The sequence below is a fragment of the Pantherophis guttatus genome, chromosome 4 (genome assembly GCF_059756535.1).
Source record: "Pantherophis guttatus breed Tessera chromosome 4, ASM5975653v1, whole genome shotgun sequence".
Taxonomy (NCBI): Eukaryota; Metazoa; Chordata; class Lepidosauria; order Squamata; family Colubridae; genus Pantherophis; species Pantherophis guttatus.
The window spans coordinates 11,546,591-11,690,769 of NC_142066.1; the positions used below are offsets into that span (position 1 = coordinate 11,546,591).

The 144,179-nt window shown below is 42.8% G+C and overlaps 3 protein-coding genes across 3 annotated transcripts; all 3 read right to left on the reverse strand.

Annotated features, from left to right (window-relative positions):
- Nucleotides 1-3,053: 3,053 nt before the first annotated feature.
- On the reverse strand, nt 3,054-32,882 carry LOC117660350 (long-chain fatty acid transport protein 2-like). The gene is made up of 11 exons (XM_087891745.1): nt 32,805-32,882; nt 32,056-32,629; nt 22,451-22,660; nt 20,737-20,892; nt 18,301-18,425; nt 14,689-14,883; nt 13,455-13,545; nt 9,263-9,461; nt 6,361-6,458; nt 5,026-5,156; nt 3,054-4,108 (listed from the first exon to the last, which is right to left on the reverse strand). The coding sequence occupies exons 2-11, from the start codon at nt 32,531-32,533 to the stop codon at nt 3,932-3,934; spliced, it is 1,860 nt and encodes a 619-aa protein (XP_087747871.1). The 5' UTR covers nt 32,534-32,629; nt 32,805-32,882; the 3' UTR covers nt 3,054-3,931.
- Nucleotides 32,883-43,005: 10,123 nt separating this feature from the next.
- Nucleotides 43,006-74,346, reverse strand: LOC148113722 (long-chain fatty acid transport protein 2-like). Its single transcript, XM_087891746.1, has 10 exons — nt 73,764-74,346; nt 68,058-68,267; nt 66,329-66,484; nt 63,883-64,007; nt 59,688-59,882; nt 58,436-58,526; nt 54,249-54,447; nt 45,549-45,646; nt 44,184-44,314; nt 43,006-43,267 (listed from the first exon to the last, which is right to left on the reverse strand). Exons 1-10 carry the CDS (start codon nt 74,239-74,241, stop codon nt 43,091-43,093), a joined length of 1,860 nt encoding a protein of 619 aa, XP_087747872.1. The 5' UTR covers nt 74,242-74,346; the 3' UTR covers nt 43,006-43,090.
- A 10,346-nt stretch (nt 74,347-84,692) lies between these two features.
- Nucleotides 84,693-111,254, reverse strand: LOC117657296 (long-chain fatty acid transport protein 2-like). Its single transcript, XM_060685532.2, has 10 exons — nt 110,645-111,254; nt 102,141-102,350; nt 100,537-100,692; nt 98,166-98,290; nt 93,876-94,070; nt 93,408-93,498; nt 88,500-88,698; nt 87,191-87,288; nt 85,931-86,061; nt 84,693-84,977 (listed from the first exon to the last, which is right to left on the reverse strand). The coding sequence occupies exons 1-10, from the start codon at nt 111,120-111,122 to the stop codon at nt 84,801-84,803; spliced, it is 1,860 nt and encodes a 619-aa protein (XP_060541515.2). The 5' UTR covers nt 111,123-111,254; the 3' UTR covers nt 84,693-84,800.
- Between the last annotated feature and the right edge of the window lie 32,925 nt (nt 111,255-144,179).

Consider the following 144,179-nt stretch of genomic DNA (forward strand, 5'->3'; position numbering starts at 1 on the left):
AGTATTAACCAGTTTCAACCCTGCTTAGTCGCTGAGCTCAGTCAAGGCCATCGTAGTGCTGCTTCCTAACTGGGTTTGCCTCAAGGCCACATTCCAAATGGCTTCCCTCCTGGAATTGTTCTCTGACAGCTGAAAGCGATGAAGAAAGGTTGTACACCGCAAAAGCGCAACTCATTGTGACCCATAAAGAAAGTCAGAGCTCGTTGGAGTAATATAATTCAGCAGGTGACTTGATTATTTTATGAGAGCAATGTTGCCAAGGGTTTATTTAGTTTGCAAAGCAATTCCACAGTTTATTGGGAAAGAAAAGAGTTTAAAGCGAGGCCTGCACTAGAGTTCAACTCCCTGCTTATCCTCAAGTTTATTGTCTGATACTGGGTAAATTATGTTTATCTTGAGTCATTCCTTATAACACAATCTAAAGTATCATTACGGTTTTCAAGAAGAAGAATTTGAAAGGTTCTCAGAAGACTTACCTTACTGTTAGTTTCTGATATATGCCTGACATGGATATAGAATCCTGCGGGTTTAACAACTGGTTCGGTGATCACGTGTTGTGACACACATGCACCTTCTGTGTTACCACTTGGGAGTAACACAGCTGAGCTGTGGCAATCTGCTCTTCTGCGCCAATCAGCTGAGAAGATAAAGGTAAGTAAAGTGCACGGGTGGGTGGGCCGACCTGATCATCGGAACGAATTGGTTCGCTCCCAGATGATTGTGAGAGCTACCAGTTCGCCCGAACCAGTCCAAACCAGTAGAATCCCATCTCTGGATATGTCTGTTCCATTGTAACTATGATCACAGCTATAATCTACTGTTTGCTCATCTCTGTCTATAGGATGACCGTCCCCTGTACAATAGTTTCAGAAAAAGAAAAAGCAGGAATTAAATTATTTAATAATTAAACTAAAATAATTAAAATACCGATTTGCCAAATTGATTTCATCATCAAATATCCTGTTCACATAATTGCTGTTGGAGCTATGAATATGATTTTCTCAGGATAATAAAATTATATCTATATGTCTATTATTTCCATTGAACTCTGAACAGAAAGAATAGATTTTGCACTGTCAACATTTTAGAGAAATTGACTTCAATACCTGACAGTTCTACATTTCTTAATTTATAGCACAAACTCCAACATGGAAATATCCTTTTAGGAGGTCTGGGAGAATTTCTCCCTTCACTTCTAGAAAGCATCAGAGTATCTCATAATAATAATAATAACTTTATTGTCATTGTACGTGTATACACAGTATATCCATACAATGAAATTTACTTAACACCCAAAGACCAGGTCCAATACACATAACAATCTCCAAACACACTCCCACCCACCACAATTCCCCACCCCAAACCATCCAAACATCCACACAACAGACCAAGTAATGCTGTCCAACAGCTCACTGATGGTGGCCCTTTAGTTCATTGTTGAGTGCAATTATAGCCCTGGGATAAAAACTATTCAGAAAATGTGTGGTCCGAGTTTTAATTATTCTGTATCTTCTGCCAGAAGGCAACAATCCAAAAAGATTGTAAGCAGGATGGGAAGAGTCTCTGAGAATGTTATGCAACTTTCTCAAACAGCGAGATTCGAAGATGTCGTCCACGGCTGGTAGCTGGAGTCCGATGATATTCTGGACAATTTTAATGATTCTCTGTTGAGCCTTTTTGTCCGCTACAGAGCTGTTCCCATACCATGCAAGAATGCCGTATGTCAGGATACTCTCAATGGTGATACGATAGTAGGAGAGAAGTGGATGCTGAGATAGATTTATATTCCTGAGCATAGGCTTAAGCTGCCTATATCAGTAGTGGGATTTAGCTGGTTCTATCCGGTTTGGGCGAACCGATAGTGGTGACTGCGGTAGGATGCGCCTACCTGCTCTGATGTAATGCCGTCCTATTTAGCCATGTTTTAGAGGCTGTGCGCATGTGCGGAAGGCCTGCACATGAGCAAAGAACATACATGAAAGGCTGAGCATGCATGGACACACACACACGCTCACATTTGCAAACTGGTAGGGAAGGTAAGGGACACAGTGGCTCAGTGGCTAAGACACTGAGCTTGTCGATCGAAAGGTCAGCAGTTCAGCAGTTCGAATCCCTAGTGCCGCGTAACAGGGTGAGCTCCCATTACTTGTCCCAGCTTCTGCCAACCTAGCAGTTCGAAAGCACATTAAAAATGCAAGTAGAAAAATAGGGACCACCTTTGGTAGGAAGGTAACAGCGTTCCGTGCGCCTTTGGCATTTAGTCATGCCAGCCACATGAACACTGAGATGTCTATGGACAGTGCTGACTCTCCGGCTTTGAAACGGAGATGAGCATCACCCCCTAGAGTCAGGAACGACTAGCACATATGTGTGAGGGGAACCTTTACCTTTACCTTTAGGGAAGGTAAGTGCATCCCACCTCTGGCCTATATGACATACTTCTAACTAGGAATGCTCCAGAGTTTTATTCAATTTGAACTCCAGATTGAACTTGAATCAGATTTCATCTGATTTATACTTCTCAGATGAATGAGCAGAAAAGCATGAAAACACACTACATGCCTTCTCTGGTTGTTGCAATATAGTTCTCACTTTAAAAAAATCTAAAATATTTGTGGAAGTGAAAACTGTTTTGATTGTGTTTGTCAAAGTGAAGATTACAATATCTTTTTTTCCCCCCTCCTCGGGGTGGGATACAAAAAGTGTGATGAGCATCCTCCCATATTTTTTTTTACCCATTCAATTAGAGGCTTATGAGGCCGATTAAGCAGAGAAAAAGTGGCCCAATTCATCCAGTGAGACCAGCTGTCTGCAATTACTGCAGGGTTCAAATCTCGCCAAGGCTCAAGGTTGACTCAGCCTTCCATCCTTTCTAAGGTAGGTAAATTGAGGACCCAGTTGTGGGGGCAATAAGCTGACTTTGTATAAATATACAAAAGGATGAAGGCTATTGCTGAGCACATTGTAAGCCGCCCTGAGTCTTCGGAGAAGGGCGGAATATAAATCAAATTAAAAAAAAAGAAAGAAAAAAGAATAAGCTTCACTCCAAAAGCAAATGTTTCTTGTGGTAAAAGAAAGTGGCAACATTTTATTATTTCCAGAAAAAATTCCCCAGCTGGTGGATTAAACAGATTACAGTAGTGGCCAAAATTGTGGAAACTTTTTGGGAAAGTGTATTTTTGAAGTTTGATGGCTAATAACACCACTTTGTTTGTTTGTTTGTTTTTTTGGAGTTTCAAGTTAATTCTATTCCACTGCTGGAATAGCCCAGACCTTAACCCAATTGAAAATCTATGGAGCTGATTAAAGAAACTTGTTAGTCAGAAGTGACCCAGCAATAAAACCCAGTTCATAGAAGCCATCATTCAATCTTGGTTTCACATTATAACAGCTGCAGAACTAAAATACTTGGTTCACTCCATGGGAAGACGTTGTAAAGCCATAATTACTGCTAAAGGTTACCCAACTAAGTATTAAATGACATGGTGATACTTTTTGTATATCTCGTTTTCTCTATGGTGACCATTTTTATATATCTCGTTTTTTCTATGGTGATCATTTTTGTATATCTCGTTTTTTCTACATGTTTCACTTTTCTTCTTTATACCGTAACTGCTATTCTAATGGCAAATCCTCCACAAAAGTTATTGCATTACATTCTTGTTTAAATTATCTTCCCATTGATATATAGTTTTATGGTACTACTCCCCCAAAAAAGTGGTGTTATTAGCTAGTTTTAGAAAATGCACTTTTCCCAAAAGGTTTCCACAATTTTGGCCACTACTGTACAAATACATTAAGAAGAGTTAATATTCTGGCCATAGATCTTTCCTTCTTGAGCAAAATCAAAACATGAGTGGCTGCCATCGGAGGTCCTGCCACTTCTCAAGCTGTTCGGGTAACACTGCTATGCTCCTCTTTGAACCTTCTTTCAGAGTTTTCTTTTCTTTTCTAAAATGGAGTTGTAGATCTCCTCCGTCATGGGTGTGTAGTTCTTCTCCAAGTGATCCAGGAAGAAGAGGGGATCACTGATGGTGGCAGGATTGAATCCATCTCTCACCAGCTGAGCTTTGCACTGCTTGAAAGTTCCTGTGATCTCCAGCTTTTCCTGCAGGAAGAATAAGGCAGCGGTGAAAACAAAGAGATGAGAATTTGTCCTTCGCTATTGCCCTGCCTCATTAACAAAGCTAGTGAATAGTGCTTCCCTTATTCTCCTAGTGTGAGACAAATTAAAGAAATTTGTTCGATGGATTCCCACCAAGTGTTATTCCCCCACAAGAAAATCCATCACACCACTTTCTTAATGGTGGGATTCAAAAAATTTAGCAACTGGCTCCCTGCCTGGTTACTGGGTGGATGTGGCCATGGCGGGTGTGGCCTACTCATCCTCCTGCACCATGATGAAGGGGCTGTTTTTACCCTCCCCAGGCTCTGGAGGCTTTTCTTGAGCCTCCGGGAGGGCGATAATGGCCTCCCTTGGGCTTTGGAGGCCCTCTGGAGGCCAGAAATGGGCCCATTTCTGGACTTCCGGAACTTCCAGGAGGCCTGTTTTTAACCCTCCCCAGCTCCGGAGGCTTTCCTTGAAACCCTTAGCAGTTTATAGAGTCAGCATATTGCCTCCAACAATTTGGGTCCTCATTTTACTCAAACTCAAATTGAGGGCAGCCAGCAGTCAGCAGATGTAGCCTGCAGTACGGCACTCTAACCACTGCGCCACCGCAGCTCATAAATCATCGATATACTTCTACTTTTTAATAAAATGAAAGCATTTTTAAAGCAAAGAAACTCTGTGCAGATTCAGTTGGTAACTTTCATTACTAGCAATCCTTACTATAATTTATTCCAGTTATGGTTGTTATTCATTTTTTAAAAACTAAAATCAAACTTACATTTATTTCCTTTCCACTCATATTATGATTGGCATCAGTACTTCTACTTCTATTATACTTTAAGATCCTGAGATATGTGGTTTTGAGTTATTTTTTTTCTAATGGTAAGCAAGAGCATAAATCAACTGTTTCTCACCTGGATACGAATGAAGTGGGGTATGGCATAGCTAGGGAGATAATCCTTGGTATGCATGAACAGTTTCTTTCCATCAAAGGGGCACCCATCCTTCAGCCGTATGGCTGCCATCCCAATCTTTCCTTCATGCCCTGGAACAAATCAGAATGGGATAATTGACAATAAGGATATATGTTGTATAGAAAAAAATAATAAAATCGTTGGTTGCTACTGCTAAGCCCGGTGACCCTCATTCTATCTTCTGTCCCCATAAAGCTGACAATATCTCATGCTCAGATCATGACTGATGCTATGATTTAGCCTTATCCCGCTACTTCCCATATCACAAAATATCCATTTTTGTTATGTACTGAATTTTTCAGAGTATAAGACACACCTTATTTTTTGGGGAGGAAAATAAGAAAAACAAAATTCTGCCTCTGCCTACCAGCATCCATCGGTATTCATCTGTCAGTGTGTGAGAGAGTTGAGGGCTGTTTGGAAACTGAAATAGTATTTGCTGTGTGAGCAACAAGGAAGGAGACAGCAAGGAGCCTGGGCATGGCTCTGAGTCTGTGCTGAGCTCTAAACTAGTCTGCTGCTCAAAACTGAAACTGAAACTCCTCTCCTCTGCTTGTGTTTTTCTTGTATTTACTACCACGTTGGAAAACCTGCTTTTGCTATTGTATATTTACTTCATGTGTTGTATTATATATAAAGAGAAGTTATTGAATCCTGCTGAATCAGTTATTTGTGTTTGCTTTCTGTATGTGATTGCTGCTGCAAACTCTGAGCCCTTGCAGCAAATAGCAAACAGCCAGGTCAGCTTCAACACATTATTGCAGCCTGATTCAGCACAAGCAGCTGATTGGTGGGTGGATTGGCCTCCTGGAATATCCCCAATCAGCTGTTCCAGGCTTCAGGGATTGCCACAGACTGTTGCAGCCGCTATACGTTTTTGGCTACATTAGGTGTATAAGACACACCCAAATTTTCACCCTCTTTTGGGGGTGGAGTTTGTCTTATACTTTGAAAAGTACGGTAACTAAAGAGTAGTTGCACATAATGTTGCAGGTCTACTTGCAGTGCAAGGTAAAACTTCAAGATGGCACTAACTGAAAGAAAATATGGGACTGCTTCTCTATTCTATCTAACTTAGATTTTTCTACCTTGAACTTGTATCAATCAATTTACAGATGTGAAATAACTGATAGACTACAGGTAATGAATAATCTAGCCAATTTGTCAGTGGGCGGAGCCTCCCGCAGCCATTGCTACCAGTTCATCTGAACTGGATAGAACCAGCTGAATACCACCACTGGTGTATAGAAGAGTGTATAGGTGTTTCAAACTCACCTGGCACTGGTACTCCATATACATTGACTTCCTCAATGATATCCAAAACTGCCAATGTCATCTCAACCTCAGTGGTGGCCACGTTCTCACCTTTCCAACTGCCAAAACAGGAGGGATTGATTTCTTTCATGGGTCGGTAGAATGTATTAATAATGTATTATTTAGCATTTGTATATTCCTGTAGATGGCTTCACTCACAAGATTTATTTCTGGGTTTGTGACCAGGGGAGCATGTTACTTAACTCTTTGAGGTAAACTCAAGGGGATGAGCCTGCTAGCAAGCATAGGGAGAATTCCTAACAATAGAGGAAGTTATTTACTATGGTTACTCAGCCAGGGATGGGATTCAGAAATTTTAGCAACTAGTTCTCTGCCCGGTTGCTGGATGGGCAGTTTGCTCGGCCTCTGGGAGGGCAAAAACAGCCTCTCTGGGCTCCAGAGGCCCTCCAGAGGCCGGGAACAGGCCTATTTTTGGACTTCCAGTACTTCCAATACCCCCTTTTTTGCCCTCCCCAGGCTCTGGAGGCTTTTGTCGAGCCTCAGGGAGGGCAAAAATGGCCTCCACGGGCTCTGGAGTCCCTCCGGAGGCCAGAAACAGGCTCATTTCTGGACCTCTGGAACTTCCAGTAGGCCCATTTTTCGCCCTTCCAGAGCCTCCACACAGACCCTGAGTTACGTGGCATCTAAAAGTGTGGAGACTCCTGGGAGGGGTGGGGAGGCATGGGCGGGGTCAGCCAGTCCTTACAACTACTGGTTCGGCAAACAAGATTAAAACTAGCATCCAATTTGTCCGAACCGGGCCAAACCAGCTGAATCCCACCCCTCCACTCATGCATAGTAAATAATGTTTGTGTGAATAAATGCCCATGGCTGACAGAGGGTTAAAAGAAAATAACAGTGATAATTACTTTGTTAACCATATTAATGGAATAAACCATTGATTAATTATAATATAAGCATGGATTAGGTCACCATCACATAAAATCTAACAAAATATGTTATCCATTAGAAAAAGAATATATGCAGCTCAGGGTTGAAATGTTAGGTTTTAGTGCTCTCTGAGCTTGCTTGTTTCCTTGCAGACAATTATTACCAGACTTGGGACCATCATCAGTGTCCTGTATGGGTTGGTGCCATAGATAGGGGGTGGGTGGGTTGTAGGGTTATTGTTCAGTTGTACTTTGGAATTCACTACGATTTATAGAGTATTTTTCAATCCTAGCAACTTTATGATGTATGCTGGTTGGGGAATTCTGGGAGTTGGTTCATACCCTCTAAACACAGCAGTATAGTGTATTGTTGTAGAATAGCAATAATTTGGTTCTTTAGAGTTCTTAGGGATGATTTTGTTTCTGCTTTGAAATTATTCAAAGCAGAGATGTGATTCATATTGGATATTTCATGAACCAAATAAAGGTGGTTGGTTACCACCTTTAAAGCGCTCCATGGCATAGGACCTGGGTATTTGCAGGACCGCCTTCTGCTGCCAATAGCCTCCCACCGACCAGTACGCTCCCACAGAGAGGGACTCCTCAGGGTGCCGTCAGCCAGGCAATGTCGGCTGGTGACCCCCAGGGGGAGGGTCTGGAACGATTTGCCCCCGGAGATACGAAGGATATCGGATCTCCGGGTCTTTTGCCGTGTCCTGAAAACTTTTCTTTTCCATCAAGCAGGGCTGGCATGAACCCCCTCCCCCTTTTTTAGTCTTTTTTAGTTTTTTAGTTTTTAAATTGTCATTGGGTTTTAATTGAATTGTTTTAAATTGGGGCAGTTATGTAATTCTTTTAATAATTTTAAATTTTGTATTGGTATGTGTTTTAGTTCTGGCTAAACTACCGGTTCTAGCCCTAACCCTAACCCTGAGTCCACTAGGAAAAGGGTGGTATACAAATTGAATAAAATAATAAATAATAATTGAATCAAAATCCTAGATTAGTTATCTAAGGATTAGCCAGCATCTTTGAACTCCTCCTCCTTCTCCCCCTCCTCCCCCTCCTCCTCCTCCTCCATTTTCCAACAGGTGCAGGATCAGAGGTGGGATTCAGCCAGTTTGGATCAGTTCGGGAAAACCGGATGTTAATTGTAATCTGGTTTGATGAACCGGTAGTTGCAGGGTCTGGCTGACTCTGCCCTGCTCTCCCAGGAGTCTCCATGTGCCCCATTTTGGGTGCCAGGTAAGTGCAGGACCCATGCAGAGGCTCTGGGAAGGTGAAAAATGGACCTACTGGACGTATTGGAAGTCTGGAAATGGGCCCATTTCTGGCATCCGGAAGGCTTCAGGAGCCCAGGTGAGGCTGTTTTTGCCCTCGTGAAGGCTTGAGGAAAGCCTACAGTGCCTGCAGAGGGCAAAAAATAGCCCTACCGGAAGTACCAAAAGTCCAGAAATGGGCCCGTTTCCAGCCTCTGGAGGGCTTCTGGAGCCCAGGGAGGCTGCTTTTGCCCTCCAGGAGGCTTGAGGAAGGCCTCTGGAGCCTGGGGAGGGCAAAATTGTCACCCTCCCGCCATGGTGCAGGAAGCCAAGTAGGCCATGCCCCCATGGCCACGCCCACTCAGCAACCGGGCAGAAAACCGGATGCTAAAAATTTTTCAATCCCACCCCTGTGCAGGATCCACATTTTTGAGGGGATCAACCAAGTATTGATCAACAAACTCTCTCAATGGGTTGAGATAGCGTGATTGACCCAGAGTCACCCAGCCGGCTTCTAACTTGGTGCCTCTTAACCATTAAACCAAACTGGGTCTCTATCTTTGAACAGTACTGTCCTCAGTCAAATTTTTAACGGCAATAAAAAGTCATAAAGTATGAGTGAACACAAATGAATCCTGTCCTCATTCAATATCTTACTTCAGACAGGCAATACTACAGATCCAATTTAACAACTAAATGAATAGTGAGACTCACCGGAAAGTATCTCCCACCCGATCATGGAAATAGATAAAACCTTCCTGGTCTTCCCTCAAAAGATCTCCGGTATTAAAATAACTGTCTCCTTTCTTCAGGACATTACGCAGGATTTTCTTCTCTGTGTTTCCATGATCTCCTGCATAGCCGTCAAATGGGACTGTCTTACTTATCTTCATCACCAGTAAGCCTGCCTGTCCTAGACATCAAAAGGGAATCAAGTGGAATCAAGTGGTCTCACAACAAAGAACCAATAGCACCTCTAAATAAGGATTATCCGATCTTCCAATCATCAGCTGCTAATAACTTCCCAAAAGACAAAGCGAGTTATAATCCTCAGCCTTTTCTCGCTTGCACTTTCCTCACTTCAGCATAAGTATGTTCTAGCAATACTTTTTGCACTGTGTCCTCATGACATCATCATCATCATCCAATGTGTCCAAAAGGAGTGTGACTATCGGTTGATATGAATGGATTGTTGATTTATGCTCTGTCTTGAATGGATAGGCCCGTGATGGCGAACCAATGGCATGGGTGCCACAGGTGGCACGCAGAGCCATATCAGAGCAAGTATTGGCCTAACTCAACTCCAGTGTCCGTGCGGGTGCCAGCCAGCTGATTTTGGGCCTTCTGGGCCCACTGGAAGTCAGGAAATGGACTATTTCCAGCCTCTGGAGGGACTCCGGAGGGGTGGGGGCAGGGGTGGGTTCTAAATTTTTTCACTACTGGTTCTGTGGGCATGGCTTATTTTGTGGGTGTGGCTTGGAGGTCATGTGACTAGGTAAGTGTGGCTAGCTGGTCAGAATCATTTCTGGAAGGTCCTCACACTTACGACCAGTCCTCACACTTACGACCCGACTCATTTGTTTCCTTTTAACACTGATCAGCTGTAGGACGGCCCTTTGAAGCCCCGCGGCAAGAGTTTAAACAGTTTTTTCCCCTCTAGTCATCAGCTGGGACTCAGGAGGCAGCAATAGATTGGGGGTGGGACCAAATAAAAGGTAAGAATAACGTGGGTGGGTGGAGGGGTGGGAGGGCGGGTGGGGGGGAGAACCGGTTCGGTGACGTCATATTGTCACCGCTACCGGCTCGGCTGAACCGGACCGAACCGGGAGGAACCCACCACTGGGTGGGGGAAGCTGTTTTCACCCTCCCCAGGTTCCAAGAAAGCCTCTGGAGCCTGGGGAGGGTGAAAAACAGGCTTTCTGGGCTGACTGAAGTCGGGAAATGGGCCATTTCCGGCCTCCAGAGGGCCTCGGGGTGGTGGTGGGGGCAGCAGTTTTCACCCTCTCCAGGCTCCAAGAAAGCCTCTGGCTTTTTGCCGTTGTGGGCCAAAAGCAGGGGGAGCGTGGGCGGGATGTGGGGGCATTGAATTATGGGTATGGGCATGCATGCATGTGACCCCCCCCATGCTCCCCCACTTTTGGCACGCGATGGCAAAAATGTTAGCCATCACTGGGATAGGCTATCTCTGGGATGGTGAAACTATGGCATGCCTGCCACAGGTGGCACACAGAGCCCTCTCTGCGGGCACGTGAGCCATCACCCCAGCCCAGCTCCACCACACATGCGCTCGTACCTCCCCCCAGCCAGCTGTGCATGAGAGGGTGCGGAGTACATACAAGAAATGCATGTGCATGCACAGGTGGGTGGGGTGCGCATGGGGGGTGGGGTTGTGCATGCATTGCATTATGGGTTATAACTGCAGGGAGGCCTACTAGGCCCAAAATGGGGCATGGGAGTTGTGGCGCATCCCCCCACATCCTATTTTTGCTCCCAGTAGGTTGCAGGGAGGCCTACTAGGCCAAAAACAGGGTGCGGGGTGATGCGGCATGCCCCCCTATGGCCCATTTTTGCTCCCAGGAGGCTGCAGGGAGGCCTACTAGGCCAAAAACAGGGTTCCAAAGGAGACAAAGGCTGTTGATAAGGCCGAAGGACTGTTTATGAAGAATTGGTTTTGGAATTAATTTGGATTAAGCTGAGAATGAAGTAATTTTCAGCTGTTCCAATAAATATGTTTGTTTAGGACTGAATATGTCTGGTAATAGCTACTTGGGCCTAGGTCACAACAATTTCTTCCTCAGTTTGTAATTCCAGTTTTGTAAAGACAGGTTGACTATTGTGGGAGGCATGGCCCATCCCCATCCTCAAGCTCTGCCACACATGAGGGATGAGCCTCCCACAATGGCCAACCTGACCTTGGGTGAACTGGTTGTTAAATTACACCCCCACACACACATCAAAGTGGATCCTGGGCACTGCACTGCAATGGAGAAATGGGCAACGGAGCGGCTGGCACAAAGGAAGGAGGAGGGAAAGAAGCCTCCTCCTTCCCTCATGCCGGCTGCTGCGTTGCCCGTTTCTCCATTGGAGTCAGCACAACACCCAGGATCCACTTTGATAGCAGGGGTAATTTAACAACAATAACGCTTGAACCGGTGCGAACCGGCTGAACACCACCACTGGATTGGCTGCAATATCATGATCAAAACTCACATGCCTCAGTAAATATTAAAAGGGTTAAGGTTTTGATTGCACAATCACAGCTGCCAGCTTGATATTTTTTACACATGGTCTCCTAAACAGTGAAAGTTTTAGAAACTTTTTTTAAAAAGTTTGTTTTTTTAAAGAAAAATGGATGTGTGAATTTTCTTTTAATAATATATCATATTACGAAATGACATAGACCAGGGGGTCCCCAATTCCCAAGCTACAGCCTGCTAATGGGCCATGATGTTCTGCCCCAGCTATGGATCTCAAAGAACACAGCACACACAAAGTCTGTACAAACCTTAGTTTACTAAATTAAGTAAGTTTTTTTTTTCCAAACAAAGGCTGTTAATTAACTTTCTTAACAGCCTACAAGAATCCAAAGAATAAATAATCTTAATCTTACTAATCTTATTTACTGGCAGAAAGCCCAGAAGCAATTTGCAAAGAACTAAGATCAAGGAAGGCACAAAGGAGAGTGAACAAAGTTGTTCCCTGCAAATTGCTTCAGTTGGCATTCCTCCTTAAATAGACTAAGGGAGTGGCCAATTAGTCCCAAGCCTTACTCTTGAGAAGACCTCCTCCTGAGGAGCCACTCCTGCCTTTTGGCAGCTCTGCGTGCCCATGCATCCAGAAGAGGCTCCTCCTCTTCGTCCTCTTCACTTAAGGGAGCTTCTGAAGGCCCTGGCTGAATCTCCGCCTCTGGTACCACAGCTTCTCCAGCCTCATTGTCTGACTCGAGTGCCAGCTGCACAGGCTGCTGGCGCAGCACCACACCAGCCTCCTCACTGTCCAAATCAGCCACCAGCCGCACAGGCTGCGTACGGGCCACAACACATGACCTGTTTGCAACTGGGCTATGGAAGCATTGGGTGAGCATATGCATGCATCTCCACTTGCTTGAACAATGGGAGAGCACGTGCGTGTGTGCTCCATTTGCGTGAACAGCGGGCACATGTGTGCATGCTGCTCACACAAATGAAGCTGCACATGCGTGTTATGGCCACTCATGTAGAACCATCCCCTTTTCCTCCCCTGCCGGTCTGCAAAGCCAGAAGGGTTGGGAAACTCTGCCATATACCTGATGTTGCCTGGGATTTAAGTTCAAAACCATTCTTAAAGATCCATCTCATCTTGGGCACCCCCCCCCCTTTTCTTTTTTTTGAACTATTACCATCTGGCAGATAGTACAGGTCAATAAAGACAAGGACAAATAGGCTGAAAAACAGCTTCTATCCCAGGGCAATAGCCATATTGAACTCTACGGAATAGTGCAATATCGGGTTTTCAATTTCAATTATATAGAAGGTAAAGGAAGTATGTTTGTGTTTTTATTTTTATAGTTATAGTGTACACTGAAGACGGCATTGTACCATGTGCAGTGACAATAAAGTAAACTATAAACTGTATACTTCATGAGTCAAAAAGAGGGCTGTGAAAATATTTACAGACCCCTCACATCCTGGGCATAAGCTGTTTCAACTCCCACCCTCAAAATGGCACTATAGAGCACTGCACACCAGAACAATTAGACACAAGAACAGTTTTTTCCTGAAGCTCAATTGATTTGGAGGAGCAGGTTTGAAACGATTACACTGAAGCCGTATCTCTTTCTACGGGGTGAATTCTTGACAATGTAAAGTCTGATTTATCTTAAGTGTGTCTCACTTTCTTTTCTGTTCATCTGTTTTAGAAAACATACCTGTAGGCACTCGGATACAGAGCCCCTTCTCATCTCTCACAGGCTGATCTGCATCCACATCATATTGCAGAAATTCATAGTTAAGAAATTTCTGAAATTGAACAGACAAGTGGAAATATGAGCCCCGGACAGGCACGAATGACAGGTTTATATGGGTTTGATGAGCAAAAGGAACTTCATGCTGGATAAAGAGGCCCAGCTAAACCCTGCAGAGCTAAAGCCTCTCCCTTTATCCTCTGAACAAACCTGTCATGTAGGGAGGCAGAGAAGTAGATATGTTTGGACAGATGTTTCTCAGGTTTTTTGTCACAGGCAAGAGGACATGCACTTCCATCAGGCATCCCACCAGGCGTGGGATTCTACCGGTTTGTATGAATCGGTAGTTCCGACAATCAGCTGGGAGTGAACCAGTTTGCTACGATGACCAGGTGGGCCCACCCTCCCGCTTTACTGACCTATAACTTCTCAGCTGATTCACACGCCAGGGCGGATTGCCGCGCCTCACCTTTGTTACTCCCCAGCAGTAACGTGGAAGGTAAGTTTTCGTTAAACTGCGCAATTACCAAACCGGTTGTTAAACCAGCAGGATCCCACCACTGCATCCCACCCTCACCTTTTGATGTAGTGGTGAAGGTGCTGGCCTAGAAACCGGGAGACTGTGAATTCTAGTCCCACCTTATGCATGAAAACCCAGTGGTGGGATTCAAATATTTTAACAACCGGTTCTGCGGGCATGGCTTGGCAGGCGTGGCTTGGTGGGCATGTGGCTTGGTGGGCATGTGGCTGGGTGGGCATGTGATTGAGTGGTCATGTGACTGAGTGGGTGTGGCTAACTCAATGTCACTCATGTCAAGGGACGCTTCGCCCAGCCTCTCCCCTCTCAGCCACTCCTTGTCACACCCAGCCTCAACATATCTATAGTTCTTTAGGGTTAGGGTTAGGGTTGGGATTGGGGTTGGGGTTGGGGTTGGGGTTGGAGTTGGAGTTGGAGTTGGAGTTGGAGTTGGAGTTGGAATTGGAGTTGGAGTTGGAGTTGGAGTTGGCATTGGGGTTAGGGTTAGGGTTGGGGTTGGGGTTGGGGTTAAGGTTAGGGTTAGGTATGTCTTTTTCTTAAAATACTCCAATTACATTTCAAATAGTTCTAAATATATAATTTTTGACCCTATATTTCTATGTCTATACAGGCTCGAGGTCTAAGTGGCTAGAAGTGGCCCAGATATTTTCTTCTCATTACCTTAATATAGAAATTGGTCCTTCCCACTGCTCCAATTTTTCCTGCATAATTCATGAATCCACCACTTCCTTCGGTAGCTCCATAAACTTCGATGATTTTGATGGGTCCAAACCTATTCAGGAACTCCTTCCAAACCTCAAGTCGCATCCCATTGCCAATGGCCATTCTCACCCTATGGTCACGGTCATTGTCCCTCTGCAAGGTGAGATATCAAGGAAATTAGAGTTCTCCAAAATAAATACTATATTATGCAGCAAACCAGGTTTTTTTAAGAGATTGCTTGACGAACATTGTATAAGATGGTGGGAAGGAGTGGCAGTCCATAAAGATTGTTTACAATTAGTTTATCAAATCTATGAGGAAACTTTATCTATTTCAGACTACAGTTGCATACAGTAATGGCCAAAATTGTGGAAACTTTTGGGAAAAGTGTATTTTCTACAACTAGCTAATAACACCACTTTTTTTTTTGGGGGGGGAGTAGTACCATAAAATTATATATCAATTGAAAGATAATTTAATCAAGAATGTAATGCAATAACTTTTATGAAGGATTTGCTATTAGAATAGCAGTTACAGCATAAAGAAGAAAAGTGAAACATGTAGAAAAAAGGAGATATACAAAAATTACCACCATGTCAGTTAATACTTAGTTGAGTAACCTACCAGCCTCCATCGGTATTTATCTGGCTAGTGTCCTGTCATTATGTGAGAGAGTTGAGGGCTGTTTGGAAATTGAAATAGTATTTGCTGTGTGAGCAACAAGGAGACAGTAAGGAGCCTGGGTGTGGCTTAGCTCAACTGTTCTGTACTAAAGCTGCATGCTGCTCTGAAACTGAAACTGAAACTGAAACTCCTCTCCTCTGCTTGTGTTTTGCTTGTATTTACTACGATATTGGAAAACCTGCTTTTTGTATTGTGTCTTTACTTCTATTAACTGGGCTTTATTGTTGGGTCACTTCCGACTAACAAGTTTCTTTAGTCGGCTCCATAGATTTTCAATTGGGTTAAGGTCTGGGCTATTCCCAGGCCATTCCAGCAGTGGAATAGGATAATCTTGAAACTCAGGAAAAAAAAGTGGTGTTATTATCCATCAAACCTCAAAAATTCACTTTTCCAAAAAGGTTTCCACAATTTTGGCCACTAATGTAGTTATGATGCCTTTAGTTTAAACAGATAGAAATCCATGTCAACAATCACAGGTTTGGTTTTCAAATTTTGGATAATACCTTACTATTAACTTGAATAGCATCTCTGAGCAAGTAGCAGGGACTCAACATTGACTAAATCCTAGCAGAAATATTAGGAACTACCACAGTCTAGCATTTATAACCAAATGACTCAGGGGTGAAATCCAGCAGGTTCTGACAGGTTCTGGAGAACCGGTAGTGGAAATTTTGAGTAGTTCGGAGAACCAGCAAATACCACCTCTGGCTGGCCCAAGAGTGGGGTGGGAATGAAGATTTTGCAATATCCTCCCCCCAGGAGTGGGGAGGGAATGGGTATTTTGCAGTATCCTTCCCCTGGAGTTGGGTAGGAATGGATATTTTGCAATATCCTTCCCCTGCCATGCCCACAAAGCCACACCCACAGAACCAGTAGGGGAAAAATTTGGACTATTCCTAGAAAAGATGTTGTTTACTGTTCTTGTAAAAATGACCATTCCGTCTCTAACACCTCAACAGAAAAACTGTTGTCATCTACTAAGCTCCCCACAAATATTTCTACTTTTGAAAACTCCCTGTAATCCTTTGTTGGAGGAGATGTATAAAAGATTAATTCAGCCTTGGAATTGGCCAGTTTGAAATCAAACTGGTCACATAAATGCAAAGCTAAGCAACCCTGAACCTGTTGGTATCAGACAGCCATTTTTAAACTCCTAGGCACCTTTCTTATTTATTTATTTATTTATTTATTTATTTATTTATTTATTTATTAGATTTCTATACCGCCCTACTCCCGAAGGACTCAGGGCGGTGCACAGCCAAACAATAAAAACACATACAATACAAAATTTAAAAATAGAATAAAATCAAATTAAATAATTTTGGCCTCGACAAATTTAAAACCCCAAACTTTTAAAACCAATTTAAAATTGAATATATAAATACTAAAAAATATTTAAAATTTTAAAAATCTTTTATAAAAGAGGGGGAAAATTAGGCCAGGCCGGCCTGGTGAATACTTAGAATACTTTTCTTTGTTTTACCTCCATATTTCTGGATCAGCTCCCAAAGCTCTTTTTCAGATGTTTTACAACCTGCTAAGACCTTGCTGTGAGGAATTTAAGAAGAAATAGTGCCACTGCAGAATAGCATCAGTCTACTTGTAACTAAACTATATATTCCCATATAAAGATACAACACAATTCTTCTGAGAAAGGTTAGTAATACCATTCTTTTTTTCCTTTTACCTCTATAATAGATAGATTTATAAATACATATGAATCTGTACAGCTACATATATCTGTTCTATGATCTGTTGCTTGGCAAGTATACCATATTTTTCAGAGTATAAGACGCCCCGGAGTATAAGACACACCTTACTTTGGGGGGAGGAAAATAAGAAAAAAAATTCTGCCTCTGCCTACCAGTATTCATCTGGCTAGTGTCCTGTCAGTGTGTGAGTGAGTTGAGGGCTGTTTGGAAATTGAAACAGTATTTGCTGTGTGAGCAACAAGGAGACAGCAAGGAGCCTGGATGTGGCTTAGCTCAAGTGTTCTATACTAAAGCTACATGCTGCACTGAAACTAAAATGGAAACTGAAACTCCTCTCCTCTGCTTGTGTTTTGCTTGTATTTGCTACCATGTTGGAAAACCTGCTTTTGGTATTGTATATTTACTTCATGTGTTACATTATATATAAAGAGAAGCTACTGAATCCTGCTGAATCAATTACTTGTGTGTGCTTTCTGGATGTGATTGCTGCTGCAAACTCTGAGCCCTTGCAGCAAATAGCAAACAGCCAGATCAGATCATCATTGCAGCCCAATTCAGCACAAGCAGCTGATTGGTGGGTGGATCGGTCTCCCAGAATACCCCCAATCAGCTGTTCCAGGCTGCAAGGATTGCCACAGACCATTGCTGCCTCCGTGCCTCACATTTTTGGCTACATTTGGTGTATAAGATACACCCAAACTTTCACCCTCTTTTTTGGGGGGGGGACTCCAAAAAATACAGTATATATTCCCATATAAAGATACAACACTATTCTTCTGTGAAATATTAGTAATAATTCCATTCTTTTTTCCCCCTTTTACCTCTATAATAGATAGATTTATAGGTACATATGTATCTGTACAGCTACATATATCTGTTCTATGACCTGCTGCTTGGCAAGTATAATTATCATTTTTTTCATGAAATAGGAAACAGGGGAGGGAATTCAGTTACATGAAGGGACAAGGAATGGAAATAGGAGAAAGGAATACATAAACAGACTTAGCATTCATGACAAACTGTCCCTTGGACTCCACAATATGATACAAGCATAGTTATCTCCTAGATTTGCATCTGCATTGCCTGGACACTGCTACGTACAATCCGGCAAACAGTTCCCTTCTCATTCTTTGCAATATTGTTTTCTGAAGTATTAGTCCATCTTATCAATTACCTTTGGTGCATTACACAAGTAGCGCATCATTTCTCCCACATACTGGATCACAGTGACATGATAACGTCTGCAGTCATCCCAGTAATGAGAAACAGAGAACTTAGACCTCAGAACATGTGTAGCTCCTTAAATAAACAGAGAGAGAAAGTTCAGGAAGTTGCTGTGATCACTAGGTTAGAACCCTGAGCTGAAATGCTCCACCCTGCAGCTTTCAATAGCATCTTCCCCTAGTTACTTAAAAAGGCCTAAAATGATATGGCTCCAGGTTAGGGATGGGATTCAAATATTTTAGCAACTGGCTCTCTGCCCGGTTGCTGGGTGGGCATAGCCATGGTGGGTGTGGCCTACTCGGCCTCCTGCACCATAGTGGTGGGGGGAGAAATTTTCACCCTCCCCAGGCTCCAGAGGCTTTCCTCCAGCCTCCGGGAAGGCAAAAACAGCCTCCCCCGGGCTCCGGAGGCCGGAGAAACGGAAACAGGCCTGTTTCTGAACTTCCGGAACTTCCAGGAGGCCCATTTTTTGCCCTTCCCAGGCTCCTGAGGCTTTCCTTGAGCCTCCAAGAGGGCAAAAATGGCCTCGCCTGGGTTCCAGAGGCCCTCTGGAGGCCAGAAATGAACCCATTTCCGGACTTCTGGAACTTCCGGGAAGCCCATTTTTCACCCTCCCAGAGCCTCCATGCAGGCCCTGCACTTACCTGGCATCCAAAATGGGCCATGTGGAGACTCCTGGGTGGGGAGGAGAGGTGCGGTGGAGGGGCCAGCCAGTCATCTCAACTACCAGTTCAGTGAACCAGATGTAAAATTAGCATTTGGCTCACCTAAATTGGTCCAAACCGGCTGAATCCCATTTTAGGCCTGCTTAAAAAGGCCTAAAATGATTTGGCTCCAGGACATTTGAAGAGGACAAAGTCAAGATATAAATCAGGTAAATAAATATATAAATTAAGAGGTTTTCTTCTCGGCAAGTTTCCTGCTTCTGTGAATGTCATTCTTCTGCAATCAGATCTCCAAATAGGTTGGGATGTTGGCAAGAAATAGGCCATTTAGGTTTATATATAACTTTTTTACAATTTATACAGTTGTGATCAGAAAATATTTGATCCCCACATATTTGGTCCACCAATCTATCCACCCACCCACTATTCAATGATTTACTAGTTGTTTTCTGCTTCTTTGTTTAGCTGGGTAGCCTTTACCACTTTCAGAGGTAAAGTGGTAAAGAGGTGGGATTCAGCCGGTTCGGACTGGTACAGGTGAACTGGTAGTGCGACTGCGGGAGGCTCCACCCACCTACCCAGATGTAGTGCACGACCACTGCGCTTGCATGGAAGGCCGTACGCATGTGCAGAGGAGGTGCGAGTGAGCAAAGCGAGCACACGTGCACCCTCACATTTGCGAACCAGTAGGAAAGGTAAGTGAATCCCACCTCTGCATAAAACTGATACTATGACCCATCCTAGAATTACCTATTAGGAATAGGTAACAAATATTTCAATAAATAAATTAGCAAACAAAAAGGGATGTTATTCTCATGTCCTTCCATTAGGGAGATTGTGAGTTCAAATCCCATACAACTGTCATGTGAAAATGGTCAATAAGTCATTTTTTTCAGTGCTATTGTAACTTTGAATGGTCACTAAATGAACTGCTTTAAGTCAAGGACTACCTGTACCTGTGGGAATGAAAAATTTCAGCAACCGGTTCACTGTCCGGTTGCTGGGGGGGCGTGGCCATGGGGGGGGCGTGGCCTACTCAGCCTCCTGCACCATGGCAGGGGACATTTTCACCCTCCCAGAGGCTGGAAATGAGCCTGTATCTGGACTTCTGGTACTTCCAGTACGCCTGTTTTTTTGCCCTCCCCAGGCTCCAGAGGCTTTCCTGGAGCCTCCAGCAGGGCAAAACGGCCTTCCCTGGGCTCTGGAGGCTCTCCGGAGGCTGGAAACAGGCCCATTTCCAGACTTCTGCTACTTTCAGTAGGCCCCTTTTTCACCCTCCCAGAGTTTTCGTGTGCACCCTGCACTTACTTGGCATCCCAAATGGGCTGTGTGGAGACTCCTGAGAGGGGTAGGCAGGGTGGGCAGAATCAGCCAATCCTTGGAACAACCGGTTCAGCAAACCAGATTAATATTAACATCTGGTTCATCCGAACTAGTCCGAACCAGCTGAATCCCTCCCCTGCCTGTACATCATTACTGTTGGTAAATAATTGACACTACAGCCTTCACGTCTTCCTGCTTGCCTCCTCCTTTTTTTTCCTAACTCCTTCATGCAGAGTTATTATCTTGCTGGGAAAGTATCTGAGGCAGGCTGTGATGTTCTCTGTTTTATGCTATACATAAAATATAAGATGATATAAGAACTCTGTGTCTCTTGATAACACTCTGAGGGTTAAGGTCTCTTTATGTGTATTCCAGGCTCCCTGGTCCTTTGTGCCTACCCAAGTCTATGGTCCCCATTAACCCAAGGAATCCAGCTGAGTGGTACAGAGGGAGTGGAGAATAAACAACATCCTTGTTATGGATGCTGGACATGCGAAACAGATGGGAAGCCGTGATTACTTTCTTCTGGGAAATGACAGCAGCTTTGGGGAGTCCTGGAGGAAAGTGAAAAAGAGAATATGAAATAAAGGATGCAATGAATTTAGAGAAAACGCAAGAAATGACCATTGACAATTAGTTTCCTGATTGTTTGCTTCACTCCATGGCTGACTTAGGGATTATATGACTTTGACATTTCAAAAGCACTCACTGGCAAAAGAAGGAGAAGGAGAAGGAGAAAGAGAAGGAGAAGGAGGAGGAGGAGGAGGAGGAGGAGGAGGAGGAGGAGAAGAGGAGGAGGAGGAGGAGGAGGAGGAGGAGGAGGTGGAGGAGGAGGAGGAGGAGGAGCACAGATCAATGAACTAAAGCTTTGAAGCATGCCAATTTTCATTCAACAACAGCATCACTAGATGACATGATCAGGGGTTAAATTTGACTGGTTTGGACCGGTTCGGGAGAACCAGTAGGGACAATTTGAATCGGTTTGCCAAACCAGTAAAAACCAACCCTGGTTGGCTCTGCCCATGCCTGCCCGCTCACCGCTCACCCCTTCTGGCTGTTTGACCCATTAACATTAAATGCTGCAGCAGAGAGAATCTAAACTTTTCATCCTCCATTCACAGAGAGGTTGCTCCAACCTGTCCCTTTAAGGTAGTCCCTGGCAGGGAGGGGGCCGGGGGGGACCATAAAGGGAGCAGCAGCTCTGCTGTGAATGGAGGGAGAACAGTTCAGCTTCTCCCTGCCATAACATTCACTATGAGCCCTTCCGGTGCTCATGCACACATTTTTTCCCAGTGGTGAAATCCAATTTTTTTTACTACCGGTTCTGCGGGCACGACTTGGTAGGTGTGGTATGGCTTGGTGGGCGTGACTTGGGTGTGGCAGGGGAAGAATACTGCAAAATCTCCACTCCCACCCTACTCCAGGGGAGCGATACTGCAAAATCTCCATTCTCACACCACTCCGGGGGAACGATACTGCAAAATCCCCATTCCTGCCCCACTCCTGGAGGAAGGATATTGCAAAATCTCCATTCCCATCCTACTCTGGGGCCAGCCAGAGGTGGTACTTGCCAGTTCTCCAAAGTACTCAAAATTTCCGCCGCTGGTTCTCTGAACTACTCAAAATTTCCGCTACCGGTTCTCCGGACCTGTCCGAACCTGCTGGATTTCACCCCTGATTTTTCCTACCGGGTTCTGTGGGCGTGGCTTAGTGGGCGATCATGTGACTGAGTGGGCATGGCCATGAGTGACATCGAGTTGGCCACGCCCATTCAGTCACAGGACCATCACCACAAAGCCACGCCCACAGAACCGGTAGAGAAAAAATTTGAATGTCACCACTGGATAAGATGATGATGATACAAAGTGGACAGGTGGACATGATGACATAATGATGATGATGTCAGGTGAGCAGGAGCTTTGCAGATACACAAGAAAATGACCTCTTACCTAACCTTGTTACTTACAGTATTACCTAACCCTGACCTAGGCTATGCATATTGTAAAAACCATGCAATCATACAAGCAGAAGTCAACAGAGAATCTTTCCAACCAAAGCATAGTTTATCCTTCTAGGTCTCCCAGCAACCACTCCACCTTTCATGCTCCTCACCTGTGGTCCCAGATGTGAAGATATAGAGACATACAGATTTAGGTGTTACTTTGGCTCTGAAGGAAAAGGGCACTGATTCAGCAGAACTTAATTTGATCCGTTTGAGCAGTGGCTCTACACCTTCAGTTGGGGAATCCTCACTCAGATAGAAAACACGTATCCCTTCGTCATTTAAAGTAGGCAGGACATCTTCAATGGCTTCTTTTAAATCTTGAAAAAGGAAAGAAAATTTTTTTGATTGAATTGACTGCCTCGTTTTTGAAAATCATAGAATAGAATAGAATAGAATAGAATAGAATAGAATAGAATAGAATAGAATAGAATAGAACAGAATAGAATAGAATATCACTGAGGATAAAAAAAAAAAACCACCATCAATAACAATGAGATAAAATAGGTTTTGCAAAATATCGTGTTGGTACAAATAGCAGTGGGATTAAACATGATAAAATAAAATCCATACACTTTAGAATCAGAGTACAGTGCAACAAGGCAGGCCATGTTGCAAGGATGCCAGACCATCGCATCCCCAAACAGGTCCTCTATGGTGAGCTGTCTCAAGGAAAGCGATCACACAGGGACAAAGGAAGTGATACAAAGACATGTTGAAAGCAGTGGTGGGATCCTCCCGGTTTAACAACTGGTTTGGTGACCAGGCGCTTTGCGCACACCCACACCTAACCCATGCAACGCGTGCGCACAATTTGAAGAAATCTTCACTTCTGGGTTTCTTCGGAGGAGTAATACAGCTGATTCGCGCAGCATTCGGCTCTGCCTCACAAATCAGCTGAGGAGATAAAGGTAGGAAAATAGCGTGGGCGGGGGGGCGGGCTGGCCCATCTCATTGTTGGGGTGAATTGGTTCACTCCCAGCTGACCGTCGGAGCTACCAGTTCACCTGAACCGGTCCGAACTGGTAGAATCCCATTACTGGTTGAAAGCCTCCTTCAAGTCCCTGGATATCAACACCACCTTCTGGGAAACTCTGGCACAAGATCGATCGACATGGCGCATGCTGATCACGCAGGCTGATAGACATCTGAAGACAGCAGAACAACCATAGCACAAGAGAAGCGAGCACTTCACAAAGCCAGAGCTGCAAATGCCGCAACAAGGGTACCCACACAGGTCTGCCCGACAAATGGCAGAACATTTCGTGCCCGTATAGGCCTTACCAGTTACCTGCGGACACATCATGGACAGCGCACAACCTGTTAGGTGTCAAGGCCCTCTTTGAACATGATGGATGGACATCATCATCAAAGTGCCAAGGAACAGAATAGTCATGATATCTATTTATTTATTTTATTTTATTTTATTAGTCATATTTCTATGCCGCCCACTCTCCGAGGACTCTGGGCGGCTTTACACTAAAGACAGTATACTAAATAGCATATTGCCCCCTAACAATCTGGGTCCTCATTTTACCCACCTCGGAAGGATGGAAGGCTGAGTCAACCTTGAGCCAATGAGATTTGATCCGCTGATCTGCTGAACTAGCAGTCAGCTGAAGTAGCTGCAGTATTGCACCCTAACCACTGCGCCACCTCGGCTCTTAATGATACAGCTTGCCAAATTTGGCTCCAAAACATCATCCACAAATCCCATTTCAGGTGGTTGTTGAGAAAAATGGTGCTGAATATTATTACTAAGAAGCCCAAGAAGATCACTAAAATAATACTCATTGCAAATCATAAAAAAATGCAAACAAAGATAGGGTGAAACCACTATAGGAATGGCACCATTTCATGCAGAAATATCCCATGCCATGTCTAATCTCTGAGTATCCTGCCAAATTATCATAGAAAGACATTCAGAAAATGGCCAGTTTTCTTCTAGGACCAGAATGTGATAAATCTTTTATTTCTCAACCCAGCTGCATTGGAAGACATGGTGGAAATGCAGTGAAGATAGAAATTGACTCCTTTAAATAGGGCCCAGTTGCTAATAATCTTATCAGATTGCTTTCAATCACAACCTTCCTGGTTTCATTGTTCACATTGTCCAAGGTATATATGTATGTATATGTATAAACTCATTATGTATATAATTCTATGAATTATTACCCTATACATAAGAAGATAAATGAATGTATTAAAACAATGTAAAAAGGTTTTACAAATTAGTGGAAGTTTAGTTTAGTTCAGTTTAGTTTTATTAAATTTTTATACCGCCCTTCTCCTGAAGGACTCAGGGCGGTGTACAGCCAGGATAAAAACCAACAGTATAAAAGTCAAAAAACAATTTAAAATTATTAAATAGTTTGGCCAATAATCTAAAATAACCTAAAATTGGTTTTAGGTTATTTTAGGTCCGACCATCGGACCAACTGCCGTGAGAGGGCGGTTTTTTGGACCTGATCCCTGGACACTGGTTGTACTGACTCTATTGCTGCCACTTCAGCACAAATGGGGGCGGACCAGCTGACCTAATCACCGTGAGAGGGTGGTTGGATCGATTTTCCCCCTTGGATTGCGGTCGTTGTGGAATGTGACTGTGTCCTCTGTTGTGAGGGGACAGTGGACTTGGTCCTGTGAATTATGTGTGAGATTCCCCATTTCCCTACCTTCTTCCCTGTCCTTTTAGGACCCTTAGGATATGGTCATGGCGAGCCACTATGACCAAACTGTACTCATCAGCGGAGCTTCTTGGTCTGCGAGACTCCCCCCTCTCGCAGGCTTGGCCCTCCACTCTATCGAGGGCCTACCTCGATGACGGGCTTTGGAACCCCGAGAGGTGGCATGTCGCAAAGAGGGGGTTGCGGGGTTTTTTAAAATTGTCTATGTCTAATCTTTTAAGGGGTTTGGGGAGGGGGGAGGGGGGTGGTATTGGAATTAGGGGCGTGGGTTTGGGGGATAACCCACCAAGGGGAGGGTCAGGCCCGGCCACGACACGCGGCGGGGCGGGTGGGGGACCCGGGGGCAATGGAGGGGGTCGAGCTTGTTCGGACTGTGTTTTTACCATCAGTACTGTGAGTGGGAGGGGTAGATATGGCGGGAGCAGGGGGCCATATCATGTTAAGGGAGCACGCACCCGCTGTCTCCAAGCGGTAGGGTGCTCCGGCCCCCAAGGCTCCACCCGTTTGCCAGGTTGCACAGATCCTCACGGCCCGGGCCTTCGTCTGATGTTGTGCAATGCCAGGTCCGTAGTAAATAAAGCCCCCCTCATCTGTGATCTTGTTCAGGAGGGGGGAGCGGACCTGGCGGGTATTACGGAGACCTGGTTGGGCCCGGAGGGAGGGGTCCCTCTGGTAGAAATGTGCCCACCAGGCTTCCGCGCATTCCATCAGCCGAGGTCACAAGGGAGGGGCGGGGGAGTAGCGGTTATTATTAGAGAAGGCCTTAGGCCTAGGGAGACCACTGTACCTCAGACAGCTGGTTGTGAGTCCCTCCTTGTGAAGTGGGGCCATGGGGTTCAGATGGGCTTGCTGATCACGTACCTGGCTCCCTGCCGCGTGGCAGCAACCCTGCCTGAGCTACTCAACGTTATTGCTGCGGTGGCGGTTGATACCCCCAGACTTATGGTCATGGGGGATTTCAACCTGCCGTCCGTGGGCGAGACATCTGAGGTGGCTCAGGAGTTCATGGCTTCCATGACGGCCATGGATCTGACCCAACTAATTCATGGCCCTACGCACACTGGGGGAAACACACTGGACTTGCTTTTTGTCTCTGGACAGTGGTTGAGTGATCTTGAGATAGGGGATATAGTCATCGAGCCCTTGTCATGGTCGGATCACTCTCTCCTTCGCCTTGACCTTCGTACCGCGGCACCCCGCTGCAGGGAGGCGGAACCGATAAGATGGTACCGCCCCAGGTGCCTGATGGAACCTGATAGGTTCCAGACGGAGCTTGGGCCAATTCCTGAGGTTCTGGCTCACGCCTCGACTGGAGACCTAGTGGCCGCCTGGGATAGGGCGGCCGCTGGGGCCCTGGATCGAGTCGTGCCTTTGCGGCCTCTGACCCGGCGCGGATCTCGCCTTGCTCCTTGGTTTACCGAGGAGCTGAGGGAGATGAAGCGCCGGAAAAGACGCCTAGAGAGTAGTTGGAGAGCTAGTCTTTCTGAATCGGACCGGACACTGGTTAGATCCCATATTAGGACTTACCTAGTGGCGATAAAAGCAGCAAAATGTACGCATTTTGCTGCTCTTATTGCGTCATCAGATAATTGCCCGGCCGCCCTGTTTAGGGTGACCCGCTCCCTGCTCCACCAGGAAGCGCGGGAGGACCCCTTGGAGGGAAGAGCCGAGGACTTTGTTCAGTATCTGTATGACAAAATCACTCAGATTCGGGAAGGTCTGGACTCTGACTGGGTAGATCCAGCGAGAGTGACGGAGGCAGGTCTTGAGACTGTTATCTGGGATGAGTTTGATCCTGTGACCCCAGATGACGTGGACAGGATTCTGGGTAGATTGAACACGACCACATGTTTGTTGGACCCGTGTCCCTCCTGGTTAGTGCTGGCTTCCCGGGAGGTGACGCGAGGCTGGCTCCAGGGGATTATAAATGCTTCATTGGGTGAGGGTGTCTTCCCCGCCGCCCTTAAGGAGGCGGTGGTGAGGCCCCTCCTCAAGAAGCCTTCCCTGGACCCGGCAATATTGGCTAATTATCGTCCAGTCTCCAACCTTCGTTTTGTGGCGAAGGTTGTTGAGAGTGTGGTTGCGGGACAGCTTCCCCAGTACCTGGATGAAGCGTCGTATCTGGATCCGTTCCAGTCGGGTTTCAGGCCTGGATACAGCACGGAAACGGCATTGGTCGCGTTCGTTGATGATCTCTGGAGGGCTCGGGACAGGGGTTGTTCCTCTGTCCTGGTTCTGTTAGATCTCTCAGCGGCTTTTGATACCATCGACCATGGTATCATGCTGCACCGGTTGGAAGAGTTGGGGGTGGGAGGCACCGTACTAAGGTGGTTCTCCTCCTTTCTCTCCGACCGGTCGCAGTCTGTGTTGACAGGGGGGCAGAGGTCGACCCCGAGGCCCCTCATATGTGGGGTGCCGCAGGGATCGGTCCTCTCGCCCCTTTTGTTCAACATTTATGTAAAGCCGCTGGGCGAGATCATCCGTGGTTTTGGGGTGGAGTACCATCAGTACGCTGACGACACCCAGCTGTACATCTCCACCCCGGATCACCCCAACGATGCCCTTGAAGTGATGTCCCAGTGCCTGGAGGCCGTACGGATCTGGATGGGGAGGAACAGGCTCAGGCTCAACCCATCCAAGACCGAGTGGCTGTGGTTTCCGACGTCCCGATATAGTCAGCTAATGCCATCGCTGACTATTGGGGGCGAATCATTGGCCCCCACGGATAGGGCTCGCAACTTGGGCGTCCTCCTGGATTCACGGCTGTCGTTAGAAGAGCATGTGACGGCCGTGTCCGGGAGGATTTTTCATCAGGTTCGCCTGATCCGCCAGTTGCGTCCCTATCTAGATCGGGACTCCCTACACACAGTCACTCATGCCCTCGTTACTTCTCGTCTGGATTACTGCAATGCTCTCTACATGGGGCTCCCCTTGAGGTGCACTCGGAGGCTCCAACTGGCGCAGAGTGCGGCCGCGCGGGTGGTGATGGGAACGACATGGAGTTCCCATGTGACACCTCTCCTGCGCGAGCTGCACTGGCTCCCGGTGGTCTTCCGAGTGCGCTTCAAGGTTCTGGTTATCACCTTTAAAGCGCTCCATGGCTTAGGACCTGGTTATTTACAGGACCGCCTGCTACCACCAATAGCCTCTCACCGGCCAGTACGCTCCCATAGAGAGGGGCTCCTCCGGGTGCCGTCGGCCAAACAATGTCGGCTGTCGGCCCCTAGGGGGAGAGCCTTCTCTGTGGGGGCACCTACGATTTGGAACGAGCTCCCCCCGGAGATACGTAGGATCCCGGATCTGCGCACCTTCCGCCGCGCACTTAAGACTTTTCTATTTTATCAAGCTGGCCTGGCCTAAATCTTCCCCCTTTTTAAATGTGGAAATTTTAAATTTTTAAATTTTAAATTCGTCTTTTTATAGGGGTATGGGTAAGGCATTTTAAATTGGGGAGCCATCTTAGATTTAATTCTGTTTTAAACGTATTTTAATTGTTTATATTGTATGTTTTTAACTTTGGCTGTGCACCGCCCCGAGTCCTTCGGGAGAGGGGGCGGTATAAAAAAAAATCTAATAAATAAAATAACCCATTAAAAATAATATTTTAGGCCAGCCCTGCTTCATGGAATAATAGTGTTTTAAGGGCGCGGCGAAAGGTACGAAGGTCAGGAATCTGACGAATCTCCGGGGGCAGCTTGTTCCAGAGGGTAGGTGCCCCCACAGAGAAGGCTTTCTCCCTGGGGGTCGCCAGTCGACACTGTCTAACCGACGGCACCCTGAGGAGACCCTCTCTGTGGGAGCATACTGGTCGGTGGGAGGCTATCGGAGGCAGAAGGCGGTCTCGTAAGTACCCAGGTCCTATGCCATGGAGCGCTTTAAAGGTGGTGACCAACCCCTTGAATCACACCCGGAAGACCACCGGGAGCCAATGCAGCTCGCGCAGGAACGGTGTTACATGGGAACATCGAGTCGCCCCCATAATCACTCACGCAGCCGCATTCTGGACCAGCTGGAGTCTCTGGGTGCTCTTCAAGGGGAGCCCCATGTAGAGAGTGTTACAGTAGTCCAGACGGGAAGTGATGAGGGCGTGAGTGACCATGCGCAAGGCATCCCGGTCCAGAAAAGGACGCAACTGGTGGATCAGGCGAACCTGATAAAAAGCCCCCCTGGCCACAGCCGTCAAATGGTCTTCTAAAGACAGCTGTGAGTCCAGGAGGACACCCAAGTTGTGAGCCCTCTCTGAGGGGGCCAAGATCTCACCCCCTATAGTCAGTGATGGAACCAACTGACTATGACGGGACACCGGAAACCACAGCCACTCGGTCTTGGAGGGGTTGAGTCTGAGCTTGTTTCTCCCCATCCAGATCTGTACGACCTCCAGTCACCGGGTCATCACTTCAAGGGCATCATTGGGGTGGCCTGGGGTTGAAATGTACAGCTGAGTATCATCAGCGTACTGATGGAAATCCACCCCGAAGCCACGGATGATCTCACCCAGCAGCTTCACATAAATGTTGAACAGGAGGGGCGAGAGGACCGAACCCTGTGGCACCCCACAAACTATGTGCCTCGGAGTCAACCTCTGCCCCCCTGCCAACACAGACTGCATATGGTCAGAGAGGAAGGAGGAGAACCACCGTAGCACAGTGCCCCCCACCCCTAACCCCTCCAACCGGCGCAGCATGATACCATAATCTCTCTCTCGATCTCTCTCTCTCTCACACACACACACACTCATACAAATCTCTCTTTTTTCCCCTCCCTCCCTCCATCTTCCTCTCCCTTCCTTGCTCTCTCATGAGCAATGCTCATTTCAATATCTATAGGGAATCTTCAAGCAATATAAATCTCTATACTGTGGTATAATTGCACAGCTCTTGATTATCCAGATTTATCAAAGAGGCCCAGAATTAGGATATTCATTAAATAGCAATGCAAATTACCTCCTTACTTCAAAGTGCGGTAAAGACCCTAGACCCGTGATGGCAAACCTATGGCACACGTACCACAGGTGGCACGCGGAGCCATCTCAGCGGGCATGGAAGCCATTGTCCTAGGCCAGCTCCACCATGCATGCGCACGCACCGGCCAGCTGATTTTTGGCTAGCCACACTCATACTGTCCATCCCCTCCCAGGAGTCTCCACGTAGCCCGTTTTGGATGCCAGGTAAGTACAGGGCTCACACAGAAGCTCTGGGAGAGCGAAGAATGGGCCTCCTGGAAGTCCAGAAATGCACCATTTCCAGCCTCTGGAAGGCCTCTGTAGGGCCAGGGGAGGCTGTTTTCACCCACCCGGAGGCTCCAAGAAAGCATCCAGAGCCTGGGGAGGGTGAAAAACAGGCCTACCGGCCATTTCCAACCTCCAGAGGCTTAAGGTAGGCCTGCTAGGCCCAAAAACGGGTGTGTGGGGGCCCTCGCACATGGGTGGGGTGTGAGATAGCATGGGGGTCTCATGCACATGCGCAGGGGGCGTGGCAGTGTGGGGAGGTTGTGTGCACATGTGCAGGGGGGCAGAGTGCATGGGGGCATTGCATTATGGGTGCACCTGCACACACTTTCACACATGTGTGTGTACTTTCACCTGAGGGAAAGTACTACTACTCGGCACCTGAGGGAAAAAAGGTTAGCCATCACTGCCCTAGACTTCTTTCTCAAAGTACTGCCCCAAAGATGCTTCCGTCTGAATACTAGTGTCCAAAAGAGCACTACAATGGACTGATCCACTCACTTACTTATTTAAATTCATATAGCTGCCCATTTCACTTACGAGACTCACAAGTTAAAACAGCAAACATATAGAAACTGATTAAAAGATGTTAAAGTGCAAGAAAGGGCCAGGTTTTAGCTCATAAAAAATGTATACCAGAACAACTAGACACAAGAACAGTTCTTTTCCTGAATGCCATCACTCTGCTAAACAAATAATTCCCTCAACACTGTCAAACTATTCACTAAGTCTGCACTACTATTACTATTAGTCCTCTCATCATTCCTATCACCCATCTCCTCCCACTTATGACTGCAAAGCTGTAACTTTCTTGCTTGTATCCTTATTATTTATATTGATTGTTTCTTAGTATGATTTGATTGCTTATTTGTACCCTGTGAATAGAATAGAATTCTTTATTGGCCAAGTGTGATTAGACAAACAAGGAATTTGTCTTGGTGCATATGCTCTCTGTGTACATAAAAGAAAAGATACATTCGTCAAGAATCATAAGGTACAACACTTAACGATAGTCATAGGAAAACAGTCAATATAAATCTTAAGGATACCAGCAACAAGGTTACAGTCATACAGTCATAAATGGGAGGAGATGGGTGATAGGAATGATGAGAAGATTAATAGTAATGCAGATTTAGTAACTAGTTTGACAGTGTTGAGGGAATTATTTGTTTAGCAGAGTGATGGTGTTTGGGGAAAAAAAACTGTTCTTATGTCTAGTTGTTCTGATGTGCAGTGCTCTATAGCGTCTATATTATGATATGACTATCATTAAATGTTGCACCTTCTGATTCTTGACAAATGTATCTTGTCTTTTTATGTACACTGGGAGCATATGCCCCAAAGACAAATCTCTTGTGTGTCCAATCACAATTGGCCAATAAAGAATTCTATTCTATTTTATTCATAGGGTACAAATAAGCAATCAAGTCATACTAGGAAACAATAAATATAAATAGAATTCTATTCTATTCTATTCTATTCTATTCTATTCTATTCTATTCTATTCTATTCTATTCTATTCTATTCTATTCTATTCCATTCCATTCCATTCCATTCCATTCCATTCCATTCCACTCTACTCTATTTTAAAAGGAGAGAAAGGACCAGTAGTTATGACATATTTACTACTGTATTTCCCCAAAAATAAGACCTGTCTTATATTTTTTTGAAACCTGAAATAAGAGCTTGGCCTTATTGCCATGTGCTCAAAAGCCTGATTGGGCTTATTATCAGGGGATGTCTTATTTTGGGGAACACAGGGTATTTTCTATGGAAGCATTTTCCTACATGATCCTCTCACCTGGAGTTGATAGAAGAACTTTAGCCTTGCAAGATTTCAGCACATGTATCAGAGATTTGAGTCGGATGTTATAGTTGACACACGCCATAGTACAGCCAATCTTTGATAATCCGATCCAAACTGAGATATAGGCAGGGATGTTCTTGAAGAAAACAGCCATGGTATCCTCTTCTTTCAGCCCCACATAGTCCTTCAGTACTCTGGCTATCTGATTGCTGTGTCTATCAATGTCTCGGTAGGAATAAACTTCGTCTTCAAAGAGAATCAAGGGTTTATCTGAATATTTCTTCACTCTGGCCAAAAAGATTTCTAAGAAAGTGATCGGGGGAACGCGGTTCATGTATGTGTGGCATCGATATCCCATGTGTATGAACTGAATCAGGTTTTTCAGATCCAACCAAAAATAAGGGAAGAAAAATTTTCCCACCAAGGGCAGAAGAATCAAAAGCCCAAGGACAGCTGTGTATAGATCCAGCATGGTTGGGATTTAGGCTTGGTATCTTGGAAGAGGTAGATCGGATTCCGATTTATTGCAGGATCTATCCAAGCTCTGTTTGCAAGATCTATCCAAGCTCTGTTTTGCGGAAGGCAAAGAGAAGAGAAATGATGAATAATCAAAAAGATGCAATGCTCACACTCCACCCAGTTTCTCAAGGCTCCTTAAATGAAGGGACCTTTGTTCCCCAGCCAATAAAATTTGAATGGCATGCTGACAGCTCTGTAATCTCAGCATGCTGCTTGTTCCTTACCTTCCTCATCTGTTGCTAAACTTCCTCATCTATAACACAGGTTATAGTGTTTTTCAGCAAGAGGCTGAATACTTATATGCAGTGCTGCCTAACTTTTGTCCTTGTGCCCACAATTTAGATCTCAAAGTCCTGAGAGAGAGAAAAAAGTTGTTGGCACAGTTGATGCTTAATGAAAATTAACAATCTGGAAGGTCACTGGCCTTTGCAAAACAAACATTGATGACACAATTTAACCAAGAAAGGGAAAAAAAAAAACCAGATACATTCAGCTGCAATATAAATGAAGGAAAGGCGCATGCATGAATGAGGCTTACTCAGTTAGTTTGTCAAATGATCTAGCAGTCATCAGCTCCTCTTTCGAGCTGCTATCTATAGTGGGCCACATTATACTACAGCAGTTCTCTGCAATCTGATGATCACTAGCTACAATAGTGATCAAAATTATGGAACCTTTTGGGGAAAGTGTATTTTTGAGGTTTGATGGCCAATAACACCACTTAACCGAATTGAAAATCTATGGAGCCGACTAAAGAAACTTGTTAGTCAGAAGCGACCCAGCAATAAAACCCAGTTCATAGAAGCAAGCATTCAATCTTGGTTTCACATTAGAACAGCTGCAGATTTAAAAGACTTGGTTCACTCCTTTCCAAGTATTCACCAGTTTCAACCCTGCTTAGTCGCTGAGCTCAGTCAAGGCCATCGTAGTGCTGCTTCCTAACTGGGTTTGCCTCAAGGCCACATTCCAAATGGCTTCCCTCCTGGAATTCTCGCCCCCACGGAGAGGGCTCGTAACTTGGGCGTCCTCCTGGACGCACGGCTGTCTTTAGAAGATCATTTGACGACCGTGGCCAGGGGGGCTTTTTATCAGGTTCGCCTGATACGCCAGTTGCGCCCCTTTCTAGATCGGGACTCCCTACGCACAGTCACTCAGGCACTCGTCACTTCCTGCCTGGACTACTGCAACGCTCTCTACATGGGGCTCCCCCTGGGGTGCACCCGGAGGCTCCAGCTGGTCCAGAACTCGGCCGCGTGGGGGATTATGGGGGCGATGAGGCGCTCCCATGTGACACCTCTCCTGCGCGAGCTGCACTGGCTCCCGGTGGTCTTCCGGGTGCGCTTCAAGGTGTTGGTGACCACCTTTAAAGCACTCCATGGCTCAGGGCCGGGGTATTTACGAGACCGCCTTCTGCCACCAATAGCCTCCCACCGGCCAGTACGCTCGCACAGAGTGGGCCTCCTCAGGGTGCCGTCCGCCAGACAATGTCGGCTGGCGACCCCCAGGGGGAGAGCCTTCTCTGTGGCGGCACCCACCCTCTGGAACAACCTCCCCCCAGAGATACGTACAATAACAGACCTCCGGATTTTTCGTCGGGCCCTGAAAACCCATTTATTTCAACTAGCTGGGCTGGCTTGAGTTAAATTTTAAACTGATTTTAAATTGGAATTGTTTTAATTACGGCCAAAATATTTAATTATTTTAAACAGTTTTTAGATTTTGTATGTCTTGTTTTTACTTTGGCTGTTCACCGCCCTGAGTCCTATATTGGAGAAGGGCAGAATAGAAATTTAAACAAACAAATAAATAAATAAAATTGTTTTCTGACAGCTGAAAGCAATGAAGAAAAGTTGTACACTGCAAAAGCGCAACTCATTGTGACCCATAAAGAAAGTCAGAGCTCGTTGGAGTAATATAATATTCAGCAGGTGACTTGATTATTTTATGAGAGCAATGTTGCCAAGAGTATTTATTTAGTTTGCAAAGCAATTCCACAGTTTATTGGGAAAGAAAAGAGTTTAAAGCGAGGCCTGCACTAGAGTTCAACTCCCTGCTTATCCTCGAATTTATTGTCTGATAATGGGTAAATTACGTTTATCCTGAGTCATTCCTTATAACACGATCTAAAGTATCATTACGGTTTTCAAGATGAAGAATTTGAAAGGTTCTCAGAAGACTTACCTCCCCGACACACCTCATTTCCCTTTTCAAGAACTGTTAGTTTCTGATATATGCCTGACATGGAATATAGGATCCTGCGGGTTTAACAACCGGTTCAGTGATCACGCGCTGTGACACACATGCACAGTTTTACAAATACTAACCTTCTGTGTTACCACTTGCTAGTTATACAGCTGAGCCGTGGCAATCCGCTCTTCTGCGCCGATCAGCTGAGAAGATTAAGGTAAGTAAAGTGCATGGGGGGGTGGGCCGACCTGATCATCGGAACGAACTGGTTCGCTCCCAGCTGATCGTCAGAGCTACCAGTTTGCCCAAACCAGTCCAAACCAGTAGAAGCCCAACCCTGGATATGGCTGTTCCATTGCAACTATGGTCACAGCTGTAGTCTACTGTTTGCTCATCTCTGTCTATAGGATGACCGTCCCCTGCACAATAGTTTCAGAAATAGAAAAAGCAGGAATTACATTATTTAAATTATTTAATAATTAATAATTTAATTAATTTAATTTAATTTAATTTAATAATTAAATTAAAATAATTAAAATACCGATTTGCCAAACTGATTTCTTCATCAAATATCCTGTTCACATAATTGCTATTGGAGCTATGAATACGATTCTCTCAGGATAATAAAATTATATCTTTATGTCTATTATTTCCATTGAAGTCTGAGCAGAAAGAATAGATTTTGCACTATCAACATCTTAGAGAAATTGACTACGATACCTTAAAGTTCTACATCTCTTAATTTATAGCACAAACTCCAACATGGAAATATCCTTTTAGTTTAGTTTAGTTTAGTTTATTTGATTTGTATACCGCCCTACTCCCGAAGGACTCAGGGCGGTGAACAGCCAAGCAATAAAATACATAAATACACAAAATTTAAAAACCAGATAAAATCAAATTAAATCATTTTGGCCCAGACAGATTAAAACACCCCAATAATTTAAAAACAGATTAAAATTTACATATTAAAAGAGGGAGGAGATTAGGCCAAGCCCGCTTGATGGAATAAAAAGGTCTTCACAGCGTGGCGGAAGGTGCGCAGATCCGGGATCCTCCGTATCTCTGGGGGGAGCTCATTCCAGACGGTAGATGCCCCCACAGAGAAGGCTCTCCCACTAGGGGCCGCCAGCCGACATTGTTTGGCTGATGGCACCCGGAGGAGTCCCTCTCTATGAGTGCGTACTGGCCGGTGGGAGGCTATTGGTGGTAGTAGGCAGTCCCGTAGATACGGAGGTCTGGGAGAATTTCTCCCCTCACTTCTGGAAAGCATCAGAGTATATAATAATAACAATAATAATAATAATAATAACAACAACAACAACAACAACAACAACAACAACTTTATTGTCATTGTACGTGTATACACAGTATACTCATACAATGAAATTCACTTAACACCCAAAGACCAAGTCCAACACACACAACAATCCCCAAACACACTCCCACCCACCACAATTCCCCACCCTAACCCACCCAAATATCCACACAACAGACCAAGTAATGCTGTCCAACAGCTCACTGATGGTGGCCCTTTAGTTCATTGTTGAGTGCAATTATAACCCTGGGATAAAAACTATTCATAAAATGTGTGGTCCAAGTTTTAATTGTTCTATATCTTCTGCCAGAAGGCAACAGTCCAAAAAGATTGTAAGCAGGATGGGAAGAGTCTCTGAGAATGTTATGCAACTTTCTCAAACAGCGAGATTCGAAGATGTCGTCCAGGGCTGGTAGCTGGAGTCCGATGATATTCTGGACAATTTTAATGATTCTCTGTAGAGCCTTTTTGTCCGCTACAGAGCTGCTCCCATACCATGCAAGAATGCCGTATGTCAGGACACTCTCAATGGTGCTACGATAGTAGGAGAGAAGTGGATGCTGAGATAGATTTATCTTCCTAAGCATAGGCTTAAGCTGCCTATATCAGTGGTGGGATTCAGCTGGTTCTATCCCGTTTGGGCGAACCGGTAGTGGTGACTGTGGTAGGATGCGCCTACCTGCTCTGATGTAATGCCGTCCTATTTAGCCACGTTTTAGAGGCCATGCGCATGTGCGGAAGGCCCGCACATGAGCAAAGAGCATGTATGAAAGGCTGAGCATGTATGGACACATGCGTGCTCACATTTGTAAACTGGTAGGGAAGGGAAGGGAAGCGGTGGCTCAGTGGCTAAGACACTGAGCTTGTCGATCGAAAGGTCAGCAGTTCAGCAGTTCAAATCCCTAGTGCCGCGCAACAGGGTGAGCTCCCGTTACTTCTCCCTGCTTCTGCCAACCTAGCAGTTCGAAAGCATGTAAAAAATGCAAGTAGAAAAAATAGGGACCACCTTTGGTAGGAAGGTAACAGCGTTCCGTGCGCCTTTCGCATTTAGTCATGCTGGCCACATGACCACGGAGACGTCTATGGACAGCACTGGCTTTGGAACTGAGTAGGGCACCGTCCCCTAGGGTCAGGAATGACCAGCACATATGTGCGAGGGGAACCTTTACCTTTAGGGAAGATAAGTGAATCCCACCTCTGGGCCCTATATGAGATACTTCTAACTAGGAATGCTCCAGAGTTTTATTCAGTTTGAACTCCAGATTGAACTTGAATCAGATTTCCTCTGATTTATTATACTTCTCAGATGAATGAGCAGAAAAGCATGAAAACACACTAGACTTGTTCTTTGAGTATCATGTTCCTCCCGTTGTTGCAATATAGTTCTCACTTTAAAAAAAATCTAAAATATTTGTGGAAGTGAATACTGTTTTGATCGTATTTGTCAAAGTGAAGATTGCAATATCTTTTTTTCCCCCCTCCTTGGAGTGGGATACAAAAAGTGTGATGAGCATCCTCCCATATATTTTTTTACCCATTCAATTAGAGGATTATGAGGCTGATTAATCTGAGAAAACATGGCCCAATTTATCCAGTGAGCATCAAGATCAAATGGTAATTTGAATCCAGGCCTCTCTTGTGCAAGATTGGTTGCTAGATTGCATTGATATTAAAATATATTTTAACCAGGGGTGAAATCTAAATTTTTTTGCTACCGGTTCTGTGGGCGTGGCTTAATTAGTGGGTATGGCTTGGTGGTAAGGTGACTGGGTGGGCATGGCCAAGTCAATGTCACTTCTTTGCCTTTTTTTAACCTACAAAACACGACACAACACAATTGGCTCACCCCCAATGTAAAAGCAGCTGTGCTAGACTCAAAATGGCCTCACAACAAGCAGGAACCTCACACAGTCCCAAAAAGCCCAAAAAACCAACTTTCACACGTCACACACACAAAATTCCACATAAAGCTTTGTGAGATTTTGTGTGTTTGTGTAGTTAGAGTAAAACACTACAGAAACACACTAAATCTCAGAAAGCTGCACAAATATTATTTTATTTTTTATTTATTTTTATTTTTATATAAAAGCAGCTAAATTTAAATCTTCCTAAACTTTAAATGGCTAGGTCTAAAAAAAGAACAACTAAAAAAAACCCAATTAACTTTTTTTTTTAAAGCTCCCAAAGGAGAAAAAAACCTTACCCAATAGAACAGGGGTCTCCAACCTTGGCAACTATAAGACTTGTGGACTTCAACTCCCAGAATTCCTCAGCCAGCTTTGCTGGGAGTTGAAGTCCACAAATCTAGGCAGGAAGGCAGGCAGGCAGAAAGAGCTGCTCACCGATGAGCTTGATTGCAGGCAGGGATATTCAGTTGCTTGCTGATGCATGGATTGCGATCGTCATGCGATCAGCAGCTAAAGTAAGCAAGCTGGAGGCTGTGGGGGGAGAAAAAATATTTTTTTTTCTTTTACATGGCTCTGGCGATCCAAGCTGAGTTGCCTGATTAGCAGGCAACTCAGCTGGGATGTCAGAGCTTGGCTGGTCAGCGCCATTTAAAAGGGAAAAAAAGGCTCTGATGATCGCGGGGCTCAGCTGGACATGGGGGGCAGGGGCAGGGATTTTTGCTACAGGTTCTCCGAACTGCCTGCCGCCGTTGCTACCTACTCGCCCGAGCCAGTCCGAACTGGGAGCATTTCACCCCTGATTTTAACCCTTAACCACAGATGTATTATTTCGGCTACGCTATTACAGACATGAGGTCATAATGACCTCTGTAGCAAAAAGACATTTGATGTTTTCATGGTTGGATCTAAAAATTGATTTATAAAGCAGTAAACCAAAAAATATATTGATCTCTATCAAACTCACGTTGCGCAGGTCACTTTTTGTTTCTCCATCCTTGAACTTCAATCTTTCTTCTCTCATTTTTACATTGGTCCACTGAATGATGGCGCTAACAATTTCTTTAGAAAATAATAATTTCCAAATCTCTAGGGGAATAGGGGAATTTCCGTGATTTCTAGCTGCTGGCTGTAGTCGTGGTAATTGCACAACAATATTGTGCAATATTGTTGTGCTGTTCTGGATCTATTGCTTCCAAAAGGTGCAGAAGACCATTTGAATGTGTTCTTTCCATATCAATTATTGCACAATTTAGCTTGTACCTGGTCATCAATTTCATTGGGACCTTCATCATTGCTGATGTCAGAATCAGCGGCAGTGGCAGGTTCCTCATCATCCATTACAAAATTTTCGTCACAATCCGCTTCTGCTTCACTCAGACCACTCTCTGCTTCTCCATACCATTTTAGAAAGTTTTTTCGAAGTTTCTTCGAACTTTGAAGTTCGAAGTTTGTATCACCAAATTTTTTTGATGGAAAACTTGGCCCCGGCATTATAAAAAAGAATACGTTAACAAAGATCTGTGGTCAAAATGACCGAAACTCAAATTCAAATGCCGCTACTGAAAACACCAAATAACTGATGCAAGAGTGAATGCTGCACACACTCTTATTGGTGGGAAAACAAAAGCTATTCACAACCGGAATGGTCCATTTCTAAAAAAAATAGGGGTGTTCCAAACATTTTGGAAAACTGTTGCAGTCACTAGGGTTATGGGTTATGTTGCAAGTCTGTGATTATGGGTTAAAATAATAATAATATACAAAGGGGGTATTTTGACAGGATCTGAGTTTAGAAATGAGTGCTTTTGGGTTGGAAATGTTAGATATGTGCATGAACATGTATTGATGTGAATTTTAACAATATATGGATGTTTTGAGCCTCCTTTGATATAATTTCTCCCACATTGGACACAAAGCAGGATGTGGGATGGCACCGGAAGTAAAGAGTTAACCTTCCCAAATACTTTCTTGAGAATAAGCTTCACTCCAAAGCAAATGTTTCTTGCGGCAAGAGAAAGTGACATTTTATTATTTTGAGAAAAATTCCCCAGCTGGTGGATTAAACAGATGTCTCAAGAATATACAGTAGTGGCCAAAATTGTGGAAACCTTTTGGGAAAAGTGTATTTTTGATGTTTGATGGCTAATAACACCACTTTTTTTTTTTTGAGTTTCAAATTAATTCTATTCCACTGCTGGAATAGCCCAGACCTTAACCCAATTGAAAATCTATGGAGCCGACTAAAGAAACTTGTTAGTCAGAAGCGACCCAGCAATAAAACCCCAGTTAATAGAAGCAATCATTCAATCTTGGTTTCACATTAGAACAGCTGCAGAACTAAAAGACTTGGTTCACTCCATGGGAAGACATTGTAATTCATGCTAAAGGTTTTTGGGCATCCAAAAAAACTAAGGCCATTTGCTTTTCTGGGTGGGCTTCGTAATATTCTAAAGTATCTACAACTATTCTTATATTATTCCTAATTTGTCTGCCAGGCAGGAAGCCATTCCGGTCTGTATGTATCATAGCATTTAGTATTCTTTTCATTCTTTCAGCCATTATGCTCATAAAAAATTTATAGTCCGAATTTAAAAGGGAAATTGGTCTATAGTTTTTTATTTGTTTTAGGTCGGTACGTTCTCTTGGCAGTAATGTAATGTATGCTTCCCTCCACGAATCAGGTATTTTAGCTTCCAACAACGCCTCGTTGCATATCTCCAGTAATTTTGGTAATAGTATTTCATCCGATTTTTTTGTATGTTTCTCCTGGGAGACCGAAACAACAAAACCGAAGCAACAGAAACTCACCACATGTGACCTGGGAAGCACATGTGACCATCAGCCAGCAAGGCTAGCTAAGACCCCCACCCCCTGGGAGTCTGACAACCAATCAGGATACTGTTTCGGGGCCCCAGGAAATGCAAAGCCAGAGAGAGCATAAAAACCCGAGGATTTACTGTATCTGCCCTTTTTCTGTTCAGGAACTCAAGCCATGTGATCCTGTCCACCATTAAACCATCTTTTCAAGCAGTCTCCATGTTTCCAGTGTCTTTTTTCCCACTTGGAGCAGAACCCAGAAGGATGGTTCTTCCAGCACATCTAAACAAGATGTTTCTTTTGTTTAGTTGCATGGCTAGGAAGCGATAGTCTATTCATAGTTCCCTTACTTTCCTAGGAACTTGCTTCAGCATTATCACTTCCTTCCCCTTATAGATCATTGGCTCTTCCCTTGTTATATTGTACAATACGTCTCAGACTTTTTTTCTAGCGAACCTAATGTGGACCTCCCTTGGCAGCTTATGCCTTCTGGTGTAGTTTGTCTGCCTCCAGTACACTTCGTCCAATTCCTTTATTATTTCCTGTTTATCCTGTTGTAGGGCCTCAGCAATCAACTCCGCCATCACTTGCCCCAAATCTTCTTTACCTTCCATTACATTTTGGAATCATAGGTAGAAAGCCACCCGGTCCATCTCCAACTGAACGATTGAATCCTCGAGTCCTCTGTTTTGAGCCATCAATTTTTGGTCTACCAATTCAAGCTTTTTTTCATTTTGTTCCACCCTAGTTTCTACTTTCTTTATTTTTTGTTCATTTTTATGGATTGACTCTTGTATGTCATTCATTTTATAATCTAGGGATTTGATGTCTATCTTTAGTTCATCATGGTTGCTGGACATTTTCTCCTGCATTTTCACCATCGTTTCTTGTATCAGCATCAGGGTGGATTGCATGGCCTGCATTGTTGGGATTACCACAGATTTTTCGGTTTTTGATAGTCCTTCTGTCGATCTTTGAGATATGGGTGAGGCCATAGTAATTGTGGGGTTTGGAGTAGTTTTTTTTCCTGTTCTTTGCACTGTTGTGGAAAGACTTGCCATTTCTTTCAGGATCCTCTTTTGATCTCTCACTATCCTATCAATGTTCCTCTAAACTATTGTCCACTAGCGTTACCTATTTTACTTTTTCTTATTCTCCTTATCTGTCGCAATAGTGCTGGGATTAACAGAGGCATCTGGTCGAGCTGTGAGCGCTCGCCTCGTGCTTTTCCACTTGCCTGATTCCCTCTCTGGTTCGCAACACTCTCCAAGCTTTTGCGCCCCTAGGGGTCCCCAAAACACAAAGAAATCTGGGGTTGGAGAGCAGAGAGCACTCTCCTACCTCCGTATTGCCACAAATCGCCAACCAGAAGTCTGTAATTGCCATTCAAATAGCAAATCTTTCATAACAGTTACTGCATTACATTAGGGGTGAAATGCTCCCAGTTCGGAGAGGATCGCCCAATGCAGTAGCAATGGAGGCGAGTGGTTTGGAGAACCAGTAGCAAAAATCCCTGCCACCACCACCCCCCATGCCCAGCTGAGCTACACAATCATCAGAGGGTTTTGTTTTTTTTAACTTTTAAAAGCATTTTTTCTACAACCTGTTCGGCCAAAAAAATGCTTTTAAACATTAAAAAAAAAGCCTCTGATGATCGTGCAGCTCAGCTGGGATCGTCAAAGGCTTTTAAAAGGAAAAAAACCCTTTTTTTCTTTTAAATGCCTCTGATGAGCCAAGCTGAGTTGCCTGATCGTCAGAGACTTTTTTTCTTTTAAATGCCTCTGACGATCAGGCAACTCAGCTTGGATCGTCAGAGGCATTTAAAAGAAAAAAAGTTTCTGGAAATCAGGCAACTCAGCTGGGATTTTGAAAGCATTTTTTTACAACCTCTTCACCAAAGAGGTTGTAGAAAAAATGGTTTTAAAAGTAAAAAAAAAAAAATTGACCAAGCCATCCAGTCACATTACCCCCCACCACCAAGCCACACCCACAGAACTGGTAGTAAAAAATTTTAGATTTTACCATTCTTGATTAAATGATCTTTCCATTGATATATTATTTTATGGTACTACTCCTCCCCAAAAAAGTGGTGTATACACTTTTCCCAAAAAGTTTCCACAATTTTGGCCACTGCTGTACAAATACATTAAGAAGAATTAATATTCTGGCCATAGATCTTTCCTTCTTGAGCAAAATCAAAACATGAGTGGCTGCCATCGGAGGTCCTGCCACTTCTCAAGCTGTTCGGGTAACACTGCTATGCTCCTCTTTGAACCTTCTTTCAGAGTTTTCTTTTCTTTTCTAAAATGGAGTTGTAGATCTCCTCCGTCATGGGTGTGTAGTTCTTCTCCAAGTGATCCAGGAAGAAGAGGGGATCACTGATGGTGGCAGGATTGAATCCATCTCTCACCAGCTGAGCTTTGCACTGCTTGAAAGTTCCTGTGATCTCCAGCTTTTCCTGCAGGAAGAATAAGGCAGCGGTGAAAACAAAGAGATGAGAATTTGTCCTTCGCTATTGCCCTGCCTCATTAACAAAGCTAGTGAATAGTGCTTCCCTTATTCTCCTAGTGTGAGACAAATTAAAGAAATTTGTTCGATGGATTCCCACCAAGTGTTATTCCCCCACAAGAAAATCCATCACACCACTTTCTTAATGGTGGGATTCAAAAAATTTAGCAACTGGCTCCCTGCCTGGTTACTGGGTGGGTGTGGCCATGGCGGGTGTGGCCTACTCATCCTCCTGCACCATGATGAAGGGACTGTTTTTACCCTCCCCAGGCTCTGGAGGCTTTTCTTGAGCCTCTGGGAGGGCGATAATGGCCTCCCTTGGGCTTTGGAGGCCCTCTGGAGGCCAGAAATGGGCCCGTTTCTGGACTTCCGGAACTTCCAGGAGGCCTGTTTTTAACCCTCCCCAGCTCCGGTGGCTTTCCTTGAAACCCTTAGCAGTTTACAGAGTCAGCATATTGCCTCCAACAATTTGGGTCCTCATTTTACTCAAACTCAAATTGAGGGCAGCTGGCAGTCAGCAGATGTAGCCTGCAGTACGGCACTCTAACCACTGCACCACCACAGCTCATAAATCATCGACGTACTTCTACTTTTTAATAAAATGAAAGCATTTTTAAAGCAAAGAAACTCTGTGCAGATTCATTTGGTAACTTTCATTACTAGCAATCCTTACTATAATTTATTCCAGTTATGGTTGTTATTATTTTTTAAAAAATAAAATCAAACCTACATTTATTTCCTTTCCACTCATATTATGATTGGCATCAGCACTTCTACTTCTATTATACTTTAAGATGCTGAGGTATGTGGTTTTGAGTTATTTTTTTTCTAATGGTAAGCAAGAGCATAAATCAACTGTTTCTCACCTGGATACGAATGAAGTGGGGTATGGCATAGCTAGGGAGATAATCCTTGGTATGCATGAACAGTTTCTTTCCATCAAAGGGGCACCCATCCTTCAGCCGTATGGCTGCCATCCCAATCTTTCCTTCATGCCCTGGAACAAATCAGAATGGGATAATTGACAATAAGGATATATGTTGTATAGAAAAAAATAATAAAATCGTTGGTTGCTACTGCTAGGCCCGGTGACCCTCATTCTATCTTCTGTCCCCATAAAGCTGACAATATCTCATGCTCAGATCATGACTGATGCTATGATTTAGCCTTATCCCGCTACTTCCCATATCACAAAATATCCATTTTTGTTATGTACCGAATTTTTCAGAGTATAAGACACACCTTAGTTTTTGGGGAGGAAAATAAGAAAAACAAAATTCTGCCTCTGCCTACCAGCATCCATCGGTATTCATCTGTCAGTGTGTGAGAGAGTTGAGGGCTGTTTGGAAACTGAAATAGTATTTGCTGTGTGAGCAACAAGGAAGGAGACAGCAAGGAGCCTGGGCATGGCTCTGAGTCTGTGCTGAGCTCTAAACTAGTCTGCTGCTCAAAACTGAAACTGAAACTCCTCTCCTCTGCTTGTGTTTTTCTTGTATTTACTATCACGTTGGAAAACCTGCTTTTGGTATTGTATATTTACTTCATGTGTTGTATTATATATAAAGAGAAGTTATTGAATCCTGCTGAATCAGTTACTTGTGTGTGCTTTCTGGATGTGATTGCTGCTGCAAACTCTGAGCCCTTGCAGCAAATAGCAAACAGCCAGGTCAGCTTCAGCACATTATTGCAGCCTGATTTAGCACATTATTGCAGCCTGATTCAGCACAAGCAGCTGATTGGTGGGTGGATTGGCCTCCTGGAATATCCCCAATCAGCTGTTCCAGGCTTCAGGGGTTGCCACAGACCGTTGCAGCCTCTATACCTCACGTTTTTGGCTACATTAGGTGTATAAGATATACCCAAATTTTCACCCTCTTTTTTGGGGGGGGAGTGTGTCTTATACTTTGAAAAGTACGGTAACTAAAGAGTAGTTGCACATAATATTGCAGGTCTACTTGCAGTGCAAGGTAAAACTTCAAGATGGCACTAACTGAAAGAAAATATGGGACTGCTTCTCTATTCTATCTAACTTAGATTTTTCTACCTTGGATTTGTATCAATCAATTTACAGATGTGAAATAACTGACAGACTACAGGTAATGAATAATCTAGCCAACTTGTCAGTGGGTGGAGCCTCCTGCAGCCACCGCTACCAGTTCATCTGAACTGGATAGAACCGGCTGAATACCACCACTGGTGTGTAGAAGAGTGTGTAGGTGTTTCAAACTCACCTGGCACTGGTACTCCATATACATTGACTTCCTCAATGATATCCAAAACTGCCAATGTCATCTCAACCTCAGTGGTGGCCACGTTCTCACCTTTCCAACTGCCAAAACAGGAGGTATTTATTTCTTTCACGGGTCAGTAGAATGTATTAATAATGTATTATTTAGCATTTGGATATTCCTGTAGATGGCTTCACTCACAAGATTTATGTTGCAATATTTTCAGGATCAGACTCAATAAGATCAACAAGAGTTAAAGATTTAACTATATATTCTTTTATTTACATTAGGCATTCTATATTCACTGAATATTCACAGATAGAAGCGGGGGAAATGGTGTAGGTAGCTCCTTATATATACAATGGGTGGAGCTATATGTGGGAGTGGTGAATTATGAATACATTAAGAAGTGAAGAATAAGTTAACCCCTGATACCCTGTCTGTACACTATTTACACATTGGAGAATAAGGCATTTATATCTGACAAATCCCCCTCTAAATGCCGATTCGTTATACAACACCAGTTACATTCAGATTCAGGACAATACAAAACATACAACTTAGAGGTTAAGTATTTATGTTGTTTAGAAGGTAAAGGCTTCGTTAATATATCAGCTAATTGTTCTGAAGTGTCACAATGCACTGCTTTAATAAATCCATCCTGAGATAATTGTCTCACATGTTTAAATTTTATATCTATATGTCTGGACCTTTGTCCAATGGCATCAGATCTAGATATTTCAATGGCTGCTTTATTGTCTTCATGCATAACAAAAGGCAGAGCAGGTTTTTTCCAGACATCTGAAATTAAATCATTAAACCATACAAGATTATTTGCGGCCTTGGATAAACAAACATATTCCGCTTCTGTTGTTGAAGTAGCCACTAGTTCTTGTTTACCAGTGTACCAGTAGACTGGACAGTCATTTAAGAGAAATACATAACCAGATGTGCTTTTTCTGCATGAGGTGTCTCCAGCCCAATCTGCATCTGCATAACACATAAGCTTTGGTTCTTTAATATCATTAGGTTCTAACATTAAACAAAAGTCTAGTGTACCTTTTAAATATCTTAAAATTCTTTTAACAGCTTCCCAGTGGTACATTGTTGGTTTGCTGACATGCCTAGATAATAAATTAAGTGGTAAAGCGATGTCCGGTCTAGTCCAATTAGATATGTAAAGGAGTGAACCTATGATTGATCTATAGAATGTATTGTCCTTGAACTCGGGAGAAGATTCATCAGAATTCCTTAGAAAGTCAGTTTGCATAGGGGTATCACAAGGTTTGGCATTGTTTAAGTTGCATTTATTTAAAAGATCTATGATCTTATCTCTCTGGGTAAGTTTGAATCCCCTTTTTGTCTTATTAATTTGGACACCAAGGTATTTGTTTACCTTGCCTAAAGATTTCAATGAGAAATGTTCATTTAGTTTAGTTACAAAAGTTTCTCTTCTTTCCTTATGTTTTCCTATGTATAAAATGTCATCCACATAAATCAATACAAATTCAATGTAATCATCACCCCTCTTGACAAAGAAACAATTATCAGCAGTGGTAGCGTTGAAGTCCATGGTCTTAAGTACTTTTACTAAACAATCATACCACCGTTTACCAGATTGTTTTAGCCCGTATAAACTCTTGTTTAACAACCAAGTCTCATTTTTGTTTGTGTATGGACTATGAGGTGCTCTCACGTATATTTCTTTATCTAATTTTGCGTGTAGGTACGCAGTCTGTATGTCATACTGGAATACATCTAGATTGAGTGCTGAAGCTACCACTAGAGCTGTTTTGACACTCTCTGTTCTTACAGTGGGGGAATACGTGTCAGTATAGTCCTCTGGATATTTCTGTGCATAACCCTGTGCAACTAATCTAGCTTTGTATAGAGTATTTCCTCCCTCTAAATTCTTAATTTTATATATCCATCTGGTACCAATAATTGTCTTATCTTTAGGTGCAGATGCAGGTGTAAATACATTTAGTCCTTGTAAACTTTCCATCTCTTTCTTCATTGCTAATTCCCATTTTTCTTTTTCTTCGTGAGGAAGTTTTAACACTTCCTCGTATGTATTGGGTGTTGTTGGTTCACCATTCATGTGCATTACATAATCCTTGTATTTATTTGGCATTTGATTTCTGGTGTTTCTAATGATTTTTTCTGGTTTACTATCGTTATCATGCAAATATCTTGCTTCCTTTTTTGTTAGTGTATCTGTCTTTATTTTGAGTTGGCTATTTGTCCAAGTTTTGGTTTTGTTTTTATATTTGTTGATATTTTGTTTTTCTATAGTCCCTTTCTCATGAGATTTTGTATCTTCATGTTTATTTGGGAATATCTCATTAAGATGTAATTTAGACCAGTTAGCTTGTTCATGGAACACAGCTGTTCTGGAGACTATAAATTTGTTGTTACTATCAATGAATCTGTATCCTTTAGTGCCGGTCTCATATCCCATGAATCTGAGTCTCCTGGACACATTTTCTCCCTTTCTTCTTAATTGTTTAGGTATGTGTACGTCTGCTGTGACTCCAAATATATGCATGTGTGCTAATTTTGGTTTTCTATTATACATCACTTCATATGGTGTCTTATTTATAATGCTGGACCATGTTCTATTTTGTGTGTAATTTGAATAATGTAAGGCTTCTGACCAGAATTGTTTGCTTAAGCCAGCATCTTCCAATGTGCATCTAATCATGGTTTGTAATGTGGAATTTTTTCTCTCTGCAATCCCGTTTTGGAACGGAGAAAATGGACTAGATGTGTAATGTAACATTCCTTTGTCTTTTAACCATTGCGAGAATTCTTTAGACATGAATTCGCATCCTCTGTCTGTCATAATTTGTTTTATTTTGATGTTGTGTTGTGTTTCTATGCGTTTGTAAAATTCTTTAAATTTTTGAAATGTTTCATCTTTGTGTTTTAGTGTGTAAACAAATCCATAGCGGCTATAATCGTCCACTATTGTCAGGAAGTAACGTTTCCTATAAGTGATTGATGGAGTTAATGGACCAACTAAGTCCATGTGTACTAAATCAAAAATTTTGTTAGTTGATCTGGTAGATTTTCTTGGCCTGGGACTAGTTTTTAGTTTTGTAGATTTACATACTGAGCATTCCAGATAATTTTCACAATTCTTTATTTTAACACCTTCTGCGTGTTCAGTCATTTTTTGCACTACAGGAAAACTGGCATGTCCTAACTTCCTATGCAATATGTGAGCACACTCATCATGAATTGGTTTACCTATCTTTGGCTTCTTATCGTTGTGTGCATCTGTGTGATCATGAGATATTTTACATTCATCATTGTCACTGTTGCTAACATTCTCATCATCTATTTCAATACAATCTTCCATATTTGAATCAATGTTATGTAACCATTTTTCTTTTGTTATTAGGTAAGGTAGTCCTCCTTTAGTCACCACAGTGCCTACATTTATTTTATTCTTTTCCAAAGTTGCCTTTCCTTTTGAAAAGACAATGTTAATGTCAGAATCTCTGCTTAGTTTTATGGCACTTAATATGTTATGAGGTATTTCAGGTATTAGTAATACCCCCTCTATTTTTCCTAAACCAGGCAAGGTTACATTTCCTCTACCTAATACTTGAACCTTTTCTTGGTTAGCTACCTTAATTACAAATTTATCTTCTGCAAATGAAGACAATATACTTTTGTTATTAGTGGTGTGATTAGTTGCTCCAGAATCAATAAGCCAATTATTGTTCTCACTTTGTTGTGTGTTAGTGTTGTCTTGTTTATTTAATCCATTCAGTGAACCAGACTTTCTATCCTTTGAATTGTCTCTGCCCCCTCTATTCTCTCTGTGATTTGGTGGGCTCCTATATCTATGCCTTTCTATAGAAGGCTGTCTATAATCGTATTTGTTTCTGTATTCTGATCTATATCTTTCTTTTAAGAATTTTGGGCAATCTCTTCTATTGTGTTCCCTGGATCCACAATTATGACATTTAAATGTTCCACTATATTTTTCTTGGAAAGCTACTTTCCTATATGGTTTATGTTCTGTGTGATTGTTAGAACGATTCCTTCTAGAATTATCTTCTGTTATCAATTTGTTAGATAGACTTTCTATGGATAAATACCCTAGATTGATTGTGTCTAAATGTGACATAAAATTGTCCCATGATGGGTCAAGTGAGTTGATAATGACACTTTTCATTGTTTGGTCTGAAATCACTTCCCCCCTCAAATGCAGTTCAGCTCTTATTTTGTTCAAAGATATTAAATGTTCACTTATGGAAACCCCTGGTTTTATCCTAGATGAAAAGAAGTCTTTAGATATCCTTGTGGTGGTGGCTACACTGTCACTGTGAAACAAATTAAACATGCATTGAATAATTTCTGAAACAGTCAAATTTGGCTTAATGCTGTGATACATTGCAGGAGACACACTAGATATTATTAAGAAAAAAGCTCTATGGTGTAAACAATCTATTTTTAGTGTCCAAGGTCTTTTTGGGGGACTAGTGATAAAAAACAGTAAGTTTTCCTTCATAAAGACAACCTGGAGCTGTTGATACCATTCTTGTAAATTAATGCCATCAACCCTTAGTTTTGGGAAGTCACTGGGTAAATTTCCGACATTATTGGGTCCATTACTTACAACCTGAGGTAGTCCGTGGTCTCGTAAATGCAGAAAATTGCAAAACGGCATGGGGATGCTCGCTACGAGTCTGCATGATCTTCTCTCCTGTTCATGTCTTCCCGGATCGTCAGCGTAGTTTCGCGCATGCGCGTTGCCCATTTCTTCTTCGGCGTCGTCGTGGAAGGTTCTCCTCATTGCGGCCCGCTCGCTCTGCTCCTCTTCAGATGAGTCGGTCTCTGGTTCGACTTTGGGGGTTCTGGCGATGGTGGCTGTTCTTCCTCTTCTATTGAAAGCGTTGGTGCTTGCTTCGGTCTGCGGCGTAGGGCGGTATCGGCAGGGCTCTCTGGGTTCCGGCGTCAGCGCTCTAGTAGTCAGGATGGGAGCGGGCAGGTCTTGAGGCATCGGCTTGCTCGTTCGCTTTTTTAGTGTCTTTTTAGTAATTTTCAGTTTTGGCCCAAATGCAGCAAAGAGCGTTTTCATCGCTGATTTTATTTGATGTTTTGTTGGATCTTCCTCGCTTTCTGGTTCTGATTCTTCTGAGGTGTTTGAATCTTCCTTTTCGTTTTCGTTGTCCGATAATATTTTTCGCGCCAGAAATTTTGAATTGAGATTGCTGATTGGCTCTTCTTCGTTCATCTTGGAGGCCGGTTGAAACCAAGATGGCCGCCATTCAAATTTTTGCGCGGGATCATCGTTTTTCTTTTTTGTAATGATTTTCTCCGCAGTCATATTACTCACTATTTTTGGATCTTTGGGTTTTTCATTGGTGATGTTTTTCTCTCTCGCTGCTCCGCTGTTCTTTAGCATATCTTGGAGGTTCGCGATGAGGCTTTCATCATTCTTCTGGCTTTTTAATAGTTTTAATATCTCTGACCTGAGTTCGTTATTTTCTATTTCGATTTCCTCCTGGTCATCAATTATTTCTTCGTCTTCAGTGGTGTATTCTTCGGATTCTCTCGAAATTGCATTCGTGGATTCGTTGATTATTTCTTGTTCCATTTCCATTTCTTTGCTGTAGGCCCTGGTGTTGGGCCTATCTTTCTTAGACATTTTAAAGCTTTTTATTGAGTCAATTAACCATCCTCTGCTACCAGTTTGTTGCAATATTTTCAGGATCAGACTCAATAAGATCAACAAGAGTTAAAGATTTAACTATATATTCTTTTATTTACATTAGGCATTCTATATTCACTGAATATTCACAGATAGAAGCGGGGGAAATGGTGTAGGTAGCTCCTTATATATACAATGGGTGGAGCTATATGTGGGAGTGGTGAATTATGAATACATTAAGAAGTGAAGAATAAGTTAACCCCTGATACCCTGTCTGTACACTATTTACACATTGGAGAATAAGGCATTTATATCTGACAATTTATTTCTGGGTTTGTGACCAGGGGAACATGTTACTTAACACACTGAGGTAAACTCAAGGGGATGAGCCTGCTAGCAAGCATAGGGAGAATTCCTAACAATGGAGGAAGTTATTTACTATGGTTACTCAGCCAGGAATGGGATTCAGAAATTTTAGCAACTGGTTCTCTGCCCGGTTGCTGGATGGGCAGTTTGCTTGAGCCTCTGGGAGGGCAAAAACAGCCTCTCTGGGCTCCAGAGGCCGGGAACAGGCCTATTTTTGGACTTCCAGTACTTCCAATAGGCCCTTTTTTGCCCTCCCCAGGCTCTGGAGGCTTTTGTCGAGCCTCAGGGAGGGCAAAAATGGCCTCCCCGGGCTCCGGAGGCCCTCCGGAGGCCAGAAACAGGCCCATTTCTGGACCTCTGGAACTTCCAGTAGGCCCATTTTTCGCCCTCCCAGAGCCTCCGCACAGACCCTGCAGTTACCTGGCATCTAAAAGTGTGGAGACTCCTGGGAGGGGTGGGGAGGCATGGACAGGGTCAGCCAGTCCTTACAACTACTGGTTCGGCAAACAAGATTAAAACTAGCATCCGATTTGTCCGAACCGGTCCGAACCAGCTGAATCCCACCACTGCACTCATGCATAGTAAATAATGTTTGTGTGAATAAATGCCCATGACTGACAGAGGGTTAAAAGAAAATAACAGTGATAATTACTTTGTTAACCATGTTAATGGAATAAACCATTGATTAATTATAATATAAGCATGGATTAGGTCACCATCACATAAAATCTAACAAAATATGTTATCCATTAGAAAAAGAATATATGCAGCTCAGGGTTGAAATGTTAGGTTTTAGTGCTCTCTGAGCTTGCTTGTTTCCTTGCAGACAATTATTACCAGACTTGGGACCATCATCAATGCCCTGTATGGGTTGGTGCCATAGATAGGGGGTGGGTGGGTTGTAGGGTTATTGTTCAGTTGTACTTTGGAATTCACTACGATTTATAGAGTATTTTTCAATCCTAGCAACTTTATGATGTATGCTGGTTGGGGAATTCTGGGAGTTGGTTCATACCCTCTAAACACAGCAGTATAGTGTATTGTTGTAGAATAGCAATAATTTGGTTCTTTAGAGTTCTTAGGGATGATTTTGTTTCTGCTTTGAAATTATTCAAAGCAGAGATGTGATTCATATTGGATATTTCATGAACCAAATAAAGGTGGTTGGTTACCACCTTTAAAGCACTCCATGGCATAGGACCTGGGTATTTGCAGGACCGCCTTCTGCTGCCAATAGCCTCCCACCGACCAGTACGCTCCCACAGAGAGGGACTCCTCAGGGTGCCGTCAGCCAGGCAATGTCGGCTGGTGACCCCCAGGGGGAGGATCTTCTCTGTGGCAGCTCCTGCCCTCTGGAATGATTTGCCCCCGGAGATACGAAGGATATCGGATCTCCGGGTCTTTTGCCGTGTCCTGAAAACTTTTCTTTTCCATCAAGCAGGGCTGGCGTGAACCCCCTCCCCCTTTTTTAGTCTTTTTTAGTTTTTTAGTTTTTAAATTGTCATTGGGTTTTAATTGAATTGTTTTAAATTGGGGCAGTTATGTAATTCTTTTAATAATTTTAAATTTTGTATTGGTATGTGTTTTAGTTCTGGCTAAACTACCGGTTCTAGCCCTAACCCTAACCCTGAGTCCACTAGGAAAAGGGTGGTATACAAATTGAATAAAATAATAAATAATAATTGAATCAAAATCCTAGATTAGTTATCTAAGGATTAGCCAGCATCTTTGAACTCCTCCTCCTTCTCCCCCTCCTCCCCCTCCTCCTCCTCCTCCATTTTCCAACAGGTGCAGGATCAGAGGTGGGATTCAGCCAGTTTGGATCAGTTCGGGAAAACCGGAAGTTAATTGTAATCTGGTTTGATGAACCGGTAGTTGCAGGGACTGGCTGACTTTGCCCTGCCCTCCCAGGAGTCTCCATGTGCCCCATTTTGGGTGCCAGGTAAGTGCAGGACCCATGCAGAGGCTCTGGGAAGGTGAAAAATAGACCTACTGGAACTATTGGAAGTCTGGAAATGGGCCCATTTCTGGCATCCGGAAGGCTTCAGGAGCCCAGGTGAGGCTGTTTTTGCCCTCGTGAAGGCTCGAGGAAAGCCTACAGTGCCTGCAGAGGGCAAAAAATAGCCCTACCGGAAGTACCAAAAGTCCAGAAATGGGCCCGTTTCCAGCCTCTGGAGGGCTTCTGGCGCCCAGGGAGGCTGTTTTTGCCCTCCAGGAGGCTTGAGGAAGGCCTCTGGAGCCTGGGGAGGGCAAAATTGTCACCCTCCCGCCATGGTGAGGAAGCCAACTAGGCCATGCCCCCATGGCCACGCCCCCTCAGCAACCGGGCAGAAAACCGGATCCTAAAAAATTTTCAATCCCACCCCTGTGCAGGATCCACATTTTTGAGGGGATCAACCAAGTATTGATCAACAAACTCTCTCAATGGGTTGAGATAGCGTGATTGACCCAGAGTCACCCAGCCGGCTTCTAACTTGGTGCCTCTTAACCATTAAACCAAACTGGGTCTCTATCTTTGAACAGTACTGTCCTCAGTCAAATTTTTAACAGCAATAAAAAGTCATAAAGTATCAGTGAACACAAATGAATCCTGTCCCCATTCAGTATCTTACTTCAGACAAGCAAAACTACAGATCCAATTTAGCAACTAAATGAATAGTGAGACTCACCGGAAAGTATCTCCCACCCGATCATGGAAATAGATAAAACCTTCCTGGTCTTCCCTCAAAAGATCTCCGGTATTAAAATAACTGTCTCCTTTCTTCAGGACATTACGCAGAATTTTCTTCTCTGTGTTTCCATGATCTCCTGCATAGCCGTCAAATGGGACTGTCTTACTTATCTTCATCACCAGTAAGCCTGCCTGTCCTAGACATCAAAAGGGAATCAAGTGGAATCAAGTGGTCTCACAACAAAGAACCAATAGCACCTCTAAATAAGGATTATCCGATCTTCCAATCATCAGCTGCTAATAACTTCCCAAAAGACAAAGCGAGTTATAATCCTCAGCCTTTTCTCGCTTGCACTTTCCTCACTTCAGCATAAGTATGTGCTAGCAACCTTTTTGCACTGTATCCTCATGACATCATCATCATCCAATGTGTCCAAAAGGAGTGTGACTATCGGTTGATATGAATGGATTGTTGATTTATGCTCTGTCTTGAATGGATAGGCCCGTGATGGCGAACCAATGGCATGGGTGCCACAGGTGGCACGCAGAGCCATATCAGAGCAAGTATTGGCCTAACTCAACTCCAGTGTCCGTGCGGGTGCCAGCCAGCTGATTTTGGGCCTTCTGGGCCCACTGGAAGTCAGGAAATGGACTATTTCCAGCCTCTGGAGGGACTCCGGAGGGGTGGGGGCAGGGGTGGGTTCTAAATTTTTTTACTACTGGTTCTGTGGGCATGGCTTATTTTGTGGGTGTGGCTTGGAGGTCATGTGACTAGGTAAGTGTGGCTAGCTGGTCAGAATCATTTCTGGAAGGTCCTCACACTTACGACCAGTCCTCACACTTACGACCCGACTCATTTGTTTCCTTTTAACACTGATCAGCTGTAGGACGGCCCTTTGAAGCCCCGCGGCAAGAGTTTAAACAGTTTTTTTCCCTCTAGTCATCAGCTGGGACTCAGGAGGCAGCAATAGATTGGGGGTGGGACCAAATAAAAGGTAAGAATAACGTGGGTGGGTGGAGGGGTGGGAGGGCGGGTGGGGGGGAGAACCGGTTCGGTGACGTCATATTGTCACCGCTACCGGCTCGGCTGAACCGGACCGAACCGGGAGGAACCCACCACTGGGTGGGGGAAGCTGTTTTCACCCTCCCCAGGTTCCAAGAAAGCCTCTGGAGCCTGGGGAGGGTGAAAAACAGGCCTTCTGGGCTGACTGAAGTCGGGAAATGGGCCATTTCCGGCCTCCAGAGGGCCTCGGGGTGGTGGTGGGGGCAGCAGTTTTCACCCTCTCCAGGCTCCAAGAAAGCCTCTGGCTTTTTGCCGTTGTGGGCCAAAAGCAGGGGGAGCGTGGGCGGGATGTGGGGGCATTGAATTATGGGTATGGGCATGCATGCATGTGACCCCCCCCATGCTCCCCCACTTTTGGCACGCGATGGCAAAAATGTTAGCCATCACTGGGATAGGCTATCTCTGGGATGGCGAAACTATGGCATGCCTGCCACAGGTGGCACACAGAGCCCTCTCTGCGGGCACGTGAGCCATCACCCCAGCCCAGCTCCACCACACATGCGCTCGTACCTCCCCCCAGCCAGCTGTGCATGAGAGGGTGCGGAGCACATACAAGAAATGCATGTGCATGCACAGGTGGGTGGGGTGCGCATGGGGGGGTGGGGTTGTGCATGCATTGCATTATGGGTTATAACTGCAGGGAGGCCTACTAGGCCCAAAATGGGGCATGGGAGTTGTGGCGCATCCCCCCACATCCTATTTTTGCTCCCAGTAGGTTGCAGGGAGGCCTACTAGGCCAAAAACAGGGTGCGGGGTGATGCGGCATGCCCCCCTATGGCCCATTTTTGCTCCCAGGAGGCTGCAGGGAGGCCTACTAGGCCAAAAACAGGGTTCCAAAGGAGACAAAGGCTGTTGATAAGGCCGAAGGACTGTTTATGAAGAATTGGTTTTGGAATTAATTTGGATTAAGCTGAGAATGAAGTAATTTTCAGCTGTTCCAATAAATATGTTTGTTTAGGACTGAATATGTCTGGTAATAGCTACTTGGGCCTAGGTCACAACAATTTCTTCCTCAGTTTGTAATTCCAGTTTTGTAAAGACAGGTTGACTATTGTGGGAGGCATGGCCCATCCCCATCCTCAAGCTCTGCCACACATGAGGGATGAGCCTCCCACAATGGCCAACCTGACCTTGGGTGAACTGGTTGTTAAATTACACACACCCCTCCACATCAAAGTGGATCCTGGGCACTGCACTGCAATGGAGAAATGGGCAACGGAGCGGCTGGCACAAAGGAAGGAGGAGGGAAAGAAGCCTCCTCCTTCCCTCATGCCGGCTGCTGCGTTGCCCGTTTCTCCATTGGAGTCAGCACAACACCCAGGATCCACTTTGATAGCAGGGGTAATTTAACAACAATAACGCTTGAACCGGTGCGAACCGGCTGAACACCACCACTGGATTGGCTGCAATATCATGATCAAAACTCACATGCCTCAGTAAATATTAAAAGGGTTAAGGTTTTGATTGCACAATCACAGCTGCCAGCTTGATATTTTTTACACATGGTCTCCTAAACAGTGAAAGTTTTAGAAACTTTTTTTAAAAAGTTTGTTTTTTTAAAGAAAAATGGATGTGTGAATTTTCTTTTAATAATATATCATATTACGAAATGACATAGACCAGGGGGTCCCCAATTCCCAAGCTACAGCCTGCTAATGGGCCATGATGTTCTGCCCCAGCTATGGATCTCAAAGAACACAGCACACACAAAGTCTGTACAAACCTTAGTTTACTAAATTAAGTAAGTTTTTTTTTCCAAACAAAGGCTGTTAATTAACTTTCTTAACAGCCTACAAGAATCCAAAGAATAAATAATCTTAATCTTACTAATCTTATTTACTGGCAGAAAGCCCAGAAGCAATTTGCAAAGAACTAAGATCAAGGAAGGCACAAAGGAGAGTGAACAAAGTTGTTCCCTGCAAATTGCTTCAGTTGGCATTCCTCCTTAAATAGACTAAGGGATTGGCCAATTAGTCCCAAGCCTTACTCTTGAGAAGACCTCCTCCTGAGGAGCCACTCCTGCCTTTTGGCAGCTCTGCGTGCCCATGCATCCAGAAGAGACTCCTCCTCTTCGTCCTCTTCACTTAAGGGAGCTTCTGAAGGCCCTGGCTGAATCTCTGCCTCTGGTACCACAGCTTCTCCAGCCTCATTGTCTGACTCGAGTGCCAGCTGCACAGGCTGCTGGCACAGCACCACACCAGCCTCCTCATTGTCCAAATCAGCCACCAGTCGCACAGGCCGCATACGGGCCACAACACATGACCTGTTTGCAACTGGGCTATGGAAGCATTGGGTGAGCATATGCATGTATCTCCACTTGCTTGAACAATGGGAGAGCACGTGCGTGTGTGCTCCATTTGCGTGAACAGCGGGCACATGTGTGCATGCTGCTCACACAAATGAAGCTGCACATGCGTGTTATGGCCACTCATGTAGAACCATCCCCTTTTCCTCCCCTGCCGGTCTGCAAAGCCAGAAGGGTTGGGAAACTCTGCCATATACCTGATGTTGCCTGGGATTTAAGTTCAAAACCATTCTTAAAGATCCATCTCATCTTGGGCACCCCCCCCCTTTTCTTTTTTTTGAACTATTACCATCTGGCAGATAGTACAGGTCAATAAAGACAAGGACAAATAGGCTGAAAAACAGCTTCTATCCCAGGGCAATAGCCATATTGAACTCTACGGAATAGTGCAATATCGGGTTTTCAATTTCAATTATATAGAAGGTAAAGGAAGTATGTTTGTGTTTTTATTTTTATAGTTATAGTGTACACTGAAGACGGCATTGTACCATGTGCAGTGACAATAAAGTAAACTATAAACTGTATACTTCATGAGTCAAAAAGAGGGCTGTGAAAATATTTACAGACCCCTCACATCCTGGGCATAAGCTGTTTCAACTCCCACCCTCAAAATGGCACTATAGAGCACTGCACACCAGAACAATTAGACACAAGAACAGTTTTTTCCTGAAGCTCAATTGATTTGGAGGAGCAGGTTTGAAACGATTACACTGAAGCCGTATCTCTTTCTACGGGGTGAATTCTTGACAATGTAAAGTCTGATTTATCTTAAGTGTGTCTCGTTTTCTTTTTTGTTCATCTGTTTTAGAAAACATACCTGTAGGCACTCGTATACAGAGCCCCTTCTCATCTCTCACAGGCTGATCTGCATCCACATCATATTGCAGAAATTCATAGTTAAGAAATTTCTGAAATTGAACAGACAAGTGGAAATATGAGCCCCGGACAGGCACGAATGACAGGTTTATATGGGTTTGATGAGCAAAAGGAACTTCATGCTGGATAAAGAGGCCCAGCTAAACCCTGCAGAGCTAAAGCCTCTCCCTTTATCCTCTGAACAAACCTGTCATGTAGGGAGGCAGAGAAGTAGATATGTTTGGACAGATGTTTCTCAGGTTTTTTGTCACAGGCAAGAGGACATGCACTTCCATCAGGCATCCCATCAGGGGTGGGATTCTACCAGTTTGTATGAATCGGTAGCTCCGACAATCAGCTGGGAGTGAACCAGTTTGCTACGATGACCAGGTGGGCCCACCCTCCCGCTTTACTGACCTATAACTTCTCAGCTGATTCACATGGCAGAGCGGATTGCCGCGCCTCACCTTTGTTACTCCCCAGCAGTAACGTGGAAGGTAAGTTTTCGTTAAACTGCGCAATTACCAAACCGGTTGTTAAACCAGCAGGATCCCACCACTGCATCCCACCCTCACCTTTTGATGTAGTGGTGAAGGTGCTGGCCTAGAAACCGGGAGACTGTGAATTCTAGTCCCACCTTATGCATGAAAACCCAGTGGTGGGATTCAAATATTTTAACAACCGGTTCTGCGGGCATGGCTTGGCAGGCGTGGCTTGGTGGGCATGTGGCTTGGTGGGCATGTGGCTGGGTGGGCATGTGATTGAGTGGTCATGTGACTGAGTGGGTGTGGCTAACTCAATGTCACTCATGTCAAGGGACGCTTCGCCCAGCCTCTCCCCTCTCAGCCACTCCTTGTCACACCCAGCCTCAACATATCTATAGTTCTTTAGGGTTAGGGTTAGGGTTGGGATTGGGGTTGGGGTTGGGGTTGGGGTTGGAGTTGGAGTTGGAGTTGGAGTTGGAGTTGGAGTTGGAGTTGGAGTTGGAGTTGGAATTGGAGTTGGAGTTGGAATTGGAGTTGGCATTGGGGTTAGGGTTAGGGTTGGGGGTGGGGTTGGGGTTAAGGTTAGGGTTAGGTATGTCTTTTTCTTAAAATACTCCAATTACATTTCAAATAGTTCTAAATATATAATTTTTGACCCTATATTTCTATGTCTATACAGGCTAGAGGTCTAAGTGGCTAGAAGTGGCCCAGATATTTTCTTCTCATTACCTTAATATAGAAATTGGTCCTTCCCACTGCTCCAACTTTTCCTGCATAATTCATGAATCCACCACTTCCTTCTGTAGCTCCATAAACTTCGACGATTTTGATGGGTCCAAACCTATTCAGGAACTCCTTCCAAACCTCAAGTCGCATCCCATTGCCAATGGCCATTCTCACCCTATGGTCACGGTCATTGTCCCTCTGCAAGGTGAGATATCAAGGAAATTAGAGTTCTCCAAAATAAAAACTGTATTATGCAGCAAACCAAGTTTTTTTAAGAGATTGCTTGAAGAACATCCTACAAGATGGTGGGAAGGAGTGGCAGTCCATAAAGATTGTTTACAATTAGTTTATCAAATCTATGAGGAAACTTTACCTATTTCAGACTACAGTTGCATACAGTAGTGGCCAAAATTGGGGAAACTTTTGGGAAAAGTGTATTTTCTACAACTAGTTAATAACACCACTTTTTTTGGGGGGGGGGGTGGAGTAGTACCATAAAATTATATATCAATGGAAAGATAATTTAATCAAGAATGTAATGCAATAACTTTTATGAAGGATTTGCTATTAGAATAGCAGTTACAGTATAAAGAAGAAAAGTGAAACAAATAGAAAAAATGAGATATACAAAAATTACCACCATGTCAATACTTAGTTGGGTAACCTACCAGCCTCCATCGGTATTTATCTGGCTAGCGTCCTGTCAGTGTGTGAGAGAATTGAGGGCTGTTTGGAAATTGAAACAGTATTTGCTGTGTGAGCAACAAGGAGACAGTAAGGAGCCTGGGTATGGCTCAGCTCAACTGTTCTGTACTAAAGCTGCATGCTGTTCTGAAACTAAAACTAAAACAGAAACTGAAACTCCTCTCCTCTGCTTGTGTTTTGCTTGTATTTACTACCACATTGGAAAACCTGCTTTTCGTATTGTATCTTTACTTCTATTAACTGGGTTTTATTGCTAGGTCGTTCTGACTAACAAGTTTCTTTAGTCGGCCCCATAGATTTTCAATTGGGTTAAGGTCTGGGCTATTCCCAGGCCATTCCAGCAGTTGAATATGATCATCTTGAAACTCAAAAAAACAAAAAAAAAGTGGTGTTATTAGCCATCAAACCTCAAAAATTCACTTTTCCAAAAAGGTTTCCACAATTTTGGCCACTAATGTAGTTATGATGCCTTTAGTTTAAACAGATAGAAATCCATGTCAACAATCACAGGTTTGGTTTTCAAATTCTGGGTAATACCTTACTATTAACTTTTTTTTTTTTTATTGCAAAAGTTTTACAATTACATTTTCACCCCTTTTTTCACCCCCCCACCTCCCTCCCCAAACTTCCCATCCTCCCTAACCCTCCCTAACCCTCCCCCCCAGACTTCCCTATTATGTACTCATAACTAATAATACTGATATATATACCTGAACCCATCCCTCCCCCTATATTATTTTCCCTCTTTATCTCTTTACATTAAGATATTTCTAATACATTATTTTCAAATAAAAGCTATTTGGTACTTTCTAGTTTGGTATTTGTTCTGAACATATTCTATCCACCTTTTCCATTCCCATTCATAAGTCTCTTGTGAACAATCTTTTAAATATGCTGAAATCTTCGCCATCTCTGCAAAACTGGCCATCTTCAAAGTCCATTCCTCGATAGTAGGCAAAGCTTCATTCTTCCAATATTTACCTATCAACAATCTTGCTGCTGTTATCATATACAATATTAATTTTATTTCACCCCGTGTAAAACCCTTAACTATTCCCAATAAAAACAATTGTGGAGAAAATTGAATTTTTTTCTTCAAAACATTCTGCATGACCCACCATATTTTTATCCAAAAAGCCTTAACTTTCCTACAGGTCCACCAAACATGATAATACGTAGCATCCAAACATTCACATCTCCAACATTTTGGCTGAATATTAGGGTACACACATGACAGCTTTTTAGGATCTAAATGCCATCTATAAAACATTTTATAAAAATTTTCCCTCAAATTCTGCGACTGTGTAAATTTAACATTCTGAACCCAAATTTTTTCCCATGTTTCCAACATCACTGGTTCTTCAAAATTTTGTGCCCACAAAATAGTAATACCTTACTATTAACTTGAATAGCATCTCTGAGCAAGTAGCAGGGACTCAACATTGACTAAAGCCTAGCAGAAATATTAGGAACTACCACAGTCTAGCATTTATAACCAAATGACTCAGAGGTGAAATCCAGCAGGTTCTGACAGGTTCTGGAGAACCGGTCGTGGAAATTTTGAGTAGTTCGGAGAACCAGCAAATACCACCTCTGGCTGGCCCCAGAGTGGGGTGGGAATGAAGATTTTGCAATATCCTCCCCGCAGGAGTGGGGAGGGAATGGGTATTTTGCAGTATCCTTCCCCTGGAGTTGGGTAGGAATGGATATTTTGCAATATCCTTCCCCTGCCATGCCCACCAAGCCACACCCACAGAACCAGTAGGGGAAAAATTTGGACTATTCCTAGAAAAGATGTTGTTTATTGTTCTTGTAAAAATGACCATTCCCTCTCTAACACCTCAACAGAAAAATTGTTGTCATCTACTAAGCTCCCCACAAATATTTCTACTTTTGAAAACTCCCTGTAATCCTTTGTTGGAGGAGATGTATAAAAGATTAATTCAGCCTTGGAATTGGCCAGTTTGAAATCAAACTGGTCACACAAATGCAAAGCTAAGCAACCCTGAACCTGTTGGTATCAGACAGCCATTTTTAAACTCCTAGGCACCTTTCTTAGAATACTTTTCTTTGTTTTACCTCCATATTTCTGGATCAGCTCCCAAAGCTCTTTTTCAGATGTTTTACAACCTGCTAAGACCTTGCTGTGAGGAATTTAAGAAGAAATAGTGCCACTGCAGAATAGCATCAGTCTACTTGTAACTAAACTATATATTCCCATATAAAGATACAACACAATTCTTCTGAGAAAGATTAGTAATACCATTCTTTTTTTCCTTGTACCTCTATAATAGATAGATTTATAAATACATATGAATCTGTACAGCTATATATATCTGTTCTATGATCTGTTGCTTGGCAAATATACCATGTTTTTCAGAGAATAAGACGCCCCGGAGTATAAGACGCACCTTACTTTGGGGGGAGGAAAATAAGAAAAAAAATTCTGCCTCTGCCTACCAGCATCCATCAGTATTCATCTGGCTAGTGTCCTGTCAGTGTGTGAGAGAGTTGAGGGCTGTTTGGAAATTGAAACAGTATTTGCTGTGTGAGCAACAAGGAGACAGCAAGGAGTCTGGATGTGGCTTAGCTCAAGTGTTCTATACTAAAGCTACATGCTGCACTGAAACTAAAATGGAAACTGAAACTCCTCTCCTCTGCTTGTGTTTTGCTTGTATTTGCTACCATGTTGGAAAACCTGCTTTTGGTATTGTATATTTACTTCATGTGTTACATTATATATAAAGAGAAGCTACTGAATCCTGCTGAATCAATTACTTGTGTGTGCTTTCTGGATGTGATTGCTGCTGCAAACTCTGAGCCCTTGCAGCAAATAGCAAACAGCCAGATCAGATCATCATTGCAGCCCAATTCAGCACAAGCAGCTGATTGGCGGGTGGATCGGTCTCCCAGAATACCCCCAATCAGCTGTTCCAGGCTGCAAGGATTGCCACAGACCATTGCTGCCTCCGTGCCTCACATTTTTGGCTACATTTGGTGTATAAGATACACCCAAATTTTCACCCTCTTTTTTTGGGAGGGGGACTCCAAAAAATACAGTATATATTCCCATATAAAGATACAACACTATTCTTCTGTGAAATATTAGTAATAATTCCATTCTTTTTTTCCCCTTTTACCTCTATAATAGATAGATTTATAGGTACATATGTATCTGTACAGCTACATATATCTGCTCTATGACCTGCTGCTTGGCAAGTATAATTATCATTTTTTTCATGAAATAGGAAACAGGGGAGGGAATTCAGTTACATGAAGGGACAAGAAATGGAAATAGGAGAAAGGAATACATAAACAGACTTAGCATTCATGACAAACTGTGCCTTGGACTCCACAATATGATACAAGCATAGTTATCTCCTAGATTTGCATCTGCATTGCCTGGACACTGCTACGTACAATCCGGCAAACAGTTCCCTTCTCATTCTTTGCAATATTGTTTTCTGAAGTATTAGTCCATCTTATCAATTACCTTTGGTGCATTACACAAGTAGCGCATCATTTCTCCCACATACTGGATCACAGTGACATGATAACGTCTGCAGTCATCCCAGTAATGAGAAACAGAGAACTTAGACCTCAGAACATGTGTAGCTCCTTAAATAAACAGAGAGAGAAAGTTCAGGAAGTTGCTGTGATCACTAGGTTAGAACCCTGAGCTGAAATGCTCCACCCTGCAGCTTTTCAATAGCATCTTCCCCTAGTTACTTAAAAAGGCCTAAAATGATTTGGCTCCAGGTTAGGGATGGGATTCAAATATTTTAGCAACTGGCTCTCTGCCCGGTTGCTGGGTGGGCATAGCCATGGTGGGTGTGGCCTACTCGGCCTCCTGCACCATAGTGGTGGGGGGAGACATTTTCACCCTTCCCGGGCTCCAGAGGCTTTCCTCCAGCCTCCGGGAAGGCAAAAACAGCCTCCTCCGGGCTCCGGAGGCCGGAGAAATGGAAACAGGCCCGTTTCTGAACTTCCGGAACTTCCAGGAGGCCCATTTTTTTCCCTTCCCAGGCTCCTGAGGCTTTCCTTGAGCCTCCAAGAGGGCAAAAATGGCCTCGCCTGGGTTCCAGAGGCCCTCTGGAGGCCAGAAATGAACCCATTTCCGGACTTCTGGAACTTCCGGGAGGCCCATTTTTCACCCTCCCAGAGCCTCCATGCAGGCCCTGCACTTACCTGGCATCCAAAATGGGCCATGTGGAGACTCCTGGGTGGGGAGGAGAGGTGCGGTGGAGGGGCCAGCCAGTCATCTCAACTACCAGTTCAGTGAACCAGATGTAAAATTAGCATTTGGCTCACCCAAATTGGTCCAAACCGGCTGAATCCCATTTTAGGCCTGCTTAAAAAGGCCTAAAATGATTTGGCTCCAGGACATTTGAAGAGGACAAAGTCAAGATATAAATCAGGTAAATAAATATATAAATTAAGAGGTTTTCTTCTCGGCAAGTTTCCTGCTTCTGTGAATGTCATTCTTCTGCAATCAGATCTCCAAATAGGTTGGGATGTTGGCAAGAAATAGGCCATTTAGGTTTATATATAACTTTTTTACAATTTATACAGTTGTGATCAGAAAATATTTGATCCCCACATATTTGGTCCACCAATCTATCCACCCACCCACTATTCAATGATTTACTAGTTGTTTTCTGCTTCTTTGTTTAGCTGGGTAGCCTTTACCACTTTATGAGGTAAAGTGGTAAAGAGGTGGGATTCAGCCAGTTCGGACTGGTACAGGTGAACTGGTAGTGCGACTGTGGGAGGCTCCACCCACCTACCCAGATGTAGTGCACGACCACTGCGCTTGCATGGAAGGCCGTATGCATGTGCAGAGGAGGTACGAGTGAGCAAAGCGAGCACACGTGCATGCACCCTCACATTTGCGAACCAGTAGGGAAGGTAAGTGAATCCCACCTCTGCATAAAACTGATACTATGACCCATCCTAGAATTACCTATTAGGAATAGGTAACAAATATTTCAATAAATAAATTAGCAAACAAAAAGGGATGTTATTCTCATGTCCTTCCATTAGGGAGATTGTGAGTTCAAATCCCATACAACTGTCATGTGAAAATGGTCAATAAGTCATTTTTTTCAGTGCTATTGTAACTTTGAATGGTCACTAAATGAACTGCTTTAAGTCAAGGACTACCTGTACACAGGGGTGGGAATGAAAAATTTCAGCAACCGGTTCACTGTCCGGTTGCTGGGTGGGCGTGGCCATGGGGGGCGTGGCCTACTCAGCCTCCTGCACCATGGCAGGGGACATTTTCACCCTCCCAGAGGCTGGAAATGAGCCTGTATCTGGACTTCTGGTACTTCCAGTACGCCTGTTTTTTTGCCCTCCCCAGGCTCCAGAGGCTTTCCTGGAGCCTCCAGCAGGGCAAAACGGCCTTCCCTGGGCTCTGGAGGCTCTCCGGAGGCTGGAAACAGGCCCATTTCCAGACTTCTGCTACTTTCAGTAGGCCCCTTTTTCACCCTCCCAGAGTTTTCGTGTGCACCCTGCACTTACTTGGCATCCCAAATGGGCTGTGTGGAGACTCCTGAGAGGGGTAGGCAGGGTGGGCAGAATCAGCCAATCCTTGGAACAACCGGTTCAGCAAACCAGATTAATATTAACATCTGGTTCATCCGAACTAGTCCGAACCAGCTGAATCCCTCCCCTGCCTGTACATCATTACTGTTGGTAAATAATTGACACTACAGCCTTCACGTCTTCCTGCTTGCCTCCTCCTTTTTTTCCCTAACTCCTTCATGCAGAGTTATTATTATCTTGCTGGGAAAGTATCTGAGGCAGGCTGTGATGTTCTCTGTTTTATGCTATACATAAAATATAAGATGATATAAGAACTCTGTGTCTCTTGATAACACTCTGAGGGTTAAGGTCTCTTTATGTGTATTCCAGGCTCCCTGGTCCTTTGTGCCTACCCAAGTCTATGGTCCCCATTAACCCAAGGAATCCAGCTGAGTGGTACAGAGGGAGTGGAGAATAAACAACATCCTTGTTATGGATGCTGGACATGCGAAACAGATGGGAAGCCGTGATTACTTTCTTCTGGGAAATGACAGCAGCTTTGGGGAGTCCTGGAGGAAAGTGAAAAAGAGAATATGAAATAAAGGATGCAATGAATTTAGAGAAAACGCAAGAAATGACCATTGACAATTAGTTTCCTGATTGTTTGCTTCACTCCATGGCTGACTTAGGGATTATATGACTTTGACATTTCAAAAGCACTCACTGGCAAAAGAAGGAGAAGGAGAAGGAGAAAGAGAAGGAGAAGGAGGAGGAGGAGGAGGAGGAGGAGGAGGAGGAGGAGGAGGAGGAGGAGGAGGAGAGGAGGAGGAGGAGGAGGAGGAGGTGGAGGTGGAGGAGGAGGAGGAGGAGGAGCACAGATCAATGAACTAAAGCTTTGAAGCATGCCAATTTTCATTCAACAACAGCATCACTAGATGACATGATCAGGGGTTAAATTTGACTGGTTTGGACCGGTTCGGGAGAACCAGTAGGGACAATTTGAATCGGTTTGCCAAACCAGTAAAAACCAACCCTGGTTGGCTCTGCCCATGCCTGCCTGCTCACCGCTCACCCTTTCTGGCTGTTTGACCCATTAACATTAAATGCTGCAGCAGAGAGAATCTAAACTTTTCATCCTCCATTCACAGAGAGGCTGCTCCAGCCAGTCCCTTTAAGGTAGTCCCTGGCAGGGAGGGGGCCGGGGGGTGACCATAAAGGGAGCAGCAGCTCTGCTGTGAATGGAGGGAGAACAGTTCAGCTTCTCCCTGCCATAGCATTCACTATGAGCCCTTCCGGTGCTCATGCACACATTTTTTTCCCAGTGGTGAAATCCAATTTTTTTTTACTACCGGTTCTGCGGGCACGACTTGGTAGGTGTGGTATGGCTTGGTGGGCGTGACTTGGGTGTGGCAGGGGAAGAATACTGCAAAATCTCCACTCCCACCCTACTCCAGGGGAGCGATACTGCAAAATCTCCATTCTCACACCACTCCGGGGGAACGATACTGCAAAATCCCCATTCCTGCCCCACTCCTGGAGGAAGGATATTGCAAAATCTCCATTCCCATCCTACTCTGGGGCCAGCCAGAGGTGGTACTTGCCAGTTCTCCAAAGTACTCAAAATTTCCGCCGCTGGTTCTCTGAACTACTCAAAATTTCCGCTACCGGTTCTCCGGACCTGTCCGAACCTGCTGGATTTCACCCCTGATTTTTCCTACCGGGTTCTGTGGGCGTGGCTTAGTGGGCGATCATGTGACTGAGTGGGCATGGCCATGAGTGACATCGAGTTGGCCACGCCCATTCAGTCACAGGACCATCACCACAAAGCCACGCCCACAGAACCGGTAGAGAAAAAAATTGAATGTCACCACTGGATAAGATGATGATGATACAAAGTGGACAGGTGGACATGATGACATAATGATGATGATGTCAGGTGAGCAGGAGCTTTGCAGATACACAAGAAAATGACCTCTTACCTAACCTTGTTACTTACAGTATTACCTAACCCTGACCTAGGCTATGCATATTGTAAAAACCATGCAATCATACAAGCAGAAGTCAACAGAGAATCTTTCCAACCAAAGCATAGTTTATCCTTCTAGGTCTCCCAGCAACCACTCCACCTTTCATGCTCCTCACCTGTGGTCCCAGATGTGAAGATATAGAGACATACAGATTTAGGTGTTACTTTGGCTCTGAAGGAAAAGGGCACTGATTCAGCAGAACTTAATTTGATCCGTTTGAGCAGTGGCTCTACACCTTCAGTTGGGGAATCCTCACTCAGATAGAAAACACGTATCCCTTCGTCATTTAAAGTAGGCAGGACATCTTCAATGGCTTCTTTTAAATCTTGAAAAAGGAAAGAAATTTTTTTTGATTGAATTGACTGCCTCGTTTTTGAAAATCATAGAATAGAATAGAATAGAATAGAATAGAATAGAATAGAATAGAATAGAATAGAATATCACTGAGGATAAAAAAAAAAAACCACCATCAATAACAATGAGATAAAATAGGTTTTGCAAAATATCGTGTTGGTACAAATAGCAGTGGGATTAAACATGATAAAATAAAATCCATACACTTTAGAATCAGAGTACAGTGCAACAAGGCAGGCCATGTTGCAAGGATGCTAGACCATCGCATCCCCAAACAGGTCCTCTATGGTGAGCTGTCTCAAGGAAAGCGATCACACAGGGACAAAGGAAGTGATACAAAGACATGTTGAAAGCAGTGGTGGGATCCTCCCGGTTTAACAACTGGTTTGGTGACCAGGCGCTTTGCGCACACCCACACCTAACCCATGCAACGCGTGCACACAATTTGAAGAAATCTTCACTTCTGGGTTTCTTCGGAGGAGTAATACAGCTGATTCGCGCAGCATTCGGCTCTGCCTCACAAATCAGCTGAGGAGATAAAGGTAGGAAAATAGCGTGGGCGGGGGGGCGGGCTGGCCCATCTCATTGTTGGGGTGAATTGGTTCACTCCCAGCTGACCGTCGGAGCTACCAGTTCACCTGAACCGGTCCGAACTGGTAGAATCCCACTACTGGTTGAAAGCCTCCTTCAAGTCCCTGGATATCAACACCACCTTCTGGGAAACTCTGGCACAAGATCGATCAACATGGCGCATGCTGATCACGCAGGCTGATAGACATCTGAAGACAGCAGAACAACCATAGCACAAGAGAAGCGAGCACTTCACAAAGCCAGAGCTGCAAATGCCGCAACAAGGGTACCCACACAGGTCTGCCCGACAAATGGCAGAACATTTCGTGCCCGTATAGGCCTTACCAGTTACCTGCGGACACATCATGGACAGCGCACAAACTGTTAGGTGTCAAGGCCCTCTTTGAACATGATGGATGGACATCATCATCAAAGTGCCAAGGAACAGAATAGTCATGATATCTATTTATTTATTTTATTTTATTAGTCATATTTCTATGCCGCCCACTCTCCGAGGACTCTGGGCGGCTTTACACTAAAGACAGTATACTAAATAGCATATTGCCCCCTAACAATCTGGGTCCTCATTTTACCCACCTCGGAAGGATGGAAGGCTGAGTCAACCTTGAGCCAATGAGATTTGATCCGCTGATCTGCTGAACTAGCAGTCAGCTGAAGTAGCTGCAGTATTGCACCCTAACCACTGCGCCACCTCGGCTCTTAATGATACAGCTTGCCAAATTTGGCTCCAAAACATCATCCACAAATCCCATTTCAGGTGGTTGTTGAGAAAAATGGTGCTGAATATTATTACTAAGAAGCCCAAGAAGATCACTAAAATAATACTCATTGCAAATCATAAAAAAATGCAAACAAAGATAGGGTGAAACCACTATAGGAATGGCACCATTTCATGCAGAAATATCCCATGCCATGTCTAATCTCCGAGTATCCTGCCAAATTATCATAGAAAGACATTCAGAAAATGACCAGTTTTCTTCTAGGACCAGAATGTGATAAATCTTTTATTTCTCAACCCAGCTGCATTGGAAGACATGGTGGAAATGCAGTGAAGATAGAAATTGACTCCTTTAAATAGGGCTCAGTTGCTAATAATCTTATCAGATTGCTTTCAATCACAACCTTCCTGGTTTCATTGTTCACATTGTCCAAGGTATATATGTATGTATATGTATAAACTCATTATGTATATAATTCTATGAATTATTACCCTATACATAAGAAGATAAATGAATGTATTAAAACAATGTAAAAAGGTTTTACAAATTAGTGGAAGTTTAGTTTAGTTCAGTTTAGTTTTATTAAATTTTTATACCGCCCTTCTCCTGAAGGACTCAGGGCGGTGTACAGCCAGGATAAAAACCAACAGTATAAAAGTCAAAAAACAATTTAAAATTATTAAATAGTTTGGCCAATAATCTAAAATAACCTAAAATAACCCATTAAAAATAATATTTTAGGCCAGCCCTGCTTCATGGAATAATAGTGTTTTAAGGGCGCGGCGAAAGGTACGAAGGTCAGGAATCTGACGAATCTCCGGGGGCAGCTTGTTCCAGAGGGTAGGTGCCCCCACAGAGAAGGCTTTCTCCCTGGGGGTCGCCAGTCGACACTGTCTAACCGACGGCACCCTGAGGAGACCCTCTCTGTGGGAGCATACTGGTCGGTGGGAGGCTATCGGAGGCAGAAGGCGGTCTCGTAAGTACCCAGGTCCTATGCCATGGAGCGCTTTAAAGGTGGTGACCAACACCTTGAATCACACCCGGAAGACCACCGGGAGCCAATGCAGCTCGCGCAGGAACGGTGTTACATGGGAGCATCGAGTCGCCCCCATAATCACTCACGCAGCCGCATTCTGGACCAGCTGGAGTCTCTGGGTGCTCTTCAAGGGGAGCCCCATGTAGAGAGTGTTACAGTAGTCCAGACGGGAAGTGATGAGGGCGTGAGTGACCATGCGCAAGGCATCCCGGTCCAGAAAAGGACGCAACTGGTGGATCAGGCGAACCTGATAAAAAGCCCCCCTGGCCACAGCCGTCAAATGGTCTTCTAAAGACAGCTGTGAGTCCAGGAGGACACCCAAGTTGTGAGCCCTCTCTGAGGGGGCCAAGATCTCACCCCCTATAGTCAGTGATGGAACCAACTGACTATGACGGGACGCCGGAAACCACAGCCACTCGGTCTTGGAGGGGTTGAGTCTGAGCTTGTTTCTCCCCATCCAGATCTGTACGACCTCCAGTCACCGGGTCATCACTTCAAGGGCATCATTGGGGTGGCCTGGGGTTGAAATGTACAGCTGAGTATCATCAGCGTACTGATGGAAATCCACCCCGAAGCCACGGATGATCTCACCCAGCAGCTTCACATAAATGTTGAACAGGAGGGGCGAGAGGACCGACCCCTGTGGCACCCCACAAACTATGTGCCTCGGAGTCAACCTCTGCCCCCCTGCCAACACAGACTGCATATGGTCAGAGAGGAAGGAGGAGAACCACCGTAGCACAGTGCCCCCCACCCCTAACCCCTCCAACCGGTGCAGCATGATACCATAATCTCTCTCTCGATCTCTCTCTCTCACACACACACACACTCATACAAATCTCTTTTTTCCCCTCCCTCCCTCCATCTTCCTCTCCCTTCCTTGCTCTCTCATGAGCAATGCTCATTTCAATATCTATAGGGAATCTTCAAGCAATATAAATCTCTATACTGTGGTATAATTGCACAGCTCTTGATTATCCAGATTTATCAAAGAGGCCCAGAATTAGGATATTCATTAAATAGCAATGCAAATTACCTCCTTACTTCAAAGTGCGGTAAAGACCCTAGACCCGTGATGGCAAACCTATGGCACACGTACCACAGGTGGCACGCGGAGCCATCTCAGCGGGCATGGAAGCCATTGTCCTAGGCCAGCTCCACCATGCATGCGCACGCACCGGCCAGCTGATTTTTGGCTAGCCACACTCATACTGTCCATCCCCTCCCAGGAGTCTCCACGTAGCCCGTTTTGGATGCCAGGTAAGTACAGGGCTCACACAGAAGCTCTGGGAGAGCGAAGAATGGGCCTCCTGGAAGTCCAGAAATGCACCATTTCCAGCCTCTGGAAGGCCTCTGTAGGGCCAGGGGAGGCTGTTTTCACCCACCCGGAGGCTCCAAGAAAGCATCCAGAGCCTGGGGAGGGTGAAAAACAGGCCTACCGGCCATTTCCAACCTCCAGAGGCTTAAGGTAGGCCTGCTAGGCCCAAAAACGGGTGTGTGGGGGCCCTCGCACATGGGTGGGGTGTGAGATAGCATGGGGGTCTCATGCACATGCGCAGGGGGCGTGGCAGTGTGGGGAGGTTGTGTGCACATGTGCAGGGGGGCAGAGTGCATGGGGGCATTGCATTATGGGTGCACCTGCACACACTTTCACACATGTGTGTGTACTTTCACCTGAGGGAAAGTACTACTACTCGGCACCTGAGGGAAAAAAGGTTAGCCATCACTGCCCTAGACTTCTTTCTCAAAGTACTGCCCCAAAGATGCTTCCGTCTGAATACTAGTGTCCAAAAGAGCACTACAATGGACTGATCCACTCACTTACTTATTTAAATTCATATAGCTGCCCATTTCACTTACGAGACTCACAAGTTAAAACAGCAAACATATAGAAACTGATTAAAAGATGTTAAAGTGCAAGAAAGGGCCAGGTTTTAGCTCATAAAAAATGTATACCAGAACAACTAGACACAAGAACAGTTCTTTTCCTGAATGCCATCACTCTGCTAAACAAATAATTCCCTCAACACTGTCAAACTATTCACTAAGTCTGCACTACTATTACTATTAGTCCTCTCATCATTCCTATCACCCATCTCCTTCCACTTATGACTGCAAAGCTGTAACTTTCTTGCTTGTATCCTTATTATTTATATTGATTGTTTCTTAGTATGATTTGATTGCTTATTTGTACCCTGTGAATAGAATAGAATTCTTTATTGGCCAAGTGTGATTAGACAAACAAGGAATTTGTCTTGGTGCATATGCTCTCTGTGTACATAAAAGAAAAGATACATTCGTCAAGAATCATAAGGTACAACACTTAACGATAGTCATAGGAAAACAGTCAATATAAATCTTAAGGATACCAGCAACAAGGTTACAGTCATACAGTCATAAATGGGAGGAGATGGGTGATAGGAATGATGAGAAGATTAATAGTAATGCAGATTTAGTAACTAGTTTGACAGTGTTGAGGGAATTATTTGTTTAGCAGAGTGATGGTGTTTGGGGAAAAAAAACTGTTCTTATGTCTAGTTGTTCTGATGTGCAGTGCTCTATAGCGTCTATATTATGATATGACTATCATTAAATGTTGCACCTTCTGATTCTTGACAAATGTATCTTGTCTTTTTATGTACACTGGGAGCATATGCCCCAAAGACAAATCTCTTGTGTGTCCAATCACAATTGGCCAATAAAGAATTCTATTCTATTTTATTCATAGGGTACAAATAAGCAATCAAGTCATACTAGGAAACAATAAATATAAATAGAATTCTATTCTATTCTATTCTATTCTATTCTATTCTATTCTATTCTATTCTATTCTATTCTATTCTATTCTATTCTATTCCATTCCATTCCATTCCATTCCATTCCATTCCATTCCACTCTACTCTATTTTAAAAGGAGAGAAAGGACCAGTAGTTATGACATATTTACTACTGTATTTCCCCAAAAATAAGACCTGTCTTATATTTTTTTGAAACCTGAAATAAGAGCTTGGCCTTATTGCCATGTGCTCAAAAGCCTGATTGGGCTTATTATCAGGGGATGTCTTATTTTGGGGAACACAGGGTATTTTCTATGGAAGCATTTTCCTACATGATCCTCTCACCTGGAGTTGATAGAAGAACTTTAGCCTTGCAAGATTTCAGCACATGTATCAGAGATTTGAGTCGGATGTTATAGTTGACACACGCCATAGTACAGCCAATCTTTGATAATCCGATCCAAACTGAGATATAGGCAGGGATGTTCTTGAAGAAAACAGCCATGGTATCCTCTTCTTTCAGCCCCACATAGTCCTTCAGTACTCTGGCTATCTGATTGCTGTGTCTATCAATGTCTCGGTAGGAATAAACTTCATCTTCAAAGAGAATCAAGGGTTTATCTGAATATTTCTTCACTCTGGCCAAAAAGATTTCTAAGAAAGTGATCGGGGGAACGCGGTTCATGTATGTGTGGCATCGATATCCCATGTGTATGAACTGAATCAGGTTTTTCAGATCCAACCAAAAATAAGGGAAGAAAAATTTGCCCACCAAGGGCAGAAGAATCAAAAGCCCAAGGACAGCTGTGTATAGATCCAGCATGGTCGGGATTTAGGCTTGGTATCTTGGAAGAGGTAGATCGGATTCTGATTTATTGCAGGATCTATCCAAGCTCTGTTTGCAAGATCTATCCAAGCTCTGTTTTGCGGAAGGCAAAGAGAAGAGAAATGATGAATAATCAAAAAGATGCAATGCTCACACTCCACCCAGTTTCTCAAGGCTCCTTAAATGAAGGGACCTTTGTTCCCCAGCCAATAAAATTTGAATGACATGCTGACAGCTCTGTAATCTCAGCATGCTGCTTGTTCCTTACCTTCCTCATCTGTTGCTAAACTTCCTCATCTATAACACAGGTTATAGTGTTTTTCAGCAAGAGGCTGAATACTTATATGCAGTGCTGCCTAACTTTTGTCCTTGTGCCCACAATTTAGATCTCAAAGTCCTGAGAGAGAGAAAAAAGTTGTTGGCACAGTTGATGCTTAATGAAAATTAACAATCTGGAAGGTCACTGGCCTTTGCAGAACAAACATTGATGACACAATTTAACCAAGAAAGGGGAAAAAAAAAACCAGATACATTCAGCTGCAATATAAATGAAGGAAAGGCGCATGCATGAATGAGGCTTACTCAGTTAGTTTGTCAAATGATCTAGCAGTCATCAGCTCCTCTTTCGAGCTGCTATCTATAGTGGGCCACATTATACTACAGCAGTTCTCTGCAATCTGATGATCACTAGCCACAATAGTGACCAAAATTATGGAACCTTTTGGGGAAAGTGTATTTTTGAGGTTTGATGGCCAATAACACCACTTAACCGAATTGAAAATCTATGGAGCCGACTAAAGAAACTTGTTAGTCAGAAGCGACCCAGCAATAAAACCCAGTTCATAGAAGCAAGCATTCAATCTTGGTTTCACATTAGAACAGCTGCAGATTTAAAAGACTTGGTTCACTCCTTTCCAAGTATTCACCAGTTTCAACCCTGCTTAGTCGCTGAGCTCAGTCAAGGCCATCGTAGTGCTGCTTCCTAACTGGGTTTGCCTCAAGGCCACATTCCAAATGGCTTCCCTCCTGGAATTCTCGCCCCCACGGAGAGGGCTCGTAACTTGGGCGTCCTCCTGGACACACGGCTGTCTTTAGAAGATCATTTGACGACCGTGGCCAGGGGGGCTTTTTATCAGGTTCGCCTGATACGCCAGTTGCACCCCTTTCTAGATTGGGACTCCCTACGCACAGTCACCCAGGCACTCGTCACTTCCCGCCTGGACTACTGCAACGCTCTCTACATGGGGCTCCCCCTGGGGTGCACCCGGAGGCTCCAGCTGGTCCAGAACGCGGCCACGCGGGGGATTATGGGGGCGACGAGGTGCTCCCATGTGACACCTCTCCTGCGCGAGCTGCACTGGCTCCCGGGGGTCTTCCGGGTGCGCTTCAAGGTGTTGGTGACCACCTTTAAAGCGCTCCATGGCTCAGGGCCGGGGTATTTACGAGACCGCCTTCTGCCACCAATAGCCTCCCACCGGCCAGTACGCTCGCACAGAGTGGGCCTCCTCAGGGTGCCGTCCGCCAGACAATGTCAGCTGGCGACCCCCAGGGGGAGAGCCTTCTCTGTGGCGGCGCCCACCCTCTGGAACAACCTCACCCCAGAGATACGTACAATAACAGACCTCCGGATTTTTCATCGGGCCCTGAAAACCCATTTATTTCAACTAGCTGGGCTGGCTTGAGTTAAATTTTAAACTGATTTTAAATTGGAATTGTTTTAATTACGGCCAAAATATTTAATTATTTTAAACAGTTTTTAGATTTTGTATGTCTTGTTTTTACTTTGGCTGTTCACCGCCCTGAGTCCTATATTGGAGAAGGGCGGTATAGAAATTTAAACAAATAAATAAATAAATAAAATTGTTTTCTGACAGCTGAAAGCGATGAAGAAAAGTTGTACACCGCAAAAGCGCAACTCATTGTGACCCATAAAGAAAGTCAGAGCTCGTTGGAGTAATATAATATTCAGCAGGTGACTTGATTATTTTATGAGAGCAATGTTGCCAAGAGTTTATTTAGTTTGCAAAGCAATTCCACAGTTTATTGGGAAAGAAAAGAGTTTAAAGTGAGGCTTGCACTAGAGTTCAACTCCCTGCTTATCCTCGAGTTTATTGTCTGATAATGGGTAAATTACGTTTATCCTGAGTCATTCCTTATAACACGATCTAAAGTATCATTACGGTTTTCAAGATGAAGAATTTGAAAGGTTCTCAGAAGACTTACCTCCCCGACACACCTCATTTCCCTTTTCAAGAACTGTTAGTTTCTGATATATGCCTGACATGGAATATAGGATCCTGCGGGTTCGGTGATCACGCGCTGTGACAAACATGCACAGTTTTACAAATACCAACCTTCTGTGTTACCACTTGGGAATACAGCTGAGCTGTGGCAATCCGCTCTTCTGCGCCGATCAGCTGAGAAGATTAAGGTAAGTAAAGTGCATGGGGGGGTGGGCTGACCTGATCATCGGAACGAACTGGTTCGCTCCCAGCTGATCGTCAGAGCTACCAGTTTGCCCGAACCAGTCCAAACCAGTAGAAGCCCACCCCTGGATATGGCTGTTCCATTGCAACTATGATCACAGCTGTAATCTACTGTTTGCTCATCTCTTGTCTATAGGATGACTGTCCCCTGTACAATAGTTTCAGAAATAGAAAAAGCAGGAAATAAATTATTTAAATTATTTAATAATTAATAATTTAATTAAATAATTAATTTAATTTAATTTAATAATTAAATTAAAATAATTAAAATACCGATTTGCCAAACTGATTTCTTCATCAAATATCCTGTTCACATAATTGCTATTGGAGCTATGAATACGATTCTCTCAAGATAATAAAATTATATCTTTATGTCTATTATTTCCATTGAAGTCTGAGCAGAAAGAATAGATTTTGCACTATCAACATCTTAGAGAAATTGACTACAAAACCTTAAAGTTCTACATCTTTTAATTTATAGCACAAACTCCAACATGGAAATATCCTTTTAGTTTAGTTTAGTTTAGTTTATTTGATTTGTATACCGCCCTACTCCCGAAGGACTCAGGGCGGTGAACAGCCAAGCAATAAAATACATAAATACACAAAATTTAAAAACCAGATAAAATCAAATTAAATCATTTTGGCCCAGACAGATTAAAACACCCCAATAATTTAAAAACAGATTAAAATTTACATATTAAAAGAGGGAGGAGATTAGGCCAAGCCCGCTTGATGGAATAAAAAGGTCTTCACAGCGTGGCGGAAGGTGCGCAGATCCGGGATCCTCCGTATCTCTGGGGGGAGCTCATTCCAGACGGTAGATGCCCCCACAGAGAAGGCTCTCCCACTAGGGGCCGCCAGCCAACATTGTTTGGCTGACGGCACCCGGAGGAGTCCCTCTCTATGAGTGCGTACTGGCCGGTGGGAGGCTATTGGTGGTAGTAGGCAGTCCCGTAGATACGGAGATCTGGGAGAATTTCTCCCCTCACTTCTGGAAAGCATCAGAGTAAATAATAATAATAATAATAATAATAATAATAATAATAACAACAACAACAACAACAACAACAACAACAACAACAACAACTTTATTGTCATTGTACGTGTATACACAGTATACTCATACAATGAAATTCACTTAACACCCAAAGACCAAGTCCAACACACACAACAATCCCCAAACACACTCCCACCCACCACAATTCCCCACCCTAACCCACCCAAATATCCACACAACAGACCAAGTAATGCTGTCCAACAGCTCACTGATGGTGGCCCTTTAGTTCATTGTTGAGTGCAATTATAACCCTCGGATATAAACTATTCATAAAATGTGTGGTCCAAGTTTTAATTGTTCTATATCTTCTGCCAGAAGGCAACAGTCCAAACAGATTGTAAGCAGGATGGGAAGAGTCTCTGAGAATGTTATGCAACTTTCTCAAACAGCGAGATTCGAAGATGTCGTCCAGGGCTGGTAGCTGGAGTCCGATGATATTCTGGACAATTTTAATGATTCTCTGTAGAGCCTTTTTGTCCGCTACAGAGCTGCTCCCATACCATGCAAGAATGCCGTATGTCAGGACACTCTCAATGGTGCTACGATAGTAGGAGAGAAGTGGATGCTGAGATAGATTTATCTTCCTAAGCATAGGCTTAAGCTGCCTATATCAGTGGTGGGATTCAGCTGGTTCTATCCCATTTGGGCGAACCGGTAGTGGTGACTGTGGTAGGATGCGCCTACCTGCTCTGATGTAATGCCGTCCTATTTAGCCACGTTTTAGAGGCCATGCGCATGTGCGGAAGGCCCGCACATGAGCAAAGAGCATGTATGAAAGGCTGAGCATGTATGGACACATGCGTGCTCACATTTGTAAACTGGTAGGGAAGGGAAGGGAAGCGGTGGCTCAGTGGCTAAGACACTGAGCTTGTCGATCGAAAGGTCAGCAGTTCAGCAGTTCAAATCCCTAGTGCCGCGCAACAGGGTGAGCTCCTGTTACTTCTCCCTGCTTCTGCCAACCTAGCAGTTCGAAAGCATGTAAAAAATGCAAGTAGAAAAAATAGGGACCACCTTTGGTAGGAAGGTAACAGCGTTCCGTGCGCCTTTCGCATTTAGTCATGCTGGCCACATGACCACGGAGACGTCTATGGACAGCACTGGCTTTGGAACTGAGTAGGGCACCGCCCCCTAGGGTCAGGAATGACCAGCACATATGTGCGAGGGGAACCTTTACCTTTAGGGAAGATAAGTGAATCCCACCTCTGGGCCCTATATGAGATACTTCTAACTAGGAATGCTCCAGAGTTTTATTCAGTTTGAACTCCAGATTGAACTTGAATCAGATTTCATCTGATTTATTATACTTCTCAGATGAATGAGCAGAAAAGCATGAAAACACACTAGACTTGTTCTTTGAGTATCATGTTCCTCCCGTTGTTGCAATATAGTTCTCACTTTAAAAAAAATCTAAAATATTTGTGGAAGTGAACACTGTTTTGATCGTATTTGTCAAAGTGAAGATTGCAATATCTTTTTTTCCCCCCTCCTTAGAGTGGGATACAAAAAGTGTGATGAGCATCCTCCCATATTTTTTTTACCCATTCAATTAGAGGCTTATGAGGCTGATTAAGCTGAGAAAACATGGCCCAATTTATCCAGTGAGCATCAAGATCAAATGGTAATTTGAATCCAGGCCTCTCTTGTGCAAGATTGGTTGCTAGATTGCATTGATATTAAAATATATTTTAACCAGGGGTGAAATCTAAAATTTTTTGCTACCGGTTCTGTGGGCGTGGCTTAATTAGTGGGTGTGGCTTGGTGGTAAGGTAACTGGATGGGCGTGGCCAAGTCAATGTCACTTCTTTGCCTTTTTTTAACCTACAAAACACGACACAACACAATTGGCTCACCCCCAATGTAAAAGCAGCTGTGCTAGACTCAAAATGGCCTCACAACAAGCAGGAACCTCACACAGTCCCAAAAAGCCCAAAAAACCAACTTTCACACGTCACACACACAAAATTCCACATAAAGCTTTGTGAGATTTTGTGTGTTTGTGTAGTTAGAGTAAAACACTACAGAAACACACTAAATCTCAGAAAGCTGCACAAATATTATTTTATTTTTTATTTATTTTTATTTTTATATAAAAGCAGCTAAATTTAAATCTTCCTAAACTTTAAATGGCTAGGTCTAAAAAAAGAACAACTAAAAAAAAACCCAATTAACTATTTTTTTTAAAGCTCCCAAAGGAGAAAAAAACTTACCCAATAGAACAGGGGTCTCCAACCTTGGCAACTATAAGACTTGTGGACTTCAACTCCCAGAATTCCTCAGCCAGCTTTGCTGGGAGTTGAAGTCCACAAATCTAGGCAGGAAGGCAGGCAGGCAGAAAGAGCTGCTCACCGATGAGCTTGATTGCAGGCAGGGATATTCAGTTGCTTGCTGATGCATGGATTGCGATCATCATGCGATCAGCAGCTAAGGTAAGCAAGCTGGAGGCTGCGGGGGGGAGAAAAAAATATTTTTTTTTCTTTTACATGGCTCTGGCGATCCAAGCTGAGTTGCCTGATTAGCAGGCAACTCAGCTGGGATGTCAGAGCTTGGCTGGTCAGAGCCATTTAAAAGGGAAAAAAAGGCTCTGATGATCGCGGGGCTCAGCTGGACATGGGGGGCAGGGGCAGGGATTTTTGCTACAGGTTCTCCGAACTGCCTGCCGCCGTTGCTACCTACTCGCCCGAGCCAGTCCGAACCGGGAGCATTTCACCCCTGATTTTAACCCTTAACCACAGATGTATTATTTTGGCTACACTATTACAGACATGAGGTCATAATGACCTCTGTAGCAAAAAGACATTTGATGTTTTCATGGTTGGATCTAAAAATTGATTTATAAAGCAGTAAACCAAAAAATATATTGATCTCTATCAAATTCACGTTGCGCAGGTCACTTTTTGTTTCTCCATCCTTGAACGTCAATCTTTCTTCTCTCATTTTTACATTGGTCCACTGAATGATGGCGCTAACAATTTCTTTAGAAAATAATAATTTCCAAATCTCTAGGGGAATAGGGGAATTTCCGTGATTTCTAGCTGCTGGCTGTAGTCGTGGTAATTGCACAACAATATTGTGCAATATTGTTGTGCTGTTCTGGATCTATTGCTTCCAAAAGGTGCAGAAGACCATTTGAATGTGTTCTTTCCATATCAATTATTGCACAATTTAGCTTGTACCTGGTCATCAATTTCATTGGGACCTTCATCATTGCTGATATCAGAATCAGCGGCAGTGGCAGGTTCCTCATCATCCATTACAAAATTTTCGTCACAATCCGCTTCCGCTTCACTCAGACCACTCTCTGCTTCTCCATACCATTTTAGAAAGTTTTTTCGAAGTTTCTTTGAACTTTGAAGTTCGAAGTTTGTATCACCAAATTTTTTTGATGGAAAACTTGGCCCCGGCATTATAAAAAAGAATACGTTAACAAAGATCTGTGGTCAAAATGACCGAAACTCAAATTCAAATGCCGCTACTGAAAACACCAAATAACTGATGCAAGAGTGAATGCTGCACACACTCTTATTGGTGGGAAAACAAAAGCTATTCACAACCGGAATGGTCCATTTCTAAAAAAAATAGGGGTGTTCCAAACATTTTGGAAAACTGTTGCAGTCACTAGGGTTATGGGTTATGTTGCAAGTCTGTGATTATGGGTCAAAATAATAATAATATACAAAGGGGGTATTTTGACAGGATCTGAGTTTAGAAATGAGTGCTTTTGGGTTGGAAATGTTAGATATGTGCATGAACATGTATTGATGTGAATTTTAACAATATATGGATGTTTTGAGCCTCCTTTGATATAATTTCTCCCACATTGGACACAAAGCAGGATGTGGGATGGCACCGGAAGTAAAGAGTTAAACTTCCCAAATACTTTCTTGAGAATAAGCTTCACTCCAAAGCAAATGTTTCCTGTGGCAAGAGAAAGTGACATTTTATTATTTTGAGAAAAATTCCCCAGCTGGTGGATTAAACAGATGTCTCAAGAATATACAGTAGTGGCCAAAATTGTGGAAACCTTTTGGGAAAAGTGTATTTTTGATGTTTGATGGCTAATAACACCACTTTTTTTTTTTTTTGAGTTTCAAATTAATTCTATTCCACTGCTGGAATAGCCCAGACCTTAACCCAATTGGAAATCTATGGAGCCGACTAAAGAAACTTGTTAGTCAGAAGCGACCCAGCAATAAAACCCCAGTTAATAGAAGCAATCATTCAATCTTGGTTTCACATTAGAACAGCTGCAGAACTAAAAGACTTGGTTCACTCCATGGGAAGACATTGTAATTCATGCTAAAGGTTTTTGGGCATCCAAAAAAACTAAGGCCATTTGCTTTTCTAGGTGGGCTTCGTAATATTCTAAAGTATCTACAACTATTCTTATATTATTCCTAATTTGTCTGCCAGGCAGGAAGCCATTCCGGTCTGTATGTATCATAGCATTTAGTATTCTTTTCATTCTTTCAGCCATTATGCTCATAAAAATTTTATAGTCCGAATTTAAAAGGGAAATTGGCCTATAGTTTTTTATTTGTTTTAGGTCGGTACCTTCTCTTGGCAGCAATGTAATGTATGCTTCCCTCCACGAATCAGGTATTTTAGCTTCCAACAACGCCTCGTTGCATATCTCCAGTAATTTTGGTAATAGTATTTCATCCGATTTTTTTGTATGTTTCTCCTGGGAGACCGAAACAACAAAACCGAAGCAACAGAAACTCACCACATGTGACCTGGGAAGCACATGTGAACATCAGCCAGCAAGGCTAGCTAAGACTCCCACCCCCTGGGAGTCTGACAACCAATCAGGATACTGTTTCGGGGCCCCAGGAAATGCAAAGCCAGAGAGAGCATAAAAACCCGAGGATTTACTGTATCTGCCCTTTTTCTGTTCAGGAACTCAAGCCATGTGATCCTGTCCACCATTAAACCATCTTTTCAAGCAGTCTCCATGTTTCCAGTGTCTTTTTTCCCACTTGGAGCAGAACCCAGAAGGATGGTTCTTCCAGCACATCTAAACAAGATGTTTCTTTTGTTTAGTTGCATGGAAGTGGTAGTCTATTCATAGTTCCCTTACTTTCCTAGGAACTTGCTTCAGCGTTATCACTTCCTTCCCCTTATAGATCATTGGCTCTTCCCTTGTTATATTGTACAATACGTCTCAGACTTTTTTTCTAGCGAACCTAATGTGGACCTCCCTTGGCAGCTTATGCCTTCTGGTGTAGTTTGTCTGCATCCAGTACACTTCGTCCAATTCCTTTATTATTTCCTGTTTATCCTGTTGTAGGGCCTCAGCAATCAACTCCGCCATCACTTGCCCCAAATCTTCTTCTTTACCTTCCATTACATTTTGGAATCATAGGTAGAAAGCCACCCGGTCCATCTCCAACTGAACGATTGAATCCTCGAGTCCTCTGTTTTGAGCCATCAATTTTTGGTCTACCAATTCAAGCTTTTTTTCATTTTGTTCCAACCTAGTTTCTACTTTCTTTATTTTTTGTTCATTTTTATGGATTGACTCTTGTATGTCATTCATTTTATAATCTAGGGATTTGATGTCTATCTTTAGTTCATCATGGTTGCTGGACATTTTCTCCTGCATTTTCACCATCGTTTCTTGTATCAGCATCAGGGTGGATTGCATGGCCTGCATTGTTGGGATTACCACAGATTTTTCGGTTTTTGATAGTCCTTCTGTCGATCTTTGAGTTATGGGTGAGGCCATAGTAATTGTGGGGTTTGGAGTAGTTTTTTTTCCTGTTCTTTGCACTGTTGTGGAAAGACTTGCCATTTCTTTCAGGATCCTCTTTTGATCTCTCACTATCCTATCAATGTTCCTCTAAACTATTGTCCACTAGCGTTACCTATTTTACTTTTTCTTATTCTCCTTATCTGTCGCAATAGTGCTGGGATTAACAGAGGCGTCTGGTCGAGCTGTGAGCGCTCGCCTCGTGCTTTTCCACTTGCCTGACTCCCTCTCTGGTTCGCAACACTCTCCAAGCTTTTGCGCCCCTAGGGGTCCCCAAAACACAAAGAAATCTGGGGTTGGAGAGCAGAGAGCACTCTCCTACCTCCGTATTGCCACAAATCGCCAACCAGAAGTCTGTAATTGCCATTCAAATAGCAAATCTTTCATAACAGTTACTGCATTACATTAGGGGTGAAATGCTCCCAGTTCGGAGAGGATCGCCCAATCCAGTAGCAATGGAGGCGAGTGGTTTGGAGAACCAGTAGCAAAAATCCCTGCCACCACCACCACCCATGCCCAGCTGAGCTACACAATCATCAGAGGGTTTTTTTTTTTTAACTTTTAAAAGCATTTTTTCTACAATCTGTTCGGCCAAAAAAATGCTTTTAAACATTAAAAAAAAGCCTCTGATGATCGTGCAGCTCAGCTGGGATCGTCAAAGGCTTTTAAAAGGAAAAAAAACCCTTTTTTTCTTTTAAATGCCTCTGACGAGCCAAGCTGAGTTGCCTGATCGTCAGAGACTTTTTTTCTTTTAAATGCCTCTGACGATCAGGCAACTCAGCTTGGATCGTCAGAGGCATTTAAAAGAAAAAAAGTTTCTGGAAATCAGGCAACTCAGCTGGGATTTTGAAAGCATTTTTTTACAACCTCTTCACCAAAGAGGTTGTAGAAAAAATGGTTTTAAAAGTAAAAAAAAAAAAATTGACCAAGCCATCCAGTCACATTATCCCCCACCACCAAGCCACACCCACAGAACTGGTAGTAAAAATTTTTAGATTTTACCATTCTTGATTAAATGATCTTTCCATTGATATATTATTTTATGGTACTACTCCTCCCCAAAAAAGTGGTGTATACACTTTTCCCAAAAAGTTTCCACAATTTTGGCCACTGCTGTACAAATACATTAAGAAGAATTAATATTCTGGCCATAGATCTTTCCTTCTTGAGCAAAATCAAAACATGAGTGGCTGCCATCAGATGTCTTGCCACTTCTCAAGCTGTTCAGGTAACACTGCTATGCTCCTCTTTGAACCTTCTTTCAGAGTTTTCTTTTCTTTTCTAAAATGGAGCCGTAGATCTCCTCCGTCATGGGTGTGTAGTTCTTCTCCAAGTGATCCAGGAAGAAGAGGGGATCACTGATGGTGGCAGGATTGAATCCATCTCTCACCAGCTGAGCTTTCAACTGCTTGAAAGTTCCTGTAATCTCCAGCTTTTCCTGCATGAAGTATAAGGCAGAGGTGAAAACAGAGATGAGAATTTGTCCTTCACTATTGCCCTGCCTCATTAATAAAGCCAGTGAATGGTGCTTCCCTTATTCTCTTATTGTCTCTAGTGTGAGACAAATTAAAGAAATTTGTTCAATGGATTCCCACCAAGTGTTATTCCCCCACGAGAAAATCCATCACACCACTTTCTTAATGGGTAGTGAGGCATGAATGAGTAAGTGTTGGAGACAGGGGTGGGATTCAAAAATTTTAGCAACCGGTTCTCTGCCCGGTTGCTCGGTGTGCTTGACCATGGCAGGCATGGCCTACTCAGCCTCCTGCACTGCAGTGGGGTGGCATTTTCACTCTCCCCAGGCTCTGCAGGTTTTCTTCAAGCCTCTGGGAGGGCGAAAACGGCCTCCCCTGGGCTTTGCAGGCCCTCCGGAGGCTGCAAATGGGCCCGTTTCTGGACTTCCGGAACTTCCGGGAGGCCTGTTTTTAACCCTCCCCAGCTCCGGATACTTTCCTTGAAACCCTTACAGTTTATAGAGTCAGCATATTGCCTCCAACAATTTGGGTCCTCATTTTACTCAAATTGAGGGCAGCTGGCAGTCAGCAGATGTAGCCTGCAGTACGGCACTCTAACCACTGCGCCACCGCAGCTCATAAATCATCGACGTACTTCTACTTTTTAATAAAATGAAAGCATTGTTAAAGCAAAGAAACTCCATGCAGATTCATTTGGTAACTTTCATTACTAGCAATCCTTACTATAATTTATTCCAGTTATGGTTGTTATTCATTTTTTTTAAATAAAATCAAACCTACATTTACTTCCTTTCCACTCATATTATGATTGGCATCAGCACTTCTACTTCTATTATACTTTAAGATGCTGAGGTATGTGGTTTTGAGTTATTTTTTTTCTAATGGTAAGCAAGAGCATAAATCAACTGTTTCTTACCTGGATACGAATGAAGTGGGGTATGGCATAGCTAGGGAGATAATCCTTGGTATGCATGAACAGTTTCTTTCCATCAAAGGGGCACCCATCCTTCAGCCGTATGGCTGCCATCCCAATCTTTCCTTCATGCCCTGGAACAAATCAGAATGGGATAACTGACAATAAAGATATATGTTGTACAGAAAAAAATAATAAAATTGTTGGTTGCTACTGCTAGGCCTGGTAACCCTCATTCTATCTTCTGTCCCCATGAAGCTGACAATATCTTATGCTCAGTTCATGACTGATGCTATGATTTAGCCTTATCCTGCTGCTTCCCATATCACAAAATATCCATTTTTGTTATGTACCATATTTTTTGGAGTATAAGATGCTTCACAGTATAAGACACATCTTACGTTTTGTGGGAGAGTTTAGGATGGTTTGGAAACTGAAACAATATTTGCTGTCTCCAAGGAAGGAGAAAGCAAGGAGCCTGGGCATGGCTCTGAGTCTGTGCTGAGCTCTAAACTAGTCTGCTGCTCAAAACTGAAACTGAAACTCCTCTCCTCTGCTTGTGTTTTCCATGTTGGAAAACCTGCTTTTGGTGTTGTATATTTACTTCATGTGTTATATTATATATAAAGAGAAGTTATTGAATCCTGCTGAATCAGTTACTTGTGTGTGCTTTCTGGATGTGATTGCTGCTGCAAACTCTGAGTCCTTGCAGCAAATAGCAAACAGCCAGGTCAGCTTCAGCACATTATTACAGCCTGATTCAGCACAAGCAGCTGATTGGTGGGTGGATTGGCCTCCTGGAATATCCCCAATCAGCTGTTCCAGGCTTCAGGGGTTGCCACAGACCGTTGCAGCCTCTATACCTCACGTTTTTGGCTACATTAGGTGTATAAGATACACCCAAATTTTCACCCTCTTTTTTGGGGGGGGAGTGTGTCTTATACTTTGAAAAGTACGGTAACTAAAGAGTAGTTGCACATAATATTGCAGGTCTACTTGCAGTGCAAGGTAAAACTTCAAGATGGCACTAGCTGAAAGAAAATATGGGACTGCTTCTCTATTCTATCTAACTTAGATTTTTCTACCCTTGGGCTTGTATCAATCAATTTACAGATGTGAAATAGCTGATAGACTACAGGTAATGAATAATCTAACCAACTTGTCAGTGGGCGCAGCTGCCGCTACCAGTTCATCTGAACCAGATAGAACCGGCTGAATACCACCACTGGTGTGTAGAAGAGTGTATAGGTGTTTCAAACTCACCTGGCACTGGTACTCCATATACATTGACTTCCTCAATGATATCCAAAACTGCCAATGTCATCTCAACCTCAGTGGTAGCCACGTTCTCACCTTTCCAACTGCCAAAACAGGAGGGATTGATTTCTTTCACAGGTCGGTAGAATGTATCAATAATGTATTATTTAGCATTTGGATATTCAGTAGATGGCTTCATTCACAAGATTTATTTCTGGGTTTTTGACCAGGGGAACATGTTACTTAACTCACTGAGGTAAACTCAAGGGGATGGGCCTGCTAGCAAGCATAGGGAGAATTCCTATCAATAGAGGAAGTTATTTACTATGGTCACTCAGCCAGGGATGGGATTCAGAAATTTTAGCAACTGGTTCTCAGCCCGGTTGCTGGATGGGCACTTTCCTCGAGTTTCTCAGAGAGCAAAAACAGCCTCCCCAGGCTCCAGAGGCCCTCCAGAGGTCGGGAACAGGCCCATTTTTGGACTTCCAGTACTTCCGATAGGCCCGTTTTTTGCCCTCCCCAGGCTCTGGAGGCTTTTGTTGAGCCTCAGGGAGGGTGAAAATGGCCTCCCTGGGCTCTGGAGGCCCTCTGGAGGCTGGAAACAGGACTGTTTCTGGACCTCTGGAAGTTCCAGTAGGCCCGTTTTTCACCCTCCCAGAGCCTCCGTACAGACCCTGCAGTTACTTGGCATCTAAAAGCGTGGAGACTCCTGGGAGGGGTGGGGAGGCATGGGCGGGGTCAGCCAGTCCTTACAACTACTGGTTCAGCAAACACGATTAAAATTAACATCCGATTTGCCCGAATCGGTCTGAACCAGCTAAATCCCACCCCTGCACTCAACCATAGTAAATAATGTTTGTGTGAATAAATGCCCATGACTGACAGAGGGTTAAAAGAAAATAACAGTGATAATTACTTTGTTAACCAAGTTCATGGAACAAACCATTGATTAGTTATAATATAAGCATGGATTAGGTCACCATCACATAAAATCTAACAAAATATGTTATCCATTGGAAAAATAATATATGCAGCTCAGGGTTGAAATGTTAGGTTTTAGTGCTCTCTGAGCTTGCTTGTTTCCTTGCAGACAATTATTACCAGACTTGGGACCATCATCAGTGCCCTGTATGGGTTGGTACCATAGATAGGGAGTTGTAGGTTTATTGTTCGGTTGTTCTTTGGCATTCACTACAATTTATAGAGTCATAAAGTATCAGTGAACACAAATGAATCCTGTCCCCATTCAGTATCTTACTTCAGACAAGCAAAACTACAGATCCAATTTAGCAACTAAATGAATAGTGAGACTCACCGGAAAGTATCTCCCATCCGATCATGGAAATAGATAAAACCTTCCTGGTCTTCCCTCAAAAGATCTCCGGTATTAAAATAACTGTCTCCTTTCTTCAGGACATTACGCAGAATTTTCTTCTCTGTGTTTCCATGATCTCCTGCATAGCCGTCAAATGGGACTACCTTACTTATCTTCACCACCATCAAACCTGCCTGTCCTAAAACATCAAAAGGGAATCAAGTGGAATCAAGTGGTCTCACAACAAAGAACCAATAGCACCTCTAAATAAGGATTATCCGATCTTCCAATCATCAGCTGCTAATAACTTCCCAAAAGACAAAGCGAGTTATAATCCTCAGCCTTTTCTCGCTTGCACTTTCCTCACTTCAGCATAAGTATGTGCTAGCAATACTTTTTGCACTGTGTCCTCATGACATCATCATCATCCAATGTGTCCAAAAGGAGTGTGACTATTGGTTGATATGAATGGATTGTTGATATATGCTCTGTCTAGAATGGATAGACTATCCCTGAGATGGCGAACCTATGCAAGCCTGCCACAGATGGCACACAGAGCCCTCTCTGCAGGCACGTGAGCCATCACCCCAGCCCAGCTCCACCGCACATGCGCTCGTACCTCCCGCCAGCCAGCTGATTTTTGGATCTCTGCTGTGCATGTGAGGGGCCGGAGCACATGCGCATGCGTGGGTGGGTGGGGTGCGCATGGGGGGGTTGTGTGTGCATTGCATTATGGGTTATAACTGCACGGAGGCCTACTAGGCCCAAAATGGGGCATGGGGATGTGGCGCACCCCCCCACACACACATCCTGTTTTTGCTCCCAGGAGGCTGCAGGGAGGCCTACTAGGCCCAAAACAGGGTGCGAGGGGGGATACGAGCTGTGGTAAGACACTTACACTGATTATATTGGTTACATCAATTATATGAATTGGTTATATGAATTAAAAGAATTGGCATTTATTTTAGGGAAGTAAAAAAGATTATACACCCCTCTCATCCCTACCCCCCATCCTTCATATATTTTATTTTATTTTATTTTATTTTATTTTATTTTATTTTATTTTATTTATTTTATTTTATTTTATTTTATTATTTTATTATTTTATTTTATTTTATTTTATTATTTTATTATTTTATTTTATTTTATTTTATTTTATTATTTTATTTTATTTTATTTTATTTTATTTTATTTTATTTTATTTTATTTTATTTATTTATTTATTTATTTATTTATTTATTTATTTATTTATTTATTTATTTACTTACTTACTTACTTACTTACTTACTTACTTACTTACCTACTTACTTACTTATTTAGCTTATATGCCACCCTCTCTCCGGAAAGGACTCAGGGCGGCTCACAGCAATAAAACAGACAAATCAATATTAAGTGTTAAAACCATTAAAACTCCCCTTAAAAACCCCTTCAATCCAATCTGGCCTGGCGAAATAACCCTGTTAGATTACACCCCCCCCCCCCATCAAAGTGGATCCTGGGCACTGCGCTGCAATGGAGAAATGGGCAATGGAGCGGCCAGCACAAGGGAAGGAGGAGGGAAAGAAGCCTTCTCCTTCCCTCGTGCCGGCCGCTCCATTGCCCGTTTCTCCATTGGAGTTCAGCGCAACATCCAGGATCCACTTTGATAGCAGGGATAATTTAATAACAACAATGCTTGAACCGGTGGTAACCGGCTGAATACCACCACTGGATTGGCTGCAATATCATGATCAAAACTCACATGCCTCAGTGAATATTAAAAGGGTTGAGGTTTTGATTGCACAGTCACAGCTGCCATCTTGATATTTTTTATACATGGCCCCAAGCCTTACTCTTGAGGAGACCTCCTTCTGAGGAGCCACTCCTGCCTTTTGGCAGCTCTGCGCACCAGTGCATCGAGAAGAGGCTCCTCCTCTTCATCCTCTTCACTTAAGGGAGCTTCTGGAGGTTCTGAAGGCCCTGGCTGAATCCCTGCCTCTGGTACCACAGCTTCTCCAGCCTCATTGTCTGACTCAAATGCCAGCTGCACAGGCTGCTGGCGCAGCACCACACCAGCCTCCTCGCTGTCCGAATCAGCCACCAGCCGCACAGGCTGCGTACGGGCCACAACACATGACCTGTTTGCAACTGGGCCATGGAAGCATTGGGTGAGCATGCACATGCATCTTCACTTGCTTGAACAATGGGAGAGCACGTGCGTGTGTGCTCCAATTGCGTGAACGGTGGGCACATGTGTGCACGCTGCTCACACAAATGAAGCTGCACATGCATGTTATGGCCGCTCATGCAGAACCATCTCCTCTTCCTCCCCTGCCGGTCTACAAAGCCAGAAAGGTTGGGAAACTCTGCCATATACCTGATGTTGCCTGGGATTTAAGTTCAAAACCATTCTTAAAGATCCATCTCATCCTAGGCACCTTTCTTTTTTTTTTTTTTTTGAACTATTACCATCTGGCAGACAGTACAGGTCAATAAAGACATTTGTTTCAAATGATTCCGGTGCTTAAAGGTGATAAACAGCTGATGGAGTGGCAAAAAGGAGTGAATAAGTTTGTTTGGAATGAGAAAAAGCCAAGAGTTAAATTGAAAATTATGCAAGATGTTCGTGAAAGGGGTGGCCTTAAACTTCCAAACCTACGACTGTATTATGAAGCAGCAGCGTTGACACAAGCAAGTGATTGGTTTGGAAGGACAAAGATTGGAATACTGAATATAGAGAGTTATGATCTTGAATTTGGTTGGCATGCATATTTATTCTATGAAAATAAAGTGGATAAAGTATTCAACAGCCATATACTTAGAAACTCCTTGATGAGAGTATGGAAGAAGCACCGGTTCAAATGGGATTATAAAATACCGTTGTGGTTGGATCTTGGCCATATTATACGGAATATAAACATAAAGTCACTCGGGGGGGGGGTTATACAAAGAAGTTCTTTTTAATGATGGGGGCAGATGGCAACTAAAGACATTAAATACACTGTTGGAAGAAGGGATTAATTTAACTTGGTTACAGTATAATCAACTTCAATTGAGATGGAGAGAAGATCAAAAAACTGGTTTAATGTTGCATGAAGAAGAATTGGTAAGACAGATAAAAGAGAAAGGCCCGATGCATATCAAGAGGGTTTATAATGTGTTGTTAGAAAGAGATTCAGAAAATGAATTGGTTAAAGATTGTATGATAAAGTGGGCGCAAAACTTTGCACAACCAGTTATGATGGAAACGTGGGGAAAAATATGGGTTCAGAATGTTAGATTTACACAGTCACAGAATTTGAGGGAAATTTTTTATAAAATGTTTTATAGGTGGTATTTAGATCCTAAGAAATTGTCATGCATTTATCCTAATGTTCAACCAAAATGTTGCAGATGTGATTGTTTAGATGCTACATATTATCATATATGGTGGACTTGCAAGAAAGTGAAGGCTTTTTGGATAAAAATCTGGTGGGTTATGCAAAATGTTCTGAAGAAAAAACTCCAATTTTCTCCTCAACTGTTTTTATTGGGCATAGTTAAGGACTTTTCAATGGGTGAAATAAAATTGATATTGTATATGGTGACAGCAGCTAGGTTACTGATTGGTCAATATTGGAAAAGGAATGTTATGCCTACTATTGAAGAATGGACTTTGAAGGTGGCCAGTTTTGCAGAAATGGCGAAGATATCAGCATACTTAAAAGACCGGACTCAAGAGACTTATGTATGGGAATGGAAGAAATGGATAGATTATGTGCAGAATAAATATCAAACTAGGAAGTACCAGATAGCTTTTAGTTGAATGTTGTGTAGAAATGTATAGTATATAGGGGGTACAATAGTTCAATGTTGTGTAGAAATGTATAGTACACAGGGGGTAGAATAGATGGGAAGTAAAGTATGATACAATATGATTTGGATTTGGATTTCACCTTGGGGAAGTCATGGGAGGAGGGGAGGGTTAGGGAGGGAAAGGGGGGGGGGGAATGGGAAAATTTGTATTTGTAAAACTTTTTCAATAAAAAAAAAATAAAGACAAGGACAAATAGGCTGAAAAACAACTTCTATCCCAGGGCAATAACCATATTGAATTCTACGGTATAATGCAATATCGGGTTTTCAATTTCAATTATATAGAAGGTAAAGGATGTATGTTTGTGTTTTTATTTTTATAGTTATAGTGTACACTGAAGACAGCATTGTACCATGTGCAGTGACAATAAAGTAAACTATAAACTGTATACTGCACGAGTCAAAAAGAGGGCTGTGAAAATATTTACAGACCCCTCACATCCTGGGCATAAGCTGTTTCAACTCCCACCCTCAAAATGACACTATAGAGCACTGCACACCAGAACAACTAGACACAAGAACAGTTTTTTCCTGAATGCCATCACTCTGCTAAACAAATACTGTCAAACTATTTATTAAGTCTGCACTACTATTAATCTACTCATCGTTCCCACCACCCATCTCCTTCCACTTATGACTGTATGAATGTAACTTTCTTGCTTGTATCCTTACGATTTACATTGATCTTGTTCCTGATTGCTTATTTGTACCCTATGCCTATCATTAAGTGTTGTACCTTATGATTCTTGATGAACGTATCTTTTCTTTTATGTACACTGAGAGTGTATGCACCAAGACAAATTCCTTGTGTGTCCAATCACACTTGGCCAATAAAAAATTGTATTCTATTCTATTCTAAACTATTTATGGCAGTTTTGAAGCCATTGATTGAAGCCATTCAATGATTCAAGTTTTGAATCAATTGAAGCTCAATTGATTTGGAGGAGCAGGTTTGAAACGATTACACTGAAGGACGTATCTCTTTCTACGGGGTGAATTCTTGACAATGTAAAGTCTGATTTATCTTAAGTATGTCTTGTTTTCTTTTTTGTTCATCTGTTTTAGAAAACATACCTGTAGGCACTCGGATACAGAGCCCCTTCTCATCTCTCACAGGCTGATCTGCATCCACATCATATTGCAGAAATTCATAGTTAAGTAATTTCTGAAATTGAACAGACAAGTGGAAATATGAGCCCCGAACAGGCCAAATGACAGGTTTATATGGGTTTGATGAGCAAAAGGAACTTCATGGGATTAGGATTAGGATTAGGGTTAGGGTTAGGGTTAGGGTTAGGGTTAGGGTTAGGATTATGGTTATGGTTATGGTTATGGTTATGGTTATGGTTATGGTTATGGTTGGGGTTGGGGTTAGGGTTGGGGTTAGGATTGGGGTTGGGGTTAGGTATGTCTTTTTCTTAAAATACTCCAATTACATTTCAAATAGTTCTAAATATATAATTTTTGACCCTACATTTCTATGTCTATACAGGCTCGAGGTCTAAGTGGCTAGAAGTGGCCCAGATATTTTCTTCTCATTACCTTAATATAGAAATTGGTCCTTCCCACTGCTCCAACTTTTCCTGCATAATTAATGAATCCACCACTTCCTTCTGTAGCTCCATAAATTTCAACGATTTTGATGGGTCCAAACCTATTCAGGAACTCCTTCCAAACCTCAAGTCGCATCCCATTGCCAATGGCCATTCTCACCCTATGGTCACGGTCATTGTCCCTCTGCACGGTGAGATATCAAGGAAATTAGAGTTCTCCAAAATAAATACTATATTATGCAGCTAACCAGGTTTTTTTAAGAGATTGCTTGATGAACATTGTATAAGATGGTGGGAAGGAGTGGCAGTCCATAAAGATTGTTTACAATTAGTCTATCAAATCTACGAGGAAACTTTACCTATTTCAGACTACAGTTGCATACAGTAGTGGCCAAAATTGTGGAAACTTTTGGGAAAAGTGTATTTTCTACAACTAGCTAATAACACCACTTTTTTGGGGGGGGGAGTAGTACCATAAAATTATATATCAATTGAAAGATAATTTAATCAAGAATGTAATGCAATAACTTTTATGAAGGATTTGCTATTAGAATAGCAGTTACAGTATAAAGAAGAAAAGTGAAACAAATAGAAAAAATGAGATATACAAAAATTTCCACCATGTCAATACTTAGTTGGGTAACCTATCAGCCTCCATCAGTATTCATCTGGCTAGTGTTCCTGTCAGTGTGTGAGAGAGTTGAGGGTTGTTTGGAAATTGAAACAGTATTTTCTGTGTGAGCAACAAGGAGACAGTAAGGAGCCTGGGTGTGGCTTAGCTCAACTGTTCTGTACTAAAGCTGCATGCTGCTATGAGACTAAAACTAAAACTGAAACTGAAACTCCTCTCCTCTGCTTGTGTTTTGCTTGTATTTACTACCACATTGGAAAACCTGCTTTTCGTATTGTATATTTACTTCTATTAACTGGGTTTTATTGCTGGGTCACTTCTGACTAACAAGTTTCTTTAGTCGGCTCCATAGATTTTCAATTGGGTTAAGGTCTGGGCTATTCCCAGGTCATTCCATCAGTGGAATATGATTATTTTGAAACTTCAAAAAAAAGTGGTGTTATTAGCCATCAAAAGTTTCCACAATTTTGGCCACTACTGTAGCTATGATGCCTTTAGTTTAAACAGATAGAAATCCATGTCACCAGTCACAGGTTTGGTTTTCAAATTCTGGTTAATACCTTAGTATTAACTTGAATAGCATCTCTGAGCAAGTAGCAGGGATTCAACATTGACTAAAGCCTAGCAGAAATATTAGGAGCTACCACATTCTAGCATTTATAACCAAATGACTCAAGGGTGAAATCCAGCAGGTTCTAACTGGTTCTGGAGAACTGGTAGCGGAAATTTTGATAGTTTGGAGAACCGGCAAATACCACCTCTGGCTGACCCCAGGGTGGGATGGGAATGGAGATTTTGCAATATCCTTCCCCTGCCATGCCCACCAAACCACGCCCTCAGAACCGGTAGGGAAAAAAAATTGAATTTCACACCTGAAATGACTATTTTGTTTACTGTTTGTTTACTGTTGCTGTAACAATGCCTATTCCCTCTCTAACTCCTCAATATTATTTACGGGACCGCCTACTACCACCAATAGCCTCCCACCGGCCAGTACGCTCTCATAGAGAGGGACTCCTCCGGGTGCCGTCAGCCAAACAATGTCGGCTGGCGACCCCTAGGGGGAGAGCCTTCTCTGTGGGGGCACCTACCGTCTGGAATGAGCTCCCCCTGGAGATACGGAGGATCCCGGATCTGCGCACCTTCCGCCGCACTGTGAAGACCTTTTTATTCCAGCAGGCGGGCTTGGCCTAATCTCTTCCCTTTTAAATATGTAAATTTTAATCTGTTTTTAAATTATTGGGGTGTTTTAATCTGTCTGGGCCAAAATAATTTAATTTGATTTTATCTGGTTTTTAAATTTTTTATGTCTATGTTATTTTATTGTTTGGCTGTTCACCGCCCTGAGTCCTTCGGGAGTAGGGCGGTATACAAATCGAATAAATAAATAAATAAATAAATAAATAAATAAATAAATAAATAAATAAATAGAAAAAATGTTGTCATTTACTAAGCTCTCCACAAATATTTCTACTTTTGAAAACTCCCTGTAATCCTTTCTTGGAGTTGAATTCTCCAGATCTATAAAAGATTAATTCAGCCTTGGAACTGGCCAGTTTGAAATGAAACTGGTCACACAAATGCAAAGCTAAGCAACCCTAAACCAGATTATATCAGACAGGCATTAATAAACTCTTAGGCACCTTTCTTAGAATACTTTTCTTTGTTTTACCTCCATATTTCTGGATCAGCTCACAAAGCTTTTTTTCAGATGTTTTACAACCTGCTAAGACCTTGTTGTGAGGAATATAAGAAGAAATAGTGCCACTGCACCATAGCATCAGTCAACCTAAAGTATATATTCCCATATAAAGATACAACACTATTCTTCTGAGAAAGATTAGTAATAATACCATTCTTTTACCTCTATAATAGATAGATTTATAAATACATATGAATCTGTACAGCTACATATATCTGTTCTATGACCTGCTGCTTGGCAAGTATACCATATTTTTCAGAGTATAAGACGCTCCGGAGTATAAGACACACCTTACTTTTGGGGGAGGAAAATAAGAAAAAAAAATTCTGCCTCAGCCTACCAGCCTCCATCGGCATTCATCTGGCTAGTGTCTTGTCAGTGTGTGAGAGAGTTGAGGGCTGTTTGGAAATTGAAACAGTATTTCCTGTGTGAGCAACAAGGAGACAGCAAGGAGCCTGGGTGTGGCTTAGCTCAACTGTTCTGTACTAAAGCTGCATGCTGCACTGAAAGTAAAACGGAAACGGAAACTCCTCTCCTCTGCTTGTGTTTTGCTTGTCTTTACTACCACGTTGGAAAACCTGCTTTTGGTATTGTATATTTACTTCATATGTTATGTTATATACAGGGGTGGGTTCTAAATATTTTAATACTGGTTCTGTGGGCTTGGCTTATTTTGTGGGCATAGCTTGGTGGGGGTGATAATGTGACTGGGTGGGTGTGGCCAACTTTTTTTTTTTTACTTTTAAAAGCATTTTTTCTACAACTTTAAGAGGTTGCAGAAAAAAAATGCTTTTAGAAGCCTCTGACGATCAGGCAACTCAGCTGGGATTGCCAGAGGCTTTTAAAGGCATTTTTTTTCCTACAACCTCTTTGACCAAAGAGGTTGCAGAAAAAAATGCTTTTAAACGCCTCTGACGATCCCAGCTGAGCCGTGCGATAATCAGAGGATTTTTTTTTCACTTTTAAAAACATTTTTTCGGCCAAAGTGGTTATAGAAAAAATGCTTTTAAAAGTTTTTTAAAAAAGCCTCTGATGAGGTGGGTGGGGCAAGCGAGCGGCGATCAGGCTGGGGACCGGTTGGGGGGCGTGGCCAGCCAATGTTATTACCGGTTCTCCGAACTAGTACAAATTTTTACTACCAGTTCTTGTGAACTGGTGTGAACCGGGAGCAACCCACCACTGGTTATATATAAAGAGAAGTTATTTGATCCTGCTGAATCAGTTACTTCTGTGTTCTTTCTGGATGTGATTGCTGCCGCAAACTCTGAGTCCTTGCAGCAAATAGCAAACAGCCAAGTCAGCTTCAGCACATTATTGCAGCCCGATTCAGCATGAGCAGCTGATTGGCGGGTGGATCGGCCTCCTGGAATACCTCCAATCAGCTGTTCCAGGCTGCAGGGATTGCCACAAACCATTACTGCCTCTGTACCTCACGTTTTTGGCTACATTCGGTGTATAAGATGCACCCAAATTTTCACCCTCTTTTGGGGGGGGGACTCCAAAAAATACACTATATATTCCCATATAAAGATATAACACTATTCTTCTGTGAAATATTAGTAATAATACCATTCTTCCCCCCCCCCCTTTTACCTCTATAATCGATAGATTTATAGATACATACGTATCGGTATAGCTACATATATCTGTTCTATGACCTGCTGTTTGGCAAGTATAATTATTATTTTTTTCATGAAATAGGAAAAAGGGGAGGGAATTCGGTTACATGAAGGGACAAGGAATGGAAATAGGAGAAAGGAATACATAAACAGACTTAGCATTCATGACAAACTGTGCCTTGGACTCCACAATATGATACAAGCATAGTTATCTTCTAGATTTGCATCTGCATTGCCTGGACACTGCTACGTACAATCCGGCAAGCAGTTCCCTTCTCATTCTTTGCAATATTGTTTTCTGAAGTATTAGTCCATCTTATCAATTACCTTTGGTGCATTACACAAGTAGCGCATCATTTCTCCCACATACTGGATCACAGTGACATGATAACGTCTGCAGTCATCCCAGTAATGAGAAACAGAGAATTTAGACCTCAGAACATGTGTAGCTCCTTACATAAACAGAGAGAGAAAGTTCATGAAGTTGCTGTTATCAATAGGTTAGAACCCTGAGCTGAAATGCTCCACCCTGCAGCTTTTCAATAGCATCTTCCCCTAGTTACTGGATATCTGCCCAGTTGCTGGGTGGGCATAGCCATGGTGGGTGTGGCCTACTTGGCTTCCTGCACCATGGTGGGGGGGGCATTTCCACCCTCCCCAGGCTCCGGAGGCTTTCCTCCAGCCTCCGGAAAGGCCAAAACGGCCTCCCCTAGGGTCCAGAGCCTGTTTCTGAACTTCTGGAACTTCCAGGAGGCCCATTTTTTGCCCTCCCTAGGCTCCTGAGACTTTCCTTGCCCTTGAGGGCAAAAATGGCGTCCCCTGGGCTCTGGAGGCCCTTTGGAGGCCAGAAATGGACCCATTTTCAGACTCCCGGAACTTCCAGGACACCCATTTTTCACCCTCCCAGAGCCTCCATGCAGGCCCTGCACTTACCTGGCATCCAAACGGGCCATGTGCAGACTCCTGGGAGGGGATGGGAGGGGATGGGAGGGGAAGAGTGGGAGGGTCCAGCCAGTCATCTCAACTACCAGTTCGACGAACCAGATATAAAATTAGCATTCGGGTCACTCAAACTGGTCCGAACTGGCTGAATCCCATTTTAGGCCTGCTTAAAAAGGCCTAAAATGATTTGGCTCCAGGACATTTGAAGAGGACAAAGTCAAGATATAAATCAGATAAATAAATATATAAATTAAGAGGTTTTCTTCTCAGCAAGTTTCCTGCTTCTGTGAATGTTATTCTTCTGCAATCAGATCTCCAAATAGGTTGGGATGTTGGCAAGAAATAGGCCATTTAGGTTTATATATATCTTTTTTACAATTTATACAGTTGTGATCAGAAAATATTTGATCCCCACATATTTGGTCCACCAATCTATCCACCCATCCTCTATTCAATGATTTACTAGTTGTTTTCTGCTTCTTCGTTTAGCTGGGTAGCCTTTACCACTTTAAGAGGTAAAGTGGTAAAGAGGTGGGATTCAGCCGGTTCGGACTGGTACAGGTGAACTGGTAGTGCGACTGCGGGAGGCTCCACCCACCTACCCAGATGTAGTGCACGACCACTGCACATGCATGGAAGGCCATACACATGTGCAGAGGAGGTGCGAGTGAGCAAAGCAAGCACATGTGCATGCACCCTCACATTTGCGAACCAGTAGGGAAGGTAAGTGAATCCCACCTCTGCATAAAACTGATACTATGACCCATCCTAGAATTACCTATTAGGAATAACTGGCAACAAATATTTCAATAAATAAATTACCAAACAAAAAGTGATGTCATTCTCATGTCCTTCCATTAGGGAGATTGTGAGTTGAAATCCCATACAATAGTCATGTGAAAATGGTCAATAAGTCACTTTTTTCAATGCTGTTGTAACTTTGAATGGTCACTAAATGAACTGTTTTAAGTCAAGGACTACCTGTACACAGGGATTGGAATGAAAAATTTCAGCAACCGGTTCACTGCCCGGTTGTTGGGTGGGCGTGGCCATGCGGGCATGGCCTACTTAGTCTCCTGCACCATGGCAGGGGGCATTTTCACCCTCCCAGAGGCTGGAAATGGGCCTGTTTCTGGACTTCTGGTACTTCCGGTACGCCTGTTTTTTGCCCTCCCCAGGCTGAGGAGGCTTTCCTGGAGCCTCCAGGAAGGCAAAACGGCCTTCCCTGGGCTCTGGAGGCTCTCCGGAGGCTGGAACCAGGCCCATTTCCAGACTTCTGCTACTTCTGGTAGACCCATTTTTCACCCTCCCAGAGCTTCCAAGTGCACCCTGCACTTACTTGGCATCCAAAATGGGCCACGTGGAGACTCCTGAGAGGGGTAGGATAGGGTGGGCAGAATCAGCCAATCCTTGGAACAACCGGTTCAGCAAACCAGATTAAAATTAACATCTGGTTCACCCGAACTGGTCTGAACCAGCTGAATCCCTCCCCTGCCTGTACATCATTACTGTTGGTAAATAATTGACACTACAGCCTTCACGTCTTCCTGCTTGCCTCCTCCTTTTTTTCCCTAACTCCTTCATGCAGAGTTATTATTATCTTGCTGGGAAAGTATCTGAGGCAGGCTGTGATGTTCTCTGTTTTATGCTATACATAAAATATAAGATGATATAAGAACTCTGTGTCTCTTGATAACACTCTGAGGGTTAAGGTCTCTTTATGTGTATTCCAGGCTCCCTGGTCCTTTGTGCCTACCCAAGTCTATGGTCCCCATTAACCCAAGGAATCCAGCTGAGTGGTACAGAGGGAGTGGAGAATAAACAACATCCTTGTTATGGACGCTGGACAGGCGAAACAGATGGGCAGCCGTGATTGCTTTCTTCTGGGAAATGATAGCAGCTTTGGGGAGTCCTGGAGGAAAGTGAAAAAGAGAATATGAAATAAAGGATGCAATGAATTTAAAGAAAACGCAAGAAATGACCATTGACAATTAGTTTCCTGATTGTATGCTTCACTTCATGGCTGATTTAGGGATTATATGACTTTGACATTTCAAAAGCACTCACTGGCAAAAGAAGAAGGAGGAGGAGGAGGAGGAGGAGGAGGAGGAGGAGGAGGAGGAGGAGGAGGAGGACAGATCAATGAACTAAAGCTTTGAAGCATGCCAATTTTCATTCAACAACAGCATCACTAGATGACATGATCAGGGGTGAAATTTGACTGGTTTGGACCGGTTCGGGAGAACCGGTAGGGACGATTTGAATCGGTTTGCCGAACCAGTAAAAACCAGCCCTGGTTGGCTCTGCCCATGCCTGCCTGCTCGCCCGCTCGCCGCTCACCCCTTCTGGCCGTTTGACCCATTAATGTTAAATGCTGCAGCAGAGAGAATCCAAACTTTTCACCCTCCATTCACAGAGAGGCTGCTCCAGCCTGTCCCTTTAAGGTAGTCCCTGGAAGGGACTACCCTTCCGGGGGGGACCATAAAAGGAGCAGCATGGAGGGAGTGGAAATGGAGTGAATGGAGGGAGAAAAGTTCGGCTTCTCCCTGCCACAGCATTCACTATGAGCCCTTCTGGTGCTGATACACATTTTTTCCAGTGATGAAATCCAATTTTTTTTTTACTACCAGTTCTGTGGGCGTGCCTTGGTGAGCATGGTGTTGCTTGATGGGGGTGACTTGGATGTGGCAGGGGAAGGATACTGCAAAATCTCCATTCCAACCCCACTCCAGGGGAAGGGATACTGCAAAATCCGCATTCTTGCCCCATTCCTGGGGGAAGGATATTGGAAAATCTCCATTCCCACCCTACTCTGGGGCCAGCCGGAGGTGGTATTTGCTAATTCTCCAAAGTACTCAAAATTTCTGCTACTGGTTCTCCAAACTGCTCAAAATTTCTGCTACTGGAACCTGTCAGAACCTATTGGATTTCACCCCTGATTTTTTCCTACCAGGTTTTTTGGGCATGGCTTGTTGTGGGGATCATGTGACTGAGTGGGCATGGCCATGAGTGACATTGAATTGGCCACACCCACTCAGTCATAGGACCTCCACCACCAAACCACGCCCACAGATCTGCTAGGGAAAAAAATTGAATGTCACCACTGGATAAGATGATGATGATGCAAAGTGGACAGGTGGACATGATGGCATGATGATGTCAGGTGAGCAGGAAGCTTTGCAGACACACAAGACCTCTTACCTAACCTTGTTACTTATTACCTAACCCTGATCTAGGCTATGCATATCATAAAAACCATGCAATCATACAAGCAGAAGTCAACAGAGAGTCTTTCCTGCCAACAGCATAGTTTATCCTTCTAGGTCTCCCAGCAACCATTCCACCTTTCATGCTCCTCACCTGTGGTCCCAGAGGTGAAGATATAGAGACATATAGATTTAGGTGTTACTTTGGCTCTGAAGGAAAAGGGCACTGATTCAGCAGAACTTAATTTGATCCGTTTGAGCAGTGGCTCTACACCTTCAGTTGGGGAATCCTCACTCAGATAGAAAACACGTATCCCTTCATCATTTAAAGTAGGCAGGACATCTTCAATGGCTTCTTTTAAATCTTGAAAAAGGAAAGAAAAAAATATTTGATTGAATTGACGGCCTTGTTTTTGAAAATCTAGAATAGGATAGGATAGGATAGGATAGGATAGGATAGGAGAGGAGAGGAGAGGAGAGGAGAGGAGAGGAGAGGAGAGGAGAGGAGAGGATAACAGAGTTGGAAGGACCTTGGAGATCTTCTAGCCTTGACTTAGCTTGACTCTCTCTTCTTTGTGGCAGCCCCTGAGATATTGGAAGACTGCTATCATGTCACCCCTAGTCCTTCTTTTCATAAGACTGGACTTACCCTGCAACCATTCTTCATATGTTTTATCCTCCAGTCCCCTAATCATCTTTGTTGCTCTTCTCTGCATTCTTTCTAGAGTCTCAACACCTTTTTTACATCTCTTTTTGAGCCTCTTCCATAAATACTAGAACTAAGGAAAAACATGGCACAATCTCTGCAAAGAAATTTGTTGCCTGCATCCTTACGAGTTATACTGATATTGTTTCCTGATTGCTTATTTCTAACCTATGACTATCATTAAGTGTTGTACCTTATGATTCTTGATGAACATATTTTTTCTTTTATGTACACTGAGAGCATATGCACCAAAGACAAATTCCTTGTGTGTCCAATCTTGACCAATAAAAAATTCTATTCTATTCTATTCTGTTCTGTTCTGTTCTGTTCTGTTCTGTTCTATAATTTTAACACCATAAATATCATGTTGAAGATATAATGCAAAGAAAAATGCAAGAGTTGGAATAATAATGTATTAGTCCATCTGTCACAAAATTGGTTCTAAATCACTGAGAATAAAAAAAAAAAAACCACCATCAATAACAACGAGATTCAATAGGTTTTGCAAAATATCGTGTTGGTCCAAATAGCAGTGGGATTAAACATGATAAAATAAAATCCATACACTTTAGAATCAGAGTAAAGTGCAACAAGGCAGGCCATGTTGCAAGGATGCCAGACCATCGCATCCCCAAACAGGTCCTCTATGGTGAGCTGTCTCAAGGAAAGCGATCCCACGGGGGACAAAGGAAGCGATACAAAGACATGTTGAAAGCAGTGGTGGGATCCTCCCCGTTTAACAACTGGTTCGGTGATTGGGCATTTTGTGCACGCCCGTACCTAACGAGCGCTGCGCGTGTGCACAATCTAAAGAAATCTTCACTTCCAGTCTTGGTGCGATCGCCATGCAGTGCTATTTATCCCCTATTTCCTATTCAAGCCACCATCCGGTAGTCTGTCATCAACCCCCCCATCAGCTGATCAGCAGTCTTTGTAATTCCCACTCTGTATGTGCTTCTGATGTCCCATAATGTCATCAAATGGCACCAGGCAGGGAAGGGAGCTGGAAGCCTTTTCATTGCTGCTAGTAGTCGCCATTCGCTGTCCGATGCCTCGCAAGTGCTGTCCGCTGCCTGGATCACCTCCCACCGGCCCAGACATCAATGTGGTTATCTCTGATGACTGCGGTTCCCCCAGCCCTCCCATATATGGCGAGTCCCGGCCGGGGTTCGACATCCGGGTTTCTTCGGAGGAGTAACAAATCCTCCGAATTTGTGATTTGCCGCACAAATCAGCTGAGGAGATAAAGGTAGGAAAATAGTTAAAAGCCTCCTTCAAGTCCCTGGATATCGACACCACCTCCTGGGAAACCCTGGCACAAGATCGATCGACATGGCGCACGCTGATCACGCAGGCTGACAGACATCTGAAGACAGCAGAACAACCATAGCAGAAGAGACGTGAGCACTCCGCAAAGCCAGAACTGCAAACGCTGCAACCCACACATGTCTGCCAGACATGTGGCAGAACATTTCATACCCGTATAGGCCTTACTTACCAGCCACCTGCGGACACACCGTGGACAGCGCACAACCTGTTAGATGTCAAGGTCCTCTTCTAACACGATGGACAAACATCATCATCAAAGTGCCAAGGAACAGAACAGTCATGATACCTAATGATACAGCTGGCCAAATTTGGCTGCAAAACATTATCCCCGAATCCCATTTCAGGTAGTTGTTGAGAAAGATGGTGCTGTAGGAATGGCACCATTTCATGCAGAAATATCCCATGTCATGTCAGGTCTAATTGTGATAGAAAGACATTCAGAAAATGACCAGTTTTCTTCTAGGACCAGAAGGTGATAAATCTTTTATTTCTCAACCCAGCTGCACTGGAAGACATGGTGGAAATGCAGTGGTGGTAGAAATTGACTCCTTTGCTAAATAGGGCTCAGTTGCTAATAAACTTTCACTCATCAGATTGCTTCCAACCACAACCACAATCACAACCTTCCTTGTTTCTTAACGATAGTCATAGGAAAACAGTTAATATAAATCTTAAGGATACCAGAAACAAGGTTACAGTCATAAATGGGAGGAGATGGGTGATAGGAACAATGAGAAGATTAATACTAATTCAGACTTAGTAACTAGTTTGACAGTGTTGAGGGAATTATTTGTTTAGCAGAGTGATGGTGTTCAGGGAAAAAAACTGTTCTTGTGTCTAGTTGTTCTGGTGTGCAGTGCTCTATAGCGTCTATATTATGATATGACTATCATTAAATGTTGTACCTTCTGATTCTTGGCAAATGTATCTTGTGTCAGGTTTCGTTGCTATCTTAAATAAACTTCATTTTCAAACTCAAAGTCTCTAATGAATCTTTTTTTTAAAGAATAGAGAACGACATTTCTGAACTCTTTTGCAGCCAAACTGGCCCCTCCTTCCAACACCCTCCCCTTCCGCTCTCCAACCCCAATGTCCCATTGGCCATCATGCAGATCCATCTCTTCGTCCCAGCACGTTCTTTCACAGGAATTTGCCCCCCTCCCTCCATCACCCAGGTAACACTATCAGCTGTATGCAGAAAACTAGGTAAAAGTTCATCTCAGCAATAAATCAACGCTTCTTCTCTTTCGTTCATTCCAATCATGTCAGCACTGGAAAAGAGCCTAATTTGGAATGCTGACATCCGGCCCCTCTCCCTTCACTTCTGCGACGTAACCTGCCCCATAGGAAAAACCACAACAAGATAAGCATCATTAGCCCCTCCTTGGCTGCGAACCCCCCCTGCTTTCCCGGGTGGTCTGCATGGAATTTTGCTATAAGGCGGTCAGCTTGGATGTTTGAGCTCTTCACCCAGGAAGCCTCTGACAATGGGTAGCCCTTCCATTTAATTAAGTATTGGAGGCGCCCCCTGTGCCATCTTGAATCAAGAATTCGCTGCACTTCGTAATGTGTTTGGCCCCCAACAACCAGGGGCACAGGGGGTTCACGTGGTGTCAGCCTTAAATTAGACCCCACTACAGGTTTTAGAAGGCTACTGTGAAAAACGGTGTGAATTTTCCCCAAAAGCCGTGCCAACTGCAATTGCACTGTAACGGGGTTGATTATTTTTATTATAGGAAATGGTCCTATAAATTTCGGGCCCAATTTCTTGCTCGGGAGTCTCAGTCTCAAGTACTTGGTGGAGAGGTAAACTTTCTCTTCCAACTGAAATGGTCTTTGGGGAGTTCAGTGCTTGTCCGCTTGTTCCTTATAAGATTGAGCCGCCTTTGCCAGCGCCCTCTTAACATTCTCCCAAGTTTCTCTCAACATTGCCATCCAGTCGGTCAAAGTGACTGAGGAAGGGGGCTCCCTCGGGTACTCTGGCATGGGGACAAATTCCATGCCACTCACTACTTTGAACGGGGTTAGCCCCATGCTGCTGTGGACAGCATTATTATAGGCGACCTCTGCAAAAGATAGGAGGTCTGCCCAATTGGACTGCTGGTAGTCGACATAACATCTTAAATACTGTTCTATCATAGCGTTCAGTCTTTCCGCCCCCACATTGGTGCTCGGGTGAAATGCTGAGCTGAGCCCTTGGGATGACCCTATGGAGCGTAGAAACTCCCTCCAGAACTTTGCTGTGAACTGGACCCCTCTGTCGGAAATGATTCTCCTGGGGACTCCATGTAGGCGGTAAATGTGTTTCAGGAACAGTTTGGATAACTGACGGGCTGAAGGCAGTCCACTACAAGGAATGAAGTGTGCCTGTTTGGAGAATAAGTCTATTACAGTCCAGATCACTGTATTTCCACTGCTCCTCGGTAGATCTACTATAAAGTCCATTGCAATCTCCTCCCATGGTCTTGTCGGTTCAGCTACTGGTTGCAACAGCCCAGGCGGGCACCCTGGTCTTGTCTTCATCGTGGCACAAATGGTGCAGCTTTTTACATAACTGTCTATGTCCCTTCTCATGTGGGGCCACCAGAACTGCCTTTGTACTAGGTGCAGAGTCTTTAGGAACCCGAAGTGTCCTGCTGGTTTAACATCCTGGCTCCTCTTGAGAATCAGGATGCGTAAAGTCTGTGGGACATAGAGCTTTGTCTCCCTCCATGCTAGTTCATCTCTTTTTGTCAAGAGATGTTGATTGTCTCGATACCAGGGGTCTGTCAGCGTTTCATTTTTTAATTTTGCAGTTAAGTCACTTGCAAGTTGGCCCTGCTGGTCACATTGTTGCCGTCTGGTGATCACTTGAGCCGCAGCTTGGGTGGAGGGGATAATGGCATTCACTACCTGCTCCCGCTCACTGTTGTATTGGGGCATCCGGGAGAGGGTGTCAGACAGGAAATTTCTCCCTCCTGGGATGTGCTTAAGCTCAAAATTGAAGCGATTGAAGTATTGTGCCCACCGTACTTGCCTGGGTGACAGTTTCCGTGGGGTTTTTAGGGCCTCTAGGTTTTTATGATCAGTCCAGACTTCAAACAGTTTCTGGCCTCCCTCTAGTAGGTGCCGCCAGGTCAACAAGGCCCATCTTACTGTGAACGCTTCCTTCTCCCACGCCACCCATCGTCTCTCTGTATCGGTGAGTTTGCGAGAGGTGTAGGCACAGGGTTGTAGATCACCTTGGTTGTTCTTTTGGAGTAACACGGCTCCTACTGCCAGATCACTTGCGTCTGCTTGGATGACAAAAGGCTGTTCCGGATCCGGGTGTTTTAAAACAGATTCTTTTGCAAACATTCCTTTCAGCATCTCGAATGCCTGTTGGCAGGTCAGGTTCCATTGTAGGGGTTGTCCCGGGCGAGGTTTCGTCGCTGGGCCTCCTGTCTTTAGGAGGTCCGTCAAAGGTTTGGCAATCTTCACGAACGAGGGGATGAATTGTCTGTAGAAGTTTGCAAAACCTAGGAAACTTTGCAGTTGTCTGCGGGTGCGAGGGGGCTGCCATTGTAGAACTGATTGGACCTTGGCTGTGTCCATCTCTATCCCCTCATTTGATACTCAGTAGCCCAGGTAGCCTAGCCGTGATTGGTGGAAATTGCATTTTGATAGTTTGACATATAGGTTTGCCCTTAGCAGTTTTTTCAGTACTTGGCGGACGAGAGGTATATGTTCGTCTATGGTCTCCGTGTAGATGAGAATATCGTCCAGGTAGACGAGGATCCCTTTGTAAAGGTGTTCATGTAAGACTTCATTTATTAACTGCATGAACACTGCCGGGGCTCCTTGCAATCCAAAGGGCATTACTTTGAACTGGAAACTACCCAGGGGGCAGTTGAATGCTGTTTTCCATTCATCTCCTGCCTTTATGCGTACTCGGTAATAAGCTTCTCGAAGGTCTAGTTTGGTAAAAACCTTCCCTTTAGCTAGGTGGGTTAGCATGTCCTTCATGAGGGGGAAGGGGTACAAGTTGTGTACGCAAACAGCGTTGATACTTCGAAAGTCGACCACCAGTCTCATGGAGCCGTCCTTTTTCTCTTTAAACATGACCAGTGCTGCTACCCTTGGTTTTACTGGCTCAATAAATCCCCTTTGTAAGTTTTTGTCTATGTAGTCCCGCATTTCCTGCATTTCTCGGGGCGTCATGGCATACATTTTAGGTTTGGGTAGTTTCGCTCCCGGGATAATCTCAATGGCACAATCGGTCTCACAGTGGGGGGGCAGAATGTCACACTCGGCCTCGCTGAATACCTCCGCAAGGTCTTGGTACTCCCCTGGGATCTGGTTTGCATTACAAGCGGTGGTGGGTGCGGCTGCCAATTGCTTTGCTGCACCTTCTGGGAGGGACCCTTGTGTTGGTGGTGTTTTCTTCTGTAGTGGAGGGCTGCTTTGGGGTTTCAGCGTGGGAGGGAATTCTTCTGGTCAGGGCGGCAGGGGTTGGGGCCCCTTTGCTATTCTCAGCCTGCGGGTCCCCTCTTGCCACCAAATGATTGGGCCCCATTTGTCCAGCCACGAGAGTCCCAATATGACTGGTTCTTCATCTTGGGGGCTATTATGAAGCGGATCGTCTCCCAGTGATCTGCTAGTTCTAGTCTCACGGGTTCAGTCAAGTGTGTGGTGTACGCTCCTCCCACTAGGGACCCATCAACTTGCTCAAAGCGAATTGGTTGTTTGAGCTGTTTAGCTCGGATTCCCAACTTTAGAACTGTGGGTAGGTTGATTAGGCACCGTGTGCTACCCGAGTCTATTAGGGCTTGGAAAGTCTCTTGGGCCCCTGTTTTGGGGGCTGTTAGGCGTATGGGGAAAAGAAAAGGATGGACGGGTCCACTCACCATCGGGTCGTCCTCCCTTCATCCTCCGTTCATAGGGTTCGGGGGACTGATCTCCCTCATCTGGGATTCCTCTGGTTTCGGTCAGATGAGCGAAAAACTCCGGGATTTGGGGAGCTTCCCGCGGTACGTGAGTGATGCGCTTGGGCCCTCGTTCCGGTCGTGCTTTGGGTGGTGGAGCTGGTCCCGATCTAGGCATTCCACATCTTGCTGCTATGTGGCCGCTTCCTCCACATCTGTAGCATTTCAGTGGGCTCCGTGGGGCAGTTGGTCTGTAGGAGGGCTGTTATGTTGGGGTTTCTCATCTGTTGAGTGGCCCCTGGTCTGGTCGGCCTCTTTCCTTTCCCTCTGGTGGTTTTGATGTGTCACTCACCCGCAGCCCTCTGTCGACTTTTATCGCTACCCGGAACCATTCAGCGAGTTGGTTTGGGACGGCTCCTCCCTTTCTGCCCTCTCCTCTCTGTGCTGAGCTCTGTAGGGCCGGCCTTGGTGTTGATAGTCCTCTGCCTCGCTTCTCATCCTGGGGTAGGGAGGTGCTGCCTTGTCTGGGCTTCACTGCCATTCCCATCCCCAGTTCACCCTTCCCAATTCACTTAGGGGCTTTTCTTTATCTTTTACATTTGCAAAGGGAAATCCCGCCTCGGAGGCTTTTGGCACAGTCCCCGGGTACTTATCTGGCTCACGTTTCTTTGCTTGAAGTTCTGCCGGGGGGGAGAAGGCGGAGAAAGTTGAACCTTTGTATTTTCCAAGTTGGCTGGGATCACGACCGCTTCTGCTCCTCCCGTTGCTTGAAGCAGGCTTTCCTCCGAGAGCTTGGCTTCAGCCATAATCCGTCCGACCAGACGTCTGGGAGGGAACGGGATGATTTAAACTCAGCCAGCCTGGGTTTGGAGGAGTTTGGCTGTCTGTCAGGTTTCGTTGCTATCTTAAATAAACTTCATTTTCAAACACAAAGTCTCTAATGAATCTTTTTTTTTATTAAGAATAGAGAACAACATTTCTGAACTCTTTTGCAGCCAAACTGGCCCCTCCTTCCAACACCCTCCCCTTCCGCTCTCCAACCCCAATGTCCCATTGGCCATCATGCAGATCCATCTCTTCGTCCCAGCACGTTCTTTCACAGGAATTTGCCCCCCTCCGTCCATCACCCAGGTAACACTATCAGCTGTATGCAGAAAACTAGGTAAAAGTTCATCTCAGCAATAAATCAACGCTTCTTCTCTTTCATTAATTCCAATCATGTCAGCGCTGGAAAAGAGCCTAATTTGGAAGGCTGACATCTTGTCTTTTTAGGTACACTGAGATCATATCCACCAAAGACAAATCCCTTGTGTGTCCAATCACACTTGGCCAATAAAGAATTCTATTCTATTCTATTCATAGGGTACAAATAAGCAATCAAGTCATACTAGGAAACAATCAATTTAAGTAGAATTCTATTCTATTCCATTCCATTCCATTCCATTCCATTCCATTCCACTCCACTCCACTCCACTCCACTCCACTCCACTCCACTCCATTCCATTCCATTCCACTCTACTCTATTTTAAAAGGAGAGAAAGGACCAGTAGTTATGACATATTTACTACTGTATTTCCCCAAAAATAAGACCTGTCTTATATTTTTTTGAAACCTGAAATAAGAGCTTGGCCTTATTGCCATGTGCTCAAAAGCCTGATTGGGCTTATTATCAGGGGATGTCTTATTTTGGGGAACACAGGGTATTTTCTATGGAAGCATTTTCCTACATGATTCTCTCACCTGGAGTTGATAGAAGAACTTTAGCCTTGCAAGATTTCAGCACATGTATCAGAGATTTGAGTCGGATGTTATAGTTGACACATGCCATGGTACAGCCAATCTTTGATAATCCGATCCAAACTGAGATATAGGCAGGGATGTTCTTGAAGAAAACAGCCATGGTATCCTCTTCTTTCAGCCCCACATAGTCCTTCAGTACTCTGGCTATCTGATTGCTGTGTCTATCAATGTCTCGGTAGGAATAAACTTCGTCTTCAAAGAGAATCAAGGGTTTATCTGAATATTTCTTCACTCTGGCCAAAAAGATTTCTAAGAAAGTGATCGGGGGAACGCGGTTCATGTATGTGTAGCATCGATATCCCATTAATATGTACCGAATCAGGTTTTTCAGATCCAACCAAAAATAAGGGAAGAAAAATTTTCCCACCAAGGGCAGAAGAATCAAAAGCCCAAGGACAGCTGTGTATAGATCCAGCATGGTCGGGATTTAGGCTTGGTATCTTGGAAGAGGTAGATCGGATTCCGATTTATTGCAGGATCTATCCAAGCTCTGTTTGCAGGATCTATCCAAGCTCTGTTTTGCGGAAGGCAAAGAGAAGAGAAATGATGAATAATCAAAAAGATGCAATGCTCACACGCCACCCCGTTTCTCAAGGCTCCTTAAATGAAGGGACCTTTGTTCCCCAGCCAATAAAATTTGAATGACATGCTGACAGCTCTGTAATCTCAGCATGCTGCTTCTTCCTTACCTTCCTCATCTGTTGCTAAACTTCCTCATCTATAACACAGGTTATAGTGTTTTTCAGCAAGAGGCTGAATACTTATATGCAGTGCTGCCTAACTTTCGTCCTTGTGCCCACAATTTAGATCTCAAAGTCCTGAAGGGGGGAAAAAAGTTGTTGGCCCATTTGATGCTGAAAATTAACAATCTGGAAGGTCACTGGCCTTTGCAGAACAAACATTGATGACACAATTTAATCAAGAAAGGGGGAAAAAAAAACCCAGATACATTCAGCTGCAATACAAATGAAGGAAAGGCACATGCGTGAACGAGGCTTACTTAATTAGTTTGGCAAAGGATCTTGCAGTCATCAGCTCTTCTTTCGAGCTGCTATCTATAGTGGGCCATATTATACTACAGCAGTTCTCTGCAATCTGGTAGTCACTAGCTACAATAGTGGCCAAAATTGTGGAAACCTTTTGGGAAAAGTGTATTTTTGAGGTTTGATGGCTAATAACACCACTTTTTTTTCTCAGAGTTTCTTTTTTTTTAAAAAAAAAATTATTTATTTCTTTACAACAAAATATTTATTCGCACACAGATCGCGATGGGAGCTTTAGAGAATATATTAATTTCAGTCAAGATATGCAAATAAAAAATAATAATAAAAAAATCTACACTAACCTTATCCTTTTTTTATTCTATTATTCAACCAAGTATACCATTGGTCCCAGCACTGAAAATATACGGAGTCCTTTTGATCTCTCAAAATTTTTGTTAACCTGTCAGCTTCCGCATATTCGATAATTTTCCCCAGAATCAGGTCTTCAGCCGGTAGGTCTTTCCCCTTCCAATGTTGAGCAAAACATATTCTTGCTGCGGTTGTGATATATGTAGTCAAACACCATATATTCGTGCCTGTCTTATCTGGCCTAATATTTAATAGATAGTATTCAGGTTTCAATTGTAATTTATATCCCGTGATTTCTAATATCCACCTCTGTATAGATCTCCAAAATTCGATTGCCTTAGGACAGGTCCACCATACATGATAATAAGTACCTATCTCCCCACACTTCCAACAATTTGGGGAGAGTCCTGGAAACATTTTGGCTAATCGAGCGGGAGGGAGATGCCATCTATACACCATTTTATACAAGTTTTCTTTATAAGTAGTTGCCATCAGAAATTTCAATTGTTTCGTCCAAATTTCTTCCCATTTTATCAATTCAATTGAGTAACCAATATTTCTCCCCCAGGCAATCATTGAGTCTTTAACAATCTCATCCCCTATCCAATAAGTTATTAAGAATTTATAGATCTTAGATAGTATACTTTCCTCCTTTCCTAATATAATACTATCTATTTCTTGCTGGGTCATATCTATACCACTTTTTTCCTTGTCTTTCTTATGTTTAGAGCTAATCTGGGCATAAGACCACCAATCCAGTTTTATTCCTTGAAGCTCTAACTCAGTTCTTGTTTTTAAACAGCCTTGGGCATCCAACAGTTCCCGATAGGATAGGTGTTTTTCTCTATTATAAAGCGAACTATATGTTGTAGCTTCTAACGGGACCAACCAAGAAAGGAGTTGAAAAGTAGAGTTTACCCTTAACTTTCCTCCATGTATCAATTAGAATATTCCTTACATAATGTCCTGCAAAACTTATATGTTTTTTAACCTTATTTTGCCAAAGAAAATAGTGCCAACCCTGTTGTAACCCCGAACCTTCCAGAATCAACAACCGTCTTCTTCTCAGTAGAATCCATTCCCTTACCCAAACTAAATTTGCAGCCTGATAATAATATTCCCATTTTGGTAAGCCAAATCCCCCTCTTTCTTTCACCTCTTAAGTTTAATTCTGGGCTTTTTATTTTGCCAGATAAATTTGAGAACACATTGATTTAACTTTTTGAAAAAAATATTGTCTAATCTAGCTGGTGCTGTATAAAATAAATATGTCCATTTTGGGAGGATATAGGATTTTATAATCGCGATCCTACCTAGTAAAGACGTCTGAAGGTTCTTCCATTTCTCTAAATCCTGTTCTGTTCGCTGGAGTAATTTCAAATAATTATCTTCTTTAATTGTTGTGCATTTAGCTGATAATATAATACCTAGGTATCGTAATTTATTGACAATTTGGAATCCCAAATTCGCTTCTAATTCCTTCCCCTGCATTATTGTCAAATTTTTAGTAATAACCTTAGTTTTTTTCTTATTTACTTTTAAACCCGCTACATTTCCATATTTTCCTAATTCATTAATCAAATTTTGACCCGATAAAATGGGGTCTTCCAATATAAATACTAGGTCATCAGCGTATGCTTGTACCTTATATTGTTGGTTTTTAATATGCAATCCTTTTATCCCCAAATTACGCCTAATTTCCCTCAATAAAGGTTCTAATGTTAAAATAAATTAGCAACGGAGAAAGCGGGCACCCCTGTCTAGTTCCTTTCTCAATGCAGATTTGTTCAGAAACATTTCCATTAATTAGAATCTTAGCAGACTGTTTTGAATAAATTGAACGAATTGCCTGAATAAACCTTTCCCCGAATTGCATATATTGTAATAAACCCACTAAAAAACTCCAACTCACTCGATCAAAGGCCTTTTGCGCATCCACAAAGACCAAAGCCAATTGTTTATCAATATGGGTTTCATAATGTTCCAAGACGTTCATAATTATTCTCACGTTATCTCTAATCTGCCTACAAGGAAGGAAACCATTTTGATCTTCATGTATAAAGTGATTTAGGAAACCTTTTAGCCTTTCTGCTAGCACTGCCGCAAATAATTTGTAATCTGCATTAAGAAAGCGAAATAGGTCTATAATTCTGAATCAGGGATAGCTTTCCTTCGGCAAGAGGGTTATTAATGCTTCTGACCAGGAATTCGGAATCTGTCCCTCCCGGATTACCCCATTAAATAGGTCTGTCCTATAAGGATTTAAGACTTCCCAAAGTGCCTTGTAGTATTCTATTGGGAGGCCATCTGTACCAGGAGTCTTTCCTGTTTTTTGTTTTCCCATAACCCTTTCAATTTCCCCTTTGGTTATCTCCCTGTCCAGTATTTCCCTAGACATGTCTGATATTTTGGGTAGATCAGATTCTTCTAAATATTTTTTTATTTCCTGCTCAGATTTATCCTCTTTTCTATATAGATTGGAATAAAATTCCTGCGCTAATCTTTTCTTCCCTTCTTCCCCTGTAATCCATTCACCATTCCCATCTCTCAAGTTATGAATTCTACTCCTTTCCTTTTCTTTTTTTAATCGGTATGTAAGCCATCTTCCCTGTTTGTTTGCATTTTCAAATTGCCGTTGTTTCATCCACCTAATATTTTTTTCCAAGTCCTCTTGGTCTAATAAGTTAATTTGATGTCGTACTAATTTCAAATTCATATTGAGTTCTCTATTGTTTGGGTCCTGTTGCAGCATAGCCTCACTTTTGGTCAAGTCTTCTAATAATTTATCTTGTTTAGCCCTCTCCTTCTTCCGTTTCCCAGCTATATAATTAATCACTAAACCCCGAAACACTGCTTTAGCTGTTTCCCAAACATTTAAAAAGTTCGCATCTTCCTTATTATTTTCCTGAAAGAAAAAACCCATCTCCTTCTTTAAATAACTTAAGAATTGTTCATCTTTGAGGACCCTTACATCCATTCTCCACCTGGGCCTTGTTTTCAAGCCTCCCCATGTTATCCATAGTGGATTATGGTCTGCCCACTCATTAATGCCTATTTCTACTTTCTGTGTTCCCTGCCTCAGTTCCCCCGACATCCAAACCACATCTATCCGCGACCAAGATGAGTGCCTGGCGGAGAAATATGTGTACTGTCTATCTTCCAGGTGTTTTTCCCTCCAAATATCTCTAAGTCCAAATTCCTCTTGTATTTGATGGCAAATAGTAGGCAATCTTTTCTTTGCTGATCTCTTTTTTCCCTCCTGATTCTTATTTCCAGATATATAATCTTTATCCTTATCATCTATGGCATTGAAATCCCCCACTGCACAAATATGTGAGTAATCAAATTCTACCAATTTACTATAAAGATTCTGAAAAAAAACTTTTTGATTCCCATTAGGTGCATAAATATAAACCAATATGCTTTTTTTTTACCACAAATTTCTACTTCAATTATCAAAAGTCTCCCTTCTTCATCTGCAAAAATTAGTCTCGAGTTTATATGCTTTTGAACATAAATCGCTATTCCTCTTTTTTTAGTTTCCACTAGAGATGTATATAATTGACCCAATTTGGTATAATTCAGTAAATAAAGATGATCTCTTTTCAAGTGTACTTCTTGAAGGCATATAATATTCAAATGTGCTTTTATTAATTTATTAAAGATCTTTTTTCTCTTGTTCGGGCTATTCAGCCCATTAATGTTAACTGACAATAGTCGAATTTCCTCCGCCATCCCTTCTCCCTTCTGTTGCCCTTACTTGCCTTCTACTTGAAGTTTCTTTTTTGTTTGTCTTGTTTCTCTCTGGTTTAGTCCCTCGGCTCCTATTTCTGCCTGTGTCTGCATCTGTCCTTTTCCTTTCTTTCTCCCACCTGGCTGTTCTGGTTCCCCTCTCTCTTCCTCCTCTAGTAATTCTTCCCCACTCTTCCCCTCTGACTCTTCTCCCACCTCCGCTTCTAAAGGGTTCAAATGATTTATAAAAAATTCTCCGGCATCTCTAAGGTTATCAATTCTCACTTTTTTGTCAGCCCAAGTAAATTGTAACCCTTCCGGTAATAACCACCTGTATAGTCCTTTGTGTTTTCTTAATTGAGTGGTTAAGAAATGATAGTTTCGTCATATTTCCCGTACCCATCTGGGGAGTTGCTTCAATATTATCAATTGTTTGTCCTTATATGTCACCGTTTTCTCTCTGGACTTCAAAATCACTTCTTCCCTAAGAGCTTTTTTTGATAGTCTAACATGAACCTCTGTTGGAAGTCTCTGCCTCCTAGCGTAGCTTGTAAATACACGGAAAACATCGTCTATATCTCTCAGGACATCTTTCTTAGTTATCTCCAGAATCCCAGCCAAAATATCCGCTACAATATCTCTTAAAGGCTCCCCCCGTTCTTCCACCACATTTTGTATCCTCAAGTAGAAGGCAGACATTTCCATTTCAAGAAATATAATTTCTTCTTCCAGGGCCCTGTTCACCGAGAGCTGCTCTCTTTCATTTCCATCCAGTCTCTCCTCACATCGTCCCACTCTCTTCTCTACATCTTGAACTTTACTCTCCTGTTGTGTCAACACCCCCTGAACACCTTCCAGTCTCTCATTCAACATTTTGATATCGTTTCTAACAGCTCCCAGCTCCCCTTTAAGGTCTGACGTTAAGTCCTCTAAATTTTTGGAAATATCTTCTTGATTTTTTGCCATCACCTCGTACATTGCCTGCAGCATATTTTGTAGACTTAGTAACGATGGAGGTTTCCCTGCAGCGGCTAAGTCCTCCAAAGATTTAGATGATGATGAAGATGATGATGTAGGTGTGGCTGGAGTAGCAACCGTTGGGAGTGTCAAAACTTTTTCCCCCGATTTTTTCCCCAATCGTTACAATTGTTGCACTTGACATCTTGCTTATAGGGATATTCCCGATCACTTTCAAAATATCTTAATCAGCTTTTAAGTTAGTCAATTCAGCAAATATATTATATTCCAAATCCTTCAGGTCAAGTCTAGTCAATAAAGATAATAATCAATGGGGGGGGGTAATTCATTCAGACAGGTATAATCAAATATCAAACAGATTCAAATTTCTTCTCTCCTAAGAGCACAGTATATAATGTGATTGTGCAGTTCGCCACTAGAGGGGGGTAGAGTACTGTTCCATACACACACCTTCTAATAATAGAAAAGAAGGGAGAGGAGTATTTCTCTACCAGGGGATATATCTGTCCGTTCGACCACCGTTCTTAATTTAATTCTTAATTTGTCTGCAGGGAGGGAGGAAATAAACCATCCAACAATACAATCGAGTACAAATCCAATATTTCTTTCAGTCAGCACAATTTAATAGCGGCTCGAAGTTCCTGGTGTAATAAACTAGCAGCCGCTTTCCTCGTCTTAGCTCCAATCATAAAAGGGCACTCAGAACATTCCTCCACCACCACAGCACTCACAATAGGGAGATCAAAAGGATCAAAGGTCCGCCACAATGTAGACTAATTTACATAAGAAGAGGGCTCCTTGCCCGTCTGCGATCGGGTTTCCCTTCCAAAATAGGTAGTCATCGCTTTGGGGCCGCCATTACTGGCACCGTCTTCCCAGCCTGTGACAGGAGAGATTCGCCTTCGCGCGTCGGATTGCCACTCCACACACGCTCTCTGCTCCTCTCCGCTTACAGCTGCCTCTCCGAGGCCGCCGCCGGCACAAAAAAACCACCCAGGCTGGAAAGTTTACAAGGAGGGGACAGGAGCGATCTCCATACCCATCTTGCTTGACATGATGATGTAACCGGAAACCCTCCGAGTTTCAAGATAATCCTATTCCACTGCTGGAATGGCCTGGGAATAGCCCAGACCTTCACCCAATGGAAAATCTATGGAGCCGACTAAAGAAACTTGTTAGTCAGAAGCGACCCAGCAATAAAACCCAGTTAATAGAAGCCATCATTCAATCTTGGTTTCACATTATAACAGCTGCAGAACTAAAAGACTTGGTTCACTCCATGGGAAGACATTGTAAGGCCGTAAGTTAGGCTAAAGGTTACCCAACTAAGTATTAACTGACACGATGATAATTTTTGTATATCTCTTTTTTCCTATGGTGATAATTTTTGTACATCTCATTTTTCTACGTGTTTCACTTTTCTTCTTTCTACTGTAACTGCTATTCTTATAGCAAATCCTTCATAAAAGTTATTGCATGACATTCTTGATTAAATTATCTTTCCATTGACATATAATTTTATGGTACTACTCCAAAAAAAAAAAAAAAGTAGTGTTATTAGTTAGTTTTAGAAAATACACTTTTCCCAAAAGGTTTCCACAATTTTGGCTGCAACCCTCAGAATTCCCAATATCATTGACAGGGATTCTGAGAGTTCACCCAAAACATTTGGAGGCCACAATATTATGGAAGACTGTTTAATGATAAAGCAAAGCTCCTGAAAGGTAGAAGCGGGGAACCTAATGCTTGTCCAAATATTGTTGGATTCTACCATCTATTAGTCCCTGACAGCATCCCCAGTGGTTAGGGATCATTTCAGTCCTATATCATATATTACACAAGAGCCAGTTTCGTATAGTGGTTAAGGCAATGGTGAAATGTAAAATTTGTTACTACCGGTTCTGTGGGTGTGGCTGAATGCATACACCCATCCAGCCCTACACACAGAAAAATAGATTATGGTAATGTTCTTATTTGGGGCAAGACAAACATTCTTATTTATAAATTCAATAGCAATAGCACTTAGAATTCTATACCACTTTACAGTGCTTTTACAGCCCTCTTTAAGTGGTTTACAGAGTCAGCATATTTCCTCCAACCATCTGGGTCCTCATTTTACCCACCTTGCAAGGATGGAAGGCTGAGTCAACCTTGAGCCCGGTGGGATTTGAACTGCCAAATTGAGGGCAGCCAGCAGTTGGCAGAAGTAGCCTGCAGTACTGCACTCTAACCACTGCACCACCGAGGCTCATATATAGGCTGGGATACATTGATTAAATAAAATTTGGACGAATGGGAGATGATTTGGAATAGTAGCTATAAATTAACAAAAGCGGCAACATACAAAGAAAACCAATATAAAATGCTATACAGATGGCACCTAGCGCCCGCAAGATTAGCAAAAATCTATCCAAACGTAAGCCCCAAATGTTGGAAGTGTAGATGTCACCAAGGTACCTTCTTTCACATGTGATGGTCCTGTCCCGAAGCAATGAGGTATTGGAGAAAAATTCAAAATTGGCTACAAGAATCAACCAATGAAAAAATCGAATTGATACCTGAAACATTTCTCCTGGGAATACTAAAGACGAAATATCGGGGGGGGGGAGAGATATCTAATCATACATATACTCACTTCAGCAAGAATAGCTTATATCCAATATTGGAAAGGAAAAGACACACCACCAGAGGAACATATTATTCAGAAGGTTCTAGAATGTGCTGAAATGAACAAATTAACGTTAGAATTAAATGAGAAAGAAGACTCAGAATATTATATGGTGTGGGATGATTGGTACAGGTGGGTTGATAATAGAATATAGAAGAGATAAAAGTTAATATAAATCTTAAGATGCATATATAAATTACATTATATTATGATGAAAAGTAAAAGAAGAAGCAATCTAACCTGTGTAGAAAAATAACACTGTCTGACTGATTGTACTGTATTGTATTATAATAAATTTCAATTAAAAAATTAAAAAACAAAACAAAACCAGGCACTCTCAGCATCTCTTCCCCCTTTTTTTCCTTCCCCCAAGATCTTCAAGGCATGTGATCCTGTCCACCATTAAAACCATCTTTCCAAGCAGTCTCCATGTTTCCAGTGTCTTTCTTCCCATTTGGAACTGAACCCAGATGGACATTTCTTGCACCAACATGAAGCATAAATGGAAGGAAGCAGTTAGAGAGGGAAGAATTATCTCTGGGGACTGCTCGTAAAGAGACCAGGTTTCACCCTTGAGGATCCTTCTTTCTACATCTAAAGATCCATCAGAATAGAGCTGGTGGGGACGGAGGTCTTCTTGTCCAACCTCCTCCTCAAGAAGGATTGAGGAGAGATTCAACCTAGGAGAAATTTTCTGATAGTGAGAACAATCATAGAGAATTCGTATTTCTGTCATCTCCATCCATAGTTATGAATAAACAAAGAGGGCAGGCAGTGAAGCAAGAGAGAGAAGCTGTTTCAAACATCTCAAGCTTGGCCTGCAAATGAAAAAGGAAGAAAGGGAAACAATTTTATTTCAGAGCTATAAAAAAGCATTATGAGAAAGTCCCTTGGAGAAGAAAGGTCTCCAGAGACCTATTGAGTGATCATTCGGAATCAGCAGAGGAAATCATCAAGTTAACTGATGAAACCACACTTTCATTGATGTTAAATGGAGAATGTCAGTTTGTTAGACACTGCTGCCCTCTTGTGCCAAGCAGGTAGAAGAGAGTCATCAGGCTCAGGGTCTGAAGAGACCTTCATTATATAAGTAAAAAAAATAGGGCTTGGGATAATGTTTCCAGGAGTTGTCCATAGTTTCTAGACTGAATAGAATGAGCTCAATAGCCCCACCTCAAGCAATAAATAAAAATAATACATTATAAGCAGTTTGTCAGGCTTGGAAGCCATCTTTTTCATTTGGCCTTCAGGCCTGCCATGTTTCCTACTGTGGGAAACTGGGAGGGGGAATTGTATGGAGCCAGAGTGATATATAGTCATAATAACATTCCTTTCTCAGAGAGTCAAGGACACGTTGCCCTGCACATGTTGAGGGGTGTGACTGGGAGGCATCTCCAGTTGGGAAGGTGTTTTGATTGGACAATATGATAGACATGTGGGTGCTGAACTTTCCTTTGGGTGGGGAAAACCTGGAAGCTTTCAGATTTGGGTTTTCCCAGATGTGCCAATATGGCATCTCCAATAAAATGGAACTTTGAAGAACTTCAAGCCTCAGAGTCTTCTTTCCTTGGGGGTGTTACTTGGAACTCTGACATTAACCCAAATCTGCTTTAAAAAATTCAACCAGCTCCCCGAAGACCGGGGTGCTGTCCAGGGTCCTGAGCCCCGAACGTCGACCCGAAACTGGGTGGTGGGAAGACTCAGGGAAGATGGAGGGGCAAACTTGTTTCCTTAGAACTAGCAGATACTTATATTCTCAGGTGTAATGTGTAGTTCATCCCTGATGAAGCTGCTATAGGTGAAATAAATAGTCTATGGCCATATTACCCGATCCCGTCTGATCTCAGAAGCTAAGCAAGCTCAGGCCTAGTTAGTACTTAGATGGGAGACCGCCTGGGAATACCATATGCTGTAGGCTTAGCCCGGCTAGGTGGCTCAGTGGCTAAGATGCTGAGCTTGTCAATCAGAAAGGTAGGCAGTTTGGCGGTTTGAATCCCTAGTATAGGTCTCCTGCATGAGCAGGGGGTTGGACTAGATGACCTCCAAGGTCCCTTCCAACTCTGTTACTGTTAAGAGTTCTGTACACTGACCGATCAGCTTGCCTTCAGAAGTTGTGGGAGCTTCATCACTTGAGACTTTCAAGAAGAGATTGGACTGCTATTTGTCGGAAATGGTGTAGGGTCTCTTGCTTGAGCAGGGGGTTGGACTAGACCTATAAGGTCCCTTCCAACTCTGTTAATCTGTAAAGATCCTTTCCATTCCTACCATCTCACACGGATATTGCCTTTGTTTGAAAACCAATAAACATCTGGATACACTGAGGACGAATGAAAAAAGTTTATCTAACACTTGGCGCTTAGATAAATTTATGATGACATTACTAAATTAAGGGCCAAAGAAACATGGGTGGTGAAATGAGAGGGAGAGGGTCAGGACTGAGTAAAGATAAACCTGGATTGAGTATGAAATCGAAATGTGGGGTTCATTACCTGAAAAAAAAAAAAGAGAGGCCTCATTCCTAAAGATTGAATGGACAAAGGTTGAGGTGCAAAATGAAGACACGAAGAAAGGAGAATCCGAATTAATAAAGCTGTTGTTTTAAATTAGGCAATAAATTTGTAGAACTGCTGGGGGAAATAGGCAGTTTTTGCTTGGCTTCACATATACTTCCTCCCACTGTGTGTCTCGCACAGTAATAGACAGCCGTGTCCTCCAGTTTGAGGCTGTTCATTTGCAGATACAGCTGGCTTTTGGCATCGTCCCTGGAGATGGTGAAGCGTCCCTTGACTTTGTCAGAGTAGTAAGTGGAAGGAGATGAGCCTATACGTATGTAGGCCACCCATTCCAGGCCTTTCCCTGGAGCCTGTCTCACCCAGTGCATCCAGAAGCTGCTGAAGGTGAATCCAGAGGCTTGGCAGGAGAGACGGAGGGACTCCCCGGGTCTTCTCACATCCCCTCCGGACTCCACCAACTGGACCTCAGATTGGACACCTAGAAGAAAAGGTTGTTTAATAAGACTTTCTGCAGGTAAACACAAGAAACTGAGGAATAACTCCTCTGTTTGGAGGACAAAATAATACCTTTGAGGACAACTAACAAGAATATGAGGTTCAACCAGAGTGCCATTATTGCGTGCTAAAAAGATTGGAGGATTCTTACTGATGGGAAAACATTCAGTCAAGCACTCAACATTCGGTTTTTGAGTGCAGAAGGAGAGCAGGATGATATGGTTCCTTTGAACAGGAAGCTGTCACTGTATTTACATAGCCCTCAGGATAAAAGAGACACACGCTTCTTTGACCTTCTACATATATCTTCATCCTCCATTGTAGACATGACTGAAAATGTCCCAACATCAGTTAAAGTATATTTATTTTCATCCTTAAGAAACATGTGGAGCAATGGGTTGATTTTGTCAGAAGGAAAGTCATATCTTGAAAATTCAACGTGCTTTCTTGCTCTCTGCATGATGGAGATGCAAATCATATTTAGTGGAAATTTAGGGGATTGGAGGCTAAAACACACAAAGAACAGTTGCAGGTACTGGGCATGGCTAGTGTAGTGAAGAGAAGGACCAGGGGTGACATGATAGCAGTGAAGGCCAGACAAGAAACAATGGATGGAAACTGATCAAGGAGAGATTCAACGTAGAAATAAGGAGAAATTTTCTGACAGTGAGAACAATCAACCAATAGAACCGCTTGCCTTCAGAAGTTGTGGGAGCTTAACCACTGGAAGCTTTCAAGAAGAGATGTGACTGCCATCTGTCAGAAATGATATAGGGTTTCCTGCTTGGGTGGTGGGTTTGACTAGATGACCTACAAGGTCCCTTCCACCTCTGTTACTTCTCTTCTCTTCTCTTCTCTTCTCTTCTCTTCTCTTCTCTTCTCTTCTCTTCTATTCTATTCTATTCTATTCTATTCAGGGGTGGGTTCTACTTACCTTTACTATCGGTTTGTAGCGGGGCTGCACGCACACACTCTTCTGCGCATGCACAGAAGCATTTTGGTGCCGTCGGGGTCATTGGGCGGAGCCTCCCACCGGTTTTACTACCGGTTCTATAGAACCAGTGCAAACTGGGGGCAACCCATCACTGATTCCATTCCATTCCACTCCACTCCACTCTGTTTAGGAAACCATATTCCATTTCAGATAAGTCCAGTCTCTTCTTAAAAACCTCCCGTGATGAAATATTGAAAGACTGCTATCATGTCTCCCCTGGTCCTTCTCTTCACTAGAGTAGCTATGTCCAGTTCCTGCAACTGTTCATCCATATGTCAGAAGAATAATCTTAAAGTGTCATGTCCTTCCTTCTGCCATGATATTAAAGGATTCAATTCCATTCCAGTTCTGATTTCTGAAGCCAAATCGTCTTGTAAACAGAGAAAGTGAAACTGGAATTATGTTCTGGAATTCACCATTTTGCCATTTCTTTCAGCTTAACTGGACCTAGACCAAAAGAATCCTAAAGTTCTCACTACATGATAATTCATTCTTCTTGACTAATGCAGGATTTGGGGCTGAATCAAGTTGTAGAGCTTCTCCGAAGAATGGAAGGTTCTTATTTAGCTGTCTCTCACTGTGTCCCTCGTACAGTAATAGACTGCTGTGTCTTCTGGTTTGAGGTTATTCATTTGCAGATACAGCTGGCTTTTGGCATTGTCCCTGGAGATGGTGAAGCGCCCTTTCACTTTGTCTGAGTAGTAAATAGTACTGGAACTGTAATGTATGTATGCCATCCATTCCAGTCCTTCTCCAGGAGACTGTCTTGCCCAGTACATGGAAGAGCTTCCAAAGGTGAATTCAGAACCTTGGCAGGAGAGATGGAGTGACTCTCCAGGTCTCCTCACATCCCCTCCAGTCTCCACCAACTGGACCTCAGATTGGACACCTGAAATGAAAGGAATTTGAGCGATCTCTCCTGTATACAGTATACATTAAAATGTACAGAAGCTAAAAACTATTGGAATAAAAATAAGGCATGGTTGGAAGAAATGTCACAACAAGGCATTGATTTAAAACCAGAGCTGTTCCTATTGAGTATCCTTCCAGAGAAAATTTGGAAAGAAAATATTTATTTGATTATACATGTAATAACAGCTGCAAGGATTGCTTTTGCACAAAATTGGAAAGCAGAGAAAATACCTTTAGAAGGAGAAGTAATTAAAAAAATTCTAGATTGCGCAGAAATGAATAGATTAACTATGATGATTAAAGAAAGAGAGGATTCAGAATATTTTAAGATATCGAATCAATTTTATCATTGGTTAGAAAAGAGATATAGATAAGTAAATTAATAGTTATGCAAAAATGGTATGACTACAATATTGTATTTTGGAGATATGTTGTAATAGACCGGGTGATAATGAAGATAGAAGAAATTGCAAAAAGATGTTTTCATGGAGGAAACACCGAGGTGTCGCACAGAAAAAATGATTGATGTATTAAATGTTTGTCTGTGTATAAAATAAAAATAAAAATAAAAATAAAGAATTGAAATGGGAAGAAGTTGAATAGAGGGGGAAAAAAAACCCAATTACCTCCGAGAACTGTTAGTAAGGCAACCAGTCTTAGCCACCAGATCATTTTCTCCTCCCTCTAATGAATGGATAGGAAAAAAATCTGGGAAACTGCACAAGTTTTGTGTTGTTGGGTGTGTAACCTGACGAAGGATATCATGGGGCTCTTTTAAAGGGGAAATTGTACCTCGATTTACATAAATCAAGAGTCTCTTACTGCATACATGTATATATTTATTTCAACACATCTTACACATATGATATATATTTTTTTTCTCTCTGAGCTAATAGGACATGTTTACAGTAAGTAAAAGAAAGACTTGAAAAATCTCAACACTTCTGAAAAACAATGGAAAGTAACAGAGAACAAATTTGTATCAGGTCTTATTTCATCCATTAAAGGTCATTTGGTAGAAAGCATCCCTACCAACCTCAGATATGCAGATGATACCATTCTAATTGCAGAAAGCGAACAGGAATTAAAGAGCTTATTGATGCGGGTGAAGAACGAGAGTTCAAAAGTTGGCTTGAAACTCAACAGTAAGAAAACTAAGATCATGGCATCCGACCCTCTGAATTCCTGGCAAATAGATGAGGAAGAAATGGAGGTAGTGACAGATTTTATTTTCCTGGGCTCCAAGATCACCATAGATGGGGACTGCAGCCAAGAAATTAAAAGACAACTAGTGAGGAAAGCTATGGCAAATTTAGACAGCATACTAAAAAGCAGAGACATCACCCTGCCAACAAAAGTGTGTATAGTCAAGGCTATGGTTTTCCCAGTTGCAATGGATGGTTGTGAAAGTTGGACTATAAGGAAGGCGGAGCACCAAAGAATTGAGGCCTTTGAACTATGGGGCTGGAGAAGACTCCTGTGAGTCCCTTGGACTGCAAGGTGATCAACTCTGTTATTCTATTCTATTCTATTCTATTCTATTCTATTCTGTTCTGTTCTGTTCTGTTCTGTTCTGTTCTGTTCTATTCTATTCTATTCTATTCTATTCTATTCTATTCTATTCTATTCTATTCCTATTCCTATTCCTATTCCCATTCCATTCCTTATATTCTATTTTCTGTTCTATTCCATTCCATTCCATTCCATTCCTTATATTCTATTTTCTGTTCTATTCTATTCTATTCCATTCCATTCCATTCCTCATATTCTATTTTCTGTTCCATTCCATTCCATTCCTTATATTCTATTTTCTATTCTGTTCTGTTCTGTTCTGTTCTGTTCTGTTCCGTTCCGTTCCGTTCCATTCCATTCCATTTTTAAAAAGAAGAATTGCCAAATTTCATTTTTTTCAAAACTGATTCCGTTTAACAGACAATCAAGTCACAAAAAAATATTTTGAAAAACATGGGTTGGCGATAGAACATTAAAAGCAAGCCTGTTTGAGTTTGGAATTATTTTTCCACATTACAACTATAGAGCAGGTGGAATTCTTTGGAGAATGCAAGGTGATTTATTAGGATTTCTCAGTCCAGGTGGAGAGTGTAATTGGTGGCATTCTTATTAGTACTGGTATTACTATTGACATTATTATTATTTCATTCCTCCTTGACTAATTCAGAAATGGGAACTGAATCAAGTTGTAGAGCTGCTCTGAAGAAAGGATGGTTGTTGTTTTTTTTTGGTTGTTGTTTAGCTTCCTCTCACTGTAGCAATTGTCCCACTGGCCTTCCTGCATAATATATATGTCCTCTGGTTTGAGGCTGCTGATTTGCAGATATAGCTGGCTTTTGGCATCATCCCTGGAGGTGGTGAAGCGTCCCTTCACTTTGTCTGAGTAGTAAATACCACTGGAATCGGTATATATCCATACAAACCATTCCAGGCCTTTTCCTGGGTACTGTCTCACCCAGTGTAGCTACTGAAGGTGAATTCAGAGGCTTGGCAGGAGACACGGAGGGACTGCCCAGGTCTTCTCACATCCCCTTCAGACTCCACCAACTGGCCTCAGATTGGACACCTAAAATGAAAGATATTTAGAATAGAATAGAATAAAAGAGTTGGAAGGGACCTTGGAGGTCTTCTAGTCCAATCCCCTGCCTAGGCAGGAAACCCTACACCACTTCAGACAAATGGTTATCCAACATCTTCTTAAAAACCTCCAGTGTTGGAGCATTCACAACTTCTGGAGGCAAGTTCTTCCACTGATTAATTGTTCTGTCAGGAAATTTCTCTTTATTTCTAAGTTGCTTCTTTCCATGATTAGTTTCCACCCATTGCTTCTTGTCCTGCCCTCAGGTGCTTTGGAGAATATTTTCCCCCCTCTGAGTTAATAGGAGAGGTTTAGTTTACGGTCAGTAAAACATATTTTATTTATTTATTTATTTTTTATTTATTTATTTTTATATGCCGCCCTTCTCCAGAGACTCAGGGTGGCTTACAATGCGTTAAGCAATAGCCTTCATACTTTTGTATATTTTATACAAAGTCAGCTTATTGCCCCCACAAACTGGGTCCTCATTTTACCCATCTTAGAAAGGATGGAAGGCTGAATCGACCTTGAGCCTGGTGAGAATTGAACTTGCAGTAATTGCAGGCAGCTGGATGTTAAATGCTGCCTTAGTGGGAGGCATTAGCCTCCTACGCCACTCAGGCTCTTTTTGGGACATGGTGGCTCAGTGACTAAGACGCTGAGCTTGTCAATAGAAAGGTCGGCAGTTCAGCAATTTGAATCCCTAGTGCCGCGTAACGGGGTGAGCTCCCGTTACTTGTCCCAGCTTCTGCCAACCTAGCAGTTCGGAAACACATTAAAAAATGCAAGTAGAAAAATAGGGACCACCTTTGGTGGGAAGGTAACAGTGTTCTGTGCGCCTTTGGCATTTAGTCATGCCAGCCACATGACCACAGAGACGTCTTCGGACAGTGCTGACTCTTCAGCTTTGAAATGGAGATGAGCACCGCCCCCTAGAGTCGGGAACGACTAGCACATATGTGCGAGGGAAATCTTTACCTTTACCTTTACTTTAAGTAAAACAAAGACTTGAAAAACTATTCAAGGTAACAGAGCATGGAGTTGCCTAAGATCTTGTTTAAGGAAAATCATTAGAGACAGGATACAAAAGGCAAGCAAATCTGAGTTAGGAAGATTTTTTTTTTATTAAACATTTTTTTGATATGAACAAACAAACAAACAACAACAAAACACACAAACAAATAAACAAAAATCCATCTTTACATCTTCTTTTCAACATGTCACATCAGTAGTCTATATCCATATTTTCTCTTTCTTACTTTAACTTATCCCTTATACCTATATTCCTAATATATCATCTATATGTGTCTCTTAATCTACATATTTATTTATTTATTTATTTATTTATTTATTTATTTATTTATTTATTTATTTATTTATTAAATTTATATACCGCCCTATTCCTGAGGGACTCAGGGTGGTGAACAGTGAACGATAAAAAATACATGTAATACAAATGTTAATTAAACAAAAACCAATTAAAATATACTAAACACTCTGGTCCTAGATAATTCAAGACATCCCAGTTTAAAATAAAATCGAAAGCAATATAAAGGGAAAGTTAGGCCAGGCCGGCCTGCTGAAACAGGAATGTTTTGAGGGCACGGCGGAAAGTGCGCAGATCTGGAATCTTCTGTATCTCTGGGGGGTGCTCATTCCAGATGGTGGGTGCCCCCACAGAAAAGGCTCTTCCCCTGGGGGCCGCCAGTCGACACTGTTTGGCTGACGGCACCCTGAGAAGCCCCTCTCTATGGGAGCGTACTGGGCGGTGAGAGGCTATTGGTGGCAGAAGGCGGTCTCGTAAGTACCCCGGTCCTAAGCCATGGAGCGCTCTAAAGGTGGTAACTAAGACCTTGAAGCGCACCCGGAAGACCACAGGGAGCCAGTGCAGCTCGCGCAGGAGGGGAGCCACCATCAAACCATATTTGATTTACTATTAACATAAATTCTTAACCTTTATTTCTTTATTGGAAGCAGCCAATATATTAAATGGTCACTAAACCTTGAAAAATGATTGATAAGTCAGAGTAGTTGGGTCCACCCTGTCGAAGCGTGAATCAGCCTCGTTCCCCCCCTGGGGAAACTGTAATTAATTAGAGATGAATGGATCTTGTTTTCCATGGTGTATACTCTCAAAGAAAGAAAACCCGAATGTATTCTAAGAAACATTTTATTATAAAAGTAAAAAACTAACTAACTACATTTTACCGGTAGCTGTATCTCATAGACGGACAAAGGAAGAAGTAAGTCAGGAAATTAGAAAAGAAAAGAATGTAGACATGCGCAGTAGCTTCAAAAATCACAAGACAGTCTTATCTCTGTTGATAATGTTCTCTGGTAGGCTACCGTATTGTTCAGAATGGAAGCTCAACTGGCAAATACAAATAACGCAGTGACACACCCAACTCACAAAGTCAATCTCAAATCATATTTTGACAAATTAAGGTACTGTTGACCTCACCCCATTCCTAAGAGGTCTATAAGGGGTGTGCATAAGTGCACCAGCATGCCTACCGTCCCTGTCCTAATATTCCTTTTTACTCTTACTCTTTTCATGTATTCAAATTGTGTTTATACTTGTACCTGTTATCTTATATATGCTTGACAAATAAACTTATGATTATGATTATGATATAGGAGGGTATGATTTTAAACATATTAAATTTTTCAAATGTTTGTGGGTTTTTTTTCTCTCTCTCTGTCTCTCTCTCTCTCTTTCTCTTTCTCTCTCTCCATGTTTATGTGTTTGCTGAAAGAGAGAGAGAGAGAGAGAGAGAGAGAGAGAGAGAGAGAGAGAGAGAGAGAGAGAGAGAGAGAGATACTAATACATGCACACAAAGGTGGAAGGCAGATCTGAGGACTGAACTACAAATCCAATAAAATACTAAAAGGTTCCAACTACGGAATACAATTTTGCATCTGTAAAGATTTTTGGGAGCACTTTGCCATGTCTGTCCTCCAGGAGGTCTCTCTCTCTCTCTCTCTCTCCCCCCCTCACTATTCACTTTATTTTCTTCCTCTTCAATTTGAAAACAACCCCCAAAGAACTGATATCAACATCAGCTCCTTCTTTTAGGCAATCAGACAGCTTCCTCAGACTCCTCATATTGAAAAATGCAGCCCTATTCTGAGTGTGAATGGACTTGCAGAGCTACTTTGATGAGTGGTAGGTTTTTGCCAAGCTTCAGATTCACTTCCTCTCACTGTGTCTCTCTTGCACAGTAATAGACAGCCGTGTCTTCAGCTTTGAGGCTGTTCATTTGCAGATACATCTGGCTTTTGGAATTGTCCCTGGAGACGGTGAAGCGGCCTTTCACTTTGTCTGAGTAGAGAATAGTACTGGAAGGGTAATTTATATATGCCACCCATTCCAGGCCTTTCCCTGGAGCCTGTCTCACCCAGTGCATGTAGGCATTACTGAAGGTGAATCCAGAACCTTGGCAGGAGAGACGGAGGGACTCTCCAGGTCTTCTCACATCCCCTCCAGATTCCACCAACTGGGCCTGAGATCGAACACCTAAAATGAAGGCAGTTTCAGTCAAGTCTGCTGTATACAAGAATTAAAAGGAAAATAATCTGAATAATCAAGAAAGAATTACCTCTGAGGACCGCTAGAAAGGACACCAAATTTAGCCACAGGAACATCATTGCTCCCTCTAATGAATGGAGCGTAATTGATAGGAAAGGATTCTGCCAAATGCACAAACTTTGTGTCGGTGGGTGTTGCCTGAAGAGGGAAACCACGAGCTTTAAAGAGGAGATTGTGCCTCGATTTACATATCACTTGGGATAAAAGGGCCCCCCGGGGCACTCACTTATAGTTTATTTGTGTAGACTTTACACACATGATATAGAATAGAATACACTAGAATACACTAGAATACACTAGAACAGAACAGAACAGAACAGAACAGAACAGAACAGAACAGAACAGAACAGAACAGAATAGAATAGAATAGAATAGAATAGAATAGAATAGAACAGAATTCTTTATTGGCCAAGTGTGATTGGACACACAAGGAATTTGTCTTAGGTGCATATGCTCTCGGTGTACATAAGGAGAATAAAATACATTCATCAAGAATAAAAAGATACAACACTTAGTGACAGTCAAGGTTACTAAAAAGCTATCAAATCGTACTAGGAAACAAATAAAAACAATATAATTGAAAGATGAGCCTTGGTAGTACAGTGATCTAAAGCACCCTGTTATTAAGACCAGCTGCCTGCAATTACTGCAGGTTCGAATCTCACCAAGGCTCAAGGTTGACTCAGCCTTCCATCCTTTCTAAGGTAGGTAAATTGAGGACCCAGTTTGTGGGGGCAATAAGCTGACTTTGTATAAATATACAAAAGGATGAAGGCTATTGCTTAGCGCATTGTAAGCTGCCCTGAGTCTCCGGAGAAGGGCGGCATATAAATCAAATTTTTTTAAAAAAAAGATACAAGCAACATGGTTATAGTAATAAGTGGGAAGAGATAGATACTAGTAAGGAAGAGAAGAATCATAGCAATACAATCTTAGTAAGTAGTTTGACAGTGTTGTGGGAATTAGTTGTTAAGCAGAGTGATGGCATTTGGGGAAAAACTGTCCTTGTGTCTAGTTGTTTTGGTGTGCAGTTTTGGTGTTTTGGTATAGTGTCTTTTTGAGGGTAGAAGGTGAAACAATTTATGTCCAGGATGTGAGGGGTCTGTAGATATTTTCACAGCCTTTTTCAAATAATTTTCAAATAATGTTAAGTAATAAGCAGTGTCCTCTGATTTCAAGTTGTTCCTTTGCTAATAGAATTGCTTTTTGGAGATGGTGAAACATCTTTCCATTTATCCATGTATTGAATAATATAAGAACCTTGATTTTTGCCATCTATTGCAGCCCCTTTAAGGTGCCTCCCTCATCCGTTTCCTGTAAAAGATGTGGAAGCTAATTGAAAGGCAAGACAGGAGAAATGGAGGAATTCCCCAGGCCTTCTCACAGGCCCTTTAGACCCCACCAGCTGGACCTCTGACCAGACTCCTAGAAGAAAGGAGCCTGATTTAACTCAACAGGCAGAAGCACTGTAATTTAACTGTCTGCAATTAAAGTAAGATCGAATCTCGCCAGGCTCAAGGTTGACTCAGCCTTCCATCCTTTCTAAGGTAGGTAAATTGAGGACCCAGTTTGTGGGGGCAATAAGCTGACTTTGTATAAATATATAAAAGTATGAAGGCTATTGCTTAACGCACTGTAAGCCGCCCTGAGTCTCCAGAGAAGGGCGGCATATAAATCAAATTTAAAAAAGAAAGAAAGAAAGAAAGAAAGAAAGAAAGAAAGAAAGAAAGAAAGAAAGAAAGAAAGAAAGAAAGGGGCTTGACTGAAATCTCCTGTATACAAGAAGAATAAGTGGAAAGAAACTCTTTAGAGAGGGAAGAAGTGTCTCTGTGGACTGCTAGTAAGGAGATGAGGTTTCATTCTTAAAGGACCATCTTTTCTCCCTCTAATGAATTGAGGGGAATTGACAGGAAAGGATTCCAGATAGGAAAAGTGTTTTTTTTTTAAAAAAAAATAATAATTTAAAAAATAGAGAAACTGATAAAAAGAGGATTCAGGAAAGTATCCAAACTTTGGTTTGGGGCTCCTTCAAAGAAGAAATTGTGTCTTGATTTTAAAAAGCCATCTTGTGTGTGTGTGTGTTGTGTGTATGTGTCTACATACATAATACATACATACATACATACATACATACATACATACATATAACAGTGGTGGGTTGCTCCCAGTTCTGTCCGGTTCTATAGAATCATTAGTAAAACTGGTGGGAGGCTCCGCCCACCTGCCACCATGTCATCATGGGTGATCTGCGCATGTGCAGAAGCGTGTGCGTGAGTGAAGTGAGGTTGTGCATGCGTACTCCCGCAGCGAACCGGTAGTAAAGGTAAGTAGAACCCACCCTGATACATACATATACATTCATATATATATATGAAATGATGCAAACAATGCAAAAAGTTAAGAACAGTCAAGCTTCAGCTTTTTCCTTTTAAATTTATTGTGCATACAAAGGGCTTTATCTTAAATTAGGTAAGAGACAAACTTGGTTTAAGATGACGGAAAGTGGTTCTAAGTAGCACAGAGAAAGCATAGACTAATAATTTTTGAAACAGACATGTTAGAGATAGAATTAAACATTCCCTCCAAACTCAAATTGAGTTGAAATTGGACTCATATATACATATGTATGTATATGTAGGAAGGTAGGTAGATATATGTATATGTATGCGCAAACACACACACACACACATAAATAAGATAAAGGTTCCCCTCGCACATATGTGCTAATCGTTCCCGACTCTAGAGGGCAGTGCTCATCTCCGTTTCAAAACCGAAGAGCCAGCGCTGTCCGAAGATGTCTCTGTGGTCATGTAGCTGGCATGACTAAATGCCAAAGGCGCATGGAACGCTGTTACCTTCCCACCAAAGGTGGTCCCTATTTTTTCTACTTGCATTTTTTACATGCTTTCAAACTGCTAGGTTGGCAGAAGCTGGGACAAGTAACGGGAGCTCACCCCATTGTGTGGCGCTAGGGATTCGAATCGCCGAACTGCTGATCTTTCTGATCGACAAGCTCAGCATCCTAGCCACTGTGTTCCTATATAGACATAGACATGGACATAGACATGGACATAGACATAGACATAGACATAGACATAGACATAGACATAGACATAGACATAGACATAGACATAGACATAGACATAGACATAGATAAGATATCTTCCATGCAAGAACAGATCTAAATTCTATGTAGCGGATCTAATTAACTTATTAGAGATAAGAAAAGTAAATGGAAAACCTAAATGCATAAGTAGTTTTGGGCAGATAATTTGACTGACAGGTCAAAAAAGCCTTGATAGTACAGTGGTTTAGCAAGAAGAGCCTTGATAGTACAGTGGTTTAGTGCACCCTGTTATTAACACAGCTGCCTGCAATTTCTGCTGGTTCGAATCTCTCCAAGGCTCAAGGTTGACTCAGCCTTCCATCCTTTCTAAGGTAGGTGAAATGAGGACCCAGTTTGTGGGGGCAATAAGCTGACTTTGTATAAAATATACAAAAGAATGAAGGCTATTGCTTAACGCATTGTAAGCCACCCTGAGTCTCCGGAGAAGGGCCGCATATAAATCAAATAAAAAAAAAAAAGCAGTTCCTGAAATGACAGAATCCTAGGAATTCAAAGAAATTTATATGGGGGGAAAGAGTACAAAGAAATGTGGGAGAGTGAAATGAGAGAGAGAGAGAGAGGTTCAGGAATGAATGGATTAAATGATAGTTCAGAGAAAAACCATTCAGGGAGCCCCACGAATCACTTCTGGGGCATATGGTCAGTTGGCCACCTTTACCGGATGTCTGGTATTGTTCCTAGGGAAAGAATGAATGAAGGTTGAATAGCAAAAGGAAGACCTGGAAAAAGGAATTCCAATGACTGAAGCTATATTTTTATTGGAAAAAATATTTTTTTACAGAGCTTCTCTGAAGAAAAGAAGGTTTTTGTTTGGCTTCAAGATTCACTTCCCCTCACTGTGTCCCTTGTACAATAATAGACTGCCGTGTCCTCTGGTTTGAGGCGGTTCATTTGCAGGTACAGCTGGCTTTTGGCATTGTCCCTGGAGATGGTGAAGCATCCCTTCACTTTGTCTGAGTAGTAAATAACATTGGAAGTGGGATTTATTAATCCCACTCATTCTAGGCCTTTCCCAGGAGCCTGTCTCACCCAGAGCACATGGTAGCTGCTGAAGGGGAATCCAGAGGCTTGGCAGGAGATACGGAGGGACCCTCCAGGTCTTCTCACATCCCTGCCAGACTCTACTTGAGATCGGACTCCTAAAAATACAAAAAACAGAAAAATGAGACATCCTGCTTATAACAACAGATCTAAAGTCCATATAAAGGTAAAGGTTCCCCTCGCACATATGTGCAAGTCGTTCCCGACTCTAGGGGGCGGTGCTCATCTCCGTTTCAAATTCGAAGAGCCAGCACTGTCCGAAGACGTCTCCGTGGTCATGTGGCCGGCATGACTAAACGCCAAAGGCACACGGAACACTGTTACTTTCCCACCAAAAGTGGTCCCTATTTTTCTACTTGCATTTTTTACGTGCTTTCGAACTGCTAGGATGGCAGAAGCTGGGACAAGTCACGGGAGCTCACCCTGTTACGCAGCAGTAGAGATTCAAACGGCTGAACTGCCGACCTTTCGATCGACAAGGTCAACATCTTAGCCACTGAGCCACCGCATCCCTCAAAAAGTCTATATGGAGTGTGTGTGAATTACCTCTGAGGATTACTAGTATGGACACCAAGTTTAGCCACATTTGTGCTTCCTCTGTTAAATGAAGGGGATTGATAGGAGAGGATTCAAGAAAGTGGAATGATTTTGTGTCCATGGGAGTTGCCTGGGGCTCCTTTAAAGAGGAAATTGTGCCTCACTTTACATATTGCTTTGGTTAAAAAGCCCATCTGTGTATTGATTTCTTTGCATATAATGTACACAGGTGATTTAGAAATACCACTCCAGTCCTCAGAAAAGTGGGGGGAAAGCTCTTCTCTTTCTGTGAGTTAATATGAGAAAGGGCTCATTTACACTAGAGTAGCTAAAACAAAGAATCCCCCATTTCTCAAAAGTGATTCAAATGTTAACAAATCATAAAGACTAACAATTAGAATCTTGGAGCCCCTTATTATTATTATTTTTTGCTGTAATTTACTAGAACAATTTACTTAGAAACAGGAATTCAGGATCGTATGTCCTTGAATCCACGGAGAAAATTATTTAATAATTATTAATTAATTAATCAATTAATTAATTTTTATTATTAAGCTGATCAAATTTATATGCTACCTAAAATGTGACTCTACGATCTCCCGGAGACCATTTAAGCTCACGCTGACTGCTTCAGTGATTCCATTCAGCCACTTCATTCTCTGCCGTCCCATCTTTCTTTTGCCCTCAATCTTTCCCAGCATTAGGCACTTCTCCAGTGAGTCCTTCCTTCTCATGAGGTGGCCAAAGTATTTGAGTTTCATCTTCAGGATCTGGCCTTCTAAAGAGCAGTCAGGGTTGATCTCCTCTAGGACTGACCAGTTGGATCGCCTTGCAGTCCAAGGGACTCGCAGGAGTCTTCTCCAGCACCATAGTTCAAAGGCCTCAAGTCTTTGGCACTCAGCCTTCCTTATGGTCCAACTTTCACAGCTATACATTGCAACTGGGAAAACCATAGCCTTGACAATATGCACCTCTGTTGGCAGGGAGATGTCTCTGCTGTTTAGTATGCTATTTAGTATGCCCACTCGATACAGAGTCAAAAGCATGAAATCACCATTTATCCAACATTCTCACAGTAGACAGGGAAAGATGAATGAGCCACTTTGCATTCACCCAATCTGGAATGCAACAGACATAGAAGAAAGAAAGAACAATTGTGTATTATCCCTTCATTTAGAGATATCTTTGGATAAATGAATAGTCTCTCCATTCACATTGTAGATTTTCTTTTTAACATACTCTGTATGTTCACAGGTATGCGTAAAGACGCATAGCAGTGGTACACAGAGAAATAGATTGTGGGGATGTCCTTATAAGGAGCAAGCCAAACATTTTTAATTAATAGTACAATGAGCTGGGTTACATTTGATTCAAGAAAACCCTGCTTTGCAATGTTATGTACATTATGGCAGGGGTGAAATGCTCCCGGTTCGATCCGGTTCTCCCAAACTGGTAGTAAAAAAGGCTACTGGTTTGCTGAGCCGGTAGTAAAAAATGTAAAAAAAAAAATTCCGATGATCAGCTGAGCGATACGTCCTTTGGTTCCAGGTTGTTCATTTGTAGATAGACGTGACTGAGGGAATCATCCCTGGAGATAGTGAAGTGTCTCTTGACTTTGTCTGAGTAGTAAATTTCAGTTGTACCCATTATTGCAAGTGTGAGAAATAAAGAAATTAGGATTATTCCTGTAAAAAAGTATAGCCTAAGTTACGCCATTTTGAAATCATGTCAAGGCTTTATTTTACTCTGTATAACCTGATTATATAATTTAGCTGACATTTAAGAACATGAGAAAGGAACTGTGTAATTCCTGTGTTCTTGAGAATGTGTTTATCTGGCAAGAAATATGCTTTCAGGGGATTTTGCCCTCATATGCCCTGATATTACATATACAGTAAGTCTGAAATTGTACTCAAGGGACATGCTTGTATCCTGGCTTGTATCCTGTACGATGTAACCTGAAATTGTATAAAAGACGGTAAGCAAGACACTGTAATTTGCTCTCTCACTTTGAGAGGGACCTTTGCAAAGAAATAAACTTTTTTCTTGTCTTATCTCTCAACTCTCTGTCAATTATTTTCCGGGTGACAGGTATTTTCTGTGTATCACAGCAAGCCATTCCAATCCTTTCCCTGGAGCTTGTCTCACCCAGTGCGTCCAGTAGTTCCTCATGATGAAGCCAGAGCCATGACAGGAGATACAAATGGACTTTTCAGGTCTTCTCAAGTCCCTTCCAGACTCCACCAACTGGACTTGAGATGTGGCTTCTAAAAAGAATGATGTTTCAATGAGATCTCCTAAATACAATAACAACAGATGGAAGGAAAGTATATGTAGAGGGAAGCACTACCTCCAAGGGGTGCCAGTAAGAACACCAAGTTCAGCCACAGGATCATTTTGGCTCCCTCTAATGAACGGAAGGGAATTGGTAGGAAATGATTTGGGAAAATGCACAAAATTTGTGTTGTTGGGTGTAGCCTTAAAAGTAAAACCATCTGACTCCTTTAAAGGGGAAATTGTGCCTTGGTTTACATATTAGTTGAGATAAAAGAGCTCCTTGGTGCATTTGCCTCATAGTTTTCCTTGCACGCTCCCTACAATGGTGATTTTTCAGTCACTTTCCACTCTGAAGAAAATGAAGGCCTTCTTTACGTCATAGAAGCACAGGTTCTATTGAAAAGTTCACCCCTTCTCAGAACTGATTCAAGCTAACTGATGAGGAACATGCAGTAAGAATTTTTGAGAAAGACACATTAGAAATAGAACATGAACGGATCAGGAAAGATTTTATATTTTTTCCCCCACTTTAATAGGCTGTTTTGAAGAAACCCCAAAGACTTAAATACAGAGCAGTGTTTGAATGCTTCTCATTCAACAATGTTGTAAGCAGTGGTGGGATTCACCAGTTGTAACAACCGATTTGCTGTGCGTGCGCTGTGCATGCACTTCGCTCGCATGTGCGCCAAACTCACACTTCCGCACATGCACATTACGATCGCGCCTATCAGCTGGGCTTAAAACAAAAAAATATAGGTAGGTTATTGCCAGGGGTGAAATGCTCCTGGTTCGGACCGGATCGTCCGATCTGGTAGCGATGGTGGCGGGTGGTTTGGAGAACCGGTAGCAAAAATCCCTGCCCCACCCCCATGCCCAGTTGAGCTGTGCGATCATCAGAGGCTTTTTAAAATTATTCTTAAAAGCACTTTTTTTACAACCTCTTCAGCCAAAAAATGCTTTTAATAGTAAAAAAAAAAAAAAAGCCTCTGGTGATTGCGCGGCTCAGCTGGTATCGTCCGAGGCTTTTAAAAGCATTTTTTTCTGCAACCTCTTCAGCTGAAGAGGTTGTATGAAAAAAGTGCCTTTAAAAGCCTCTGACGATCTCAGCTGAGTTGCCTGATCGTCAGTGACTTTTAAAAGCATTTTTTTCTGCAACCTCTTAAGGTTGTAGGAAAAAATGCTTTTAAAGGTAAAAAAAAAAAAAGTTGGCCACGCCCACCCAGTCACATTACCCCCCCCACCAAGCCACACCCACATTTCATTATTGGATAAAGTAAAGGTTCCCCTCGCACCTATGTGCTAGTCGTTCCTGACTCTAGGGGGCGGTGCTCATATCCGTTTCAAAGCCGAAAAGCCAGCGCTGTCCAAAGATGTCTCCGTGGTCATGTGGCCAGCATGACTAAATGCCAAAGGCACACGGAACACTGTTACTTTCCCACCAAAAGTGGTCCCTATTTTTCTACTTGCATTTTTTACGTGCTTTCGAACTGCTAGGTTGGCAGAAGCTGGGACAAGTAATGGGAACTCACACTGTTATGGCACTAGGGATTTGAACCACTGAACCTCTGACCTTTCAATCGACAAGCTCAGCGTTTTAACCACTGAGCTACTGTATACCTTATCGGATAGCAACCAACATATGCTGAATGGCCACTAAGCCTTGAAAAATGATTTGTCATCCACAATATTTGGGTCCACCCAATTACAAAGTTGAATCCAAGTCATATTATGAATATTCTCTCAGTTCAAAGAGAACGATAAATAATTCCCTTTGTCTTATCCAAAATATTTGCTCTATGTTATCTATTGTAAAAGATATAGAAGAGCAACCAAGATGATTTGGGGACTGGAGGCTAAAACATACGATGAACGGCTGCAGGAACTGGGCATGGCTAAGTCTAGTGAAGAGAAGGACCAGGGGAGACATGATAGCAGTGTTCCAATATTTGAGGGGTGCCATAGAGAGGAGGGGATCAAGCTGTTTTCCAAAGCACCTGAAGGCCAGACAAGGAATAATGGATGGAAACTGAACAAGGAAAGATTCAACCTGGAAATAAGGATAAATTTTCTGACAGTGACAACAATCAACCAATGGAACAGAAGTTACCTTCGGAAGTTGTGGGAGCTTCATCATTGGAAGCTTTCAAAAAGAGACTGGACTGCCATCTGTCAGAAATGGTGTAGGGTCTCCTGCTTGGGTGGGAGGTTGGACTAGATGACCTATAAGGTCATCTTGTAGGTCAAGGTCCCTTCCAAATCTGTAATCTGTAAAAAATCAGACACGGCTTCCCATTCAGGATTTTTGTCTTTCAAAAAGCTAAATTCCTTTGAGATCCATTGAAGGAACTTTTACGCAAATAACAGACCATAGAAACACAGAATAATAGAGTTGGAAGGGACCATGGAAGTCTTCTAGTCCAACCCCCTGTTTGAACAGGAGACCCTATACAATGTCAGACAAACGGTTGTCTAGTCTCTTTTTTATAGCATCCAGTGATGGCACATCCACAACTTCTGAAGGCAAGCTATTCCATTGGTTGATTGCTCTCACTGTTAGGAAATTTCTCCTTAGTTATAAGTTCTCTCCTTGGTTAGTTTCCATCCATTGTTTCTTATCTTGTCTTTTGATGCTTTGGAAAATGGTTTGACCCCCCCCCCCCCCGTCTCTGTAGCAGTCCCTCAAATTTTGAAACACTGCTATCATATCACCCTTAGTCCTTCTTTCCATTAGACTAGATATATCCAATTCCTGTAATTGTTCTTCATATGTTTTAGCCTCCAGCCCTCTAATTAGATATAATCAGCCTTAGAAATGAGGTTACATTTCTGCAGATTCCAAAAATATCTTCCTTTATGGTGAATATGATTGAGTGTCACAATGCTAAATGATGAGGGAGAGAGGGAGCTGAGAAGAGAAGCTGAGTACAAATGAAGGATCTCCAAGAGACACTTCTATAAACATATAATCCACAAACATGTTTGTGATGATGGACAAATCCTACAACCCATCAAATTAATATTCTTACTAGTTAAACATATGATAATCTGATTTAGAACAGAGGCAGGAAGGAATTGCATTTGTTCATTTTCTAATCTTGAAACACAAATAGACATTCGTCCATCAAAAATGATTTAATATCTACATTAGAGAAAGAAAGGATGGCTTATTATTATTGTTTTTTAAAAAAATGATTTTATACAGATTTTAAAAAGTATTTTTGTCTATGTGTGAATGCTTTTTATTAAACTATCATCTGGTAATAAAGCCAGTTTCGTGTGATATAGATTAAGCAATTAAGAATGGTTTACAGAATACAATTGGCTGGATGTCCATAGTCAAAATCAAGAAATCGCTGTATAGCCAACATTATGATTCGTGGTGGCGCAGTGGTTAGAATGCAATATTGCAGGATACTTCTGCTGACTGCAGGCTGCCTGCAATTTGGCAGTTCGAATCTCACTAGGCTCAAGGTTGACTCAGCCTTCTATCCTTCCTAGGTCAGTAAAACGAGGACCCAGGTTGTTGGGGGCAATAGGCTGACTGTGTAAACTGCTTAGAGAGGGTTGTAAAGTACTGTAAAGTGGTATATAAGTCTAAGTGCTATTGCTATTATGAATGTGGACAGAGAAAGGGAAATGTATCACTTTGTTTTCCCTAAGTTAGAATGCAACAGAAATATAACAGTGAAAAGGAGAGGAGCTTTGGTAGTACAGTGGTTTAAAGCACCCTGTTATTAACACAGCTGCCTGCAATTACTGCAGGTTCGAATCTTACCAGGCTCAAGGTTGACTCAGCCTTCCATCCTTTCTAAGGTAGGTTAAATGAGGACCCAGTTTGTGGGGGCAATAAGCTGACTTTGTATAAAATATACAAAAGTATGAAGGCTATTGCTTAACGCATTGTAAGCCACCCTGAGTCTCCGGAGAAGGGCGGCATATAAATCAAATTTAAAAACAAACGAACAAACAAGCAATTACCCACTATCACTTAGTACAGATACAAAAGAATAATTCCTCCTCTGTATGCAGAGGGACATGTTGATTATTACTACAATGAGCAAGGTTGCATTTGATTAAATTAAATTCTTTGCTTTGCAATGTGGAATGCATGGAGCCGATTTTCCTTTCTATAGTCTGGAGACTATAGTCACCGAGCAAAATCTACAGATCTACAAGATAAGACAATAGGATTTATTTCATTCTTCTTTTTTCTCCCTGTTAATTTTCTTTTAATTTCTAAAAGTTGAGGGACTTAAATTTATCAAAGTTACTGAGGTGCATATCATGTTAAGAAATGTACGGAATGAAATATTACTATTATTATGTGATCATTATTGATGTTAAGAATATTATTCGTACTATTACCAATACTATATCTCAATGTCAATTGTACTCTGACAGCACACTGTTTATACAGATATTGTATTTTTGTTTTTTATTTTTATTTTTTATTGTTATATATGACAATATATAATGGGTGAGCTCCCATTACTTGTCCCAGCTTCTGCCAAAAGCAGTTCAAAAGCATGTAAAAAATGCAAGTAGAAAAATAGGGACCACCTTTGGTGGGAAGGTAACAGCGTTCCTTGTGCCTTTGGTGTTTAGCAATGCCGGCCACATGACCACGGAGACGTCTTCGGACAGCACCGGTTCTTCAGCTTTGAAATGGAGATGAGCACCGCCCCCTAGAGTCAGGAATAACTAGCACATATGTGCGAGGGGAACCTTTACATAAATACATATATGTTATGTTATGTTATGTTATGTTATGTTATGTTATGTTATGTTATGTTATGTTATGCTATGCTATGCTATGCTATGCTATGCTATGCTATGCTATGCTATGCTATGCTATGCTATGCTATGCTATGTTATGTATATATATTTAAGAAATGTAAGAAATGAATCCACATTTCTCCCCCTGAAGGAAATAAACACTCTTGTTTAAACTTCACATTTTATTCCACAGCCATGAAAATTCCTTCTTCTCCCTCAGCAGCTACAGAGAAGATTACACATGGCTTCTTCCAAGATCAGCTCAGTGAATGTATTCCAGCATCCCACTTACTATATAATACAGATTTAAAAGCTCCTTCTTTGTTCTCATATGCAAATTCCAACTTCTATGACTGAAACAAGCTGTTCAGAGGCAGAGAAAGTTTTTGGCGGGTTTCAGATTCACTTCCTCTCACTGTGATTCTCTCGTACAGTAATAGACAGCTGTGTCCTCTGGTTTCAAGTTGTCCATTTGCAGATACAGCTGGCTGCGGGAATCATCCCTGGAGATGGTGAAGCGTCCTTTGACTTTGTCTGAGTAGCGAGTTGGAGATGAGGATCTACCAATATCTGCAACCATTTCCAGGCCTTTCCCTGGAGCCTGTCTCTCCCAGGCCATGTAGTAGCTGCTGAAGGTGAATCCACTGGCTTGGCAGGAGAGGCGAAGGGACTCTCCAGGTCTTCTTATGTCCCCTCCGGACTCCACTAAGTGGACCTCAGACTTGACACCTAAAATAAAAGGAATTCCAGTGAACTCTCTCGTATACAAGAAGTAAAAGGAAAATAAACCGAATAGGTAGGAAAGAAATACCTCTGAGGACAACTAGAAAGGACACCAAAATTAGCCACAGGAACATTTTTGCTCCCTCTAGCGAATGGAGCGAATTAATAGGAATGGATCTGGGAAAGTGCACAAGCTTTTTGTGGGTGGATATAACTTATAAACAGATATCATGTGGCTCCTTTAAAGAGGAAATTGTCCCTCGATTTACATATCACTCGGGATAAAAGGACCCCAAAGGGTGTTTGGTTATAGATTTCTTTGCATAGACTTTAATGTTTAGTGTTTTGTTTTGTTTTTTTAAAGCTAAATAATAAGGTCCTCTGGTTTCAAGTTCTTCATTTGCTCATAGAGTAGGCTTTTGGGAGATGGTGAGATGGTGAAATGGTGAGACATCCCTTCCCTTTCTCCAAGTAGTAAAATCAGAACCTTACAATGATATAGCTTTAGTCTGGCAAGGTTCTGTCTATTAGCAATAGCACTTAGACTTATATACCGCTTTACAGTGTTTTTACAGTCCTCTCTAAGCAGTTTACAGAGTCAGCATATTGCCCCCAATAATCTGGGTCCTCATTTTACTGACTTTGGAAGGATGGAAGCAGGGGTGAAATGCTACCGGTTCAGACCACTTTGGCCGAACTGGTAGCGATGGCGGTGGGTGGTTCAGAGAACCGGTAACAAAGGCAGCATGAGGCTCCGCCCATCTGCCTGGTCATCGTTACTTCCTGGTTTTAACCAGGAAGTAACCTATTTTTTACCCTCTGTGCATGCACTTCTGAACCCGTAGGGAAGGTAAGTAGATTTCACCCCTGGATGGAAGGCTGAGTCAATCTTGAGCCTGATGAGAGTTGAACTGCCAAATGGCAGGCAGCCAGCAGTCGGCAGAAGTAGCTTGCAGTACTGCACTGTAACCACTGCACCACCATTAGGTGGAAGAAAATGAAGAATTGGATTAGGTCGAGGGCTATCTGAATCTGTTTTGAACTCAGATATAGATTTATGGATCACATGGTGGTCTCTTGAGAAGTGATATTGTCTTGAGGTATTTTTTTATGGATTTTTAAGCATACCAGGTAGAAAAGTTCTGCCTTGGAAATAAAATATTATTTGGAC

Bases quoted from the DNA above. Each gene is read 5' to 3' on its own strand.
- LOC117660350 (XM_087891745.1), bottom strand. From the start codon at position 32,533: ATGCTGGATCTATACACAGCTGTCCTTGGGCTTTTGATTCTTCTGCCC. The intron at 18,426-20,736 runs GTAGGCACAAAG...TGTTTATTTAAG, and splicing joins AATGGGGACCATAGACTTGG to GAGCTACACATGTTCTGAGG. The intron at 6,459-9,262 runs GTGAGTCTCACT...CTGTTTTGGCAG, and splicing joins CGGGTGGGAGATACTTTCCG to TTGGAAAGGTGAGAACGTGG.
- LOC148113722 (XM_087891746.1), bottom strand. From the start codon at position 74,241: ATGCTGGATCTATACACAGCTGTCCTTGGGCTTTTGATTCTTCTGCCC. The intron at 68,268-73,763 runs GTGAGAGGATCA...TCCTTTTTCAAG, and splicing joins AGTTCTTCTATCAACTCCAG to ATTTAAAAGAAGCCATTGAA. The intron at 58,527-59,687 runs GTAATGAGAAGA...GTTCAATTTCAG, and splicing joins GGACCAATTTCTATATTAAG to AAATTTCTTAACTATGAATT.
- LOC117657296 (XM_060685532.2), bottom strand. From the start codon at position 111,122: ATGCTGGATCTATACACAGCTGTCCTTGGGCTTTTGATTCTTCTGCCC. The intron at 102,351-110,644 runs GTGAGAGAATCA...TCCTTTTTCAAG, and splicing joins AGTTCTTCTATCAACTCCAG to ATTTAAAAGAAGCCATTGAA. The intron at 87,289-88,499 runs GTGAGTCTCACT...CTGTTTTGGCAG, and splicing joins CGGATGGGAGATACTTTCCG to TTGGAAAGGTGAGAACGTGG.